The 106,393-nt window shown below is 41.5% G+C and overlaps 4 protein-coding genes across 5 annotated transcripts; 3 read left to right on the top strand and 1 right to left on the bottom strand.

The window, feature by feature from the left end:
* The first annotated feature begins 1,415 nt into the window (after positions 1-1,415).
* On the top strand, positions 1,416-3,906 carry LOC118565924. Its single transcript, XM_036147009.1, has 4 exons — positions 1,416-1,771; positions 1,845-1,969; positions 3,510-3,818; positions 3,901-3,906. The coding sequence occupies exons 1-4, from the start codon at positions 1,600-1,602 to the stop codon at positions 3,904-3,906; spliced, it is 612 nt and encodes a 203-aa protein (XP_036002902.1). The 5' UTR covers positions 1,416-1,599.
* On the top strand, positions 3,842-14,857 carry parp142.2 (poly(ADP-ribose) polymerase family member 14-related sequence 2.2). Its single transcript, XM_036146335.1, has 12 exons — positions 3,842-5,048; positions 5,135-5,371; positions 5,564-5,788; positions 5,863-5,917; positions 6,019-6,165; positions 8,306-8,368; positions 8,460-8,636; positions 8,735-8,914; positions 9,025-9,636; positions 13,350-13,486; positions 14,140-14,320; positions 14,501-14,857. The coding sequence occupies exons 1-12, from the start codon at positions 4,011-4,013 to the stop codon at positions 14,785-14,787; spliced, it is 3,339 nt and encodes a 1,112-aa protein (XP_036002228.1). The 5' UTR covers positions 3,842-4,010; the 3' UTR covers positions 14,788-14,857.
* A 5,985-nt stretch (positions 14,858-20,842) lies between these two features.
* Positions 20,843-39,809, bottom strand: f13a1b (coagulation factor XIII, A1 polypeptide b). The gene is made up of 15 exons (XM_012854443.3): positions 39,643-39,809; positions 32,152-32,372; positions 31,145-31,333; positions 29,821-30,069; positions 29,622-29,740; positions 29,441-29,548; positions 29,182-29,356; positions 27,096-27,234; positions 26,096-26,199; positions 24,586-24,674; positions 24,257-24,410; positions 23,428-23,703; positions 21,839-21,999; positions 21,607-21,743; positions 20,843-21,392 (listed from the first exon to the last, which is right to left on the bottom strand). The coding sequence occupies exons 2-15, from the start codon at positions 32,342-32,344 to the stop codon at positions 21,251-21,253; spliced, it is 2,235 nt and encodes a 744-aa protein (XP_012709897.2). The 5' UTR covers positions 32,345-32,372; positions 39,643-39,809; the 3' UTR covers positions 20,843-21,250.
* A 14,536-nt stretch (positions 39,810-54,345) lies between these two features.
* On the top strand, positions 54,346-67,297 carry si:dkey-185m8.2 (trichohyalin). Of its 2 annotated transcripts, none has more exons than XM_012854444.3 (3): positions 54,346-54,513; positions 54,719-55,543; positions 61,766-67,297. In XM_012854444.3, exons 1-3 carry the CDS (start codon positions 54,465-54,467, stop codon positions 67,141-67,143), a joined length of 6,252 nt encoding a protein of 2,083 aa, XP_012709898.2. In that variant the 5' UTR covers positions 54,346-54,464; the 3' UTR covers positions 67,144-67,297. The 2 variants fall into 2 exon arrangements, with proteins under 2 accessions (XP_012709898.2, XP_036002229.1); XM_036146336.1 differs by having other exon boundaries at positions 54,767-55,543.
* The last annotated feature ends 39,096 nt before the right edge of the window (positions 67,298-106,393 follow it).

Below are 106,393 nucleotides of genomic sequence, written 5' to 3' on the forward strand. Positions count from 1 at the left end.
AATGTTTTGCATTTGAATGTTTTGCTCAGGATCACCAAGGATCATACGACTAAAAGTAGCTCTTAGTGACGTCATTTTAGGAAAAATTGTAGAATTTCCCCAATTCTATGCTTTATCATTTCTGTAGAGAGAAATCTCAACAGGACGGGTTTAAGGTGCGGCTCCAGCCAAATAATTTTATTGAGGAGAAATAAAAGGAAAATATTGAATAACATAAAAAGTGGAGAAATGTAAAAAATAATACAGTACAGAGGAATTTCAATATTATTAACAGATTCTAAAATACTTTGAAGAATAAACATTTTAGAAAAATTGGACAGTTTCCTAAAATATATACATAAATACACACTCTAGACATGATAAAGAGATGTAAAAAAGGTCCAAAGTATATGCTTTATTGAGGATATCAGTAGCCATAGCCTAAATGGCCACCCTAAAATATGCTTGTGTGATGCCATGTCCTCTCTGGCGTTTAATTGCTGCACGGAGCACTCTCACTTTCCAGGCTTGTGCATAAAGACAGAGAAAGGGACGCATTAATATGCGGCAATGCAATTTAAAGTCCACCTTTTTGCACCATAATCCAGGAACCAGTTTACCTTTCAACACTCCTCTATTCTCCTCCCTGAGCTGAGGTGCTGCTCTTCAACCAAGTTAATTTTTTTTCTACCTGTGAATAGATTAGTAAATGCGAGGTGGCATTGCAGTCACTTCATCTGTACCTATCAATTGTTATGTGTGGAAACCCTTGACTTTAATGGTCCCATGAACAGAAACACGGACAATAATTTGATTCTGATCATGCCACAATGTGTTTTTTAATGAATAGTGTGCACAACTCTATATACATTACAATTTACTACAAAGTTCATGTCACATCCTACCCTCTTCTATGATTAAAATATCACAGGCTTTCCTTCTGGAGCAGTAAAACTGGATTGGGGAGGAGTTGCAGCTTTGCATGGGAAGAGCCTGACTGTAACACGAAGCCACTTCATCCCACCCACTTCCACTTCTCAACCCATCCCATTTGAAGTTCTTCCTGGCAGCAGCAGACTTTATGCAAGAGAAACAGTCTACACTGGAAGCAAAGTCCATTGCTTGCCTTGATACATTATCATTACATTTATATTATGTATAATTCAGCTTGAGTTTTGAATGTGTGATCGAGAGTCAAATGATGGGTCAAAACAAACCTGTGCAACAGCTAAAGATGTGTGTTGCAAAAACATTTAAACTGAGAGAAAGAAGCACTGTACTATATGTTTTCTTAACAAGGAGTTTGAAATATCGTAAGATTGTACAATCACAAGTGATTTCATTGCGTAAAATGTGAGACGCTGAGTTTTTGCATTTCTAAACAATACGTAGTTATGATCAACCGTTTTGTTGTTCTTTATTTATATTTACATTGCAATGTTCAGCAAAACAAACCAGGAAACTCCCTTCAAGCTGCGCAGTTACCGGAATGGGACTAGGTGTGTCAAGGTATCTCTATGTCATTGAGGGGAGGGGAGTAGAAAGTGAAAGTAATAGTGCCTTAGTGAATGAAGAAGATACAAACAAAGAAAGTCGTCTCTCAGTTGAGCGGTTGGTAAAATGTCTGAATATCCGTACCCGCTGTACTTTGAGGCCAGAGGTCTGACTGACAGAGAGAAGGAGAAGGTCAGGAGACACTTTCAGAAAAGAAGGGACTCTGGGGGAGGAGATTGTGGGGTGATTGAAAAGATCGGAGACAGCCTCTACAAAGTCTGCTTCAAGGAACAGACAGGTATGTGCTTTTGCAGCTTTTGCAGTTTTTAAACATACGTGCATTTTTTTATGATGGTGTTTTCACCTTGTAGACCAGGAAAGAGTTTTACAGAGGAAAACTCATACGATTAGTCTTCCTGACGGAGATCTACATCTGACTGTGAATCGAAGCAGTACGCCACAGACTCAGGAACAGCCATCAACAAGCTACTCACAAGTGAGTTCTAGTTAATCATCGTATCGTTTTTTTTCTTTGTTTCACTTTCAACTAATCAGACCAGTTTCCCTGATATTACTAACTTTGGTGGATGAGCCATGCAATGGGAAAGCACATGTTAGATAACTAAAGTGTTGTGTAATGTTTATTTTTGTGACAAACATATTTCACAAAGACCATGCACAGTACTTTGCAAAAAGTATTTACACATCTGATTTTGTCATGTTACAGCCATGCGTTTTAATATATTTTTGGTTGGATTTTATGCAATAGACCCATGAAAAATACATTATTGTTAAGTGGATAGAACATTACATTAGATTTTTCAGATTCTTAAAAAATAAACCTGACAAGTTTTACACACATTGGTATTCAGCCCCCCTTGATTCAGTCCTTTATAGAACCACCATTCATAGCAATTGAAAGTTTTTGGGTGAGATGAAACAACAACAAAGATCATTGAACTACGGCCTAGGGTGTCCTGGTGCCAAAAGCAGATATGGACACTTACCTTAAATAACCAAATAGAGATAATGTTTTAAACAATGTATGTCTACTTTCTACAATTCTTTCCTGGAATTTTGATGGGACCAGCACCCTGGTGTATCCTTGAGACAAGCTGCCACTGCCCACACCTCCACATTTCATTGTGGGGGTGCTGTATTGAGAGTAATCTGCAGTGTTAGGTTTTTACCACACAGCTTCCATGAAGGTCAAAAAGTTCAGTTTTGCTGTCATATGACCACAGCACCTTCTTCCACATGTTTACTCTTTCCTTTACATGATTTGTGGAGTACTTGAAATGGGCTACTTTTATATAAATATTTGTGGTGTGCACGTATAACAGTTGTCCTGTCAGCAGATTATTGTACCTGAGCTGTGAGTCTCTGCGGCTCCTCCAGAGATAACGTGGGCCTCTTGGGCCATTATGTTTAGGTGAACGGTGTAATTTTATGTTGGTTGGTAGTCGTGCTATACTTTTTCAGTTTTCAGATGATGAATTGATCAGAACTCTGTGTAACGTTCAAAGCTTGCGATATTGTTTTAGAACCTAACCCTGCTATGAAACCTCTCCACAACTTTACACCTGGTCTGTCTGCTGCGTTCTCTGGTCTTCACAATGTTTTCTAACATACCTCTGAGGCCTTCACAGAACAAATGGATTTACAACGAAAGAAAGTTAAGGAGAGGTGGGGTTTCTTTACTAACTAAGTGGCCCCTAAAGGCAACTGTGCCTCTGAAGTTTATGTAGAGGTAACAGAGGAAAGGGGGCTGAATACAAATGCACATCATGCTTTTCAAAATATTTTTTGAGAAGAAAAAATAAAGTTTGCATAACTTTCCTTCCACTTCACAATTATGTGCCGCTTTGTGTTGGTCTATCATAAAATAAAATAATTAGATGCTTTTAGAGACACAATGTTGAAACGTTTTTCAAGGCACTATTTTTTTTAATTTTTGTTTTTTACATGGGATCTTGTCTGGATATACTTTTTCTTTATATAACAGATTCAATAACTGTGCCCTTTTGTTTTTTCAGACAACTGCTAAACTCAGCACAAAAGGTCTGGAGAAGATTTTCGGGATAGACATTTATTACCTGTTCTACTTGAGAGACAACCCCAAAGCTTACAAAGTACTGCAAAAGCAGTTATCTGCCATCGGCTGCACATTACACCTAGATTTTGAGGAAGAAGGGGCAGTAGTGAGGGGGGACATAGAGAAGGGCCCTGGAGGAGCTTTTGATGGTGCAGCAGAAAACTGGGAACTACAAGTGGATCGGATCTTCATCGGCTTTATCGAGGCCTACAGCTGCCATCATGTGCTTGAGCCCAAACAAGTCAAAAAGGTTCTGCAGGACCCATTCTTTGTGGCTGATGATGTAAAAGTGTACACTGGGAGTGGTTACGCTGTGTTGGTGGGGGAGACAGATGTAGTAAAGGAGAAGATTGCAGTTTTGGAGAAAAGCACGCCAGTACGCAAGGAACAGCCAGTTGTGGAGAAGCAGTTCAAACTGATAGAAGAGGATTTTAAACGAGAGATGAGTGCACATCATCCAGAGGTTAAGATCGTCTGTGAGGCTAACTTGGTCATTTTCGAGGGGCCTGAAGAGAAGGTGCAGTCTGCTGCAGCAAAACTTAAGGAACTTATCATGAAGATCAAAGAAAAGAGGGTTAATCTTCCTACAGTTTTATTGACCTTCATGAACACCAGCAGTGTCCTCTCCAAGTACCAAACTCGGTTTCAGCATAGTCTCAGAAGTCCAGTTTCCTTGGTGGCGGAGTCTGAACTGATTCTCTCCAGTGTGTCCTTGGATGCTCTGAAGGAAGCTGAGACAGCAGTGGTGAGAGATCTGACTGAGTCCAGTGTGAATCTTCAGGGTCCTGCAGCTATTCCTCCAGATCTAGACAGACTGAAGGAGATCCTCAACAAAGCCCAGAATGAAGCAAACCGCGGTGAGCTCAGAGTGGAAGTTAGCTTCATCCCTAGCTTCAGTGGGACTCACTCCATCAAAGTACAGCTGGTGGGCTACGTTGAACACGTGAACAAGCTTAAAGAGCTTCTTCAAAACTACCAGGCCAGTCAGGTTTCAACTCAGGAGGTCGTCATCCTGCAGCCTCCTGAACTAGTTGACTGCTTTGATAAAATTTTAGGTGTAATTGGCATGAAGCTGACCGATGTGAAACTGACAGCCTCCCGTTTTCCAAATCCTCATGTGCTGTTGTCTGGCCCCCGATTGCGGGTTCAGGAGACCAAACAGAGCCTTCAGTCTATTCTGACCAGCATGACGTTAGACACATTAACTCTGGATGGTCCTGGGGTTGTGCAATACTTCAGAGGAGATGGTAAAGAGAGCAAGGAGTTGGTGGAAAGTTCCTGCCATGTGATTATCTGGGAGAAACAAGATGTTAGCTCACCAGTGGTGCCGTCCAGACAGCGAAGCATCAGCAGCATCAGCAGCATCAGCATCTCACCATTAACACCATTATTTACCAGGAGACATTCCACCTCTGTTGGACAGATTGCAATCAATAAAATCAATCTAGAAATCAAGATTTGCAGTTTAGAGGACGAGCAGGTTTGAACATTTTCATTTCATTCTCATGTTAAGCAGCAACACCTACGTCAGGTTGTTAATAACGCTATTTCTAAATGTTTCGACAGGTGAACGTTTTGGTCGTCCCCACACATAACAAGCAGTTGTCTTCAACAAATATTGGCAAATCTTTGCTAAAGAAAGGCGGAGACACGGTCCAATCAAGGTTTGACTCTTTGGTAGCAACTTCTGCCCTCTTCCCTGGTGGTGTTCTGCAGGTTGACGCCAGCGCATCTCTGGGTTGCTCCAAGATATTCTGTGTAGAGTGTCTGCCTTGGGACAGAGTTGGAGGAATGAGTGAGCAGGTGAAATATAAAAAGAATATCAACATCTGTTCATGGCGAGAAAACAACTGAAAGCCAGTAGTTACTTGTTAAGTTTAGAGTCCTTTTGGTTCATAGCATTTGTCCACATTGTAGAAATGTTGTAGTTTAATGCCAAGCAAATGGATGGATGGATTCTTTTTGAAACTGAGAAATTTTTGTTTTGCTTTTCAGGCTCTTGCTCAGGGGCTGAAGAGATGTTTGGACCTCTGTGCAGAAAAGAGCTTCAGTTCAGTAGCCATACCTGTTATCGGGCCTGGATTACTCCTAAAATACTCTGTGAGTCAAGCGGTTAAAGTTCTGGCAGAAAACATTTACCAGTTTGCCTCGTCTGCGCAATGCGGAAAACTCACCACCATCCACATTGTCATTAAACCTGGCTATGCTGACTCCGAGGAGGTACGTCTTAAAGGAAAGTTATAGAGTTAAAGCAAATGTTGCTTAACATTTAACTCTTGAGTTTTTATCTACAGAGCTATCATGAAGTGTACAAACATCTCAGCTTAAATATGAACAAGGGAGGCCAAGGTAAACCAGACTTTATTGGCAGTTCATACATTTTGTAGAATAAAAAGATTTTATTTTCAGTCTTGTTCTTTAAACTGCATATGATGGCTTCCTTCTCTTAGCAAACTTCGGGTCCCTCACCAGTGACCTCGATGACATCAACATCACTGTAAGAGGCGGGACTAAACTGCAGGTGGTGTTCGGCGACATCACCAATGAGACCACAGATGCTGTGGTGAATACCACCGACTTTGAGAATTTTTACAATGGTAGGTGATAAATGCAGGGGATGAGAATGTGCAGGTCAAAGTCCCGTGAAGGAAGCACACTGTAACTGCAAAACAGAAAAGAAGATGAAAACAAAGACACAAGCTTAAAATCATAGCAACAAAAACAGATTTAAAAAGGTGACAGACGATGTAGAATTAGTTGCTGCATAGCATTTTGCCCTTAAAGCTATTGTTGGTAATCCTGTTCAGAAACAGTTTTTGTCCTTCCATCCTTAAAGTAGTCAATACATCATGTATTCAGAAAGGTTAAAAATGTTATCTCCCTGGGAGCTGCAGACATGTAAAAGTGCTCTTCGCAACAAAGGGCAGGGATTGGTCAGAGTTTTGGTTCTGCCCTCGCCCCTCCTCTGTCCCTCAGGTTCCACAGTATCGCCTTATCTATTGGTTTTTCCACATGCGAATCATTTTGATGGGCTCACATAATGCCAGTGTGCACATTCATTCCTTGTTAGTTTCCGCTTGCTGGCTGCACATGCACACTTGTAGTGTTTATGTATCCGGTTAGCTTAGCAGTTAGCTTGGGTGTTAGCCGTTCATTGTAGCTCTGCTGTTCTCACCGTATACTGAACACGACTTCTAAGAGAAGAAGAGGAAGGCCAAAGTAGAAAGAAATAAGGTCTTGCACAGTTATTAAAAAAGGGACTAGTGGAAAAGTCTATGACTCTGTTTTTAAAACACATCTGTGAAGATTTTCTGGATTTCCTGGTTTCCAGGAAGCATAGGCCTTTGGTGATGTTAGTCAAACTGAGGCAAATAATATTTGTGGAGGCAAGAAGCTGTAAGCTGTATTACTGATTCTCACCCTCATGACATCTTGTAAACTAGCTTACAGCTTATCAAACAGACCATTATAAAGTTCAGTTTATGATAGGGTGACCATATTTTCATATGGGAAAACCAGGACACATTGGTGCTTAACAATTCCTGTAATGAATGAATAGCACAATAAAGGCCTTCCATTTGTCTCGACCCGGTCTGAAAGCGGGGAAACTCTTTTGTAAATCGTCGGTAAACATACATTTGAGCTTTGGTATGTTGTTGGCGTACTGACAGCCACGCTATCGTTCTTCTGGTTAAGAACAGGGCTGCCCGCACTGACTCGGCTCAGGGTTACGTCACACGCAGCGCCGTGCGCAGTGCCCTAGTGCCTTTCAATTTAATGGTCCAATGAAGGTAATTTAAAAAACAGGACATTTCCTCACTTTCTAAAAAAAAACCGGGACGCCCGGGACAGGACGTGAAATACGGACATGTCCCGGGAAATACGGACGTTTGGTCACCCTAGTTTATGATGTTTTATCAAACTGAAATAACTCTAAGTGATACAATTTATTTCAGTCATTTCCATACAGTAGATTAAAAGCAAAAGATAGAAAATTACTGTTAGTTGTCATAACAGATATGAAACAGCCCCCTGATGGACAAAATTTGAGTCATAGATGGAATAAAAGATCTCACAAAAAATGGGTACAAAATGCAAACGAATGAAATTAATGAAAAGGGAAATAACCATGAACCATACACATGTAAGAAAAAAACACGACCAACATTGTCATAAAACATCATCAAACATTTTTGGTTTTTCATCTAGGCCAGATAAATAGGAATGGTTAATCAAAAATTTCTTTATCTGTTTTGATTTGCTTTACTCATTGCTGAGAACTGGGACCCTAAAATGAGAGATGTTATCTGCATTCTCCATGTCAAAAAAACATTCTGTGAGCGCTGTGCCCAAAGTCAAATTACTTGATTGTGCTCACAGGTATGACCAAATGGTGATGATTCTGATTTCTATTATATTTTATTTCTTAAAATTTGTATTATTTAATAATTATATTGTTCTGAGGCAACAAAAGCCTTCATATTTTTTGTGTTGTTGTTTTTTTTTTACTTTTTTAAACAGGCAAAATCAGGAAGCCAGCAAAGACGCATTTCTGCAAGAATTTATTCTTGAGAATCTTAGTCTTTCACAATTTTAAACTGCAACACTTGCTCTTTGTCAAAACATTTTTTGAAGCTTCATTGTCACCCTTTGTAGAAATTAGGCTTTGCTTAATGTTCATCTGCTTACAAATCTGAAGAGACAAAAGCTTGAAGTGTATATAATTATTCTTTACAGAGGGGGTTTGCAAAGATATTTTAACCGTAGCTGGAACTGAGGTGGAAGCTCAGCTGAAAACAGGTGAGAGGAGAGAATCGTTCTCATAGTTTTTATTTCAACACGTGCTTCAGAGCCTGTTTTCATGGGAATTTCCTGTGTTTTGTGTATACAGCGAAAGTGGGCAGGGGAGCTGTTTTTGCGTCACGGCCTGGAGGGTTCCCCTGTAAAGAAATTTTACATGTATGTGGAGAGAAAAATGCAAGTATCGTTGAAGGACTTATGTGCAGCATCATTAACACCTGTGAAAGCCGTTGCTTTAGGTCTGTAGCAATTCCCGCCATCTGTGCCGGTAAGTACATTTTATGCCCCGGCTGACTGTTAGAGCACACATCCTTATAAATAGTGCATTGTGTTGTTTAACTCTGTGTGCACAAACTGTTTTTGCAGGAGCTGGTGGGTTGGACCCTGGTGTTGTTGCAGGTGCAATCCTACGAGGAATCAAAACTGCCACATCATCTGCTGCTCTTTGCACCCTCACCACCATCCGCCTTGTCCTGATTAAGATCAACGTCTTCTTGGCTTTTAAAGAAGAAGCAACACAGATGTTCCCCACCTTTGGAAGAAGAGGTGACAAAGCATTCTTCCAAATAGCTTTGTTCTTGTGTTTTTCTTAAACTTGTCTTGTGACTTAGAGAATTTGTGGGACTTTTTGCAAATATCTTTGACTTTTCTTCCAGCATCTGCATATCAGTTACCTCGAGTACAACAACAGGCACCTTTACCCCTGAGTGCAGACCAAAGAGTTCTTAATACCATTCCTGCCAGTCATCAGTCAACCTTCCTGGTTCTGGGTCTTACCAGAAAGGATGTTGATGATGCCAAGGAAAAACTGAAGAGTCAGTATAACCGTCAGTGCTCTAGTCATACCTTCTCAAAACAGGAGCTACAGAGTCTCAGCGAAGAAAATATATTAGAGCTGCAGCAATTGGTGATGACTGAGGGTCTGTTCATTGAAGACAACCCGTCTGGAAACCTGACGGTGAAGGGAATGAATGATGAGGTCAAAAAGGTAATCTTGAAGTTTAATTCATATGTGCATGGCTCCCTCATGAGAACAGTGAGGGAGAAGGAGGAGGATGAATTGTACTCGCGTGTGATGTGGTGCATCCTGGGACAAAATGGAAACTGGGACAGACTCCCCAAAACAGCCAATTACAACCTGGAAAAGAAGGATGTTGCTGGAGGAATTGTGGATGCAAAAGGAGTCCCATGGCAAGTGGATCTACGGACATTAGAAGTCACAACTCAGGGACAGCAGACCAAACTCAAACGACTTGAGAATCTGAGAGGTGAGAAGGGCAGATTGGTAAAGCATTTACAAAGTATGTTAGTGTCTAGCCTTAAACTTATGCAAAAAAAAAAAAAAAAAAAACTGTTATTAATGTGTCTGCAACTAGTAGCTAATTTGCTAGCATTAGCTTTCACATCTTGGTTTAAGACCTCCTCCTCTATCCTTTGTAGAAAAAAATTGGTTTCCACTTCTTATGCAAAATAGAGATCATCCACTATTACCATATTATGTAGAAAGGATTGCTGGATCAATGTGTGCTTCTGTGCTTTTCGTGTCTCTGCTCTGTCTTCTCTAACCCCTAGTCGGTCGAGGCAAATGACCGTTCACACAGAACCTGGTTCTGCTGGAGGTTTTTCCTTCCCGTTAAAGGGAAGTTTTCCTCTCCACCGTCACTTCATGCTTGCTCAGGATGAGGGATTGCTGCAAAGCCATGGACAATGCAGACGATTCTCCCTGTGGCTCTACGCTCTTTCAGGAGCGTTGAATGCTGCTTTTCAAGACTTGGTGCAATCTACTGGGTTTCCTAAGATAGGACACCTTTTGACCAATCTGTATGATTTGATTTAATTTGACTTTGCAAAGTGTCTTAAGATGGCATGTATCATGAATTGGCGCTATATAAATAAAACTGAATTGAATTGAATAGCGACTAGTATAAGTTTCACACTAAAATATCAGATTGCTGTATATTGGTACTATTAGAGAGAAAATTAAATTTTGCTTCCTCTTCCTCTCATTCATAAAATCAAATAAAAAATCAATACGGCTCACCTTGAAACAAAAAATAAAACAATTAAATGTGGTCTATTAAATATAAGGTCTCTCTTTCCAAAGACTTAGTTAGTTAATTAATTGATTTGCGATAATCAGATTGATTTATTTTGTCTCAGAAACCTGGCTACAAGAGGACTATGTTAGTATAAATCAGTCAACTCTCTCCAGTTATTCAAATTTCCACATTCCCAGATCTACGGGAAGAGAAGGAGGAGTAGCAACCATCTTTCAGTCTGATTTATTAATTAGTCCCAGGCCAATTTTGAACATTTAACCCTCAGTTTCCCTCATCCAAATTGCAAAGCAATAAAACTTCTTTTGTTTGTTGTTTTGTTTCGTCCACCAGGCCCTTACACCCAGTTTTTGGATCAGTTGTCAGACTTCTTATCTGATTTGGTGTTAAACACTGACAAGGTTATTATAGTGGGGGATGTTAACATTCATGTTGTCACAGAATGTGATAACCTTAGTGTGGCCTTTAAAACTATCCTAGATTCAATTGGTTTTGGTCAAAATGTGCATATACCGACACACTCTTGGCTTCATACTTTAGACCTTGTGCTGACATATGGCATTGATTGTGAAGAATTTACAGTACAGTATTTCCTCACAACCCTGACCTATCTGATAATTTTTTTAATAACACTTAAGTTTAATCTAACTGAGTTCTCCACCCCCAAAAGAGGGTTCCATTATAGTAGATATTTTTCAGATAATGCTGTATCAAACTTTAAAGAGTCTGTCCCTCTTTTAATATCTTCAGTATTGCAGAAATACCCTGTAGATATCAGCAATGTTGTTTCTTCCCATTCACAAATAGACGCCTTTGTTAACGGCGTGACTTCCTCATTGCGTTCTGCATTAGACAATGTGGCTCCCTTGAAATAGAGGGTGAGTATTCACAGGAAGCTGGCTCTTAGCAGTAATGACTTTATGGGATTCTTCATAAATAAAATTGATTCCATTAAAAATAAAATAATTGGCATCCTCCCAAACATGATTACCTCGTCCTCAGTAAGTGAGGCAGCGTTGGAGGAATGTTTAGAACCTGCGCAGTGTTTGAACTGTTTAGAAGCAGCAGAGCTTTCTGAGCTATCTCAAATTTTAGCTGCATCTAAACCTTCTACCTGCATGTTAGACCCAATCCCAACCAAGTTGTTTGAAAAGATTTTCCCTTTGATCAGTGACACTATTTTAGACATGATTAATCTATCCTTAGTAAATGGATATGTACCACAGGCTTTTAAAGTAGCTGTTATTAAACCTTTACTTAATAAACCATCTCTTGATCAAGATGAGTTAATATATTACAGACCGATATATAATCTTTTCTTATCTAACATTCTTAAGAAAGTAGTTGCTAATCAACTTTGTGAACATTTATAAAGTAATGACCTAACTGAGGAGTTTCAGTCAGGCTTCAGAGCTCATGATAGCACTCTGGTGAAGGTCACCAATGATATTCTCATGGCCTCAGATAATGGACTTGTGTCTATACTTGTCCTGTTAGATCTCAGTGCTGCATTTGATACAGTTGATCACAATATTCTCCTACAAAGACTGGAGCATACTGTAGGGATTAAGGGGAAAGCATTAGACTGGTTTAAATCTTATCTATTGGACAGATTCCAGTTTGTTTATGTTAATAATAAATATTCTTCAAACTCCAGGGTCACTTGTGGAATACCACAGGGTTCAGTCCTTGGACCAATTCTCTTTACTATATATATGCTTCCAATAGGCAAAATTATCCAACAACATGGGATTCATTTCCACTGTTATTCTTATGACACTCAGCTATATTTATCCATAAATCCTGATGAATTCAATCAATTACTTCGACTACAGTCATGTCTTGATGACATCAAAAGCTGGATGACTTTAAATTTCCTGTATTTAAATTCTGACAAGACAGACGTAATCTTTGGACCGGAGCCGGAGAATAAACTTCTTAATAAATCACTTAATCTGGATGGCATTAACTTGACCTCTCGTAATACAGTAAAAAAAAATGTTGCTGTTATTTTTGACCAAGACGTGTCATTTAAATCCTATATTAAACAGATTTCCAGAGTTTCCTTTTTTCACCTCCGGAATATCACCAAAATTAGAAACATTCTGTCCAGGGGTGATGCTGAAAAACTAGTCCATGCATTTGTTACTTCAAGGCTGGACTATTGTAATTCTTTACTATCAGGAAGTCCACAAAATGCAGTTCAAAGTCTTCAGCTGATCCAAAATGCTGCAGCAAGAGTTCTGATGAAAATCAATAAGAGGGATCATATTTCTCCAATTTTAGCTTCCCTTCATTGGCTTCCTGTTAAATCAAGAATAGAATTTAAAATTCTTCTTCTAACGTATACAGCCCTTAATAATAAAGCTCCATCACATATCAGAGATCTGATTACCCCGTATGTTCCTAACAGAGCACTTCGCTCTCAGACTGCAGGTGGTTCCTAGAGTCTCTAAAAGTAGAATGGGAGGCAGATCCTTTAGCTATCAGGTTCCTCTCCTAAGGAACCAACTCCCAGTTTTGGTCCGTGAGGCAGACACCCTGTCTACTTTTAAGACTAATCTTAAAACTTTCCTTTTAGACAAAGTTCGTAGTTAGAGTGGCTCATGTTACCCTGAGCTACCTCTATAGTTATGCTGCTACAGGCTTAGGCTACCGGAGGACACCAGGGCCTATATTTCTCACTCTACCGAGTTCTACTGTTCTCCAGTAGAAGGCATGAGATGACATGCTTAATGAATTACCGTTATATAAATAAAATTTAATTGAATTGAATTCAGTATCAAAACTTTGGATGAATCTTTGTTTTGGACTACGATATAAAGCTATGCAAAATAATCCTATTGGATATACTTATTTTAAAAGATGTGTTCACAAAATAAAACATAAAACATTCATATTTTCTGGTCTAATATATTTTCCAGACTTCACTTTCCCTTTATACTGGGACAGCATGGCTAACGGCGAGAACGTGAAGGTGGTAGAACTGCAGTCTTCTTCTGAAGAGTACAAGAACGTGAAAGAGGGATTCAAACGAACTGCTAAAAAAACTGTAACGAAGGTTGGTGGCTTCCATTAGGAATGAATTAAAATTATTTTAAATCTTTGGCTTTGCCCACTGCCTTAGAACTAATTTAGAGTTTTTCAAGTATGTGAATAAATATTTTTCCTCCTGATTTTCTAGTAATGACCTCATGTACCTGAAAAGTTCAACGTTTTAGGTGCTCAGTCGTTTTCTGTATCTGTTTAATCCTGTTCTGGCTCGTTGCTGAGACAGAGTAAACCTGGGACATGATTTCTTGCTTCTTGAATTTTAAAAGTATGCTTGTATGACTTGTTCGAAAAATGTTAGGAAAGATTATTGTTTTATTCAGTCTTCTACAGCTTTGGTGTTAAAAGGAACATTTGTATATTGCCTTTGTTTACATATAGCTAACAAATACCAGAGATTTGAATGTTTTTGATAAATCCTCAATGTCCCACACCCTATGACCTGTTTTGTTTGAGTTACGGTCATCCTTTTAAAAATATAGATCATAAAAATGTCAAATGCTGTTTTAATAACTTTGACTCACCGAATCAAGCTTGTTTGCAATTTAATAATAATATTATTATTATTAATAATAATAATAATATTAATAATAATGATAATAGATGCCAACAATGGTGGATGGCGCTTTAACAGTTTTTGTCTACTTTCCTTTTTTTTGTTAGATTAAGCGTGTACAGAACATTCATCTACGACGTGCTTATGAGGTACAGAACACAAAAATATCTGAGAAAAACAAACATGAGGGAGGTGCAAATGAAATGCATCTCTACCATGGGACGACAGAGGACAACTGTGACTCAATCATGAAAACTGGCTTCAACAGGCGCTTTTCTGGACAAAATGGTAAGAATTGTCCATATAGTCCAAACCATTCACTCTATCTTACAGCTTTTTAAAATCAAATTGGTGATGTCTACCTAAAGAGCAGTCAGAAAATGTGCAGATTAAACAGAAAACCAATTGAGTAGCAAAATTAGAGTTCTCTGTTAGGAGATTAAAAGTGTTTTTTTTTCCTTCTCACAGCCACATCATATGGTGAGGGAACCTACTTTGCTGTAAATGCCATATACTCCACACATCCCACCTACTCCAAGCCTGCTGCTGATGGTTCGCAGCTAATGTTTGTGGTTAGAGTCCTGACGGGCGTCTACACTCCGGGCCAAAGTGGCATGAGGGTGCCTCCGGCTCGCAACGACCAGGAGTCCCACATACGATATGACAGCGTGGTGGATAGAATGGACAGACCCAACATGTTTGTTGTGTTTCACGATGACCAAGCTTACCCAGACTACCTGATCACCTTCAAGTGATAACGCTCATGCTCCTGTAAAAGATGGAGTAAAATATTGGTTTCTTAGTTACATTGTGCTGGTTAAATACATTATTCACTCGTCTGGGTTAATGTTTCAAAGCACCTCGAATTTCTTGATACTTTTGCTTCAAGCAGCAAGACTTTATTGTGACCAGTGTTGTCAAGTCTGTACCGTATAAGCGGTCTTATTTTTTTCTGAAGTCGCTTGTACATTTCATGAGTTGCGGGTTGTGTTTTTTGGGCTTGTTTTTTACCATGAAGCCGCGTCTTTGGGCTACAAAATAAGTGACTATAAACAAGAGTTATAAAGAGACCCACTGCTGCGCTCAGACAGTGTTAACTGTCAACCCTCTGCTGACAACAATAAACAGCTGGTCGCTTGTTTGTCTCGCAATATCTGGCAACACTGATTGTGACCTTTGAAAGCTGTTTATATTATCATTTTGTCCGAGTTTCTAAGAGCCTTTTTATAATGTTCTTTGGACTTCTTTGGCAGTTTGACTCTCACGCTCTTAATCTCAGGGGATGAACCAGTTTTGCATTCACACAGTTGTTTAGCAAATACTAAAATTGTAAATAGGATTAGCGTCTGGCCATCAAAAAGACACAGTTTGTTTAAATTTTTTGAACTTATCTGTTTAAACATATTTGAAATTGTATTTTAGCACCAACAAGATGATTCCCAATAGAGCTGAAAACCTGACACACAATAGGCGATAAAGTTCTGTGCAATGTATTTCCTATGCAGTTTCCTCTTTCTTAAAGAAATGACTTTCAGATGGTGACAATTTGGACTTAATAGCTTTGAGAGACAACAAGTGAAAAAACTATCAAAAGAAAATCTTTAAAGTTCAAAATAGAACAGAACAAGTCAGACTTGGCCAAAACAAAGAAATAACGGCCGGTTTTACAGATACAAATCAGTATTTTCTTCTAATGCACTTTTAAGGGTGTTACAGTAAGATGTTTTCAAAGTTGTTTATGTATGGGATATCTTATATTTGACCTTAATTTCAATAAAAATGGATTAGAGCATGGATCAACCTTTGAATTTTAATCTTTCATCTCTGGAGACTCCTTTTTCTCCTGCATATTTCAGCTGATCAATTGGATTTCACAATTGTGCAAAAATAAAACATTTTTAACAAAAAACAAACAAACCCATATTTTCACTGAACATAACATGTGTTTGTGACTTTGGAACGACTTACATAATAAAAAAAACATAATGAAAGCATAAAATTTTATTTTTGCAAATTATTTTTTGAGTCATTGAATTTTCATTTCAAATTCTGAATGTGGAACTACTTTAATAAAGTAGAATAATGTGTCATACAGGTACGTCTCAAAATGTCAGAATATTGTGAAAAGGTTTAATATTTTTGTTACTAACGTAAGAGAGTGAAACTCATGTAATATTGATTCTATAGATTCATAGAGCGAATTTTTTTTTCAATTATTGTAATTTGGATTATTACGGTTTACAGATAATGAAAACCCAACATTCAGTATCAGAAGATTTAACATTACAATAAGACTAATGAAAAATATATCGTGTCTGGAAATGTCTGGCTTCTGAAAAGTAATAATAAAAATACATTTAATTTAAAAGCGCCTTTCAGAACACTCAAGAACACTGTACAGAAAAAGCAGAACGATAAAGATAAAATAACAAACAAAAGTTACAATGAACCGTCAATAACAGAGAGTATGCACTTTTGAACAGATGAGTGTTGAGTTTAGACTTAAATTGGTAGAGGGTGTTGGTATTGCAGATGTCTGGAGGGCGAAAATTTCAGAGTTTGGGTGCAGGGCGGGAGAAAGCTCTGCTCCCCATAGTGCTGAGGCGGGCAGGAGGAACAGGGAAGTAAATGGAAGAGGAGGATCTAAAACTGCGGGGTGGGGGGGGGGGGGGGGGGGGGGGGTGAGGTTGTGGATGTTGTTGAAAGTGTACAGCAGGATTTTTAATTCTATTCTGAATCTAACTGGGAGCCAGTGGGGCTGCTGTAGGACTGAGGTGATATGATAAAATGTGGGTGTTGGTAATAATGCAATCAGCTGAATTCTGAAGAACTTGTAGCTTATGGAGGTATTTTTGAGGAAGAGAGTTACAGTAATCAAGGCAAAGTTTGTTGCTTGTACATGGGTTCATCACTGGAAATAGCCAGGTTTTTTAGCAATGAAATTTTGTTGCTTACCATCCTTGTGAAGGGTGTCAGAGACCGTCAACGACTGGACATCTGCCCAGTCAGCAGTCAACAACATGATTATGGCCACAATATGGCCGTTACATTTATACATAAAGTTTAGCTTTTAGATATATTTCAGAGTCACTGCATTCTCATTATCTGCATGTCATAATCATCAACATTATAAAAAAATAAAGGCATGTTTCAAATGTTTCACTCTAAGAGTTTGTTGGAATCTATAATGATATATGGTCACTCTTTTATGAATGAATATGGTCACATCCTGCATAGAAAGAAACAGTGGTTTAAAAGGGGAGTAAAGGAGCCTTATTGGGAAGAGAAACTGTTCATCGTTAAACAGGGTGTAGGTCCAATTGTTCCCCTCTTAAAATGCTCTTATTGCGAGTATGAATCAACCCCCTGGGAACAATAAGAGGCCATCAGGGCACTAATGATCAGTTGGTAGCCTGATGGTCCTCTTTTGCATGTGAGCAACCAGTTTTGATTGTCACCGCTAAATTTGTTTAAACCTTGTTTAAACCTTTTCAACAAAAACAGAACCCGTCCAGAGGATCTACTCAGTTTCTTTTTTTTAACCTGGATTATTGAGATGTGACAGGACACTCTGAAACACAACCCAAAACACATTAACATCGGCTTTGTTTCAGTTAGCTTTGATTAACATTAGTGCTGTCAGTTAAACGCGTTATTAACGGCGTTAACGTAAACCCATTTTAACGCAGACAATTTTTTTGTCGCCGTTAATCGCGCGTCAAAACACACACACCGTTCCCTAATGTTTTTCCCCCCGCCGCGCTCTCCGGACTGAGGTTTCTTGTACCCTCGGCGCTTTCCGTAGTTTCAAGAGTGCTAGAAAACTGTAGCAAAACTAGTTTCTTTTACCCTCGGACACATGCGACTTTGGGCTTCTTTTTTCTAAAAGCGCTTCTAAATTTCATGAGTCACGGGTTGCGGTTTTGTTGGGCAGGTTTCTGAAAGTGAAATCGCTTATTTGGGCTCTAAAATAAGTGACGAAATAGGGGTTATTAAGAGACCTGTCTGCACTACATTTGAGTGTATCCAGCTGAAATATCCCTCCGCCATAGGAGCCGACGGTAGTAAAGGCAGAGAGAGCAACTCTGCACGTATTTTCTGCAGATTACGGAGCAATAACCGGTGATAACTGCTGAAAGTAGATTACTTGGTGCAGATCACCATTTTGAGCAGACATTGGTTCTGAAGATGAGCTTTTAACATGCTGATAACATTGCAGAAACCCAACCCATAAACCGTACTTTAATGCTTATTAATTTGTTTTCTCTGTATTTGACAAACTAAGGATGAATCACGTTGCCAAACGAAGGACCTGGAGTTACTAAACATTTGCTAAACAGTCTCTTTCAGGGTATTAAGCTCCTGCCCAGTTGCAAGCAACGTGTAAGACTGGAATGACCTGGAGATTTAAAACCTTTTTCCAGGCGTAAACTCTATGAATATGGATGTAAACAGCAAGCAAAAATATTCAAAGAAGTTATTGTTGTTGGTGTGAAAGCTCAGAATTAGATATGTAAGAGAGAGAGAGAGAGAGAGAGAGAGAGAGGAAATGAACAAAACTTATGACTTTATTAAAATGTACAATTTTTATTAATTTATATGTTTATGCATAATACCATGTCTATCTTTGTTTAAGAGGCAAAAAAAATATATCGGCATGAAAACAGGTATTTATTTACACATTTGTTTACACACTGTGTAAACATCAGGGCGTCATGATTAGTCATTTAGCCATTATAGTCCAGAGTTTAACATTTGGCACCAGGATGTTTTCATTCCAATTCTGAAAAGTGCTTGAAAAATAACAAAATAAAAATATTTTTTGTACAAGCATGTATTTTATTAGTGTAATTTATTGCAAAATTGCATATTAAAATGCCCAAACAGGCTATTACACTTTCAGAAATAAACGGATAAAATATGCGATTAATTTGCGATTAATCTCGAGTTAACTATCGACATTACGCGTTTAATCGCGATTAAAATTTTTAATCGTTTGACAGCACTAATTAACATATTAGCTTTAAAATGCAGGAAAACCCAATAAAATAAATTAGACCCTAATCGTTTAATTGCAAACTAATTTTCCGTGTTTACTCCAAACCTAATGTGTCCCGTTCTTGTGACACATTAAAGGATGTCAAAAAACGCCATCCATGTCTTTATCACAGATGTTGTTGACACATTTCTCTCTGTCAGGTTTGCACAAGTAACATAGGACAACTGATCTGTAGGTTTTTTTACTTGCTTGCACTAGAAATATTATTGATCCTCGAGATACAAGAACCTCCTTATCCTATATGTCATGCTCTCCAGGTGTTTGCCAGTGTTGTGCTTTCTTATTTATCCTTTAGTGTTTGAGTGTGTTTTAGTTCTCTTGTAGATTAGTTGGTAGATTTTGATCTTAGTTTGTTCCATGAACATTGTTATATTCCTGGGATTCCCTCCAGTTCATTGTTCTCCCTCAGCTCTCTCCTCATTGGTCTCAGCTGCTCCTAATTCTCCGATGACTTCCGCCTGTCTTCATTCTCCACCCTGCCCCAGTATAAATTGTCTCCCATTCTCGCTTCTCCTTGTTGGTTCCTCCGTTGGATTTTCTTCATCCATTGTTTGCTCCTAGTGTCTCCGTTGCTTTGCAGGGTTCTCTGCCTGTGTCTCAAACCCAGTTCATGTTCAAAGTTTTTCCTATTTTCTTATTTAAGAACTTCATATTTGCCGCCACCACACTCTACTTTTGGGTGCTCCTTTATACTAAACCATGACAAAAAATAAAACTTTTTGGAAAGGTGTAATTCATGCACTGAATAAAATTAAGGCTTTGATAGGTTATGAGACTGATTTGATTTCTTGTAACTATGAAGATTGACTTGTCAATGGACAATCATTTAAAACAACAAATATCCTCCGTGAGGTTAACTGAGCTGTCTGATTTCAGCTCATCCTGCCAAGTGATTGTTGTGCATCTTAAATTTAATTTATTCATTCTAGCTCTCCTCTCTCTCGCTCTCTCTCTCACACACACACACACACACACACACACACACACACACACACACACACACACACACACACACACACACAGAGAGTCTAATAGGGTAAGAAATGAAAAAAAAACACCAAATATTGATGTTGTTAATATTTTATTAGCTTGATTTGTCTATTATTTTCCAGTAAAAGAAAAAACAGGAACGTCTGTTAACGATGATCAATTTAAATGTAGTTTTGTCTGCACAGAAACACACAGAATGAGCATTCTTTAATGTATAATAAAAACATTACATTTATTGTATGTGTGTATATATGTGTGTGTGTGTATAATCAGTATTTCAAAGAATTTTAGCAACACATTAATAAATCCTCCATTTCTCTCTTCCTGCTCTTATCGCCAGCACATTGAAAAATAAAACTGGAAGCGCTTGCATTGCATAGAGATTACATATATATATATATATATATGTACGTAAGTAATATATATATATATATATATATATATATATATATGTACGTAAGTATTTCTGAATATATATATATATATATATATATATATATATATATATATATATATATATATATATATATATATATATATATATATATAGCAACATAATGGGCTTGCTGCAGGGTGTCAATTTTGGCTGAAATCCACCTCCTGTTAACGTGTCCAATGAGATGTCAGGGCAAAATAGGTATTTTTCTTTTTAAACTTATTTTGTTTCCCTCTAGCCAAGTTAAAACACTAAAAATATGGGGCTTCAAGTAAAAGTAAAAAACTTCAATTGTTTAATAATTTCCATTATGGTAAACGTAAAAATCAAAATCATTTTTTTTAATCTATTTCTTACTGTGCTTTCCTGTGTTTAAATAATCTGTTATCTTTTCTTATGATTAACCTTTGTGGTATGTTCAAACTTGCTCTGTTAATATCAATGCTGAAGCTATTCTTAATGAACTCTTACATTTCTATGCTGTAGGCCTATAATCAGGTTTAAGTACTATACTCTGCAAAAGTTTAATCGTCCTTCATTCCTTCATATTTCAAGAAACTGTAATCTAAAGATGCCCATAACAATGTTGCTCCATGCTTTCTAAAGTTTCTTTCCAGACTTTGGTTGCTTTTGTTTATTCATTTTCAGCTACGTAAAAATAAACAGGGCCGTTTTAAAGCTTTTGCACTGCACTGTTTGCTGTCAGCGGTTATCAGTAATCTTCTGGTTATCTTCAGGACTCGATGGTGACGGACGCCTGGCCGGAGACCTGTCTGAGGGCAGAACAGTCCAGAGTGGCGATCACTCTGGTTTTTCCAGTCCTCAGTGGAGTAAACAGCTCGGTCCAGGTCAGAGAGGAGCCTCCGGGGATCAGACTGTGAACAGCAAGGTTTGAATTACATAGACTGGACTGCCTTTAGAAGACATATATGTTTGAAACATTCAAGACTCAGAGGCATACACTATTAGCTCAACATAGTATTGGATATCATTTTCAGAAGGCAGATATTTAGAATACAAAGAAATACCATAAATACTGTTAAGACTTGCCAGTAAATGAAACTCTTCAGTTTCCTCTGTTAGTCTCACCTGTAATATCTGGTTTTGGGCTCCATGACTCCTGGTCCTTCCATACGGAGGTACACCTTCTCGAGGTTGATGGAGAACGGGTTTGTAAACTCCACAGTGGCCATCATCTCTTCGCTCAATTTGGCACTGCCAGACAGCTGGAGCGCACACAGAAAACATACAGAAACCTCATGAAAACCAACGTTTTTCTTTTCCAGAAGGAGGAACATACTCAGAAAGGATTACATCATACCTCGACAGTGAGTTTGGGATTGTGCAGGTTGACAAGTTTCATGGCCGTCACGATACGGCCAGTTTCTTTGATCTTCCCAGTGACGATGAAGTTGAGGTTAGCCTGCTCCACCAGATGATCCATGTAGCTCCTCGACTCAATCGTCATTGACTCCTTCGCACCTTGAACAATTACAGTCAGACGTTTACATACACCCGTCATCAGCTTTAATCTCTTATTAATCTCAAGCTTCTGTTTATTCAGAATGAAAAACATATACATATGTGCTAAAAGATAAACATTTGGCCAAATGCTGGTGAAGATTCTGTCATCCAGGTCATGGTCATTCCAAAAAAAAAGTAAAAAACAAAGCAACTGGACTTGTTTTCCGTAGTTGAAGATATTTCGCATCCTATCCAGGAAACTTTCTCAATTCAAAAAGGACAAAGGACACTCTATTGAGGACCAAAATGTTCACATTTTGGAGAAAGAAGACAGATGGTTTAAAAGGGGTGTGAAGGAAGCCATCTACATTAAAAGAGAAAAAACAACCTTAAACAGGGGAGGAGTCCTTAGGTTCCAACTCTCAAAAACTTACAATACAGCTATAGGATTAATTCTGGCCAATCATCACCTCAGTTCTCACCCTCATATGGGTGATCAAAACATTGTTCCTTTAAGCCAAGCCAATAACAACCCTAACGACTCCTCGTTACAGAGGAATGGACCAGTTTCGGTCCAATCTGCTGGCTTAATGTCTTTAACGACCGCCCATTACTAAGGGGGTAGACCTGTTTCTGTTGAATTTGCATGTTATCTAAGCCATTACAAGACCTTTGTTTGGGCAGTAGTATAAAGCTTGGTACTCCACATTACTCTAGATATTTTGAACTGAGAAAGCTTCCTGGAGAGGAAGCAAACGTCTTCAACTACGAAAAACAAGTCCAGTTGCTTTGTTTTTGTTTTTACTTTCTTTGGAATTTGGCCAAATGTTCCTCAGGAGGTTCTGGTGTAGTTCTGGCTGTATATTTGGCATCTCTATTTGGTGGAATTAGTAGTACTGATTTAAATGCATAGATTGTCTACCATAGACCTGGCTTTTAGGCATGTTTTCAATAGGGTTGAGGTCAGAGGTGTTCCTGAAGCTTAACCTCATCCATTTCAAAGCCAGCTTTAATGTGGATTTGGGGTTACTGTCTTTATGGAACGATTATGTTTGCAAGTTTCAACTGTCTTCATCAGAGTGACAGCCTTGGGGAACAATCTGTCTCTGTAGCAGCTGGTTTTTGCAAACAGCGCTCCGTAGTGCCTACCTAAATGTAAAAGTCTAAACTGTTTGTGTGCAGGATGTGTGGGATAAGGAGATAATCTAAACCCCCCCGTTTCCTGACCCAGACCAGTCCTTGAAGGTCACCCCTGAGGATCCTCTCTGCAGACTCAATTGTTTATTGTAGTTTGAGCCAAAACACACAGTGATGGCTGCGCTCCTCCCAATTTCCTGTTTGCTGTTTGGAACAACTCGCAATACTTGACAATTATGTGATATATATATATATATTTTTTGCAACTGTTGAGTCCCCCCTCCTCTCCTCCCGTCTCTCTCTACTCACCCTTTTGGGCCTGAAGGGTCACTGTGGGGGTCTTGAACAGGAACTCCTTGCTGGAGACACCGGTGTAATACACCACACTCCCGCTGATGTAGGCCTCCACTGTGCGCTTCTGGTTGCTGTGGTTTACGAACTCCACACTGAGCTCGAAGTCATCACCAACCCTGACCTCCAGGGTGGGCAGGACCACGTCCACGTCAGCCGGAGGGGGGATGGACTTCTCCCGCTTGCAGCCAAACTCCTCTGCCTTCTCCAGGACAGTCCGCTCCTCTGGGCTCCCTGCGTTGGATTGAGGTATTTTAGCAGGTGTACAAATGTTGGCATATCTGATGGATTGATTTTATGCTATATGGCCGTTGGATCATCATGAGACAGTTAATAACAATTTAGTGGACAAAAATTGGCTCAGTTGTTCTAATCCAAAGTACTTTGATAAGTCTTTTTGAACTACTAGTTCATGTAAGCCATGTAGCATTTTAAACCAAAGCTGCTAAAAGTGCCAGCACTGATCTTTTTCATGGATTTTAGCCAATGCCTCACTTTTTCGGAAAAACAGACAAAAAAAGACAAAAAAAAAAGACTTTGAAATGAGCTAAATAAAGTAAACCATCGTCAGAAATGAAGTTTTTACGGTCCTTGTTTTGTTTGAGTCATTATGCATCAGCGTAAATTTACACGCTTGCATTTTAGCTGTGATGGCTGGTTTAATTTAAAAACTCTCCTTAAACTTGCCTTGGGTGAGGTCTGTGTTAAATCCAGAAGCAGCAGCAGGGAAAACAGGGTTCTGCTGCTTGGTTTAACACTGGCACCCGTGTTCGACGTGGTCACTGACCTTCAGGAAACTTGTATTGATCGATGATGTCTCGACGACCCTCGCTTCCCGCAGCTTTGGTCAAAGCCATGCGACCCACGTGAGTCTGGTTCACTCTGACCGGCTCCATGGTCCCGTCTTTCGTCCGTGAGTAAAACACGACGTCGCTGTTGACCTGCGGGGAGGAAGGACAGGAAAACGGATAGGCGCTGAACTGGGTCTGACCTCTGCTGATCTGCCTGGCGGTCATCAAACATGACAAGTGATTGATGATGAAGATATTTCCTTTTATGGTATTTTCACATAGAGATCAAATACTTCTCAAATGCTGCAGTGCTGAATAAACTAACCTCGGCGAACACAAAGGCGGCATCAAACGGGAAGCAAATCTCTCCGTGTTTTATGGCCAGAACTGATGCAGGTCCACATCTGTACATCCCTTCACAAACAAAGCAGCAGGAGATACAACGATCAGTGCACTCACATGCTTTGACGTACTGCAAAGAACTGTGCTTTTAACACTTATCGGCACCCCTGGTGAAGATGTGTGAAAAGCTTTAAAAGAAATTAATCCTTCATTGCAGCGACATAGTCACACACACTAAAAATGAAGACAGATCTAACCCCTGAGCAGCATAGAGACATCCTCCTCGTCGTGCACAGTGAGGATAGCAGGAGAGGTTAAGAAAATCTGAAGGAGATTTCTAAACTTAACAAGGACTTTATCATCAACCATTTGGTAATTGAGATCAGGCGTCCTTTCACTCTGTCATCTACAAGTGCTCTTGTGCTCAACTAAAGGGTCATAACATAGAATATTAGGCTCTTGAGCCACTTCAGGAGGGAGTCACATACCCATACCCATTATGAGCCGTATTACGGTACTCTGAGACATTACTGTGGAACAGGTGAGACGCAGTGATATGATACAAAGGAAAGTAGCTGAAGAAGTATTTTCCGACTGATCTGGTCACATCATACTCATCTGATCTTAACATGTGGAGGATGGTGCACAACAACTGCGTGCATTTAAAGACCTGAATAGGTTACAAAAGCCTGCTTGCCATATATCTTACTAGTTATCAGGGGAATGCTGAGAGCTGTGAACCACGCCCTTTTGGGTCTGCAATCTCAGAGCCTGCTGTGTAAACACACACAGCCTGTGATCTAGATGGATCAACTTGTGTGATGTGAAAGGAAAACATTATACATAGGGTGGTGGGACTCTGAAATGAGCTGAATAATTAGTTCAGAAACAGCAATAATCATCGTCACTTGTCATTGCAGCTTTGTCTATCCAATTAACTCTGTCCTCCACGTTTAACTCATCCCACAGGGAGCAACTGTGCATCGCCTGGGGACCATTTTTGGGCCAAAGCTCTTGCTTAGGGACCTGGAGTGGCAGTCTGTGGGATCTGAACCGGGGAATTTACAACCTCCTTAGGACGCAAGCACCCTTGTTGAAACTACTAGACCACTTCTCCCCACAATTATATAATTATGTTTTTTTCAAACAACAGTACATGTGGCTCTGTTGTAAACCAAAGGATGTACAGAAAAGCGCCTCGTGCCCAAGATTAAATACGGTGGAGGCTCTATGATGATGGCCCTATTTCTCATTCAAAGATTTCAAGAACCTTGTTAGAGCGGGTGGAATGATAAAGACTTTAAAACACCAGCATAAAGGCTGCTGACAAGGAGTTGTCATTGGGTCTCATAACAAAATAATAATCAAGGGCACTGTTGCCAGAACCTAGTTCTCAAAAAGTTAATTTTGAGAACATACCCCTGCAGCAACTGATTATAAGGATTATATTTTTGGAGGGGGCTGTATATTAGTTTCATAACGAGACAATTTACCATCACTCGTTTCCTGCGGTGTTGCATCCACAACCTGCCAGCCTCCAAAACCTGGTGGGAGGTCTGGTCTGGACATGTAGCACTCATTCCAGCAGTGGTAGTTCCTGAGAAGCACCAAAGTTTTTTTTTTCTTTAAATCAAAGACAGAGTGAAAAGGTCAAACAGTCTAACTTTGAATCTTTTTTTTTTTTGTACAGGGCCCTGTCTGTCATCACTGGTTTTATCTACATGAGCAACCACAGAGTGAAAAGTTCAGCTCAAACATTTCCCATTATTATGAATAGACTGGTAGCTAAAGCCTGTGAAATGAATGTGCTCAGTGTGGCTTCTGAGGAAGCCTGAATGTCCCCAGAAGAAATAATTATTACTGTACACAAAAACACAATGAAATAAATGTGCTCTTGAATGCCTTATGACAACAATTAATACATTTAATCATAGAAAGCCATTCTAAAACTTTGGTAGCATTGCTATCTGGTAACTGAAGTGTTTAGTGGCCCTCTGGTATCGGTTATTGGCAATGATTTAACTGTGACAGTAAGTTGTTGCAGCACATGGGTCTTTTCTTCCAACAAACACTTCTCACTAAGGGAAGCAGAAGAGAAATTTTCTTGAAATCCAATATGGCAGTTAATCAAGAATAAAGTGTCATTGAAACATATTCATTGGGTCACAGGTTTCATTTGTTTTAGCTTTTTTTTTTTTTTTTTTTTTACACACCTAAAAGGTTGATATGAACAAAGAAGTTTTAATATCAAAGACAACGCAAGTATCTTTTAAAATATTCCATGTGTTGAACACTAAATCAAATACAAACAACCAAATTTATTTGGTTCAATTTCTCTAGTGAGTGACACGCATCCTCAGACACATTTAACCAGGACCTGGATGACAAAATGAAGCAGGCTAAAATATCTCAATAAACATTATGCCTCTATCTAATGAAATTCAAGAACACATGAGAAACAATTTTAAGATCTCTGAAGGGAGCATCTGATACCAGATAGAGTCCTTGGTGCGGTTTCGATCGATTCTGCCGTTGTCGTTCAGAATTATGTCCATCTTCAGGTTTCCATCGTTATCATGAGCAGAGTAGTAGTTGGTGACAACCCTGGATGGGATACCCAGACAGCGGAGGACTGGAATACACAAATGTGACCAAATATTAAAAGACGTCATCAATGTTTTTCTCAACTTTTGTTTTTGGTAAAGAAGGTGCCTAAACATGGTATAAATGTACATTGATTCCTCAAGTGGATTTTGTTTTAGATGAGTTTGATGGGGTTTTTTTGCACAGCGTTAAGCTTACCAGGTGGTTACATTTGCTTAAGTCTGTCTCAAGTTTAAAGATCTAAAAATAAGTTCACAACTTTCACTCAACTTATAATAAAATAAAATATAATGAAATATGTTAAGACAGATAAACAACAAATACTGCTTGTTCCTGAGTGTTCAGTTACAATTTCAGCATTTTTTGCCCCTTCAATAATTCACTTTTTACCATATACTTTGAGTCTTTGGTATGCAAAGTTCACAAAAGCTTTTCAAACGTTATCTATTGCTTATAACATCATTGCATAGAATAAATAATGAGAACTCCAGCTAAGCCAGATAGGCCCCCAAATGTATTTTAGGCAAGTAAAACAGTTTCCACCATGAACACTGCTAGTGTGCCCCATTAACACGCTAAATGCTTGTAGAGCCTGCTGCTGGCGATAAAAAAGGCAACCAAGCTTTATTCCCAATTGGTCAGGTGAATATTAAAGGGTAACTCACCCCCCCCCCAATTTTATTTATTTATTTATTTATTTTGCAACTCAACTGGATTTATGGATGTTTTATAGTGCTGTCTCAATTTATTGCACATTTCTTGAAACCCTCCTTTCATGTCTAGAACTGTCTGTGTGGCATCCTCTTCATGTTTGATGAGTATATTGCAATTGCATTTCAGATCGGTATTTGTATTCGCTCAAAAGATATTGTCACGTCACCCAGAAAAATTAGCATGAGTAGCTCTGCCGCTGTGGGTTTCAAAGGTAAAGCGAGTTTGATTTGGAATAGTGAGTTTTGCACTGTATTGTTTTTCGGGTTAGTTTATTCTGCATTTATTTAGCTTTTACTAATTCCAGACCACGTAGATTAGGTATGACTTTACAACAAGGCTCCGCCTATACATGACTTGTAAATAGTTCATACATATGTCATTAATTCATCTGCAGCCTAAACACCTTAAAACGCATTTATGAGTGCTTATTATGCATTAATTAGGGATAAGCGAGAGACAAAACTAAATAGTTTGTGCTTACAAGGTTGTAATTTACTTTGAAATGTTCACTATAACGTCAGCAACTCTAGATTAAATATGAAGTTGAACAGATTAGGCTCACTATATGGCAAGAAACCAGGCAGTTTTGTCTCCTGCTTGGCCTTAATTAAAGCATAATAACCCCTTGTGAATGAGTTATAACGTGTTTACAGATTAATTAATAACTATGTTTAAACTATTTATTAGCCATCTATAAGGGGAGCTTTATTGTAAATTGGTACCACAGTCTAATAAAAAACGGGATGCTGATATCATGACATAAATAAGTTACTCTGCACTGATGGAGTTGCACACTGCAAATTTCACTCTTCATCCCACTATACATGCAGTATTTGTAATGAATGTAACAAAATAGCAGAGATACTTCATGCACTTTACAGAATTGGATGATGGTGGTGAGGATTTCTCACGTTAATTTCTTCATCTTAGGATCCATGTAAAAAGCTTTTTGAGACATGCCAACACATGGCAAGATAAGTGGTGGCTTGAAAATAGGTTTAGAGTGTAATGAGAGGAGCCAAAGTATCCAAGCTTCAGCTCTGACCACGCCTAAAGCTTCAGCCATTTCTTTCCAATTTCCAAGAAGTGCCGTGTCAACAGCTGTGTGTTGTTTTTATGTATGATACAGTGATGACTAATGTTAAAATATGGATCCCATTTTTTGTAATACTGAGACTGTTTCTTGTGAAGATCTAATTGAAATAAAACTTTGGTTTTGGCCAGAGGATAACCCCTGAACACTTTTAAAACAACATCTCACAGGTGTTGAAGACAGCAGCGTAGACCCAGCACTGAGCGTAGCACACGGGCAACTTGCTGCTGGCGTAGCTGAGCAGGATGTCAGTGCTGCCGGTCCAGGAAGTAGGTGCCACTCCGTAGGTGTAGTCACCGCTCCAGTTCCCCACCAGCACGCCCTCATCATCACGCGAGTTCAGCTGGAGAGAAAAGCATGGTGATTACCTTTATTTTGAGAAATTTGGATTTAAGTTATTAACATAATTTTTACCCTAGTTCCTCACCATGGCAGAGGCCTTCCTGGTCACCTTTATGGGGTCTCCTCTGTTGGTGATCGGCATCTCAGCCCTGTCCATGATGTAGAGACATGCGTCCAGAACTCCATAGTTGAACTAAGAGGTAAAAGAAAAAAAACAATCAGAAACTTGAATAGATCAGAAATGATTTGCATATATTCTCTCCTACCTGTCCATAGTTCCAGTTTCTCTCAGAAACATCTTCATAAGCCCCATGATAGATGATCCCCATCTCATTCATCACACACTCTTGCCTCTCTACCTCATCATCCAGAAACACAGCATCATCTACGACAACAAAACAAATCCCATGTAGCACTTTACAAGGATAAAAAAAAACCTACCTCTACAAAGTGGTCTAAACAAACCTGATGCCCAAGGATTGTAAAGGATGTATAACTCCCGGCTGTTGTCACGCTTTGTCCTGCGAATGCCAAAAGGCGTCTGCACTGCAACGTACATTTGATATTTCCCCACAATACAGTTGGCCGCCGGAGTGATGCCCATGGTCACCACATTGTCATTGGTCTGTGTGACACGGCCTCCCCAGGAGCTCTGGCGGGTCTTGGTGGGGAACACGGGGATGTAGGTGCCCTTGCTGTACTGTGGGCTGGAGCCTGAGTGGACAGGAACCATTAGCAGGTTTTTATTTCATGGACAAGTTAACATTCAAAATGATTGGTATGCCTACTAAAGACATATAAATCAATTCATCTTCTATTGCTCTAATGAAATCTCAAACTTAAAAGCTCACATTTAAGAAAAAAGACAACCTTTTAGTTTGTGCACATGTCTTCAGTGGGTAGCATAAGGATGAACCATCCACAAAGAGGGATCCTTGACCGTTTTGTATTCCCTCCACTGGTTGCCCATTTCTTTTTAGAATTGCATGTAAGATTCTGCCTTTACCTCATTGAGCTTTTACAGCCACGCATATCCAGCAGATCGCTAAGATCTCAAGACAGAAAGCTCTTGGTTGTTCCCTGGACTCGGCTCGTGACTGGGAGAGACAAAGCCGCCGCGAGTGCAGAGAAGTGTAAAATGGCCTCTATTTGTATAGCGCCTTAATTGTAAAGGTGCAGAAAGCCTGAGTTCCTTTAAATCAAGATTAAAAACACATTTGTTTAGGATTGCCTTCAACTGTTCTAGTTAACTGAATCACTACTTTTTTGTTCTTTTTTCTATCTACACTTTATTCCTACTTGCTTTTATTCTGTTTTATTTTGCTATATTTTAGTCATATAAAGCACTTTGCATTGTCTTTGTACTGAATTGTGCTATATAAATAAATTTGCCTTGCCTTGTCTTGCCTTGCCTTATCAAGTCCGACGAACACAAAGTGCTTCAAACTACATTCAGTCATTCAGCCATTCATTCACACGCTGACGTTGTTGAGCTACATTGCAGCCACAGATGCCCTGGGGCAGACTGACAGAAGCAAGGTCACTGTACATCAGCACCACCGGGCCCTCTCCGGCAGCAGGTAAAGCAGGTGAAGTGTCTTGCCCAAGGGCACAATGACTGAGACTGTCGGAGCGGGGGTTCGAACAGCACAAACTCCCCTTATCTCCTACGCTACTGTCCAGTGTCTAGGGAACTGTTGATCATCTCACTGAATGAGACATTTTGCTGCCATGAATTATTAACCAGAATATGAGAAATCTGTCAGACCTCTATTTGGAAATATCTTACCGATGACAAACTCGACAGCAAACTTGTCCTCGTCAGGTTTGAACGCACGATCGAAGGTGATCTTGACCTGAAACTCTTGAGCTCGGCGGACGATGAGATTGTCAGAGTGGTACAGGTTGGTGTGGTGGTCAATCTTGTTGCTCTCATCTCGCCTCCTCATCATGTCCACATCCCAGATGTCCAGGAATCCTGAATTGACAGAAAGAGGGAAAGACAGAAAACAAGATGCCTAAAACTTTGACGAATGATCCTGAGAGACAATGAGCAAGACATTTTTCTTTTATAGGTAAGCAGTTTTTTTTTGTACAGCTTATTTTGATAGCCCTAACTATAGACTATTTGGAGCAGTTTCATTATTTTTCTTTATGTTCCTAGAGAACAAGACACTGGACAGCCAACAACAATGGAAGTTACATACAAAAAAGCAATGGTAAGGTATGAAAAACAAAAAGAGAGAGGAAAATGTCCCTTTAATAATCGACTTGAAATGTTACTCTTCTACAAACATTTCTCTGAAGGGCACTAAGTACATTCATCAGAAAACATAAATGTATGACCAATCAATGCTCAAAACCAAAAAGGTCAAGTAACCCAGCTGTTTTTCTGGTAAACGTTCTGCCCTCCATGTTGTGAGCTCCCGTCCAAATGGTCATATGAGGTTAATTGTAGGCAGTCAGATAAAACTCAACTGAGTGTATTTATAAACTTCTGACACATCTGGACAGCTCTACTCGCAGTGACCCACACCAGGAAGTCGGTGCGCTTTATCCAGCTTGCACGTCATTCATCCATCAATCACGTCCAAAAACTAATAGAAAGACTGTCACTCACAGGAAGAGGTCTTTATCTTCACAAAGAAACACACGCCGTCCTCCAAAGCAAATACATTCCCTCAATAAAATGTCCGAGAAGGTAGTCTTCTTCTTACACATTTCAAATCAAGTTTGCTTTCACGTATTTCTAACTTTTACTGCAGATGTAACGATGGCCACAGTTTCAGTCCTAACCTGTCAGAGGAGGGTATCCTCTTGGACCAGGCGCCACAAAGTACTCTATCTCTGGGATGTCCGTTGGATCAAGGTTGGAGCTGTCAGTGGGGCCTGAGGCGCGGCCACGGTTGCCCACCTTAGGAGGACGTCCGGGAGGAGGAGGGGGAGGAGCGGAAGCGGAAGCGGTTGGGGTAGCTCCTTGGTCAGACATTTTGATGATAGTGTGAAGTGCTGTGAGACTGGGAGAGGAGAGTGGTAAGAGACAAGGATTAGTCAATAGAGTCTCCCGTAGCAACAGCCTAAGATTTGTTTTTTAATAGGTCAGAATAAATTACTGCAATAAAAGTTTAAAGCATAGAGCTTTGTTTAATGTTTAGGAATATGAACATAAGTTTAGCTTTAAGGTAAAGTGATTAAACAATGGCTGTTTCCAATGCTTCTGTCTTACACGTGGTCACCATATGTGTTTGTGGTGTTGCTGGAGAGCAGTTTTCAGTCCTGTGAGCTGCAGGAAAACACTCTCAATGTGTGGTCATGAGCATTTTAGGTTTTTTTGTGGTGAGGGTAGAATGCATGTTTCATCTGTAAGTATTACTCAGTCAGGATCTATCACCTCTAATTAGAAACAACTGTAAGCTTTAACAAACAGCTTACAAAACACGGGCAAAGAAAGCTTTAACGTTAATATTCTTTGTGGAGCCAAAGAACGGATATCAGAATGCATTGCAGGGATTTTTTTGAATTTATATGTAATCACTTCCTATTAATGTACATGTAACAATTAAAAGCTGTCAGCCCCATTAATCAGTCTTGGAGCTACATTCATCATGTTGGCTATCTTACTTGAATATTAAAGCAAATTTATAAGTAACAAGCATTAGGAAAACTGAAAAACACAGTTGCTGCTTATTTATTTGCATCAACTGTTACAACAGACACAAATGAATACAAAGATCATAACTCATTCAACATAATGCATGGAAATTTCAAACGGCTACTTTTAAAACTTCCTGCAGCAGCAATTCGTGCTGCAGTGAAAGTATGTCCTGCAGCAGCTATTTTTTGGGTATCTTTTCCCATTACAACCACATACTTCAACATGTTTTTCTGGGAATTTGTTGAACACAAAGTAGTACATAATTGTGAAATGAAGCAATACATGGTTTTCAAAATGTTCATCCATCCACTGTCTACACCCACTTATCCATGCAGGGTCGCCAGTACCTACTCCTGCAGTCATTAGGCGAGAGGCGGGGTACACCATAGACAGGTTGTCAGTCCATCACAGGGTAGCACAGAAAAACACAGGACAAACACCCATGCACACACACATTCATACCTAAGGGCAATTTAGAGAAACAATCTAATCTAACAGTCTCACTTTTGGACAGTGGTAGAAATCCAGAGATAACAGGGAGAAAGACCCCAGGCCAGGATTCGAACCCAGGAATCCCTTCTTGCTGCCAGGCGACAGTGCTACATGTTCACTGAAAATATCTTAGCTGTGTGGTGTGCATTGGTACTTACCCCATTTACAAGTACAAGCTAGTGCAACCAGTTTCCTTGAAAGCCATCTAATTGGCAAACAGGGTCCCCCATATGTAACTTATTTCAGTAACAATCCAGCTCTGGTTTGAGGGCCTAAGAGGTTTGTTAGAGAACATTAGTGAACAAACAGCATCATGAAGACCAAGGAACACAGAAGACAGGAGAAAGTTGTGAAGACGTTCAAAGTAGGGTTGTGGTTATAACACAACATCCCAAGTTTTGAGCAGACCACTGTTCAGTCCATCGCTTAAAATGTCGCAAACCACCACTGCAAGCATACCAAGAGATGGCTATCCAGATAAATGGACTGGCCTGGCAAGCTGAATATTAAACATATTGCAGAATGTGTCAATAGTTGTCTCATTGGTGGAGATTCACCTTTGTACAGGAAAAAGACCCTAAACAATCAGCCACCCAGTGACAATGGGATGCTTTGGATCAAAATGTTTGTTACAATGACCATGAATTTGTGAACAGAATTGAAAGCTGATGTTCACGTGTAATCAGACTGTGCTCAAAGCAGCACCTTGTAAGTATTGAACCAAGTGTTTCTTTAATTTGAAATATATTAAATTATTTTTCGGGTCAATATACAGCACAGGGCTCTAGACTGCTGTAAGAAGAAAACAAAACAGATGACACTTAACTGATCAGACATATTTTTTGGTTCCCTGATGCAGGATTTAGTCTAGAGGGGTGAATTTGGCCTTGACTTTACAAATAACTCCATGACTTCTCAATCTGCTGGTACAAAGTGGTCTGCTATCAGATTCCAAAACCCAGAGACTGTTTAATTTTGAGACAGTGCAGTGTTGCCACTGACCTTCATTGGTGCTAAACCTGGAAGTTACAGGTCTAGTGCCCCTAGTGGCTAAAGGCTATATGGTGCTTTCCACGTTACATACAGCACTGTGACTGGCTCGGTAAAATCCATCTCCGCCACGCTGAGTTGAACTGACAAAAGGAACCAAGGCAGTGGAGAGACGCTCCTCCACTTTAATGCTGCGGTAGAAGTGGGCTTGGGGAAATTGGCTGCGCTGTCAGCCTGTCTTGTTTGTGAGTGAAATCAACCAACAGCAGGCGATTCAGGTGAACAATTCACCTGGATCACTTTCCGTTTGGACGTCCCTTTAAGTTATTTTGCAGTGAAAAATGGGCAAAAGTTTCAAGCTCTAGATATGCAAAGCAATTAGAGACATCCACCAAAAGACTATCACAATGGTGGCTGTAAAATAACTCCAGTGACTGAATAGCAAAGCACACCACAAGTTATGATTTATTTGTGAGAATATGAGAAAATTCTGTGTCCTTTCCATTTCCCTAATGCTTTGTTTTAGTCTATTACTTAGTCTTTCAAATAATTACTTAAAATTTATGGTTATAACGTGACCAAAGGTAAACAACTTATCAGGGTTATAAATAGTTTTGTGTGCTTCTGTATGTATTGTGTCTGAATGTTCTTTTAACTGTTCATGAAGTGTCTTGGCACCCTTGGTAAAATGTATGATTGTGTCTGTGTGTGATGGTTACTCTGAATGCAGCATTTGCCACTTTTGCAGCAGACGAGTCTTCATAGAAGCTGCCAGTCTCTTTATGCATCAATCTGTTGTCCTGTTTGTTTAAAGTCTAAAGAAATCCCAGTCAGACCCACAATACGGGGTTCTGCTTTTATTCCTAAAGGTTCATGAAGGTTGGACCAACTGAGAGCTCTTTCCCCCCTCTGTGCCGAGGCATCCCATAGAGCCCATATCTGTGGCTCTGGTGTTTTTATTTATTGCTTTTTTAAAACAGAGCTCTCACTGTGTTAAATGATGACTAATGCAGCCGAACGTCGTCCCAAACCTCTCTCCGTGTCACGCCCACATTATATAACAGCTGCCCCAACTCTCAGCCAGGTGTTTGCCCCACCAGCTGGAAGCTGAAAGCGCCCTGCATGAAATGAAAACAGCTTTTATTTGTTTGATGGGTTTCTCCAAACTCGGAACATATTCCTGTCACCATCAAAGCTGCAGCTTCATGCCGTTCTGGGCTCCTCTGCCAGCTGGAAACAAGTGAACCCCATGTGGGCTGAGGTAATTTTAGCCTTGCCTTCATGTTCTTTGGGTTTAATGAATCACACTGAGTACACTGTTGCTCTTTGTTTACCCTGCATGGCGCGTGAACAGACTGGGCGAAGCTCAAAGCTGCCAGGATTTTCAGCCACCGCACTGGTCATTTGGGTTTTGACCTGATAGTCATTAAAGCCTTTGTTTTTAATCAATTGAACTAGCCATTTATTTGAAATACCTTCATCGGAGTAGAACGTTTTGGGCAAATTTGCAAAGTTATTTGAGTACAATTAATATACACAAATGATTGTTTGTGTCTCTGTGTAAACTGCCCAAAAAGGAAAGATCTGCTTCTAAAACCATGCCACCGAGTTGGGTTTATGCTCCCTGAGCAGGGGGCGATGCATCGATATTGAATAACTTAAAATAATAAAATACAGAAGAATATCCCAAGCATGGCTAAAACAGTGCTTCTACAGCTTACTTTCTAACTTTAATTGAAACAAAGGAAAAGATGAGACAGATGCATTAAAAACATTAAAATGAGTTCAACACCGTTGTGGTTTTAAACAGAGAGAGTAAGATTGGGCGTGTGCCTTTCACTCTGTTTTTAGTTTTCTCCAGATAGCCACCACTGATGTGTATGCCTCAGTTTTTTTTAATCTCAGTAATGAAAATGATTTTAGAACGGTATGGGTTAGAGAAGAGAGGCCCTAAGTTATTATAGTCATTTTGGGTTTGCATTCTTGTGTTTGCGGTTGTTTTTTCCTGACCCGTTTGGATCCCTTGTGTTGTTCTGTCATTCACTCTCATTTGTTCCCTCAGCGGCAGACTCTTTGTAAACACTCACTCGTTTTGCATCTACCTATCAGCCTTCCTGGTATTTATGCTTCCCTTTTCAGTCACGTTGTCAGATCTACCCGTTAGATCAAGTCATTCTCCTGGATGCCGCGCGTATTGCTCCCCATTTTGTCTTCCTAGTTTCCCATGTTTGACTCTGAATGCTGCATTTGCCACTTTTGACAGCAGACGTTGTTCATTGCTCTGCCTGGCACCAAAACCAGACCGATGGGCGTGTTTGTGCCCACATGTATTCAGGGCTCATAAAAATGCAGATATAAAGAAAACTGCACATACAAAAGATGTGCAAAAGATTGATCATGTTGCTAGCTTTGTGAATGAATCTCTCTCTGACCTTTACATATTTTCCTTGAAAAATGTCCCTTTGACATTTGTTTCTATTATCATGATAAATGCATTTGTTGAGAACAAGTACATTTCCCAAGGATGTTTCTTTTTTTGTTCAGCTGTGAATGCTTTCTGGGCAGATTTATGTAAATAAAAAAAACAATAACAACATGAGATATTTTGTTTAGGAATGGCACCTAAATTTGACAGATTTACTTTTTGATATCAGTCTGTGTGATGTCGGCATTATTTAATTTTCTATCTTTGGCAGCCTTTTAGATTCCCATATGGTTTTGTTTAGATTATAATATCAAAACATAGTATTATTTTCATTTTAAGTTGAGATGGCGGTAGCTGCCTTTCCATTGACCATCAAATTGCGTAAATCGTAGTTATCAAAATTAATTTGTCTAACATAAACAAGCCAATTTAGTTTTTTTCGGTCTTATTGAAATTGCCGTATTTTGCAAGACTGCAATGGAAACAGTTTTTCCGCATCACACGAGTCAACCACCGGATGTCACTACTGTCAAAAAAGCCTATTAGACCCAGCTGCACTTGTGGACAATGCAAAAGACACACCCACTGAGTTCAGGGTTAGGGGACAAGGATAGGTATGTTTTGTAAGCCGCTGTGGCAGTAGCTACGAAGAAGAGGACCAGAAGTGTTGAATGCATAGCTCTTCTGTAAAACCAAAAATGTTGCATACCCAGTATGAGGGGCTTGTCCCTCCAATACCTCAAGACGTTTTTTAATGAGTTATCGCATGAGTTATGAACAAACTTATTCCATCTGATTTTAATTACATTTCTTATTTAATGTAAACAATGCAATTGCGAAATTGTGTTTGTTTGACATCAGAGGAATATCGAACAGATTTTTGGGCACATTTGTAATGGAATCGCAGCTACTGAGATGTTTAGAGAAACACAAGTCCAAAAATCATTGCTATTTCTGAAACCCAAGCCGAAATCCACCTCAACATCATAGTACCCTAGAGTAGTCTGAGAGTCTGTACCTCCAAAATTGATTTAATTTTGGCATTTGATGGGTTACAACAAATTGTATAGGCATTCTGTCTTTTTCTCTAATTACTAACCCAATTATGGCTGTGAAACAAGTAGAACTGAAGTGCGGGGCTACAATCGCCTCATTTAATGTTGGAAAGGAAACCCCAGGGGCACCCCTGCCGCGGGGGCGGGGCGCCCCTGGGGCCTCTGGCCCTCAGGGCCCATGGCTGGGACCACTTCAGCGGGGCTAGCTGCCGGCGGAGCCCACGGGCTCGTCCCCGCGGCTCTTGGGGGTGTCGGCATTGCGGTGGCTGGGGGATTTCCTCGGGGTCTTCTCTCCTCCTTCCTGGGGGGGGCTTTGGGAGTCCGGGGTTATGGGTCCCCTGACCCATAACCCCGGTTCTCCACAGCCACTATCAAGCTATTTCCTTCTGGATAATTTTCACCTAAACTAGTGCACTTTCACAAACTCCCACAGGTGCAGGGTTCCAGGTATTAAGCGTTCACCTATATACAGAAAGCCTGTAATTTATTTATCTATTTATGTTCTTTCACTTTCTTTTTTTAGGTTCCACTTTACACATGTCAGCTTAAATAATAATTTTTTTATTGTATTTAAATAATAGAAAAAAATTAGTTTCATTATTATTTACTTAAATAATAATACATATGATTTAGCAATGGCATCTAGGTGTTATTTGATTGTATCTGTTGCTTTATGTCTGTTGGTTGTGCTGTTCTTTTTGCATCTCTTTCCAGGTGATGGAGCAGACGGAGAACGTTTTATCACTCTTTCCCTTTTATCTCTTCTTTCTTTTACCTCTTCTCTTTTTTTTCTCTCTCTTCTTGTTCTTCCTTTACTCTCCCATTGTAGTGTCCATATAATTTGAAATTCTCCTTGCAGGAATCACAATAAAGCTATTTACATGCACAAATCAAGCGGAGCACTATGGCGAAAGCTGTTTGCTCCACTTGTAAAAGTAAAATCTGTCGAGCTCTATCTGGCATTGAGACATCAATTCCTATTGCCACATTTCTAGACAGGACACTGGGGGAAAAAAAAGAAAAAAAAAAGGAAGGGAAACTAACTGTGTTCCCATCAGTTACTACAAATGCCCTTTGCACGATCAATTCATACAAATAAAGTTGTCTAAGTTTAAGTCTATATATTAAAAGGTGTTTTGTTTTTAGACTGAGAGATTTTTAGCCATTGGTATTTGCTTAAGGGTTTTGATAAAACAACTTTAGTGAAAATAGATAATGCTTCAAACTTAAATAAATTGGTTTTGGGTAACTTTCCATTACAAAACTCATAACCTCCCCCTTCCTTTTGCTCAGAGAAAACAAATCAGTTCCTTTATAGTGGAGCATCTGCTCTAAATTAAACATTAAACACATCTTGCATTTCATAATTCAAGATGAGGAATGTCTGCTTTTATTGCTGTAATAAGATGCCATTCTTTGGATTTCACTGCTTGCGCTTGAAATTCATTTTGTAATTCATTCTGAGGCAGGATTTATTTAAAAAGTCATTATTTGGCATTAATGTGGAAAATACAGAACCACAGAAAGTTTTCAGCCAACTTCGAAAAGTTGCATAAAAGAGTTTTTAAAGTCATTTCCAACTGTATCATTAATTTCATTTGCATCTTCTTATTAGGCCGCAGTAAACTGAAAAGTGACTGCAAGTGGAGCAAAGTAGGGGGTTTACTTACCAGTCGGACTTTAGTGTCTATGATGGAAGTCTGCGGTGTGGTTGCACCTCGGCTGGAGATGTAGAGAGAAGCTGCTGATGGGTGGAGTTGATCCACTGCTGCTCCATCCAGGAGTTTTCTGTCTCTGCTTATATACCCAACAGAGCCTAGGAAGAGCTCCAAGTGTGTTTGTGTGTGTTTGCTTGTGCAACTTGTTGCAGTCGTCCAGCATTTGGGGCAGGATGTGGGTTGTACCATTTCTGGATAACCCCCAGCCTCAGACCAATAAGCTCACTCAGATAAAGTCTCTGTTACTTTAACTTATTTTGGGACTTTAAACTTTTTCCAAGCTGCGGTTTTCTTTACCAGCACTTGCCTGTTTCTGCTACACCACACATACTGATTACAGAAGATGGCACTGAGACAAAATGATAACCAAGCTGGGGAATGGGGACATGATCTGGACAAGTTTTCCTCATAAATTAGACAAATATAACCAAAAATGTACAAGCAAACTACAAAATAAGGTTAAGAAATAGATACAAATTCTGACTAATTCAAAAAGGATAAAAAAAAATAAAGAGTAAGACCATACTGGATGCTGAAGAATATAGTTGATTAAAGAAAAAAAAAACAATATGCACATGCAAATTCAGTTTTTATTCAACGAGATCCAGCTGGTTTTACACTTCTGTGTAACATTAAGGCAGGATGACTGAATATAAAGCTGATCAGTTTCAGACTGTGGCGAGCCACGGACTCTACCTGACATGATTCCAGGATATTTGTGTTAAATTAGCTAATTTGTCTCACCTGCATTGAGCATTTTTTTATATGATTCCCTGTTGTATATAAGTCCCGGTGTAAGTGCTGTTGAATTCATGTTAAAATGAATCATTCATAACTTATGTTGTTAAATAGTTTAAGTAAAAACTTTAAATTAGTAAATTCATGTGCGTGTTGTAAGATAAAACACGGATTAACTTCATAATGTATTTTATAAGTTTGTTCTTATCAGAGCTGTTATGTTTCAGCCAGGAACCAATGTTCGTACTTGTGTACCGCTACGGTAAAATTAATCGACACTAGATGAAAAAGCCTGAACCAAGCGTGTCAAGAACCTCTCTTCATGACAAGTGGCTAATAAAGTATTATTTGTTTTAGTGATGCATTTGTTTATACTTATGGAGCGCAGCATGTTGATCTTAATTGTACTTGTACACTCTTTGTTTGAGCTGATTTGTATATTTGTGTTTGTACAGTTCTCGTGGCATGAAAGTATGAATGTCATAAAGGGCGTAAATGGAGTCTCATGTTGAACGACATAGGAGAAAAGACAAAATAAATGCCAGTAAAAGAGAAACCGATCCATGTCTGTTGTGATGAGAGCTACACCTGGGTTTTTGTTCTTCCTGTTTTCGTACTCTGACCTCGTGTCCTGTTTTTGATCCCTGTTGCTGTATTGTTATTTCTTGAGTTGCATCCATTAAATATCATCTTCAGTATGCGCCTTCTGTCCTCTTGCTGCCGCTTTGGTCCTTCACCGCAAAACATGACACTACTTGGTTGGTATATTTCAAAAGCACTTCTTCAGGACTTGCAAAACCACCACAGTTAAAGTTTTAGAAAGGTTTTGTTATGTGTCTGTCATGGTGATGTGCACCCTGATTTGAGATGTTCTCTGTCACGTTCTCGTCAGGTTTACTCTTGATAATGAAGCTGCTTGGTTACACATAGAAATCAGACAAGCAATATAAATACAGCTCAATATCAAACACCATGTTAACATGGAGCAATTAATATTACATTGCTCACAGTATTTTGTTGGTATGTGATAGACCAAAAGAAGGATAAGCATATTTTGGAAGGAAAATGTCACATGAATTTTTTTATTTTTTTTTTTACTTTTAAACATATGAAAAGTGTGGAGTGCTTTTGTGTTTAGCCCAATTAAAAAAGCCAATTAATTTGAATATAAAGTCTGCCTGTGTTTAGCTTCATCTTAGTAGAAATCCAGCCGTTCTGTGAAGTTCTCAGAGGTTTCTCAGAGAACATTGATGAACCAACAGCATGATGAAGACCAAGGAACAAAGCAGACAGATCATAGAGGAAGTAGTAAAGGAGTTTAAAGCAGAGTTAGGTTAAAATAAATGATATCCCAGCTGAAACTGAAGCAGCACATAACCTTGAACACACCAGTACCACAGTGAAATACGGTAGTGGCAGCATCATGCTGTGGAGACAAAGTATATCCATAAATGGTCCGGTCGAAGATCAGACCGAAATTTAACCCAGAATTTGAAGCATGAACACTTGAAGCTTGACGTTTACGGAGGCTCTCCATTCAGTCTGACAGAGCTTGAACTATTTTGCAAACAACAATGTGGAAAGCTTTCAGTTTCTTCTTCCACAAAGCTGATGGAGACATACCTTCAGCTGTAACCGCAATGAAAGTGGCTCTACAAAACGTTGATTCACCGGTGGCTAAATACAACACTGCAAGACAAAGTTTCAGACTTTTATTTGTTAAAAAAAAACAGCTATAATATTCTTCCATTTAATGATTGTTAACTACTTTGTTTTGGTCTCTCACATAAAAGTTAAAGTAGTACAAATACTTTTTAAAGGACTGTATAAGCTATTTTCTTGACTTGTTGAGTTTGCTTCCTGAAACTTAAGTATAACTCAAGTGTGTGCATGAAATTAACCGTATAGTTTTTTGTTTTTTTTTAAGAGGAGGGCAGCTTCTTATGAGCTTAACATGAATACTTTTAGTGCTAAAGACATTTATAAATCTGAAGACACAGGTTATACAAACACCTTCTTAGCCGATGTCCCTCATTATTTTAAAGTCAGGGGATTTTTATAGTTTTATATTTGGACATCTCATCAAAGAAGCAAGCGGTGTGCAGACCCTGATGTTTTGGCATCTAACTTTAGTGTAAGGTCCTAAAAAAGGTTGTGTAATATGTGTGTCACATATTTATTCAGTACTTCTGACAGACTGACTAAGCATTCTGGCTTCTTTTAGAGTCATGATTCTCAATCACAGGTGTTGTTCACGTTTGATGGCGGTGCGGCTTATGATGGCATGCTTACTGTGTTGATTTTTCTATTTAAATGCTCTGTTTTTGTCTTTCTCATCATTTCTCCAAAAACCTCACTGAGCCACTTTAAGGTTTTTGCTTTCCTGGTTTGTCTGGTCTTTCTCCCTTTGGGAGTTTAGAGTCTTGTAGTTTTTTTTGTTTGTTTGTTTCTGTGTTGATAAAGATGAGATTATGCAACAGACTATATGGTGAGTGTAATGTCTTTTTCCTCAAATCCAAATCAGACCAGCTGTGAACTTTGCTGATGCAGCTACCGGGTACCGAGGCTAAAAGTTACTTCTACGTAGGTTTTTCTGTGGCACAGAGAGACATGAGGCAGGTGCAATAAATCAGTAGACAATCACCCTTGATATGGGGTAATTCAAAGTGCCTCGAAGGAACAGAGATTAAAAGAAAAAGAAAAACACTTAATATATCAAAAACATGAAGCACCACATAAGACATAAAAACATGACATAATCACAGAAAAGAAATGTTAAAATGAGAAAATTAAGCTAATAAAAAGCTAAGACATGATATAATTGAAATAATAAACCACCTCTGACAGATAAGCTGCAGTAAACTGTAATAGTTTCAGTCCTGATTTAAAGCAGCCAACATTTGTCTTGTTCACAGGAAGTTGTTTCCTGAGCTGGGCATTGAAGCTAAGTCCTGCCTGCCTTTGTTTAGTTCTCGTCCTGAGAAAACAGTGAAGAGGTCTCTATTTGGCTTTTATCTGATCAGTAACTTTGAAATGCGTTTAGGCCCGAGTCCATTCATTCCCTTATCAACAAAATGTGAATTCTATCCTTTTACCAACAGGAGGCCAATGCAATGATTTGGGGATGTATTTAAATATGATCCATTTTACTGGTATTGATCATGACTCTAGGAGCAGATAACTGTTCGATGAGCTGCAACTGTGAGACTGAATTTTTAGAGACCTGTTCAGACACCATTGCAATAGTCTAACTTACTATAAATAATATAATGCACCAGTTTTTCTGCATGCTGTTTTGACAGACAAGTCTTTATTTTGGCTGTTTTCAATTTTGTCATAATCAGGTTTATTAACCTGATTATGACAGGTTAATAAACTCTCCCTGTGGCTCTATGCTTCTCCAGGAGTGAATGCTGCTTGTCGGGACTTTGATGCAATCAACTAGGTTCCCTTATATAGGACATTTTTGACCAATCTGTATAATCTGACCCAGTCTGTATAATATGATTGAATTTGACTTTGTAAAGTGTCTTAAGATGACATGCTTTGTGGATTGGCGCTATATAAATAAAATTGAAATTGAATTAACACTTGACATTTGAGCTATTTGTTGTAATTTAGGTCTGAGTCGGTGATGACGGGTATGTATTTTGCTTGGTCTTTAATCTTTAGGTTTATAGATTCAATTTGAATCCTAACCTCACATGTTGAGACTCTGGACAATAACTAAGCAAATCCTAATCCATCCATTCATGAATATCGTTGATACACTCATTCAGTAGATGCAGTTGACTATGATCAACTGGTGACACATAAATGCCAAGGTTTATGTCATCAGAATAGATATTCAAGGAGATATAGTGGTGCACCATAATCTGAACTAGTGGGATCATACAGAGGATAATTTAAAGTGGCCCAAGAATGGAGCCTAGAGGTCCTTCACATCTGATTTTTGATTCTAAATCAGTTTAGCCCAGTGCCAGACCATCCTGCCCATCTTTCATGTCCATCAGTGAAATGCTATGATCAGCTGCATTGATTGTAGCGCTGACATTTAGGGTCATAGTAGCCAACAAAAGTAGATTACCACCAGCAAGTTGGACAATACGACTGGTCAGCACTTTGAATCATCTTCTTACTGATAAGTGCGTATAAATAAACTTGCCTTGCCTTGCCTGGTCCTCCTGGTCTGATACGACAACACAGGAAAAACCCGGGATAATGACAATGTTAGATCCCAGTGCTGTAGTTTACCTTACTACTTTAAAACAAACAGATTTCTAAAAGTCCCACATTTCTCAAAAGTTACTTAGCAGATATTTCAAAGAGGTATTTTGCCTATTAATTAAGATTTTATCCTGACAGATGCACTGAGGAAAAACAAACAAAACCACAAACTATGTATTAATCGTCCCTTTCACTGAGTTGCATGGTCATGTTCTTTCAAACTGTTTCAAAAAGTAGTATATTGGAGGTAAGTTTAAAATGTTACTTTAAATTCTGCAAACCTATCTTAACTTTAAAAAAGAAATATCTAATGAAATGTTAGGTATAAGGATCAGTTTATTTTAAAAAGGCTGCAAAATGACACTGTGGAACATCTGAAAAAGAAAACTACCAAGTCATTTGAGGGAGAGCAAATGATTTTGCTACTGGCTGCTTCCAATAGCGCCATGTTTTTGTCTGAAAAACCTTGTTCTTGTCATCCCTTAATTTATATTATCGCCACCACTGCTCTTCTTATAATTAAGTTGACTGTTTCCTCTTACTTATGAATGCTCCTAAATTAGTTTCTCTGATAGTGTAACGTTCTGTTGTGGTTTTGGTTTAGCATTATTTCTGTTTCTTGTGTTAGAGTTATGCTTAGCCTGTTTTTGTTATCTGGCCTTTGTTATTAGTTTATTTCAGCCCTTGCCTGTTTAGCCTTATTTCTTACCTTAAGTTTTTGTCTATCAGTCTGTTGCTCCCTTTATTATTTCCACCTGTTTTGGTTAATTAGTCCCGCCCTGCTCTTCTGTTCCGGTCGTCTATTTAAGCCCACCTTTGTTTCTGCTTAGTTGCTGGATTATCTCGTCTCGTCCCTGTCCGTTACCTCATGGTAAGAGCTTTGCAGCCTCTGTTTATGTTATATGTTGTTTACCCCGAATTATCTGTCCTGTTTTTTGAGTCTGTCCCAGCCTTTTTTCACCCTGGAGGATCCGTTATCTTTTTCAATAAAAACCCTTTTGTTTAGCATAAGCTCCGTGTTTGGCTTAACTTTGGATTCACCACATCAAATCATTACAGTATAATCCAGCCACTATGAATCCAAAGCCAACACATCCTCTCCGCACCGGAGGAGCTATGCTTGTCCCGGCCTGCGCTCCATTCACCTCTAGCAACCACTCACCGGATTTCTTCTGTCAGTCCCCTTCACCGCCGTTCAAGCCAGATCCGGACTTTTTTCTGGAGGTTGACGCGGAGGTGATCCAGGAGCTCCGTCCGGACCTTTTTTTGGAGTCGGTCCCATTTCCTTCTCCTGGCGATGAGGCGCATGAATCGCCGCTGGCGTCGGCGGTCCCCTTCCGTCAGGAGGAATCAGTATCTCCGCCAAGCCCATCATCCCGCCGCCGGAGGAAGAGACGACGGCTTGTTGACCACTCCGCCAGCCGTTCTAAGCAGCCGTCAGTTGAGCCTGGTCAGCCTCAAACGGTCGGTGCTGCCCAGCCCTTGCCGGTTGCCCCGTCATCTCCTTCCGCTGCTTCCTGTTCAGCAGACCGGGGTCCTCCACTTCCCTGTCCGACCCCGCCCACAGCTCCTCCTAGTGGTGATGCAGAAGCTGTTCACAAGGAGTTGGAGGACAAAATAAGGACGTTTGCACCCATAATTAAACGCCTCAGGGAGGCTCTTCTCAGTCATTATTCAGAGGAGCTGGAGGGAAAATTAAAGGAGGTTGAGGGACATTATAGATCAGCCCTTCAGGCCTTCTACAGCCGACCTAAACCTGTCCCCGAGGGTCTGGAAGACGCCTCGGCCCCTGAGTCTGTCCCCGAGGATCTGGAAGACGTCTCGGCCCCTGAGTCTGTCCCCGAGGGTCTGGAAGACGCCTCGGCCCCTGAGTCTGTCCCCGAGGATCTGGAAGACGCCTCGGCCCCTGAATCTGTCTCTGAGGATCCGGCCGACGCCTCGGCTCTCGTGAAGCCCAACGAGGGGGTCCAGGAGGATCTGCCTCTGCCCAAGTCCAGAGAGGTGGTCCAGGAGGACCTGCCTCTTCTGACCTGCGACGTGGGAACCCAGAGGGGTCCGCCACGGACGTGCGACGTAGGAACCCAGAGGGGTCCGTCACTGACGTGCGACGTAGGTACCCAGGGGGGTCCGTCGCAGACGTCCGACGTGGGAACCCAGAGGGGTCCGTCGCAGACGTCCGACGTGGGAACCCAGAGGGGTCCGTCGCAGACGTCCGACGTGGGAACCCAGGGGGGTCCGTCGCAGACGTCCGACGTGGGAACCCAGGGGGGTCCGTCGCAGACGTCCGACGTGGGAACCCAGGGGGGTCCGTCGCAGACGTCCGACGTGGGGACCCAGGGGGATCCTTCGTTCTTCGGGCACCCAGGGCCGCCGAAGAGGAAGCAGCAACTGTGGCCTCCTGAAGACTTAGAGCCTCATAGTATTGTGTTTAAGCCAAGACTCCTTATTACCCTCATGGACAGCCAACTCTGGGAGAGACTTTATTGGATGTCCCTTTCTGAGACCCTTCAGGAGCTGATCCTGAGACTCCTGGTGGCTAAGGGTCTGACTTTGGTGCCTGAAACCTGCAGCCCGGGGTCTCCTGAAACCTGCAGCCCGGGGTCTCCTGAAACCTGCAGCCCGGGGTCTCCTGAATCCTGTAGCCCGGGGTCTCCTGAAACCTGTAGCCTGGGGTCTCCTGAAGCCTGTAGCCCGGTGGCCTCTGTAGTCTGTAGTCCTGTGGCCACCTCAGCAGCCTGTAGCCAGGCTCCCACTTTAGCAGCCTGTAGCCAGGCTCCCACTTTAGCAGCCTGTAGCCAGGCTCCCACTTTAGCAGCCTGTAGCCAGGCTTCCCCTCCAGTCGCCTGTAGCCAGGCTTCCCCTCCGGTCGCCTGTCGCCAGGCTCTTTCCTCCGTCGCCTGTAGTCAGGCTCCTTCGTCTGTCGCCTGTAGTCAGGCTCCTTCGTCTGTCGCCTGTAGTCAGGCTCCTTCGTCTGTCGCCTGTAGTCAGGCTCCTTCGTCTGTCGCCTGTAGTCAGGCTCCTTCGTCTGTCGCCTGTAGTCAGGCTCCTTCGTCGGTCGCCTGTAGTCAGGCTCCCCCTTCGGTCGCCTGTAGTCAGGCTCCCCCTTCGGTCGCCTGTAGTCAGGCTCCTTCGTCTGTCGCCTGTAGTCAGGCTCCTTCGTCTGTCGCCTGTAGTCAGGCTCCTTCGTCGGTCGCCTGTAGTCAGGCTCCTTCGTCGGTCGCCTGTAGTCAGGCTCCCCCTTCGGTCGCCTGTAGTCAGGCTCCCCCTTCGGTCGCCTGTAGTCAGGCTCCCCCTTCGGTCGCCTGTAGTCAGGCTCCCTCGTCAGTCGCCTGTAACCAGGCTCCCTCGTCAGTCGCCTGTAACCAGGCTCCTTCGTCAGTCGCCTGTAACCAGGCTCCTTCGTCAGTCGCCTGTAACCAGGCTCCTTCGTCCGTCGCCTGTAGCCAGGCTCTTTCCTCCGTCGCCTGTAGTCAGGCTTCCCCTTCGGTCACCTATAGTCAGGCTTCCCCTTCGGTCGCCTGTAGCCAGACTCCTTTTTCAGTCGCCTGTAGCCAGGCTCCTTTTTCAGTCGCCTGTAGCCAGGCTCCTTTTCCAGTCGCCTGTAGCCAGGCTCCCGCACCAGGAACCAGTGACCAGGCGCCGCCACCTGTAGCCACTAACCAGGCGCCGCCGCCTGTAGCCACTAACCAGGCGCCGCCGCCTGTAGCCACTAACCAGGCGCCGCCGCCTGTAGCCACTAACCAGGCGCCGCCGCCTGTAGCCATTAACACGGCGCCGCCGCCTGTAGCCACTAACCAGGCGCCGCTTCCCGTAGTCTTTAGTCCGGCGCCTTCCGCACCCTGTAGTCCGGCGCCTTCCGCACCCTGTAGTCCAGCGCCTTCCGTACCCTGTAGTCCGCCGCCAGGTTCTATTCTCTTCCTCTTCAGGCCCCGCCAACGGTCTCTGAGAGTCCTGCTCCGCCGCCGGCCTCCTGTCACCCAGTTCCGCCGACGGCCTCCGGAGAAACCGGTCAAGCCTGGGCCGTCCGCCGGAGAACCGGTCAAGCCTGGGCCGTTCGCCAGAGATCCTGTCACGCCGGGGTCGTCCGCCAGAGATCCTGTCACGCCGGGGTCGTCCGCCAGAGATCCTGTCAGGCCGGGGTCGTCCGCCAGAGATCCTGTCACGCCGGGGTCGTCCGCTAGAGAACCTGTCACGCCGGGGCTATCTGCCGGAGAACCTGTCACGTCTGGGCCGTCCGCCGGGACGACCGCCGGAGAACCTGTCACGTCTGGGCCGTCCGCCGGGACGACCGTCGGAGAACCTGTCACGTCTGGGCCGTCCGCCGGGACGACCGCCGGAGAACCTGTCACGTCTGGGCCGTCCGCCGGGACGACCGCTGGAGAACCTGTCACGTCTGGGCCGTCCGCCGGGACGACCGCCGGAGAACCTGTCACGTCTGGGCCGTCCGCCGGGACGACCGCCGGAGAACCTGTCACGTCTGGGCCGTCCGCCGGGACGTCCACCGGAGAACCTGTCACGCCGGGGCCGTCCTCCGGGACGTCCACCGGAGAACCTGTCACGCCGGGGCCGTCCTCCGGGAGGTCCATCAGACTCTTGCTTTTTCTGGATGACTGTCTGTTATGACCTGCCCTTTGAGGGTTGTTTTCTGTTGAGGGACTTGTATTTTCGATATTGTTTTTCTTTTTCAGATTCTGACCCTCCAGCCTGTAACCCCCTCCACCCGCCCGGTTGGACTTTCCTTTTGTTTTGTTTGTACTTTTCGAGACGGTTGAGGGCGTCTAGGATCCGCCCTTGAGGGAGGGGCTCTGTAACGTTCTGTTGTGGTTTTGGTTTAGCATTATTTCTGTTTCTTGTGTTAGAGTTATGCTTAGCCTGTTTTTGTTATCTGGCCTTTGTTATTAGTTTATTTCAGCCCTTGCCTGTTTAGCCTTATTTCTTACCTTAAGTTTTTGTCTATCAGTCTGTTGCTCCCTTTATTATTTCCACCTGTTTTGGTTAATTAGTCCCGCCCTGCTCTTCTGTTCCGGTCGTCTATTTAAGCCCACCTTTGTTTCTGCTTAGTTGCTGGATTATCTCGTCTCGTCCCTGTCCGTTACCTCATGGTAAGAGCTTTGCAGCCTCTGTTTATGTTATATGTTGTTTACCCCGAATTATCTGTCCTGTTTTTTGAGTCTGTCCCAGCCTTTTTTCACCCTGGAGGATCCGTTATCTTTTTCAATAAAAACCCTTTTGTTTAGCATAAGCTCCGTGTTTGGCTTAACTTTGGATTCACCACATCAAATCATTACAGATAGCTCTAAATCACTATTGAGCTTTTGCTTTCTGTATTCAGTCTTGGTATTCAGCTGTTTTCCCCAACTTCGCCAGTGAATCAGTGTTCAAGGCTAGTAACGTAATGAATAAAAAAAAAAAAAATTCTCAACTACTCTTTCATTTGCTTCGAGCATGAGGAAGAATTTCCATCAGGAGCACACAAAACATCACGAAATGCAGTTTCATTTGCCTCTAAGTCAGGCAGTTTTTATAAAGAAAATAACTGTTTACTGAACTTCACCTATGAACCAACAAAAACACCGTTCTAACCTCCACTTAAATTAACCAGAACACACTGATGTTCGTTTTTCATTGCCACCATCACCACTTATTCTGCCAAACTGATATTAACTTCAGGGGTAAACTAATCACAAATCAAAGGGGGACAGATGTGAGCTGGTAGTTTTCCATTCTTTTTTTGTTTGTAATGTACATTTGCTTTTAATGAAAACTATCAGAGTAGCTTGAAAAACTTATTAACATCCTTTGAAAATTTCTTCCATTTTGCCACATTACAAACTCAAACCTTTGGATATTTTTTGAGGTATTCAGAGACAGAGCATTACAAAGTAGTGCGTATGTCTGAAGTGAAAATACAACGATACATAAACTTTCACTAATAAAAAGTGGGATGTATGTTTGTCTTCAGCCCCACTGAGTCAACACTTTGCACAACCACTTCTTCTTGTCCTTTAGGGTATGTCTCAATCAGCTTTGTACATCTAAAAATATTATTATTGCCCAATGTTCTTTGTAACATAGCTGAGTCACAATCAATGGGAAGCATCTATGACCATCATTTTTTTAAAGTCTTGCCCCAGATTTTAATATATATTTAGGTCTGCACCGACTGGACCTTTCCAACACATGAATGTACTTCGATCTAAACTATTCCATTGTGGCTCTGGTTTTATGTTTACGGTCTCTGTCCTGCTGGAAGGTGAACATCTGCAGTCTCAGATTCACTTGCAGCCTCTACCGGAGTTTCCTTAAATATTATTATGCATTTGGGGCCTTCCCATCAACTCTAACCAGCTTCCATCCATCCATTATCTACACCCGCTTGTCTGTGTAGGAGTGCAAGGGGGTCTGGTTCCTGTTTCCTGCAGTCTTTGGGCTAGAAAATCTGACCTTGAGAGATCACCAGTCCATCAAAGGAGAACACAGAGACACACATGACAAACAGAGATCAGTCATCCTAACAGTCATGTTTTGGACATTGGGAGGAAGCCAGATGTCCAAAATGCACACTCAACGCAGAAGGACCCCTTGCTATAAGGCAACTCTGCTACCAACCACGCCACCGTGCACCCTCCAGCTTCCATGTCCCTGCCAAAACAAGCTCCCTCACAGCATGACGCTTCCACCACCGGATGTTGTATTCAGGGTGTTTATCGTCTGCTGCGCACAACAATTTGCATATATGCCTAGGAGTGTAATTTTGCTCTCATCTAACGAAAGCCTCCGCATGTTTGTCGTACCCCCAACAAAGAGTCACCTGCAAACGACACTTTTTTTTTGGCTTTCTTTTTACAACTCTTTTCCAGAAAGCCCTGATTCGTGGAGTGCACGACTCTAAGTTGTTCTGTCGACAGAGTTTCCAACTAGAGCTGAGGATTTCTGGAGCTCCTCCAGAGTAACCATGGACCTCTTGGCTGCTTCTCTGGCTTGTGCGCTCCTTGCCAAGCATCTCGGTTAGGTCAGCGGTCTCTAACTCTTGTCCCTGAGGGCCTGTGTCGTGCAATTTTTTATATGTACCTCTGCATGAACGAGCCTGACTCCAACCTGAGGTCATTAGCAGAGCTCGTTTCATGCTGGTTAGGTAGTTCAGCCCTTTGATTCAGGTGTGTAGGGCAAGGGGCTCGGCTAAAAGTTGCAGGACACCTACAGAAGGTTTTGTCTCAGTAGGTTTGTCGTTGTCATAGTCTTTTATAACGTAACCCTACGTTAAACTTCCCTGACCTGTCTGCTGTCTTCCTCAGTCTTCATAAAGACATTAGCTCACTAATGTTCTCAAATAAACCTTTGAGGCCTCCACATAAAAACTGCACCTACACTTACTAATCAGGGGATTATCTGAAGGTAATTTTATTCAGGGGTATCAAGCTAAGGGTGTTGAATGCAAATGTTAACCGCCTTTTTCAAACCTTTAAACCATGTATCATTTTACTGCAATCACACAATTATGCAGTGTTTAAAGTTGGTTTATCAAATCCTAATAAAATATATTATACTTGGGGTAATAATGTAATGAAAATATCAGGTGTATAAAGGCTTTTGCAAAGCACTGTGTCTGTGATCATGCTGCTGCTGCTCCATGAAGGAAAAGACCCAACTTTAAAAAAAAAACCTAAACAAGCAAGCTCTAAGAAAATCATTTTAATATTCACACTGTATTTAACTTGCTCTGGCCAGATTAATGCCACCAAAACCACCCGTTCGGTACTTTCCATAAACAGAGTTTGTTTTTATCAACTCTGACTGCTGCTGCAGGAAAGGATGAATCACGAAGAACATGATCTCATGTGTGTTTTCATGGTTTGGGCTGGACGGGATCAGATTGTTGGAGAACATATTGTACCATGCCTGCACCCAAGGACGCCGCCACAGCCACGGTGCTGTGACAACAGGCAACTCTCTGGGAAGGAGTGATGAGGGATAACTGGCTCTTCACACAATAAGGCAACTATGAGAAAATAAATGTCTCTCTGTGAGAGAACTAATCCGTCATGAAGCTCTTTTACAACTCTGCTGGTGTACAGTGGCTCGGCAGAGCATAGCCCTAAGAAGGCCAAGTTTTGTGACGAACATAAAGTGGGACCACATGAAATCATTCAAAAACTCGTTTGACCTCAAACGTGACATTTATCCTGTACATTTGTCAACTGAAAAACAGAGCAAATCTTTGAGGACAATCTAAAAATGTTACATAATTCTACTACTCCTTAAACTAATACTTTCTTGAACCATCTTTTAGCCAAACATTAATTTGCAGAAAGGATTAAAAGGATCTTAATGTATATGAAATAACGTCATCAGTCAGGACAGGGGTTAAGAAATCCCAAACTATTAAATAGATACTGTGGCATAGTGAAGACAGTGAAGAATGATTGGATAAAATGTGGGACTAAAGAAAATAGACCTGGTTTCAAGACTGATAATAAAGAGATGAATGAAGCTGGTTGGGAGACCAGTAGCACTGATAGAACTGCAGTGATATCTGAATAAAAACAGCTGTCTTCTTCTTGTGACAATAAATAAAATCCTGTTTTCTCTAAAGGTCCTAGATCTTCAGGTGTCTCTTGCAAAGCTGAAGAAGAAGAGGAATTTCATGTTTCTGCTTCATAGAGGATCCAAACAAAGCTCCGAACCGACAAGGGAGTTGGAAGAGAACGCAAAGTTTTGATGTGTCATGTGTCGTGATTTGTTCTGATGAACCTGAACTCAACCACACACACACAGAAACGTTTTTAAGAGCTTTATTGTAAGTTGGTGAGTAGTGGAGGAGAAATCCTTGGGCAGGTCGACAGTCCATCACAGGATGAGATTTTTTCCATTTCTCCCTTTCTCCAAAACATTCTGATCTTGTGTCATGTTTTTACAGTAATTATTTTTAACACACTTTAATGCATTCAGGTGTTTAACGTTGATAATGCTAAAAGTTGAGGAATGATAACTGAAATATTGCTGTGAAACCTTCCAGGCTTTTAAAAATGGACCCTGAAACTCACGATTTCTGATGTAAATAAGAGGAAGTGTCTGTATATCAGACAACTTAAAATGAGAAACACCCAGTGTGTGTTCATAAAGCTGATAAAACCCACTTCTTTCATTTCACTTGGCATTTAATCTATGAATGTATATAAACATAGTATAAACGTCTAATTTATTGTCTTTGTGTTTTAAGTTTGCACGACTGTTTTCTGTGCGTAAGGGAATTCTTAAACCACAGCGAGTTTTGTACCAAGGCTCAGTTGCAGTTTCTCCATCTTACTTATTGGCACAGGAAACAGAAGTTCCACATATTTACCACAAGGCAGCGTCTGACTTTAAGGTGCTGAGCAGCTCTCAGAAACGTGCACAAATTTGTGTTTGCATGCTAAGACAAATGTTCTGTCCATGCACAGCGGCATCCCTGAATGCAACTTTTATCAGGCATGCGCCGCATGCATACATCCAACGGTGCACTTTTGCAAGCTTTGTACAACGGTTTCATCAAACCTAACGTTGCCACCTCCACTTCTTAACTTCCTGTCGTGTGAAAAGAGAGCTTGTCTGAAAACCACAAACAGAGGTCATGTGACTGAGTAAGTCTGCTGCCATACGCGCTCGGTTTGTGCAGCTCAAATCCTCTTTTCAGATCGGTTAATTGTCGCCTCGTGTCAGTTCTGTGTCATGATGACCCTCGAGACAGTCTTTCTGTAAAAGGACACACAGGAAGCAAAAAAAAAAAAAAAAAAAGAGGAAGAGGAACCAAACGAGGAAAGTGGACAGAGATGGAACCGACAGATGAGAAGGGCATTGCAGCCACAGAAGCAAATGGTGGTGAGTTTACAGCAGTCCTCGTCGCAGGATATTGATGCAAAGCTCGTTCATAACTCTAAGTTTAATGGTGTTTAAGGTGTTATTCTCAACAATGAAACTGGTTAGGGTATGTCAGCGTTAGATTTAATAATAAAAATTTGAACTGAAATTGCGGTTGCAGTGGTGATCTGACTATTGCCACATTTCTTTGTTCTGTGTCACTCAGCTTATCCGGTACGATGCACTGAGGAAGTACTTCTCCCTTTCTTGACAGATGACAGCCTGCAGGCTACCATGGACGTGCGACACCCTCCTGTCTCCCCCGGCTCCCCACCGGCCCTCCCAGAACTGCGAGTGGTCCTGCTGGGAAGAAAGGGGGCCGGCAAGAGCGCTGCAGGGAACACCCTGCTGGGAAGCCTGGGTGGGTTCGAGAGCGGGAAGCCCACAGAGGAGTGCGTGAAAAGGCGAGCGGATGTCGTCGGCAGGAAAGTCACCGTGGTTGACACACCTGGATGGGAGTGGTACTACCCACTCAACAGTACCCCCAACTGGGTGAGGAGGGAAACTCTAAGAAGTGTCACCCTGTGCCCTCCTGGACCTCACGCTGTGCTCCTGGTGGTCCGCTCCTGCTCTTCGGTCACGGACGTCTACATCCAGGAGATAGAGGAGCACCTGGAGCCCCTGGGGAAGGATGTGTGGGAACACACCTTGGTGCTTTTCACCAGGGGGGACGAACTGGGCCTGTCCAGCATGGAGCAGCGGATCCAGACGAGTGGCTCTGGACTCCAAAGGCTCCTCCAGAAGTGCGGCAACCGATACCACATTGTAAATAATTACAATAAGGGAGACGGGGCACAAGTAAAAGAGCTGATAAGGAAGCTGGAGGTGATGGTGGACAGAAAGAAGGGCGTAAAGAGTCATCTGGAGCTGGATCATGGCGTTCTGTTGGGTCTGGAAGCGGATGGGAAGAGGAGAGCCAGGGAGAGGAGGAAGAAGCAGAGGCAGATGGAGGCGCAGATGCAGAGAGGAACCATCAAAGCTGCCCTGATGAGTAAGTCCTTCTGAATGCTTAATGCTTCAACTTCAGAAGAGGTTTCAAGTGCATGAAAACATTAGATTCCATTAGAAACCCTAGAAAACACACAGATGGCCTCCAGATCAGAGTGCCTACAATGCATTTGCTGAGTTAAATAAATTGCACTTCAGTGAGGTGTTAAAACATCAGTCTTTAGGAGTGAAAGACTATCTTGAAAATATATTTTTCATGTAAGGCCCTTTGGCTGTTTTTATTTATCATTTGCGTTTCAAAACCTCTTATTACGTAAGTTACCAGCAACTTCAAGCTGAGAGATCATGCTGGATAACATTTGACTCTAAGAATAAGAAACACTAGAATAATCCCAAAATACAGGAATATTCTTCTTCCTTATTAAAAACATGTACCTTTACATTCCTATAAATAACATCTTACATGTAATGGGTGATGAGAATAAGAAAAACCAACATCCAATATCTAATGCAACAACCTCCAAATGTTTTTAAGAGTTCTGCTGTTAAATGTGTGTATATAACAGGACAGCACTTCATCTTTTGCACACTGTTTTAAGGTTGGAGTATGGGTTATGATCTTTGACCATTCCTTTTGCACAACCTTTCATGTGACCCAGAGCCCTGGATCTTCTCATATGCTCTCCTCTCTTCTTCTTAGGGGTCTCTAAAGGATTTAGGTCTGTAGATGAAGGCTGATTTTCTGTGTGGTGAACCATTTCTGCGTTTCGGCCATATGTTTTATATCATTATCCCCCCTAAATGCTGGATAATGACTCGTTTTAGACCTTTGGGGAAAGTCCACAAGATTTTCATTGAAGATTTCCTGATATTTGAAAGAGTTTTATGCATTTTAACAACGTTCCCTGGGCCTTTAGAAGAGAAACAGGCCCACAGCATCACAGATCTTTCACCATGGGTCTGAAATGCTTTTCTAGAAATTCAGGCTTTGTTGCACGCCAAATCCAACAACAACAAAAAAGGTTATCTCATTCGAACAAATCCCACCGTTGCAGTTAAAGTCCCAGGAGAGTTTAGCAAACTTCACATGTGTACCTTTGTGATATTATGATAAAACGCTTCCAAAAGAACCGATGACAATGTAGATTGAGTTGAATGTTGACCTGGTGACCCAAAAATGTCACTCTTTGGTGCAGTTTTCTGGCCGTGAGCCTCTATAGACCTTTAAAAAAAATACTAGCTCCTTGCCCAATCCTTTTTGTCAATGTTACAGATGCTTTAAATGTTTAAATTATTGCTCTGACTGTTGATATGGGACATTTTACTATCTTATTTACTTGAATAAGATAACTTTATTGTCCATCACATCTCCTGAGATGGAGATTTCTCTCTGATATGTAAGGGATAATGCCTGACGAGGTGTCCTTTATCTGAAATTAATGGATGACGCGGAGCCGTGAACCGTCCGACACGAAGCGGAGGACGATTGCTTCCGCAAAGTCCATTCATTTCTGAAAATGGACGCCTCAAAGGGCATTATCCCGCTTATACCATGGTCACTTATGAAAGAAATATTAAATCAATTATTAATACTTTTATATTTTTTTCACCGTTAAAATCGTTTTTCACAAGAAGCGGCTGAGAGAACAATTTAATGTCTCTCGTTGTGACGAGTTGCCAAGGTAACCAGCATCATCTCGCCGTTACCAGCTAACGATTGAACCAGCGCAATAATTTATTACAATCAGGCTATTTGACCAGAACTTCTTTATAGGTTACCATAACACTTCCTGATGGACACCTTGCAGCCAATCAGAATTGAGTATTCACCCAGACCATGGTATAAGTGGCAACGATTCATACATGAAGTGAACATAATTTAAAAAGCATAGCTAAGAGAACAGCACTTCTGAAAAACAGTATCTTAACACACTTAAAAGTCAATGCGCCTGGAAAAAAGTTTCATAAACGACAACATTAAAGCGAATAAATTAGTGAATAAATTAGGTGATACCCACAATGGTCTGAGCAGTACTCACTGAAAATGTTCCTTAGTCAGAATGGTCACAGCAGAGGGAGTGAAAGAGTTTTTGTTTGTCTTTGTTAATGGGGCTCTTAGTCTCCTGCTAGATGACAGAGGACAGGTTGGGTTTTTGGTAATTATTGGCTCGTTCGACTACCTGATTCAGCTTGTCCTCGTCTTTGACTAAGAGATCTCCAGACCAGGAAACCATGTTAAAAGACAATTTCACCCACTTCCTCTATACACCCATTTGTAAGGTGTGCCTGCTAACATTTAAACAATTTAACTTCCTTAAAAGAAAGAGAGACTGTCTAGCCTTCCTATAAACGCAGTCTAAACACTAATGTAAAACTGTTGATATCTAAAACCTGTAACCTGCTCCACTTCCTGCCCTCTTATGACAATCGGCCTGAAAGGAGGTCTGGCTTCTGCCGCTCCCAACCTTCCTTCCAGACATCACTCTCCATGTTCTCCTGTCTTTCCCACTTTGATGAGTGGCCAAGTGAAATGGACTCATATGTCAAGTAATATTCATATACTTTAAAAAGGAAAAGTATACATAAAAACTGCCTCAGTTGCATTTATTTTAACGCAATTGTCAACGGACCAACAATTGTGGCACAAGAGATAAAAAAAATCAACTTCCTAACTTGGGGTTATTTTTTTCCACTGAATAAATGTGCTCAATTAAAGGGTTTTAAACTGTTTTAGTATGAAATCAGAACCATTGATCACCAGTGGGGAGAGGCGATGTCTCCCTCCTTCTTGGTGACCGCAGGGTCCCTGGTTCAAACACTCTACGGACACCACACAGTAGCACCCTACTGCCAAAAGAGATGGGTTAAAAGCAGAGGATACCTTTCATTTGAGTGTATGTTGCAATGACAAAATCAAGGGGATCATTGTTGTGCTATAAATGTCATTCTGAACAAGCCACTCCTTCTTCACCACAGTACTCAAAAATAGCCAAATACTCCTCTGAAGAAACTGTTCTGGTAAAAAATGCAACCTTTGTATCTTATCACAAACATTAGCAACTAAAAAAATATATTTAATCTGTTGAGTACAGTTAAATAGAGTCACCTTATTTACCACCGAGGGGTAATTGAGTGAGCTTAGAGCAGACATAAATTGATGTAAAAATTGGAAACACACTATAACAAAGAAAAAAAAGATATCAATAAAATCTGAAAGAGGCCTACAGATCAGAAATGAATAACAATAAAAGCAGGGAGTCTTGTGTTTTTATTAAAAATAATCGATTAGATGGGAATCTTATACCTGTTTGTATTTTAGATTTTAAACTAGGGCTAATCCTATAAAAGACAGTGAAATAGGCTTTTAAGCTTCAGGGTCATTAGCCTGCCACAGTGCACAGCCATAGTTTCTTACTGTGTTTAAATGGTGTAAACTCCCCATTGACTGGACATGAAACTAAGTAAAAGAAAGCAAGTTTGGGTCATGATTATTTTTTTGCAGTGGTCATGGTAATCACCAGGTCACGCCAACCTGAGCTATAAGTGAAAACTGCCATTTTAAGTGGTCATACATATTTTTACAAGATTTGCTACTGCTGGAAAGGTTCCTGTACGTTAAACTTAGCCCTATCAATAGTAGGTAATATCTCTAATCAAAATGCTTAGAAATCTGCAGAATTTTTTTTAATTTCTTAAGAAATTTAACTCGGTAACCTTTAGAGCATAAAGGTGATTTCAGACTGAAGACAGCAAAGTATCATCTGCGAAGTAGTGACACATGAAGCCATGTTAACACCCTCGTGTTAACACTGCGCCACACCTCACACAATGAGCAGAGAAAAACAGCTAAGTGGGTGCTGGTCGAAGGAGTTTTCCGCTTAAAAGTACAAATATTTCCACTCAGAGTACTACTGTTGGTATTTTTTATTGTAGAAAGCTGTTTTTACAGGAGTAACACAGAACATAAAGGAGCTAGTCCCGGACAATGATGCTGTTTGAGCTGGTTCAAGTTCATCGCACATCCTCATCAGATTTAGTCTGTTCTGTATTAAACAGACTTTCAGGAAATAGTTAACTGCCTGTACTTGTACACTGCTTTATCAAGTTGAGAGGACTCCAAAGTGCTTCACGCTACATTCAGTAATTCACAAGCTACTTCTGTGGCCACAGGTGCCCTGGGGCAGACTGACAGAGGTGAGGCTGCTATACATCAGCACCACCAGGCCCTCTGACCACCAGCAACACAGGTGAAGCGTCTTGCCCCAGGCCTGTTCACAGGCAACCTGTGGGTTACCGGACAAGGTCCCTAGCTGCTGTGCCACTGTCACCCCAGTGGTGCAGGAGGTGGATCAGAGCTATGTGACTAAATTTGAGCTTAAAGTAATCCTTGAAAGAGACAGGTTAACCTCTGCTTAGTATCACTTGTGAAATGGAGCACAGGTGGTTATGCAGCATGGAGTATTTATATCTAAATGAAGATCCATTTACACTACAGAGGCCAGCCAGAAGAGCACTTGTGAGGCAAGGCAAGGCAAGGCAAATTTATGTATATAGCACAATTCAGTACAGAGACAATGCAAAGTAATTTACATGATTAAAATATAGGAAAATAAAACAGAATAAAAGCAAGTAGGAATAAAATGTAGAAACAAAATAGAACATTAAAAACAGTTGGACTAAAAAAGTTTAACTAATGATGTTTCAGTAGAACAGTTTAACTAGAACATTCAAAGGCAATCCTAAACAAATGTGTTTTTGTGGACAGCAGTAATCCTCTGAAACTCTGATAAAAAAGACATTTGATTAAAAAAACATTCTGGGTTTTCATGAAGAAAATTAGACTAAAAGGCTCTGCTGCTTGGGCTAATGAGGCTTGAGATAGGTCTTCTCAGTAGGACTTCATGGTGTCAGACTAACAAAAAACAAATTTAACCCATGCTTAGGCAAGCTTCTTTAATACCCAACTTTAACAAGTCCAGATTAGGCCTACTCCTGGCTTAATTTAATTTAATTTTATGTGAAATCAGCCTGTAGTGTCATTTATTTTCTGCCACACCTCTATTGGTTTAAGGTAACAGCTGTCAAAGTGTAAGTTTTAGATAAAGTGTATTTGATATGTTAGGATCAAATCACCGCTTTTTTATTTATTTATTGTTTAAGACTTTGAATGCTGGTGAGTGAATTCTGGTAAACTATTGCACAATACTGTAACATCAGAACCATCTACAATAAAAACCAGATTTCACCAGATTCAACTACATTACCATGACTTTAAATGATTTGAGGAAGCCTAGATGATAACTGGTGAAAATTCTCAATAATCCAGGTCATGGTCATTCCAAAACAAAGTAAAAAACAAAGCAACTGGACTTGTTTTCCGTAGTAGAAGACGTTTCGCTTCCTCTTTACTTTTTTTTGGAATGACCTAGATGATAACGTTACAGCTTTGGAAGCTTCTGATTCACAACATTTGAGCTAATCGAAGGCACAGCGTTAGATTTCTTTTTTTAGGCAACGCCTCAAAAACGCTGCGTCTTCATGTGACATCATGGAAAATCCAAAGAAATCAAGAAAGACTTCAGTAAAAGCAGCTGTGGATCCCCACTAGCCTGGTTCATCCTTGGATACAATTTCCAGACACCTGAAGCTGATATGTTCGTTAAACCAGTGGGAATGTCCAGCCTTCATACTATTTAAGAAGAATAGTATAAAGTGTATAGTATTAGTTTGTTTAGGAGAAAAATTGTGTAGCATCACCAGTACATCACCATTATCCACAGTGAAGCCAATCCTGCACTAACATGACCTTAAAGGCCACTCAGCAAGGAAGAAAGTGTCTCAATAAGCAACATAAAATGCCAGACCACAGGTTGCAAATGCAGACAGGGCTAAAGAATTCAATTTTGGAGACAGGTCCTGTGGTCCAATGAAACTAAATCTGAAGAGTTTGACTGATTGTTACCTTTGGAGGACCAAGGGGAGGCTTGCAAGCTTCCCAGCTGTGAAGTATGGGAGTGGCAGCATCATGCTTTGGGGTGTTAGGAGGGACTGGTAAAATTAACAAAACAAATGACATCATGAGAAAAGAGCTGAAATAATCCTTAGGCTGCGTTTAGTACCTGAAAATGCCTTTTCAAGCATTTGGTACCTGAAAATGAAATGCAAAAGTAGAAAATGGCGAAGTGACCAAATGTCCGGCACCCATTTTTGTTATGGCGCCGTGACAAAACAGAGTGACGTAAGTTTGTATTTATCCTCTTCCCAGGTGACGGACCCCAGGGCTCAGAGCTGGATGCACACCAGTCCTTCTCCAAGACTTCTCGACGGCTTCCCGAGGTCCGACTGGTTCTGCTGGGAGAGCGCGAAACTGGGAAGAGTTGTGCCGGCAACGCCATCCTGGGGAAGACGGGCTTCTTCCAAGCAGGAGTGGTGACCGAAGAGTGTGTGCGCCAGCAGGCGGAGGTGGCCAGGGCAATGGTGACCGTGGTGGATACGCCAGGCTGGGAGGCAGGAGTGGCCGGTGCAACGCCGGAGCGGGTCAAGCGGGAGATCATGTGCAGCGTGGCTCTGTGCCCCCCCGGGCCTCACGCCCTGCTGCTGACGCTGAGGGTGGACACCCTGGTGAGGGCGGGACACGTCAAGGAGCACCTGGAGCTTCTTGGCGAGGGCGTGTGGAGACACACCATCCTGCTGTTCACCCACGGCGACCAGCTCCGCGAGGGCGTGGACATCGAGCAGCACATTCAGAGCGGGGGCAGGGACCTGCAGGGGCTGCTGGAGAAGTGCAGGGGCAGGTACCACGTGATCGGCAGCGGGGAAGGAGGAGGACGAGGCAGCGGGGGCTCGGCCAAGGTGACAGAGCTCCTGGAGAAGGTGGAGAAGATGGCGACGATGAACAGGTGCGAGGCCTTCTCCTGCGTGGTGCAGGAGGTCAGGGATCTGAGCCTCCAGAGAAACGAGAAGTTCAACCAGCGGCTGAAGGAGATAGGAGACAAGATGGTCCGCCAGGAGGCCGAGCTGAAGAAGATGAGGGACAGGGAGGTGAAGAGCATCAGGTGGTTCTTCGATAGGAAGAAGAAGGTGAAGTCCCCAGGGAAGGCCGACGTTCAACGAGAGGAGGAGGAGGATGAGGACAGGAGGGTCGGGGAGATAAGAAACGACTTTGGCGACCTGGAGGAGAGGATGCGCTGGCTGACGGAGGACAGAGAGAGGGAGATTCAGGACCTTACCCTTGAAAACGAGCGAATCCGATTCAGTCTAAACCAACGTCAACAGGAGAAGCGCGAAGCAGAGCGGAACCTGGAGCTAAAAGAGAGGGAGATCGAGGAGCTGAAGGAGAGGACAGACGAGCAGCAGCTGAAACTTCTCGACCTCGAACGCGCCTGCGTTGAATCTGATCACGAGAGGAGGCGAAGAGAGGATGAGATCAGAGCAGAGAAACAAGAATGGGTGAAAAATCTGAAGGAGAAGGAGCAAACTGTGGAGGCGCTCAAGAAGGAGAGAGCAGAGTGGATTGAAAGGTTTGAAGCTTTGCAAGTAAAAATGGAGCAGACCGGAACACACTATGATGATTTGCTTAGAGAAGAAGGAGAGAAAATCAGCGAGATGGCACGGGGGGAGGAAAAACTGAAGCAAGAGATGGAAAATAAAGACAAACTGCTGGAAGAACTGAGCAGGAAAGCTACAGAGGAAAAGCGGACAATGCTGGAAAACTTTAAAATGTTGGAAAAAAGCACAGAGAGGCTGAAACTGCAACATAAGCAAGAATTAGAGGAGAAAGAAGCCGAGATAAAAGAGGCAAAGCTGCAACATCAAGAGGAGATGGTCAAAAAAATGACAGAGAGCGAAAAGAACATGGAGACAATGAAGCTTCAGCAGGAACAAGAGGTCTGTAAGATGATGAAGGAAAAAACGAATGACATAGAGAGACTCAAACACCTGCATGAGGAAAGAATTATGAACATGATGCAAGAGCAAGACAAAAAGATAACCGAGTTAAATAAGACATTTACACAAGAAAAGAGTGAACTTTTAGAGACACAAAAGAGAGAAATAGCAGAAATGAAACAACTTGTCGTTCATATGGAAGAAAATGTGAAGGAAAGTGAAAAGAACAACGAACTGATTCATCTACGGCACAAAAAAGAGATGGAAGTTCATGTTGAGGAGACAGAAAAGCAGCTGGAGGCCCTAAAACTGAAACACCAAGAAGAAATGGCAACAAAAATAAATGAAATGGTTAAACGAATGGAGGGAAGAGAAGCGGACCACAAGAAGGAAGTTGATAAACTAGTCAAAGAGAAGGAAGAGGAAGTCAAAAACGCTAAACGAGAACACGCGGAAATACTACACGATCTAGAGCGAGAGAGACAAAGAGAAACTGAGGAGCTGAAGCGACTAATCGATGAAGGAGAGCAGGAAAAACAGAGACAGATCAAAGGTTTAAAGGAAGAGTTGGCGGCCCAAACTGAAGAAACTCAGCGAGGACAGGCGAGGATGCGGGAGGATCTGCAGCAGAGCCAGAAGGAGATTGAAAAAGTCAAATGTGAATTAAAAAACGAAATCAAAAACAGGGCGGCGGATACAGAAAGACACGAGAAAGACGTGCTGCAAAAAGAGAAAGAGGTGGAGGAAATGAAAGAGAAGTTCAGAGAAATGAAGGAAACCCTGCTTCAGAAAGAGGAAAGAGAGAAAGAGCTTCTGAGTGAGATAAGAAACAGAGAAACAGAGAGAGACAGGTACAAGAGAGAGTTGGAGCAAAGGACAGAGGAGGTGAAGGAGAAGGTCAAAGAAATGAAGGAGAAGCTGCAGCAAACAGAGGAAAGAGAGAAGCATCTTTTAAATGAGATCGAAGCAGTGGAGCAACGGCTAAAAGAAAAAGACATGGAAACTGAGGAGATTAAATTAACTGTTAAAGAAATGAAGGAAGCGATCCGAGAAAAGGAAGAGAAGGAGCTTGATTATTTGGAGTGCAAGAAAGACACAGAGCAAATGCTGAAGAGGAAAGAACAAGAAACCGAAGAGATGAAGGGCCAAATAGCAGCTCTGGAGCAACTCTTGCAGCAGGAAAAGGAGCAAAAAGAAAGAGACAGCCTGAGCCACAAGAAGCAGATGCAGCAAACTTTGGAGGAAAGCGGCAGAGCGATCGAAAAGCTGCAACAGCACATAAAGGACATCGACGAGATTCTGCAGAGGAAGGAAGAGGAGCGAGGGGAGATCATCCTGAACCAGAAGAAAGAGGCCGAGCAGCGGCTGCAGGACACCGAGCGCAGGATGCAGGAGATGAGGCGAGAGCTTCTGGAGGACATGGAGAACAAGCTGAAGGAGAAGGAGCTGGAGATCGAAGGCATCAAACGGCAGGCGGCCTCCGGCGAGGCGAGATGGAGGGAGGAGCTGAAGAGGACGGAGGAGAGAGGAGCCAACGAGACAAACAAGCTCCTGGAGATCATCGAGAAGAAAACCGAAGAGACGACACGAGCCGAACGACTTCTCGCCGAGAAAGAGGGGGAGGTGGAGGAGCTGAAAAAACTCTGCGCGACCTGCTTTAAGGACATAGAAGAGTTGAGAGACAGCAATGAAAGCAACGCCAGGAGCATGGCCGAGATGCGGCAACGCCACGCGGAGCAGGAGGCAGAAACGTTGGAAAGGCTGCAGGGGAAAGACGAAGAGCTCAAAGATCTGCTGCAGAAAGACAAAGAGAACGAGAAGGAGGTGGTCCAGCTGAGGCTGACCATCGAGCAGACTAAATCAGAGCTGAAGGAGCTCACCGAGAGGATGGAGAGGGAGATGATGAGCATGATTCAGGAGTACGAAAAGGAGCTCCAAGGGAAAACGGAGAGCATAGAGGCGATGACGCGGGAGAAGGAGAGCCACGTGGGTCGGTTGGAGCGAAGCGTTCAGGCCCTCACCAAGAAATATGAGGAGAGCCAGGAGAGAGTGGAGCAGCTTCAAGAGCAAAACGAGAAGATGAGAAAAGAGGCCGAGAACGTCTGCATCAAGGGCGAGGAGGCGAGGAAGAAGAGCGAGGAAGAGGTCAGGGAGCATCGGGCGGCATGGGAGGAGAAAGTGAAGAGCGTAGAAGCTATCGTCATGGAGAGAGACTCGGAGGTGAGAGCGTTACGGCAAGCCAATGACGAACTTCGAGGAGAGGTGGAGGAGATTAAAGCGAGGGAAGAGAGGAGCAGGATCCAGATAAGTGAGCTGATGGAGAAGGAGAAAGAGCGGGCGGAGAAATACGACGAAGAGCGTCTAGAAAGGGAGAAATTAGCCGAGGCCAGAGAGCAAGCGGTGAGGAGGGAGGAAGAGGAGTTGAGCAACAGACGAAACGACCTCGACGCTAAACAGGAAGAGCTGCTTGAAACGGAGATCAAGCTGAAAAGTAAGGAGTCAGCGCTTCAGAAACTCCAAACTAGTCTGGAGATAAGGCAGAAAGAAGCAGAGGAAAGGGATAACGACAGGAAAGAGTTGGCCTTAAGGCAACAGGTCATCGAGATGAAAGAGAAGGAGCTGGACGCTTTGCTCGGAGCGCTGGAGGGCAAGCAGCGAGAGCTGAGCTCACACGGCCAGGACCTCCAGAAGAAGGTCAGGGGCCTGAAGGACCAAGGGAAGGAGCTGAAGGACCGAGAGTGCCACCTGAAGAACGAGGAGCAGGAGCTGCTCAACTGGAAGTCCGAGCTGCTGATGCAAAACGAGCTGGTCAACTGCACGACTCAGGAGCTGGAGGAGATACGCAGGGACATGGCTTTGCTGAAGGAGGAGCTCCGCGCCAGGGAGAAAAAGCTGAAGGAGTCGCTCAGAAATATGAGCAAGTGGGAGCAGGAGCTGAGGGAACGAGAGGAAGAGCTGGTCAGGAGGGAGCAAAGGTCTGACGATAGCGCTGATCAAAGGGATTCTTCGCATGTCCTGGCTGAAGATAGCTTGCCTTTGATGCACCAGGAGGTCAACGGGGAGCGGGCGAAGGCGAGAGGAGGAGAGTCAGGCGAAGAGACCGGTAGACCTGCAGAGACGAGCAAATGTTACATTGAAACACTTTCAGAAACGAAACAGCAGGGAAGCAACCATATCAACAGCTTCGGGTCTCCGCCAAACCACAGAGATTTGAAGGTGATGCTCCTGGGAGAGACGTGGTCGTCCCGCTCCCCGGCCGGAGTCACCATCTTGGGCGGAGACGCGCCTACGCTGGACGGCTCCGGCTTCAGGCCGTGGAGAGGCCAGATAGCCGGGAGACGGCTGGCGGTCGCGGAGCCGCTGGGCCTGAGGTGGCGAGACGGACCCGACCCGACCGACGCCGCGCAGCGCCAGGGCATCCTGGACGGCGCGTCCTGGTGCCGGCCGGGCGCCGACGTGGTCCTCCTCCTGGTGCCTGCCTTCCTGACCTGCACGCGCAAGTACCGGAGGGCGGCGGAGGAGCACGTGGGCCTGCTGGGGGAGGGCGTCTGGAGGCGCACGCTGGTGCTGTTCACCTGGGGGGAGATCCTGGGAGAGAGCGCCGAGCAGCACATCCTGAGGAACGGGGAGCTGACGGGGCTGGTGGAGAGGTGCGGGGGCAGGTACCACGTGCTGACGAGCAAACAGAGCAACTCGGCGATGGAGGGACTACTCGAAAAGATGGAAGATGTAGCAGATTTTACCGCAGCAATGTGAGGACTGAATGATTGACCCCCTATGATGAGCTTTTTCGTGTGTGTTTAAGTAAATATGTCTGAATAATACCAATTGAAACGGACCGGTCTGCCACACCAACCTGTATTTAAGTTTTAATTATACTTGTTCTATTAAATAGGTCACAAATGAAAAATTTGAGTGGAGTAAATTTATTGTCAGGTTAAAATTTTTAAAAAATGTGAAAGGCTGCAAACTGCGAGAGGAAGGAAGTATTCACGTCAGTAAAGCACACAAAAAAAATGCACTCGTCTCTGCTTCATCGACATCCTGTTTCCTGAATGTTTCATAACGTCTTATCATTCATTCATTTATTAAAAAAAAAAAAATGAATAAGTTGTAACGCGTGATTCACCAGGGAATCCTCGTCTGACCTCCAGCCCGCCGTCCTCCTCGTCTCCACTAGATGGAGACCTTGAGTCGGTGTAGGCTTTCCCTCCCGCAGGACTAAATGTATCACTGCTGAAAGTCACAAATGGTAAAAAACATGATGGTAAAAGTATAATGAAGCCCCGTCAAACACGTTTCAACTGTGTGTTGCGGTTTTCTGTGTAATGGTTACTTTTAAAAGGGAAAGAGCACACAAAGCCCGACTAAAGCAGGCCCCTGTGCTTCATCTTGACTTGAGGCATTTCAGGAGAAACCGTCTCGCAATTATAACCCCAGGGGAGCCAGCCTCACACTGAGAGGACCCCTGCTTTGACAAGTAAATTATGACTCTTGATGAGAGCATCGCGCCTCTTTCAAAATGCAATTTCTGACAGCCGGGAAAATGCAAGGGGGGGGGGGGGGGGATACATACAACAACTTCCATCATCATCTGCGGAGCCACATACAACATCCAAAAAACACTCGTGTGCAATCATCAGACTAATAATTATGGAGTGTGAGTGCTGGTCTGAATCCAACATGGCAACTGTGGTCTTTTTTTTTTTTTTTCTACCTATAATCTGTCCATTCAGTATGAGCTGCCTTTAGAGGCAAGATGAGAGGGTGTTGTGTCAAGATAGATCTGTTGTTCCTTTGATCATCTCTGCAGGACGGGCCCTCTTCTTTTGTCAAAGCATCTGGGCAAAATTAAGGGGGGAAAAAGTTGTCAAATTGCAGTTGATGTAGACATAATTTTCGTGCACTTAGCATAATGTTTTCATGCCCCAGGCACCAAATCAGTCTTAGTATCCCATAAGCGATTCCGCTTTTATTTTTTTATTTATTTTTTTATTTATTTTTTTACAGCCCTTGGATTCATCGTCACGTTTATGATTTACAATCTTACAGAATGGGATTCACTTGTTATAAAATTGTGACATTTGGATTCGAAATTTGGAATGGCTCCTGAAAAATACTTGTAAGACAGACAGACAGACCGGCAGCACAGGTTTTTAGCACATTACAGACATTAAATGTCATCGCTCCACTAAAACTAATCACATAAACACGACATGAATGCGAGACTTTTTAACACCTTGTTAACATTATGTCACACTGAGCAAAATATAATTTGTAATCTTTAAAAGGGTCAGTGGCCTGTCCAGGTGGTGCTCACCCAATGACTGCTGGACACAGACACTGGCTCCTCCCACCGCTCCGCATATAAAAGCAGGAATAGACTATAGACGGATGAAAAGGATGGAAATGTTGGTTTTAATGTGTACAAGTACAACGATCAAGTTCTGTTATCCTTTCTTAGCCACTTTGCCCACATAATTAAACCCCAGTTGAAGCATTCCCAGCCAACATTAATTTAATCAGAAACTTCAAGCTTAAAGCAGCCTGGTGACGTGTTTCGACCATAAAAAGAAAACACAGAAAAACATACATTCATTTTCAAATATTACTATATAACCCAGGCTTTCATCCTGATAGTGTTGAGTTAGTCATTTTTGAGCGTGAAAAGAATTTTTTGGACCGGGCGCCATTAGTAGACGTAAACATCGTTGTGCCGTCTGCTGGCAGTACCGCAGAACTATCAGAAAGCAAGATGGCGACTATTGACGCAGCTACTGTCAGAGCCAGTGGACCGCCCTGCAATGCCTGGCAGTAAAGTCACAGCTCGGTGAAGACCAACCTGATCTACAAGGTTAGGGTTACTTTTTTTCTTTTTGCACCTCCGCTGAATGTCGCCAACTCGCTCGGCTCCATTGCTTCTCCATGTTTACTCATTGCACGCATGCGCAATCTGGTACATCCAGTTACGAGGTCTCGTTATCGTAAATATACACGAAAGCGCTCAGTTTACCAACAAATAGAGCAAGTACAAAGCGTAAATACAGAAATAAAATATAATAAGCCAACAAGATGCTACAATTTAATCCGAAAACATTTCGTATGCAACCAGCATGAGCTACTGGTGTAAATGGGCTACAAGCAGATGGGAAAACAGGAAGGTTAGTGGAACAGCAGGAACGTCTTACGTTGTAAGGAAAAGTAATAATGGGAACATCTGTAAATTATCTTCAGCAGACATTCAGAGAATAGCGAGGTAGCCAGTTAGGCTGTCTAATTGGTCTATGGTAAATAAAGAGACAATCAACCTTATTGTTTAATAGGTACAAGAAATCTACCCGCCAGCACGTCTAAAGTTTCAACATCAAAATTTTGCATAATTTGATTTGTCTCGTGAACAAATGTCAGACGTTTGATTGCATCAGCTTTATTGTCCAAAGGAAATTAGCCTTGAACACAAACACAGGCTGCAGCATAAATGTAAAACTCACAAACATCGCATAACATTCACACTTAGATCATTCTCCCATAGCATATTGCGCAATGTCCAGAGTACTAACATTATAAGTTAAAACAATAAATAAAAAAAGAAAAAGAAAACGGTTGGGTCCACAGAACTGTCAAAAGAGGCGTGTGGCTAACATAGCAATAGCCAACATGTCTTTAACAAGAATGAACTTATTTTGGTTTTAGGAATAGGGAAATTTACCAGCGCGGCAGTTTAAACAAGACTAGAAACTATTCAATGATCAAAGCTAAAAAGTTAAATGCAGGTTTTACCTTTTCCCCAACGTGCATTTTTATAGTTTTTTTTAACGTGACATTGAATCAACATGTGTGAAGCTTTGGCTACCAACAGATCTTTGTAGATAGTTCTTCTTCTACTTAAACCATGGGAATATCTTACTTTGTCCCTATTTAGTTTCTCACCTGATTTCTTTAGGTGTAGGCGCTGAAACCACTCGGTTAAGGTAGAGAAAAGTTTTACTTTTACCTAAAAAGGTACTTTTTCAGTGTTAAGCATTTGCGTTTAGTGGAAGATGCTATAGACGGGTAGCATAGGTAGCAGGCGGAGTGTGTTTAATGTAGATGCTGTGAGGTCCTGACAAATTGGATGAGTGAATGAAGTATAAATTGAAGTTTAAGCTTCTACAGCTTATTTTTTTTTTAGAGCTCCCCAAGGCTATCAAAGGCTTTTGTCTTCCCATCTTTTCAACATTTAGAAGGAAAGCATCCCGCCTGGCTGTGTGGGTTCAGGGGTTCTGGATTCAGATTCCCTCTGTGAATGTCACCAGCACCGGCTGAAACCACTTTTGAACGCTCATTTTGGTTTTAGCTGGCATCAGTTCAGATTAAAGCAACACTGTAACCCTAATTTCTCTTAATTCGTCACCTTTTAAGGTCCTGATTGAGGCTTTTGGGGAAATATGGATGGAACCACATTTACATGCAACGCAGACAGCGATGCACAGTCAATCACATCTAGAAAACGCTGCAAACCAAATTACTGGGGCGGCTTTAAAACAGAAGTTAATGGTCGGGCTGATTTCTGTTAAGGTCTGTGCACTCTCATTTGAATAATGGTCTTCCCCGCAATGTTTTTTTTTTTTTTTTTTTTTTGTCTTTGCTGTTGTGCACTTGACCCAGGAAGGAAATAAATGTGTTTTAGTTTAAATACCTCAATTAATATTCAAGTGGTTTTAATACTCCAGGTTTAATATGGTTTCACCATAATTAGCATTGCTGCCTGGAGCCAATTAATGATAAATCGTGTTCTGTGGCTGCAGATTGATTTAGTGGCAGGAATAAAAATGTCACCACAAGCACAGCACAGAAAACATTTGTTTTGAACGGGTTGATAATGTGAACAGATAAAATTGTTTCAATAGAAAGTGTGAACTCTTCTATTTAACATTTTTATTTTGTTATGGCTTTTGACTGATCTCCCACCCATGAAGTAATAAATAATATACCAGAGCCATTAATCACGTTAGTTAAAACACATTTCCTTAGGAAGTTGAGGTTTGATATTTCCTTTGCAACAGATTTTGGTATATTGCCTTTTCTCTGAAGCTGGCAGAGCTAAGGTGAATCTTCCAGGTAGGTGAAAATATAGTTATTTTCATGATTGCAAAGGTCAGTCACGGCCCCTTGAGGGGCAGGATTTATATTGAAATTGATGGACCATGAGGAGGTCCAGACCTGCTCTTTGTCTGCTTAGTTCCCACCCCAGCCACCTAATAGGGGGCTCAGTAAGGTTAGGCATCCACAGAGAGTGAGATCCTTATGAAGCACGCCCATCGTTCCTGACTGATCTTCATGAGCAGAATCTGATAACAAAAAATGGTTCCTGAAATGTTCCTGCAGCTGTGGAAAGGGACCCACAATTTAAGTTTGCTTAAGCTTAAACTACAAGCGGAGAACCTTCCGTCAATTGCTCATATTTTATTCATCTGTGCATTCTGGTGGTCAAAATTAGGGGATGGTTATAAAAAATCCATAAATGTTTGTGGAAATCCTGAAAGCTACCGGACAGGCTTTTCAGTGAAATCAAACTCACTTTAGATAGCTTATTGTAGAAGGACACGTCATGGTTAGTTTTGTTTCGCTTTACTTGCTGTAATCATGATGAAATCTTCCACAAACAGATTTGCGCGTGCCCCTCATCACACCAGACAACGCAACTACTCAAGAGTTCTTCTGATGCATCTCCAAATGTGTTTTTGCTGCTTCTCCATCTTTATTTGCATGTTTTTTCCTTAATCAAAATCCTCCTTAAAAGGTGCTTTGGTTGTGCTTTACTCAGCAAAACATCGAGCCATAAGTGGGCACGCTGCAGAAACTTCAAAAGGTTTAATGACAAGGCGGTTCCAGTGTTTGTTTCAGTTTTATCATCCATGGAAGTCTCCATCTTGGCTCCGGTGTCATCAGAACCAAACATCCCTTGCAGCCGGGATGCAACTGGAAAGCTTCAGATTCTCAGCTAGCTGAGTTAAAATATTATAGTTACATGTCAATATTTAATTTAGTTTTCACAAATTTTTACTAAAAAATAAGAATCTACTCTAGATTTATTCACCAGGTCCTTCAGCTTTTCTTTCTCTGTGTGTTTTCCTCTGCACCCTATTTTCTCCTCCTCCTCCTCCTCCTCCTCCAAACAGGGAGGGAGAGATGAAGCAAGGAAGAGGAGCGAAGGCGCAGATGATGAATCCCCCTCTGGACTGCATCCTTTCCGGCTGAGCGCGTCCAGTGGGCCAGAGCCAGGTCCTGGAATCTAGCTAATGAGACACACCCCCCCGAGGGCCGCGGGCCCTCCTATTGGTTGAGGAGCTTGCAGGGGCAGAGATGATAGGCTGATTGAGTGCTGTCAGAACGTGTTGGACATCAGGCTCTGGGTATTCATATCGAGTGTGGCACACAGTAAAGAAGCTAAATGAGCAAAGAGAACTATATGTACTTTAACGTGTGACAGATTTTACACTCAAGGGTTTGGAAACGAAACCAAACAGATGAAAACGACTATTTTACCCATAATGTTTTTTTTGTGATTTGTTGATTCCTTTTACATGATAGGGAGAGAATTTCAATGTTTGATAAATAAGACGTTTTAGCACCTTTTTTTTTTGCCCCTGCTGCAGCTGTGGATGAGCTTTCACCTTTAGACTACTTCTTAGGAGCATGAGAGAAATGATTCTCAGGGCAGCAACTCTTTTGACCTTAAAGGCATCAGAATACCTCACTGAGAACGGTTGATATCCATCCCCTCTCTGTAAAAATGCACCAATATTATAAATTTTATCTATTCGGTGAGATATCAAATGCACATTTTTTACAGTGAATGCAACATTGTACGTATCTTACTGCAAAAAAAACTGTATTTGTAACTGTGAAAAATGCTAAGCCTTTCAAAGGGAATGTAAACAAAATATCTTCAGTTTCAGGCTAAAACTGTCCAGAAAATTGGGGGAAGAAAAAGAGGTAAGCTACGATGAAACTGGTGATAATTTGAAAAGTCGATGCACATTTTTTTGTGTGATTTTCAGAGGAAGAAGACCAAGGGCATAACACGAGTTCAAGACATTTGAAATGTACTTAAGCGGAGGATGTGAAAAAGTCCAGCCTTCTGCTTTTTCACCCCAGCTTTGACATTTAGCTTCTCCGTCTCAGCGGCCTCCTTGGAGCTGTGAGCTGGGTTCAGCTGAGGGTCAGGACGGGAGGAGAGGGAACGATGAACGTTTCAGGTCCTAAGTGGGCGTTCTCTGATCAGCCCATGGTGGCAGATGCCCAAAGGCTAAATGGCAGGAGGAGGAGGAGGAGGAGGAGGAAGAGGAGAAGGCAGAGGGCGTAGCTGTTGCCAAGATGGAAAGGGGAAAATCCAATCTGTGATTTACAGATGACAATTCAGAAAGCGGCGTAGAAAGCATGCAAATTATTATTTCGGAAAATGATGGATGTCAGTGGTAGCCTGCATGTCTGAACATGTCATCACAGGTGAACCAGAAAAAAACACAGGTTACCAACATGCTAAATGACTATTTTAAAGCAAGACGCGTCCTTGTCATTGCAGACATGCTCATAGCTTGAGATAAAAACTACTTTGAAGTAATCATTAACCGTTGTTACCTGCAGTAGAAAGCAGGCATGTTGCCTTGAGTTTGAGTAAGGCTAAAGAAATCCTCACAATGGAGCAAAATGAGTAGAGATGAACTATTTTAACGGATTTTAGCAATTTAAAACAAAAATTGACAAAAATATGATGCAACATTAGAAGATATTAAACTTACTTTTGCACTTTTACAAGGGACAGTTTTTAAGATTGCTGCAGGTTGAAGCTCCCAGCTGTATCAGTTCCAGGCATCAGATTGACTCCCTTGCAGGACCCAGACAAACTTTTGGATTTTCCAATTCTGCTTTCCATTCTGCAAAAAACTACATTTCTAAGCTGCATGAGGTTACATAGCTGACTATTGATAATCCCAGTGGACTCGCAGTCACTTAATGAGGTGGGTAAATATGGCAAGTAGCCTGAACCAACAGTGTGGGGTTGTAACATTTACACTGATCAGCTGAGAAAAACAGCAACAAACTTTTCACAACAGTCTTCAGTGAAGGTGCAGATGTTCAATACCCATTAATGTTGCGCCAAATTGCACAGGTAAAAGAAATGTCACGTACAGGATGGAACCAAGTGTTCATTTTAAAATCATGGAAGAAAATGTCATGCAGTCAACAAGGAAGCAGAAACTTGGCTTGTGACACATTTTCAAACAGGACAATGATGCCCTAGCATAGCTTAAAGTCAGCCAAGGCTTGGTTTCAGAAGACATCATGGGAGACAGTGCAGCAGACAACGTACAAAGTCTTCAGATTTGCTTTCTACTGAAAGTAGGACTTGAAAAGGCAGTAAAATCAATAACATTGATGAACCTGAGATCCCTCAGGTTTGCTCCCAGAAACTGGTCTCTGGCCAGGAGTCACGGGTCATAACAACAACACGTGCTCCAATACTTACTGAATGTGCTTGTCATGAAGGCGTTGAATATTTTTGGGACCGCAGCAGTCATTACCCATTGTGTTTTGTGGAGAAAACCCACTTTGTTTACCGTGAGGTTTGAACGATTGTAATGTGCCTCTACATGCGTGATGTACTGTACGTTGGGTCTCGACACTCATGCCACAAAACATCTTTACAAAACAAATCCATGTCTGCTGTAGGCCTAGCTGAAGATCCAACTTTATGTGCAAGACGATCAGATGTAGATAAAGGATCGGATGCAAAGGAAGGTGAAGCTGGAGGAGGGTTATTCACTCAAAGCTCCCTCGTATGCCATTAAAATGCAGGGCAGCAGTAAACTGATGGAGCTTTGAGTATTGAGTATCAACTCCTGATTTAACTATGAGACAAGTTAGTTTAAGCGAGTTGGGCTCCTCTTTTGCTATAGTGACAAGTCCACTTTGCAATAAATGAAAAACAAAAATAATGGGAGTATTTTTCCGCCCAGATGTCACTTAATAGCTGATAAAGATAACCACTCTATACTTTCATTGAAGTTAAAAGAATAAACGTAACCCTGTTTCGTTCTTATAGGCGTAGATGTAGCGCTGCGATGTGTGTGGAGGATGCATCCTCCACACACATCCATAGCTACCCATCTATAAGTTAAATCTGCTGCCGTTCCTCTGTCAGCGCCTCTTTTCTCCCTCCCCTTCTGTTTGCTGGTTTGTCAATTTGCATCACTTCCCCCTGGCCTGTTTACATCAACCCTTTAATCGACCTACAGAGCCTGTGTCCTCGTGCGCAGGGTCATGGAGTCAGTGTGAGCTGCTGCATTCATCTAATTAATCAGAGCAGGATTAGATTATAACAGATGTGATACTGTGTGAATGCCCGGCAGCAGGGGTCAAAAGTTCACAGAGGACGAGCGCCCTCTAGCGGTCAGCTTGCAGTCCCCGTGTGTGCATTGTGCAGCGCGTGTGGATGTATGGGCTAAGTGGAGGAGCGCATGCGTGAGCGTACGTCCAGAGGCAACGAAAGGTTTTGTCTTATTTATATCCATTCGCAATGCTTAACAAGATGTATTTCTTTTCTGCTTATCCTGTCTTATCCTTTATACCGAACACACACACATACTCTGAGGGGAGCGCTTTACCTCAGCTAAGTTACATTATATAAGACTTGCATGACAGATGAGCTGGGAATTATCTGACTAAAACACACACAGCACTCGCTCCCCCTATTTGACATGTCCTGCTGCAGCAACGGAGCTAGAGTTGAATCTTTTTACCTTATTTGAACTCTTGATAGAAGAAAAGACCCACACTTTAGAATAAAAAAACACTCCACATTCATATAGGCTACACAGTTGTGAAGAATCAAGAATCCTTATTGTCACCATGTGGTCTCTCTCCCTCTCTCTCTCTCTCTCTCTCTCTCTCTCTATATATATATATATATATATATATATATATATATATATATATATATATATATATATATATTTGCCACAAGATGAGTTATAAGAGCAAATGTGAACTAAACAGCCCTGTAAGCGCAGAATTTAAAAACATTTATTATAGATAGATAGATAGATAGATAGATAGATAGATAGATAGATAGATAGATAGATAGATAGATAGATAGATAGATAGATAGATAGATAGATAGATAGATAGATAGATAGATAGATAGATAGATAGATAGATAGATAGATAGATAGATAGATTGTTTAGGGTGTGATAAAATTTGTATCAGAGTCCAAAAGTCCAATATCAGTCCCTTTACGAACAATATGCAGGAATTACTCACTAAATGCTCCCTCAAGCATACATTCATGCTCGCAATGGATTCTGTGCAATAATTTTTGGCCTTCATTTACAAAACTGTGCATTTAGACATTCTCTGAGAGATTATTGGCAAACAGTAAACACCTTCACACATCCCACAGTTCCCACAGACCCCTATAAATATTCATTTCCCTTCACTTGATGGGACTCAGTGACCCTCCAGGGTGCGTATCTGCGTAGAAAACCCCTATTCAGAGAGCTGTCTAGCACCATGTAACACCTTAAAAACCTCTTCCTTTCACCTTCCTTCTGGGACTGAATGGAGGGAGCATTTATTCCATTCTGGCTTTATCTCCATTACCCTTATAAAAGTTTCATAAGTCAGCAGTCACAGCTCTGGGTGGAGGTGAGAAGCAGATAAAAAATTAATTGCCTCAGTATAATGAAGTCTTGGCCTTTGTGTGTGTGTGTATGTGTTTGAGAGAGGGAGAGAGAGTGTGTTTTCATTTGAACCACAGTGTAGGTGACCCGCACACCGTCAGGGAATAAATACAAGCCAAAACAGCCTAAATAACAGAGGTGGCAGGCGAGAAAATGTTTCCAATGGAATTCATATCAATGGGTTTTCCTGGTTAGGCTTATTTCCTGTTTGTGTTGCTCTGTGATAGACTGGCAACCTGTCCACGGTGAACCCTGCCTCTCGGCCATTGACGTGTGGCACAGTTCAGTTTTGTAAGCATTTTTTTTTTATATTTAAGCCTAGAGGTACACTGATTCTGACTTTTATTTCTACTTGGAGGTAGCCTTGTCATTCAAGACAACATGCAAATTCGGCCAATTCTCCAATTAGTTGATCGCCTCCTGTTAGTCGCTTGACATTTCGCCTCTCTCTCACTAATAATATTTCACGAGGACAACGCAGCAAAACTTTGCCCAGCTCGCTTCACCATGTCACTAAACAGCAGAAGCTTCTATCTGCTTGGTTTCCTCCTCACCGTGACGGACCTCGATTTCATCGAGCGAATCACGGTGCTGTATGTAACGTGGAAAGACAAACAACAGCGTTGGCGCTGGCATCCCTAAGTCCACCAGATCTTCCAGAGATGCACCCGGTTCGGCGGCCTGCGTATGGACGGTCACTTCCAGTCATACTTCCGTCTGTCCAGCACTGAGCATGAGGAGCTGCTGCCCCGCGGGGGGGAAGGATCTCCCTCCAGGGCACGGACGACAGACGCTCTATCCCTGCTGCAGAGCACCTGTCCACCTGTCTTCGGTCAGTAAAGCAATCAGTGCTCAATAGAGATATAGCCTAGTTTTACTGTCTAAATATGTAACATAAAAAAGATTTTTGTGCCTAAATAAATGGATGAGGAGCACCCTTAACGTAATACGAATTGAGAGAAAAGTTCAGATGTTTTTTTTAAACTCGAGTGAAACTTTACATTGCTCTACTCAAACACGACCATTAACTCACTCCTGATTGCGCCTTTACATAGGGAAACCACATAAATCACTTACTCTGTTCGCGTTTGGTGTAAACGCACCTGTCCATGTTGTAGCCCGCTCAAGTCTTAGTCTGAGCTTTTGATTCTTTAACAGGTTCCTGAAGTAAAGACTAACAGTAAACGATTACAAAAAAAACGTGAACAGATTTCCGAGGACAGTAGGCTCTTGCAACCACGACCCCTGGAGAGGTGAGAACCCAAGTTAGCGGGACTCAGAGTAGAAACGGCCATGGTTGACGCAGCGCAAACATAGCAAAGACAAGTTTATATTTTTATTGAGCGACATCTGTTAAATGGTGGAATCGGTCAGATTATCACTGATTCTACTCCAAGAGATTGTTTGGAGAACACCAAGAGAGGAAACCAAAATAGGACAGGAACAAACATAAAGAGAGTATGAACAATAAAAACATGCCAGAAGATATTACAGTCCAGGTTGGTTGCAACCCAGAATAATAAAAACCTGTTAGGAGCTTCATTGCAACAGTTTGAGTCCACCAGCTCCACTGGATCCTCCTTTTCTGCGCAAAAACTAGAAGCCCCACACCGCTCTCAAATAAAACAGGATGTCGACACACGTGCAGTGAGCCACTGGTGCAATATGAGGGCATTTGACAGGAAATAATGCTTTTTTCCCCCTTGTGTCTTCAGTGCAGTCTGTTGCTAACACATGCTGTCATACATGTATACTGCATATTTACATATATCTTGACTTGACAACTTCTTGGGCCAAACAGGTAGAAAACATTGTTTTCTACCTGTTAAAAGCTTAGCGTCTGTGGCAGTAAAAAGTCTTGGTTTCATTTCTACTTGTTTCTGATAAATTCCAACTTGCTTTGCTTCTTACTCCTTCTTCTCATCGGCGCCCAATAGAAAGACCTGAATAGATCATAACAATTATGCCTGAGAAATCTAGTAACAATTCCTGCCCTTCAATCAGATCATAGCATCAACGCTTGATGCAAAAGAAGGAAGAACAACATGCATTTTTATGTGCTTGCAGAAGATGTTTCCACTGTCACCACATTTAAAAACAAGAACATCTCAATCGGTATAAACGTAAAAGTGGAAGTCCTGCTTCGATGTTTAAGCTTCTCTGCACTGAGTCGTCTGACAGAAACAAGGTTCGGGTGAATTGACTCAGGACAGATATAATCGGTGTTTTGTTGTTTTTCTTGTAGAACTGACGGACACAGCCGAAAAGCCACAGGGCACTTTCTGAATACAGAAACAAACTTAGGCAGATTATTATACAGGAGTGCAGACCCTGGGGCCAAATGAGTCAGGATGCTCTTCTTCTAAAAGAGAGAGACCAAACCATGAAAACGAGACAAAAAAAGCTATGTCAAGCATTGTAACAGGATCGCATAGAGTCACAGAGACAACTGCAGACACAACTACACACACCAACCCTGACAACTGCAGCGAAATGCAAAACAGCCTAAATCAGTTATTTTGAAGCACAAAAATCTGTACCACTTTAGAACAAAGCTCACCTTAGAGAAGGCTAATTAATAGATTATAGATATATGTTATTAATTAATCTGTAAACAGTTTATTACTCATTCATAAGTGCTAATTAGGCATTAATTAAGGACAGGCAAAAGACAAACCTACCACAAATTACCACAAAAAAAAAACACAATACAACAAAAAAGTCAACGTTAGATGTGGACAAACTGATCTATGGTTAATATAGATCAGGAGAATCAAACAACAAATAGATTCACACAAAAATCTATTCACACTAAAAATGTAAATATTCAGTAGAACTCACTTCATATATGCAGCACCACTTCACAACAGATGTAACCTTTAGATGCTTTACAAACTGGTTCAATTTACTTACTCTAACTGTATAGACCTCGTTTCAGTCCAGATTTAATCAGATCAATTCATGCCAACGTGGGGTATATATGTGTATTTTAACAAATTAACATAATGAAAAGTGTGGCATGTTTTTTTGGTCGGACCCCTGAACTGTGACAGCCCTAAAAAAATGAAGTGCAAACCCGTTGCCTTCAGAACTCTCTTAATTGGTAAACAGAGTTGAGTGTAATTTAATCTCATTATGTGTTCAGGTTTATTAGAGATTATGAGTGGAAAAAAAGCATTATGAGGACCAAGGAACTCAGCAGACAGATCAGGGAGAAAGTGTCACACTTTTTAGGTATTTATTTGGGTTTTCTTGTATTTTCGATCCTTTTCATTCATATTAAGCAGCTCTTTCCCTCTGTTTCTAACACTCTGCCGCCCCGTAATCCAGCTCATTCAGTTCACCTGTGTCACTTTATCATTTCATTTGCCACTCACCTGTGTTCCCCTTACTTGAGCTCCTGTCTGTCATTGCTCCGTCGCTGCATTCTCTGTTGTTCCTTGCACACCTCCGTCGTTCTTTTTATTTGCGTAGCTCCGTTCCTGGATCCTGCGTTTCCCGTTTGTTGTAAGGCTCGGTTTTCATCGCTAAATTGCGCTCCATTATCGTGGCACTGTCTCGTCGCTGGGTCCGCTACGTCGGCACATCGTGACAGAAAGGTGTGGAGAAGTTTGAAACAGGTTAGGTTTTAAGAGAACATCCCAAGCTTTCAACAAATCACAGAGCACTACACTCCACAAATCTGAGTGTGGAGAGGCCAGAAGTAAACCTTTGTTGAAAGAAAGCTCATTTACAATTTGCCACAAGACATGTGGGGGAAACCATAACCATGTGGAAGACAGTGTTCTGGTCAGATGAGACCAAAATAAAGATTTTATAAAAATGCTCAACTTAACATTCCCACAGTTAAACATGGCGGCGGCAGCTTCATGATGTCAGGATGCTTTTCTTCAGCAGACACAGGGAAGACTGGTGAGCTACATGCAGGACAATCCTGGATAAATACCCCGTTAGAAGCTGCAACAGACTGACACTGATCTAAATATAATTCAGAATTTGGTGCCAGACTTGAAAATGGATTTTTAACAGATGCTCTCCATCCAGTCTGACAGAGCTTGAACTCTTGTTCAGCCGGAGAAATATGACAAAGCATTGGTACCCTAACCCTGTTAAAGTATGAAGTTATATCATTATTGATATGTCTGTCGCCTGCCATAAGTAATTGTTTCATATGAGTGCCACATTTTTATTTTTAGCAGAAAAATGAAAGCCATGGTTCTAGTCACAACAAATCATCAATGAAAACCCCCCTACTATTTAAGTTTAGCAGTTTATTCCAACAGCCTGAGCCTGAGGATTGTTTTTCAGCACCACCGCAGGGCTTTGGTGGACATTCGAGCAACGCAACAGTGAAATATCTGCTCGGCAAAAGCTGAGTGCCTTTCAAGTGCAGCTAGTCAGTGACTGACATCAGAGCTGGCATCGCGCATGTTGGACCCTCTGGGTAATCATGAAGAAGTAGGCCCTCGGAGTTAGCGTTACTATGATTCACATTGTGCCCAAAGTCATTAATGCGTACGTGTGGCCAAGTCTGTCGAACTGGGTCGACGTTTCTTTCAGCTGCATGTGTTTGTGAGTCACGAGCAGCAGTTTAGGCAATTTTGCCCTTGTTATTTTTATCACACAGTTGTTTATTGTGTAAATTCAAGTCAACAGGAGAGATCAAGATTTAAAGGCATCGCAGTTTTATGCAAAGGAGGATATTATGTAGATTGGGAGTATGCACAACTAGCTGCAAAGCCCCAAAGCTTGTGAGCAAAAGTACATCTCCCAACTCCAGCCAGTATGCAGCCCCCCCCCCCCCGTCATAAAAAATACATTCAGCGGCATATGGTGTGCCAAGCTGTGTTAGAGCCAATCCAGCTGCAGCCCGTACACTCGCACTGTAAATCCATACCCATTACTGCCATTACTCTTTTTTTATCTGCAGAGTTCAACAGTTCAAACTCCGTCACACAGGAGAAGCCCCTCGACATCTGCTCCTGTTGCCATCGCAACTGCCGCCTCTGCTGCCGCTGTGTGACAGATCAGAAGAGAAGGAGGAAAAAAAGGGGGGGGAAAGAGGAGTAAGGGGGCCTTTTTATTGCTGCAGGTGCAATCTAATGCACTGTGATGCTAACTAAAGTGCAGAGAAGCCTGCTTTTTAAGAGCGCTGGCGGTCATGCTCGTCAATCCTCTCACACACCTGGACTATTACAGGTGTTTTTCCAACACATCGGAACGCATCTTATCCTCCCCGTTCCCGAGGGAAAGAAGTGTCTCCGGCGTCCTCTGCATCACAGGACCACAGCGAGTATGCTCAGAGTGCTCACAGTACCAAAAACTGTAGAAGTAGCTTACAAAGAATTCAGTATGGTTTAAATCTAAGTTTATTCTAGTTGGAACGAAATGCTTGATGTCTCAGGTCAAGGTGGCTCAAAGTGCTCAGTAGAATGATCTTCCATTTCCTGGTTTTGTTCAAGAGAAAAATAAGATATTAAGATATTTTGGAAGCTACGAGTTCTGGTTGGGAAAAAATGTCTTGGTTGTACATTTTATATAAAGAGGATCAATGGAGACAACAGTGTTTTTTTGTTTATGGCTGCACCCAGTGGTTGTTGCTTTGACTCTACACAGCATAGATAACAATTGTACAAAGCTACAGACCAGCTACTGTAATAATAATACATTTTTATTTAACAGCGCCTTTCTGGACACTCAAGGTCACTTTAGAGAAAATAAAGATGAAAATGAAAATACAAAATTACAAATACAGGAACATAAAAACAGTTATAGGGAGGGACAAGAGCAGTGTATTTACAGATAAGCGAGCTGGAACAGGTGGGTTTTGAGTCTGGTCTGAGTGGCTGAAGGCTCTGCTCCCCATGGTGACGAGTCGAGCTGGGGGTACACTGAGGTGGATGGAGGAGGAGGATCTAAGGGAACGGGAGGAGGTGGCGATGTGAAGGAGGTCTGACAGATATGGAGGAGCAAGGTTATGGATGGCTTTGAAAGTATATAGAAGGATTTAAAATTGTATTCTGAATTGAACTGGGAGCCAATGGAGTTGCTGAAGGACAGGGGAAATATGGTGAAAAGTGGGGGTTCTGGTGATAACACGAACTGCTGAGATCTGAGGAAGTTGGAGTTTATGGATGGATTTATGAGGGAGGCCGAAAAGAAGAGAATTACAATTATCAGGATGGGAGGTGATGAGGCTGTGGATGAAGATAGAGGCAATGCGCGTGGTAAGGGAGGAACGGAGGGGGTTAATGTTGCGAAGGTGGAAGTATGAGTTTGTTTTTATCACTATTTAGTTTAAAGGGGAAGTCCGGTCAACAAGGAAAAATCAGGGTATCATTAGTTATAACTTAAACTAATACGTTTTTGGTTATTTAATGAACTTATCTTTAATCAATAAGAAAATAAAAACATAAATTGTCGTCTGAATCACTGTGTATGGGGGCTGACATTACTGCCCATATTTGGGCAGTAAGGGGCGTTTGACATCACATCCTGGGGCGTGGAAAAGCGGAAGCGGCGACAGCATTTCTCTCCGCTTTCCATGCAAAGTCAATAGGAGCCATTCTACACAGCTGCGATCATCAATAATTATTTCGGATTTCCAGAAGACTTCACCGCTGACATTCCCAAGAGCTTTTGTTACAGCAACAATGTCCACGTACATGGCCATCGGATGTTCCAACACAACTGGTAAAAGTAGAAAAAAACATTGCTTATTTCAACTTCCCGATTCATGAGCCACCGGGCTCGTTGCTGGATTGCCAACTTGAACAGAGCGGATTTGCCATCTAACTTCTGGCCAGAGAGAAAACACGTCATATGCAGCAACCATTTTGAAGAAAATTGTTTTTAACATGACATGAGAGCGAGGATTTTCGGTAAGTTATTTTTTATTTTAGAATTTTATATTTAGAATTTGCGGGGATGGTCACCGAGCAGAGGGGCGGAGGGATACCGCATGTGATGTGGTATCCCTCCGCCCCAGCATGTGCTGGAACGCTCTTATATTTTAATATTTATACAATAATGACCACCTGCCCTATTTACTAGAGGGCAAATATATAACTTAAGTCACTTCAGCGATCTCTCCTCCGCTGTGTGTGTGTGTGTGTGTGCGCTCCGCTGCAGCGCCGGCAAGCCGTGTTGCGGCGGAGCGCGCGCGCGCGCACGCACACACACACACACACACACACACACACACACACACACACACACACACACACACACACGCGCGTGTATACATATATACTGTAGGACCCGACTGAGTTTGCACTGGAAATAAGTACGCTGGATTCCGTCAAAAGTCCGGTTTCTGTCAAGAAACTCTTCTAAAAAATCCATATCGCTATCAGATGATGATAGCTCCACGGAACTCTCATCACTGTCACTAAGTACTTCATCACTCTCTGCTTCGTACAGAGCACCAGTCGTCGCCATCTTGGAAAATAGTGCGCCGTTAGAAACAGAGCGTTGAAACTTGCTCAACTGCCGGTCCGCCGAGTGACGTCAAAAAATGGGAGGTGACAGTACTATTCTTGACCAAGATGGATTCTTCCACATAAACATGATTAAATGAAAATTATACATAATTAAAAAAAACTTATAATTTTTTGCTCAGTATGTAGTAGTTTTATATTTAAAGTACTTTCAGCAGTTTGAATTCTGATTTTGACCGGACTTCTCCTTTAAGGAAGTTTGAGGTGAACCAGTCTTTAATTTCAAGTAAGCAGTTAGTAATCGACAAGGGGCAGGGTGAGGAGGTGGGTTTGCTAGATAAATAGAGCTGGGTGTCATCCATGTAAAAATGAAAATCAATGTTGAATTTGCGGAAAATCTTGCCAAGGGGTAGGAGGTAGGTGATGAAAAGGAGGGGGCCAAGAACTGAGCCTTGAGGGACACCAGCAGTGACAGGGGAAGGGTGGGATGTGAATGATTTGAGTTGAATAAACCGAGTGCGGTCGGAGAGATACTGTGTCTTCTTTTATGGTATAAATAACAATTAGCAAAGGGAAAAACATCCTGAACACTCATTACTGCCACCAGATGGCAATCAGGACTCTATTTGACTGGGAAGAAGAAAATATTTATGATATTTGCAATTTCCCTGGCATTCCCAAACACAGGCGCAGTGCAGGTGGAATCATGTTGAAAGTAATTTGTTGCAAAAATAAGCTTTCGCATCTAAGGAGGTTGATTACCTAAAAGCAGCTGTCGGGAAGCAGGGAACTGGAGATGACAGATAATCTGGCAGATGAAAAAAACAAAGCAAGTTAAGCAAACATTACCAAACACTACAGTAACACTGACATACAAAATAACATAAGATCACAAAATAGTGGTTGCTAAGGTGACTAGAGCTAAGCCAAAAGTAAGAAACCAACATAACAACTGCAGATACCAGCCAAACCAACCAAAGCAACCTGACAGGTTGCTGGATAATCATATCAGTGTGCAGCAGTAATAGAACATATTCTCATAAATTAGTCAGATTATGTTTTTGTCTTCCCTGTCCCCCCATACAATTAAAGACGTTGCCATTTAAAGGAGCAATAACTAAGAAAATTCCTGCAAAATTAACAAAAATCCTTCTCATTTGTCACCCAGGACAGAAGAAACATTCCCTATAAATAATCATCTCTCTCTATCAACAATGTCTTAAGGTGTGTTCACACCGAACAACAGATTTAAATCATATCCTTATATACACGTTCAACACTGCAGCGACGCAAGGAGTGGCCTCAGAGGCGATTCTAGTGATGCAAAAGATGCAATTTTGCCTATTAAAGCGAAGCCAAAGCGACAGGACACCTGGGATAGATGCGAAGCGACTGTTGTTGGAGTTGGAAAAAGCTGAACTTTTGTGGCTTGTTGCGTTGCAACAACCGTTCAGCAACTGGATGTGGTTGTGACGTGGCGTGAAGGACTGCAGCAGTGATGAAGCAGTTTTCATTCAACATGGAATAAAATCTGTTAGTGGCGGTCTGCGGTTGGCCTGAGTTGCATGTCTCAACCTATTATTACTACAGAGACAAGTTCAGAACGGGATAAGCCTGGAGAAGTGAAAGTGTCATGAGATAATGGCATTGTACTGATGTATTTCTGGCTGCTGTGCGAATGCTATCGCCCACAATGCAAACTGCCGGTGATATCTCAGCAAGCAAAAGTAGGAACATTGTGGCTAAATTCACGGTCCGGAACGACTTTGGTGCAGTGTGTAGCCCGTGTTTACTTCCTGGTTCCTCAGCCAATCATATGAGAGTTTGCAGGGTTCCTAAAACAGAAAGCAGCATTTAGTATTTTATCGTGGCAATAGAGCAGCAGCCTGCAAACATGGAAGCCAGTAAGAGAAGCGGACCAGGAAAAGAACAGAACATATCATATACCTATCCTGTGGAAGTAAAAGTTCAGTGGGGTTTCATAACAGCAACACACCATTTAGAAGTGGCATATTAGATTGTCAGGGGCAGGCTGTTGGACCGATTTGAGCCACTTGATGTCATTATTACTTATTTTTCCTTTTAAATACTTTATGTTCATCCGTCAAGTGATTTGGACATTGTTGTTGTGTTTTTTGTAAAACTCATGTTGAGAATTTAAAGCATTTGTTATTTTCACATCAGTTAATTTTGTAATGACTACCATGGTTGGCAATAGGCTACGAATGTTGTTATTTCTATCTGAACTGGATTCAAAAATAAAGAATCTCTGATAAATAACTTGATTCTAATTGGAAAATAGTTTATTCGGATGTCAGTTCTTTGACTTAATCCCCAATGTCACCTGATGGTTTGTATTACTCCTCTGTTGTTCTGCCCTTATGTTTATAATTTTTTATAGTTACACATAAAATGAAACGAAAATCAACTAGATGTTGTGTCCCAGCCTTTATTTTTCATTAGCTGTCAGCAACATGTGTTTGCAGTTGGGATGTTAGTGAGTTCACACCATAAGACAATGTGCAGTTTTTGCAGAAAAATTCAAACATGTTTGTTTAACTCATTGGGTTGGTTCGCTTGACACAAACTCTATTCTTTTCCTCTCTTCCATCAAGAGATGTCCCCCTGCTGACTCACCCCAGCTACTGCAGACAGATGCAGTAGCTGGGGTCAGTGAGGTAAATGCTTTACCTCATAGCCATCAGGCCGTGCTAACAAGAATAGCTCTGCGACATCAAAAGCTATTCTCTATAGGCCTCTTAAATTCTTCTCCCATGTAACAGTTTTTAATAATTGCTCACAATCTCAATGTGGAGAAGTTTTGGCAAGTAGTTAATATCTTGTACCCACTTTCTGACCCATGGAGATCAATACACTTCTGCTTCACTTGCGTGTCTTTTGGGGCCTTTTTTCCATTTTGATAAATGGAAAGGGCATTTCATCATGTTTATACCCCAGGGAATCAGCAAGTCCTAGATTACCAATTAAAATCTCCTAAACACTCGGAGTTAGAAAAAGGAAGTACACATTTAACATATTATTTTTTGAAGGATTTGATAGGGGTGGGAGTAACAGGAGTATCCATGAATTTATTTAAGACATGCATTTCTTAATATGGGATTTTTACCTCAATGTAGGTATATTTAAACATAGGAGCGAATTTTGCTCAAAAACAATCTGTGGGAGATGCTACAAGACCAAATTATGTTCTCACTTTTAATTCATTTTCAACAGGGTTGCCAAAAAATGTTGCAGCAGAAATTAAACTGTTGCACCCGTACAGTGGTAAACTAAGTTATTCACCACATTTGTAGAATTAAACCACAGAGAACTGCAGCCTGAGCCAACTGGACATGCCAATACTGTATTAGTATTAGCTACTATTAGTATACATTTTAGCATTAGCATCCAGGCTATTGACTTTTTTTTTTGGCAGGCAGGGGTGTGACTTTGACAGGTATCATGAATTAATCAGATTGGACAAAGGTAAGAAAAGCTATGCTACAAGGAGAGTCTTTAAGTTACCAATTAGAGACCAATATGAAGTCACATGGTAGCCAAAAGGTTAGGAAGACACATACACAATCATTATTCCGTGTTAGGCTCAGAACAGAAGGACCCAGTGTTCAAATCGGTTTGTAACAGTTCATATAAAACTGAAACGTAGCAAGCAGCGTCCGCATCTACAGCAGGAACCTCTGGAGACAGAGACAGCAGGTTCTCAATGTTCAGTCTGGGACCGGTGATGAGTGTCGGTTCCAGCTGTCTGGCTGACAGCACGGTGCAGCGGACAATGCTCAGAAAGTCCCAGGGAAGGACCCCTGATGTACGGTGGTCGGAGGCCAGGCGGAGGGTCAGGACCATGAGGACAATATTGAGCAGGAAGATCAGAAGGATGAACCAGAAGCCGATGTTGGGGACGAGATCTAAGGTCAAAGCCAGGTGGTCAGATGTCCGATGAGGCGCCAGCGGAACATCCAGGACGAGGTCAGGGCACAGTTCCAGGTTCGGTACACAGTCAGGCAGACGGGCTAGACGGGGTCTGGTCAGGCGGAGATCAGAAGGACGGAACAGGTGAACCAGGTCATGGAGGGGTCAGGCAGGCTCAGAGGTCGGAAGGCAGAACTGGTCAGGATCAGGTGATCAGAATCAGAAGAACGCTAGAATAAGTCTAACCTATGGCTCGAAATAATCTGGCACTGATGACTGGTCTGAAGGCTGGTTATATACTAACAGACGCAGGTGGATCAGGTGAGTGGTAATGAGAACTGGGAGGAGCTAAGCAGGTGTGTGAAATGAGTGATAAGACCACCACCAGTGCCGAGATCATGACAATTCTGGTGTCCCTTGGGTTTGAAACATTAAAATTAAGAGGCCTACACAAAAAATAAACCTAAAATGGAATGGCAATGCTGGAATTTCAATAGTCAGACATGTCTTATGAGAGAACAGCTGTCATAATTACTGTTTATTTCATGATTTATGTTTACTGTGTCGACACTATCTCCTGCACATTCGATGGGTGGGGTTACCTATTGACAAGCCGTCACCAGTAAAAACAAATCATAAAGAACTGTAGCCTGAGTTGGCAGAGCGTGCTAGTGTTAGCGAGCTAATATTGACGTCTACAGCTAATTATTGTAATTTACAGGCTTGCTGAGAATAACCAAGCACAGTAAGTCCCCAGACAACTTAACAGTTAAATGGCTTTCTGCTGGTGATGAATTATCATTATCAAGTCTAAACAAGACACTTTGGAAATCACAACATAAAAGCAACCGAGGGCTTGCTACTGAATTATTTACAGAATTTACAGCTCTTAACAAGGTTATCTATAATATATTTAAAAGCTTTTCTTAGTCATGATTTTAAAAGTTGTGATGTATTTAGAACTCGAGTCAATAAGTTGGCACAACACAGTAAAAAAAGTGTAATAATGATTAAAACACTATAGTGTTAAACAGTTTTATATCAGGGTTATAAAGAAAGATTTTATTAATCATAGGATTTCAACCAAAAACAACTAAATGCTGCTGTCCACTATCCACACTGTTAATGTTGGAAATGCAAAAACAGATGATAGTCTGAGTGAACACGATGAAAACTCTGACAAACTTCAGCAGTTCATTTTTAACTTGCCAGATATCTTGGTATCTAGACGATAACAGGAAAAAATGTACATGTTGGATTTAGAAATGTTGCTAAAGCCCAGGCCCATTTATTTATTAATCATTTAAAAAGAGAAAAAAAAGATGAATAAGAAATAAGGCCCAGTTGTAGCGTATAAAGTGTTTCATGCAGCCCTTTTGTAGCATATCTGTGCACACAAAAGGAAGAAATAGTCCAACAGCGGGCCTTTAGCACCAGCTGGTAAGTGTTGTTTTTCCATCAATTTTACATTTTAACCGGGGGTCTGTACTTTCTTTCAACAACCAATACAGGGAAACCACATGAACGTCTTGAAGAATCTTGAAAAAACTTGATATATTTAGAAAGCGTGTATCTATTGAGGAACTTAATGTGACATAATTGCTATTATCCCCATTAGGTTTGATATATACACTGATATTATTATCATTATTATATAAAAGTTTCAAAGCAATTTAAGGTGGTGTTTTTAACCTCTGTTAGTTTTTTTCCTAATAAGAAATAACAGTGATCATCTTTATTTGTTTATTTCCGTCCGAGCAGCATGACAACCCTATTAAATGTTCACAAATATTTGCATGTCACCATGGGGGAAATAAATGGAACTATTTCACAAATTGACATCTAAATTGGCCATTTAGAGTTTTGCATCGTCACAAACTGTGTTCAAATTTGAAATTAATTTCCCAAAAATGTGTTTCCAAATTACCAAGAGGGTTAAAGTGGGACTGTTAGAAAAATATTTCTCCCATCATTAACTTAATTTGATTTCATGTTAAATCACACTCTCCAGAGTTGGGAATAATAACAATAATAACTGTTATGATTTTTTTTTTAAAGGCACCAATTAGCACGCTCATTTGTGCATCTGACTGTGTGATGAATAATTCATGAAATTAGAGAATGGAGGGATCAGCTTTCCCACTGAGGGGGGGATTGGTATAAAGACAGGAGACACTGCTGCCTTTTCTTAGAAAACATGCTCAGACTGCTGCTGCTGCTGCCTGGATACCGCTGTACAAACCAGGTAACTCTTTTTCATATCCTAATATTTTATATTCTCGCAAAATAATACGTAGAAAACTAATTTGTATACAGTACATTTAAAGGCTTGTTTTTAGGGCCATCTGTTTCACCTTTATAATGATATTTATCTTTTACAAGTTTTTTTTAAAACATTTTTATGCATTTTTGTATGTACAAAGATTACATTTGTACATTTAATTTTAGATGTAGCTTTTAAATGACGGTATAGAAGGTAAATATTTATTTGAATTCAATAATATTTGTCTAAATTTGTCTGCATTAAAGCAGTTCATGTTAAAAACAATGCTTTAAAATTATGTTCATGTTCGCACACTACACAAAAATGTATATATTTTTTTAATGTATATTTGTAATAATCCACCTCTTTATTCAGCTCTGCTATCTTGCAGGAAAACTTGTCATCCCTGAAACCAGCGGAGCCCAGGACCCGGAGGCCGAAGCGCGGCCCAGTCCCTCCGCGCGGTGCTTTCACAGTTCAGAGGCATCTCGACCTAAATGCAATGTGACAGGAGAACCTTTACTGAAACAAACGGGAATATAGTATCAGGGAAGGCTGACCGAGCTGTGAACCGGAGCCCTAACACAGAGCAAATTAACATCAGTAGAAATAGCTCTGCGTTGTTGTTTTTTTTTAGCTCGCTTGCATGAGGCGAGCGGCAAATGCATCAAAGCTCGGCCCGTCATCTGAAGCTGCAGATGTCTAATTAAACAGGCTGATGTGAGAGACCTTATTTGGCCCTAGCTCCATCTGTGGTTTTTAACTGCTAAGCTGGACCGTGACCTGAGGTGCTGCTGTTAGATGTCCTGCAGGCAAGTGTTTCTGGGTCTTAGCTTTCAGTCCTGGTATCATCCATCAGATATCGCCTCCATAACGTTGGCTCAGCATCGCTACGGTGAATGCAGTTTGATTGTAAAGCTACCGAGGGGCTTTTCCCTGCATCCGAGCCCCAGCATGCAGATTCGGGTTATGCAAGGTCAACATCTGAACTGCATGACTGGGATGAAAAAAACTGTCAAACCAGGACTTCTGTTTCTGACTGACTGACAGTCGAGCTGACCGAGCTGGTTTAGGTCAGATGACAGCGGTAGGTTTAGAAGGAGCTGAAGCTGCAACGTGGCAGCATGAGACCACTTTAATGGCTTGTGAGTCACATTCTGGGGAGATTTAGTCAGCACTGGAACCAGCAGGGGTGAAAACAAGACAGAGGGGAGAGCAAATCAAGTCTTGCATACCAGTGCAGAATAAATACAAAGTGCACAAGACATATTTTATCCCTCCTTTTAACTTCTAGGTCCGGATGTGTTGTGAGACATATTCCTGTTCTCTCGGTTTCTAATTGTTTGAGAGCTGGCTCTCCAGCAGAGTTCGGAGTTTAATCTTGTTTTCATCGATTCTCCTCATTAGATCTTCCAAACACAAGCGGAGAGCTGCGGGTGAAGAGAAGAGACCAAAATGGCAGCAATAGGCGGAAAAAAAAAAAAAAAAAGATGGAATATGAACAGGACAAGATCATTAAATTATCTATTTGGCATCAGTTTAAAATGAACAAAGTACAGATTATTCTTGGTAAAATAGAAATTGTAATTTTTTCCTGCACATTTCTTCCAAATAATATGGTTCTCTTGAAATAAAGGCATTAGCAGTGGTATTGGGAGGCTGCTGCAGCTTTGCTTTCACCCTCTTTCTTTCTGTTGTGGCCTTCATCCTCCACTCAGGTATCTTCTTAGCAGTAATAAGTAGCAGTAAAGAACCATCAATCAATTAATGATTTATTCAGCACTTTCCGCACTGTGCAAAGTGCTTTACAGATATATATAAAAAACTTTTCCCTTGCACAAATGAATCTCTTTAATAGAAGAAAAACACACATCCAACAGAAATGTAAAGAAGCACAAAACTCATAAAGGTAGTATGGAAACAAGCACACATTTCATCATCCATGCCAACATGGATGAAAAGGAAACACTTAAGAACATAACATTACATGCAAACATCAATGTGCTAAATAATTAGATGCATAAAAACACATCTAAAGAAATATATAGTAAATAATAAACAACTACAAATATAGAGAACACATAACAAGTCAGAAAAACATAAATAAAGGTAAATACTGAGGTACGTAAATGAATGCATGAATGAAATTGGAAAGATGATACAATTATATTGCTAATAAAAATGAGCAAAACATCAAGCATAATAAAAGTAAGAACTCAGTAAAATACCAAACATGCATTTCTAAAAGCAGAAAGGCTGATAAAGAACATTTTCAGCTGCAATACTGTTACAGAGAAGAACAAGGATTGGTCAGCTACAACCTCCATGATGAAGATTCGTTTGACAGTGACTCATATACCCCTGGTGTTCACACAGTGAGCTAATCTATGTGAAAATAATATAATGTGATTGTTATCTAACTTTCTGATCTATTCACATGTGCACATTCGCATGAAGCGGATAATGTGTTACATAGACAATTTAATGCTATTTTTTATCACTTCCCTGATAATGATATCTAGAGGTAAGCTTAATAAGAATAGATTTTTTTGATTTAATAGATTACTAAATGTATTTTATGGACCAGTATTTTTACTCTGAGATCTGCAGCTCAATTTGGAGAATCTGTCAAAAGGGTACCTATTAGTAGTGCCCTTCACAGATCTGCATTTTGATGAATAAGTGGCAATAAATCAATTTCTGAAATAAAACCATGTGGGGTTCACAGCAAACATGTGGAAGAAGGGGTTCTCCTTTTCCTCATCAGTCCCACGGCAGATGGTCAGGGTCAATGGGAAAACAGAAGGAGCAACAAAAAAAAGCCAGGATTTGAGACGGGGTGGAGGGTCACCTTCCAGCAGGACAATAAAACTAAACATACAGCCTGAGCTACAATAGAATAGTTTAGATTAAAGTATATCCGGCTGTTAAAATGCAACGGTAAAAGTCCAGAACTTAATCTAAACGAGAATCTGCGGCAATACTTGAAAATTGGTGTTTGCAGACTCTCCATTCAATCTGAATGATCTTGAGCTGTTTAATAATAAAAAAAAAATACACATAAATAAAAACAGATAGGCAAAAATGTAAGTTTCTGGATGAACGAGAAAAGACTTGCAGGATTATTTGCAGCTAAAGATGGTTCTGGAGTGTTGAAGCTAAAAAAAATGTTCATTACACTGCAAAAACGGAACTTAAAATAAGTAAAATGTTCTTAAAATTAGTGTATTTGTCCCTGATTTGAGCAGGTAAATAAGACGATTTGCCAATGGAATGAGAGTTTTGCACTTACAATAGCAACAACTTATCTCCATCATCTTGTTTCAAGTGCAGGATGTCGAATTATCTTATTTTAGGCGTCAAAATACTCATTCCATTGGCAAATAATCTTATTTACCTGCTCAAATCAAGGACAAATGCAATCACTCTAAGAACATTTTACTTATTTTGGATCCGTTTTTGCGGTGTACTATGCATAATTTTCCTTCCACGTGACAATTATTCACTACTTTGTGCTGGTGTGGCACATACGATACCTTGAATCATCTTGTTTAAGAAAACCACTCCAGAAACCTACTGTCTTTGTTTTACCTGAGTCATAAACCTCCATCAAATGTACACAAAACACAGTGATTTACTATCTGCTAATTATAACTGAACAACGTAATGGTTGTCACACTCAGTTTGATGTGAAATGCATGTAAAGTATTAAGCGCACTTAACTTTTGTGTCTCTGATATCACATTATATCATTGGTTAGAGAATTGTATTTGTACCTGCTGTATAGGAAAGCCGTTGTACACTTCATGCAGGCTGCAAATCCAAAAGAAGTCAGTCACTCTTTTGAAACATCTCTAGACATGAGACTAGAAAGGTAAAGCTTGGGCACAAATGGGTTTTCCGAGTGGATAATGACTTAGATCATATCATACCATTCCAGCTTTTTTTACAGTGCACTTTAAACACCAACAAGACCAAAGTGCTGAACACAAAGTAAATGAACAGCAGTCAAGTGATACCATTAAACCAATGACAAAATCAGAATCAGAATCAGACATACTTTAATAATCCCAGAGGGAAATTACTTAAATAAGACTAATAAATAAAACAGCATTATACTAAAATCCCAGATTAATCATAGAAACACTAAAACAAAGTAAAATGGAAATAATTAATCAATAAAATTAGTATTAAAACAAATTCAACAAGTTTAAAAGTCAGCGTCTCAGATGGTGTCAAAGGCCAAGGAGAAGCGATGGGTATTAAGGAACGGGAATGTGTGTAGGGGCGTAGTAGCTCGGAGAGATAGGACGGGGCTAGTTAAGGCCTCTTAGAACTTTAAAAGCAAATAAAATTGTTTTAAAATTAGTCCTAAAATGTACAAGCAACCATTACATAAAGGCTAAAATAGGGGAAGCTGAGAGATACAGGAATCACTGACTCCTCCATAGAGTGCATTACTGTAATGAATTACTGCTGCAAAGTGCTGCTGAGAAAGAATAGGCTTTACCTTCACTAGCTGCCTCAAATGGAAAAAAAATAGATTCGACGACAACTCAAATAAGATTTTCTAACTTAAGTCCAGCATCCACTTTGACCCTTAAATTAGTGACATTTGGCCTGATGTACAGGACCAAGGAACCAACATCTATCTGGGGGTTCTCAGTGGAGCTTCCAAAGATGATCAGCCCTGTCTTTTCCTCGTAAGCTTCAAAAAGTTCATAGCCATTCAGGCTTTCATGTCTTCCGTGCATAAAAATAGAGACCTAAGACGTGTGGATTCCATTTCATTAAGTGGAACATAAATCTGGGTATCATCCACATAACAATGAAAGGAGATACCACATTTTCTACAAATAGAGCCAAGATGGAGCCAGTACAGTGTGAATATGGACATCAAGATAGACACTAAAAGTAAGGTTGACTAAATAAGATTTAAAACAATCCATAGCTGTATCAGTTGCTAAAAATTTAACATTAAAACTTCTAAAAAAAAAACTGACTGTGTACTATCAAAACATTTAAAATCAGACTGAAAAGCCTCTGGAATATTCTGTTCTTTCAAATGTAACATTAGTTGGTGGTAAACCACCTTCTTGAGGAGTCTTGAAAGAAATGGTAGTTTAGAGATAGGCTTATAATTCACAACAGAAGGGCCAAGAGTAGGTTTGTGAAGTAGAGGCTGGACAACTGCATGTTTGCGATTTCCAGAAAATAAAGGTATTGATGAGATTTAGGTCTACATCGTGCTTCAAGGGACTGTTTTGCCACATTCTGCCAACTTTTAAAAGGTAGTTACTTTGTCCTATGTCTCAGGAAATGCTCTCCCAGTCGTCACGCTTGAACTATGTAAAAGAAAGACAACACAATAAATGTTGCTCTGCTCAAAGAGAACCCTGCCCTGCTCATTTCAGCATCCTCCTCCACAACCCACACACTGTGACCTTGTCGTGTATTATGTCAAACTTGATTTGCTGTGCATGTATTGATCTTTACCTCCCACGAGGTGTTCCCCCGCAGTGGCAGCACAGGACATGTAGGACTGTACCCCCGAATGTCCGGAGGGGGCGTTAGCTTTCAAATCTCTGACCCCTCCCCGGTGTTTGAAACGAGAGAAAGAAAGTTTGACTTCAGGAAACTCCTCGCAGTTCTGTTCTCCCATCCGCACATCGGTATTATCTGATGTGAGAAGGAACCTGAGAATCTGAGGAGCTAGACTTTGGCCAGGGTGTGATTTATGCCCCCTGTTTCCTCATGCCCGGACCTCTTTTAACACTTGGATCACGATCACTAAATCGACCCCAGGTCAAGCATGTGGAGAAAACCCACCTTCCTCCAACAGGAGACAATGAGCACGCTTCTGGCCTGGCTTTTCGGGTTATAAGTCCCACCTAAAGGGCATCTGAGGACACGTGGCCCCACGCCTCACTGCTCAGCGAGGGCAGACGTGCATGCGCCGCGTTTTCTTTCTCTCCACACATTTTCAGATTACATTAAATTAGATCATATGGCACCTATAAGAGGATACCAGCCACAGTCGCACAAGCTGCCGGTGACGCACAACACATCTGACAGAGTATCTGAACCATAAGCGCTGATGCCACATGAAACAGCTGATGGCGATACGGAGCATATACCGGGGCGTCGACAGGGAAACACATGGAGCTGCGTGCGCGGGTTAAAAAAACACATTTGGCCCTGTCACAGATACATAGACTCATGCACACGAGCTGTGAGCGCATTGCACGGCGAGCACAGTGGGATCCAGCACGCAGATGTGGCTGAAAAATGCAGGAAGAGCTCAGATGTGCCAGACGACATCACAATCTGCTGCCCGGCACCACGCCGACTCCGGGACCTCCGGTAAGGAGAGGATGGGCAGGAGCTGTGGCACACCTCGGTGTGGGCACTGCAGGGGGATGCCAGGAAAAATGAAGATCACACACACGAATGAACATACACACACTCATGTACACCAATTTATTTTACCCCTTCTGGATATACAGGGCACTCCAGTTTTGCACTGAAAGCCTCTTTAATCAGTGTACGTAAAGTACCCTGCCAAAGCTTTCAAAGCCATTGAACCTTTTTTACGTTTTGTCACACTACATTCACAAACCTTGGTGTGTTTTATTGGGATTTATTAGACAAACCAGCACAAAGTAGTGCATAAGGAAAAGGAAACATGTGTTTATCCAAATCTTTAAAAACAAATCTTTGAATTTGTGGCGTGCATTTGCATTCATCCTTCCTTTTTGGGCATTTCTTTTCCATTTTACACATTCAGACACTGAAATATCCCATTCCCTTTTGCAAAATAGCTCAAACTGAGTAAGACTGGATGAAGAGAATCTACTATCATCCATTTCTAAATCCTGCTACAGATTCTGAATTGCATTTCGGCCTGGTTTTGACCCGGTCATACTTGGCACATTATTACACTTTGATCATTCTTCTGTAGCACTGGTTGTATGGTGAGGGTGGTTGTGCTGCTAGAAGGTGGACCTCTGCCTCGGTCTCCAGTCCATTGCAGTCTCTAACACTTTTTTCTTTAGAAACTGCCTTCAGGTTAATGTGTAGTGCTTTTTCCACCACCCATAGTATTTTGCATGTAGGCCAAAAGGTTCAGTTTTCTTTTTCATCTGACCTGACCACCTTCTTCCACATGTTTTCTGTGTCCACTATGGCTTCTAGAAAACTGCAAACAGGACTTCTTATGACTTTCCATTGAGTGTAAAGCTAACGCCTCGCCTGTAAACAGTCTCCTACTGGAGCGTAGCCTCTCTGCAGCTCCTCCAGAGCTACCATCGGTTTCTGGGTTACTGCTCTGAACTATTGCTCTCCTTGTTTGCTGAGTTGTTTTTCAGATGATGGGTTGAACAGATCTCTGTAGGATGCTAAAAACTTAGGATACTGTTTTATAACTCAACTCTGCTTTAAACCTCTCAACTTGTCTGCGTGTTCTTTTGTCTTCTTATAGCTGTTGCTTCACTAGTGTTCTCCGGGAAACCTCTGAGGTCTTCAAAATAAATGCTGGCTCTATTGTGAGATTAAATACACAAAGATTGACTGCGCATTGATTGACTTCTGAATGCAATGATTGGCCTTGGACTTATCTAAGGATATCAAAGTAAAGGACGGTAAACAAAAATGACCTCTGAAAACTTTGGATCAATTACCTTTATCTGCACAATATACACTAACTTGTGTTGGTCTATCCTTCAAAATCCCCCCCTAAAGAAAATAAGACTAAGAAGATGTTTGTGGCTGTTATGTGACAAAATGGGAAAAAATGTCAGTGTTTCAAATGACAGACAGCTTAATCAGTATATGTACGTTTCAGCTGAGGTTGTGTACAATTAATTGCAAACAGAATAGAAAAATTAATCCACTTTAGCGAGAAAAATAAATAGATCTTTAAACAGTTGCAATGAAACCAAGTTGTTGATTAACGTTGTGTTTTGTGAATATTCAGAAAACAGACACGGACTTCCCACCGACTGTAATTGCAGGCACAATCTTTAATTACTCAAATAAATCTTTCTATTGTTGCCACATCCAGTTAAAGGTTTATAATGACACAGGCAGCCTGGAATAAACCTTTCAGCTGCATCAAACAGGCTCAAAATGAGCTCCCTTCATTGATGCCAAGCAAAAGCAGACTGCATCGATAATTTGCATGTGCCTTTTTTTTTTTCAGTCTAAATGGAAGAACTCTGTTTGAACTTTGTGCCCTTGTTGTTTTGCAGCCTTAAACTGAACTCTACCACTGCTGATTTTTACAGTGCTTTCGCTCAAAGGGGAATTCCTCCCTAACCTCTAGAACTTATGAACCCTTTACATAATCAACCTGATAATGTCAAAAATGCTCGCTGTCAAGCTAAAAGCAAAGCTACTTTTCCCTTTCCTCGGTGAAGAAACGACACAACTTTTTATCCCAGAATATATTTTTTACCTAACAGACACTCACAAAGAGTTGTTTTCCCAAGCACGCGTGCATTACTGCGTTTAAGCCACAGAACGGACGAACGCTCCCAGAGGTCGAGGGTTATTTTAGGTCAGCATAAGGCTGCATTGCATCGGCATCGGTAATATGCCCTCACTCACTGTCCCGCTGTATCTAACGTTTATGTGTCTTTTGGTCAGTGCTATGTTTGCAGTCTTCTGGCAGCTTTGTAAACCTGCCACAAAATATGAGCTACTGATTCATGACATTGGGCATCAAATTGTCCGTTTCTCTTGGGAATATACGAAGACAAAACCATTTAAAAATGTGTTCAAACGCATTCATTTCACTCTTTCGCCAGTTTGTGCTTATGCCATTTTTATTGCGCTATACCTGAATTTAAAGGGTACGAACAGGAGCACACAGGATGATTCATGTTAACCCAGAATCTAATAGGGATGACATCTACATCCCTTATTTACTTTTCTAATTTAGTTTTTATTTCAGTCAAGGCATAAAAAGCTTCCCTCCCAAGATAACTTTAATTGAAAAGACAGAAATGATACCTTACATCCAAACAATGTGAAATTGTTGCTGAAAAGTGAATGCTAAAAAGAGATCTACATAAAGACACTTCTTGATATCTAAATGTGATTGAAGAGTGGTTAGTGTTCATAAACTGGGCTAAGCCTGACTTCAAACGCCTTTGTTTTAGCTAAATTTGGAAGAGACATGTGGGCTACAACAGTGCAGTTGTTGACATATTTCCTAAGTTAAGTAAAGATGCGGACTGCCCAACCTTAAAAAGCCTTTAAAGAAGATGCCCATGGACTTGGATTTGCAGTGTTTCGAGGTTTGGCTTTGCCTATATGCTGCACTGCAGCGAGCAGACAACCAAAATCCACTGAGGTTAAGTCCTTGACATATTTTTCCTGAAGGAAACGGTGCTGGTATTGACAATCTCCCAGCTCTGCATTGGCTCTGTCTTATGAACCACTCGCATCATGATGCTTTGCATAGCAGTTCTGGCTGGATATTACAATCCGTGTGCACACAACATATTATTCTTAGAGCAACAAACTTGAACTTTGTTTCCGATAATGTCGAGGAAGTATTCTGCACTCATTGCACATTCTGTGCAGCTGGGTTTTGTCTACATCTGTCAGTACAGAGGAGTAAATATGTCAATATCTTTACCCATTATTTAAAATATTTACACACAAATGAAAAGAAATTAGTATTGTCTATGCATTTTATTTACAGTAACATTACAATTAAGAAGAAGAATTAGATTAGTTTATAACACCAAACCAAATTAAGATGTCTAAGCTTGGACTAATTTTAGACACGGGCTGCATCCAAATACATCTCATTATAGCTCCTAGCTCCTGCTTGCAACCTTTCATTTCTTAAACAGTAAGAACTCTATCGTGGGTAGGAAAGGAGCTTAGGACAGCTGTGCCGATTTCGGACAGCCTTTAACTCCTATTTCCTTACGTGTCGGAAAAGCACATGGATGATGTGAGTCAAATCCAGGCCTTCAGCCTTCTGAAAAATAACTGCAAAAATGAAAGTTAGACAAATGCACATGCAAAATAAACGATGTGTACAATATAAACAAATAATCAGAGTTTAATTTTCATGGTGAAGATATGTACATATATATATATATATACACACAATATATTTCATCACATCACAGATGGCAATTTCATTGCTTCCTTTGATTTAAAACTTTGCCATTACACTGTTACACTTTCTATCGGCTCTTATTTGCTGTAGAGAACAAAGGGGGAGATGGCCAAAGGCCTATCATCCACATGGAGGACCAACAAGTCATGTAATATGTGAAAGGCTAAAACGGCGCTACAAGCTAGTGCACGCTCTATTCCCTCTGGACATTTTGGTTCATTTCCGTGAAGTGGGCTGTTCTTAAACGTCAGGTCACGCAAAAGATTGTGGGATTCCTTATAACTCCCTAGCGCCGGTAAGGGACATTGCGAGATTCCTATGCTAAAGAACTACGATAGGAAGCATAGAGGTTCCTTCTCCTACCTCCTTCCTTACTCACTGCACTATTCGGACAGCACCTATCATGGCGACCGCTGACGCACTTCCGTTTGGCTATAGAGTCTTTACCCATTAGACCTTTTCAGATGCAGCGGTGTCATGCTCACTGGGTTGTGTGAGCGTGACTCACAACGTTTGTTTCCTTGTGAACCTGAAGTTCTTACCTTCTCATATTCCTTCAGGATGGCTCTGGTGTTCATGTTAAGCTTCTTGCTAGGTGATTTATTCTTGAACAAAATAAATCCTGGCTATAGATAGAGAAGGACACTGACTGTCAAGATTTAGGTGTGTTTGTGCCTGTTTGGTCGTTTCTCTCCTTCCTCTCTGGGAGCTGCAGGTGGCTGATGGGTGGGGCTGAGAAGGTTGCTTCTGCATCCCTGAGTCTAAACACCATCATCGTCTGCTGGAGCTTAGAAGGAGCTGGTTGCCATCATTCAATGCCCAAATGTCCACATGGGTCCACATGGATGATCCTCCTTGTGTCATTTCTCCTGTGTTTTAGTCTCACACTTAGTTTCTGCTCTCTGTGGTCCTTATCAAGGCTCCAGCTGAGAAGTCCCCAGGAAGCCACCTTCTCGTGCAAACCAGAAGCCACTATCCACCCACCTTTGAGCCATGACCCTCTGGATCTCCCATTCCATGATCGGCCTAGCCAGGAACATCTCCTTCCCTCCTCCAGCTGACCTGTTCGCCCTCCAACGCCACCTCCTACCACAGTGGACCGCAACTTGCCACACAAGTCGTACACCCTTGGATTCGGCTCACCTTCTGTCCACAAGTAATGCCTTACCGTTACATCAAATATCCACATCCTCCTCCTCCGTCTAACTTGATATCTTCTCCGCAGTGAGAACCCCTCCATGAGAACCATTGATCTCCTCCCCAGTTTTGTAATACCTGTTCTGTCTCCTAGGAGTTGTATGTTGGTTAAAAAACTTCAGTCCGCTATGATAAACTCATGTTTAAATGAGTCCTACTTATTCTTTAAAGTTGAAATCAAATGAATCCCTATTATTGGACTTTTTAACAGACAACATCAAGCCTCTCTGTTCCCTCACAGGCCACTGCTCTGCTTTAGCCTATTGTTGCATGAATCTTGGACCTCCTAATCCCTCGCAGCACCCTCTTCTCCAGATCTACACCCTGACTATAGCTTGTTACAGCTCGTTCTCTGTTTTTTTTTTTTTTTGTTCCTACGCTAAAGTTAAGCCAGCCATCTCTCGGCCCCACACTCCATTTTCTCCATAAACACTGCCCTCCTTTCCACAAAGTTCTTCAATAAAATATCCTTTAACCTGCTGCTGGTTCACCATTTCCAAAACCCTCACTTAACAGCTTAGTGAAACATGCAGTGTATCCAACATCAATAATGCACCAGTCAACATGTTGTACTATACACAGAGCATGTGGCTACATCCCTTCAGCGTTGTCAGTCCAAATGGATTTTGGTGTCTCTGCATGTGGCTGCCACAATGGATAACCAAGCACAGATTGTTTTGTTTTTTTTCTACGGTTTTAATTGGGCAGCTGTAGCTGCTGTTTTTAAACATTGGCAAAATGTAACTTCAAGATCTTAAACTATAAGTTTGCATTTATATATACAGATGTGTGTATATATATATATATATATATATATATATATATATATATATATATATATATATATATATAGATAGATAGATAGATAGATAGATAGATAGATAGATAGATAGATAGATAGATAGATAGATAGATAGATAGATAGAAAGATAGATAGATTAATTGGCCCCTGAACACTTCATGCAGTTGAGCTTCGGTATCGATGTCCCAGCGGCATTTGCTTTTATGCTTTAACTTTAATTATCATCATTTTGTGAAGACGACGGAGATGAGAGTCAGAGGAACAACATGGTTTTGGTGAGCGCTGCCCTGCTGAGGAACTGGGACGAGGTGATGCTCTGTGACCTGGATATTATTTAAGAAAGGGTCACAGTGTCAGCACCAACACACGCGCTGTGTGTGGACAGTGAATGAGGTCTCACTTTCATATGGAACAAACAGTGCCTTGCAAAAGTGTTCGTACGTTATGAACCTTTTTACATTATTCTCGCCACTGTCAGAAACTTCCATGGATTTTCCGGGTATTTTATTTATGGTGGTCGTTTTTTTTATACAGACAAATGGTGTGTGCCTTTGTATTCAGCCACCCTGAGCCAGTATTCTGTAGAATCCTCTTTGGTTGCAACTATACGTAGCTGCAGGTATCCCTTGAGAAGCTTTGCGATATCTAAAGACTGATGCTGCTTGTTCTTCTTTGCATAACAGATCAACCTCAGCCAGACTGGATGGAGACCACTTGTAGACGTCAGATTGGTGATTGGATTTAGGTCTGAACTTTAACTGGACCGTTCCAACTCATGAACACGTTTTGCTCTAAAGCACTACGCTCTGCATGTTTGGTGGTGTTGTCCGACTGGAAGGAACCCTGCCAGGTCTTTAGCAGCATCTAACAAGTTTTCCTCCAGGATTGTCTTCCTGGCTACATCCATCTTGTGTTTTGCATGTTGACCAAAAGTTCAAAAGGAATTTGGTGTCATCTGACGCGAGCACTTTCTTCCACATGTTCGCTGGTTCCAGTACATCACTTGAAATGATCTGTAACTGGACTGCTTATGGGCTTTTCGTCAACAACAGCTTTCCTCTTGGCAATCCTCCATAAAGGTCAGGTTTGTACAAGAATAAACGATTACTGGTCCTGTAGGAAGGCTCCCCCACCCGAGCCGCTGATCTCCACAGATCCTCCAGAGTTACCACGGTGCTACTGGCTGCTTCTCTCCTGAAACCAAACATATCAATAGTTTTGCCTTACTCTAGTTCTGTAACAGGTCTGAAGCTTAAGACGTTGTTCAATAACCCAACACTGCATTGAACGTCCCCACATCTTTCTCTCTGTTCCCTGTGTCCTGGGCCGTCTCTACAGAATGGGCTGAACGGGCTGCAGCCCCGGGCATCGCCGCTAGGGGGGCCTCCGGTCGCGGAATGTCAAATGACAAAAATTAATATAAGAAAAGAAAACGAAAACGAGCGAAAATGTCGAGCCATAGAAAACAGGACAGCGGAGCAAAAAAACGAAAATTAGTAGAAATAAAAAAGGAAAGAGCCAAAGAATTATTACAGAAAACACCCAAATTAACCAACATGTGGAGTAGTCAGCCTGCTGTAGCGGCTACCTCCAGCCAAGATGCAACTGATGGACAGCAGCCAGCCACCGCTAGTTCTAGCCAACTAACCAGCCCAACTAGCCCTGCTAGCAATAGTGCTACTGCTACAACCTCTGAGGAAACAACAAGGGATGGAGAAAAACCAGTGGGTAACGTAGCAGATGAGCCTGTTGATTCTGAGGCAGTGGAGAAAATAGATATATCAACAGATATTGCATGCTGGGGAGAAGTTAATGAGGAGATGCGAAGCTATTGGGTCGGAAGGGGAATTGAAGCCCCCACACAATGTCAACATAAAGATGCCGATTTTTCGGCTTCTGAAAGGAGCTATAAAAATCAAAAGCGATGTCTGAGCAAAACATTGTTCCGTCGCTCGCTCAGAAATGGAGAGAAGGTGGCAAGAGAATGGCTGTCTTACTCCCCATCTACTGGAAATGTGTTTTGTTTTTTTTGCAAACTATTCAGTAATGATTCGTCCGCTTTCACGCACGGATTTTCTGATTGGAAACATTCAGTTGACCGAGTGGAGATGCACGAAGCGGGCCAGCCCCACAGACAGGCTGTGCTTACTTGGCTCGCACGCACCCAGGTTCGTGGGATCGACGCAGGGCTGCAGGATCAACTTAAAGATGAGGCGAATTACTGGAAAGAAGTATTGAGGAGAATTGTGGCTGTAATAAAATTTCTGTCAGAGCGTGGGCTCGCATTCAGGGGAGAAAATGAAACCCTGGGCTCAGTGCACAACGGGAATTATCTGGGCATCTTGGAGTTGCTGGCCACGTTTGACCCTTTTTTGGACGAACACTTAAAACGTTTTGGAAACAAGGGGCGCACGACATGCTGGCCCAAATGGACTTTGAGGAGCTCATTAATGATTTCGCACGGAAGAAGAGCAGAAGACGGGCCTTTTGAAGTCACGTGGTGAGTTCAGTTTTTTCTCTGACAGGCCGCTGCTGTGTTTGTGTTTGTGTGCACATTTTAAACAGTTCACCCCAAATATGTTGCATTTACATTCCTGCCTGTCTTCTTGCTTGGGGTTTGTTGTGCGTAACCAGAGATGTACCAGGGCCTTACTCCTTGAGTAAATTAACCATGCAATGCCCAAACCGGGGCCTTCACTAAGCTTTGAGTGAGCCCTACTTTGTTTTATAGTTTTTGATGAGTTCACAAAACAGGATGCATTTCTATAAATCAAGTAACTTTCAAAAAAACAGTTCATTTAATGTTGTTTGGGCCTAACTTTCTGTACTTGATAGCAAATGCAGTGTATTACATTTTCTGTAATGATTTGCCAAAGTCACCAAATCACCAATTTCATACTTTCTTTTTTCCAAGATTTTCAAATAGGTCAATTCAGATACATTTTGTTTTCCCATCCTCATTTTGTCAGCTTTGTCAACACTGCAATTATAATAAAGCTACCATTGAATTGAAATTAATTTAATTGAATTGAAATAATATCACCAGTTAACGGTAGTGTGTCATAGATTGGTAGGCCTACTGTGTACGCTGATGTGTCTGTGGGTTAGGGTGACATCATGCGTCAGAACATGATATGAGGGGCCTCATCCAGGTAATTAGCCCCGGGCCTCAGAAAGTGTTAATCCGGCCCTGCCTGTGTCCCTTGGTCTTCATGATGCTGTTTGATCACAGAACAGCTGCATGTATCCTCAGATCACACACAAGTAGACCGTGTTTACTGATGGGAAAACATTGATATTTATTTAGAGGCATCAGAGTATAGAGGTTGAATACAAAAGCACATTGCAGTAGCTGGATGCTTTCTTTTCTAAAACCAATGAATAATTTTCCTCCCCCCTCACTGTTTTTGCACTACTTTGTGTTGGCCTATCAAGTAAAATCACAATTATTTCATTAAAGTTTGTGATTGTAACATGAGAAAAATGTGGAAAGGTTTAGTAAATGTGAATAT

The sequence above is a fragment of the Fundulus heteroclitus genome, chromosome 14, assembly GCF_011125445.2.
Source record: "Fundulus heteroclitus isolate FHET01 chromosome 14, MU-UCD_Fhet_4.1, whole genome shotgun sequence".
Taxonomy (NCBI): domain Eukaryota; kingdom Metazoa; phylum Chordata; class Actinopteri; order Cyprinodontiformes; family Fundulidae; genus Fundulus; species Fundulus heteroclitus.

Coding starts and splice junctions, on each gene's coding strand:
- LOC118565924 (XM_036147009.1), top strand. CDS start 1,600: ATGTCTGAATATCCGTACCCGCTGTACTTTGAGGCCAGAGGTCTGACT. Junction 1,772..1,844: donor CTGCTTCAAGGAACAGACAG/GTATGTGCTTTT, acceptor TTCACCTTGTAG/ACCAGGAAAGAGTTTTACAG. Junction 1,970..3,509: donor CATCAACAAGCTACTCACAA/GTGAGTTCTAGT, acceptor TTGTTTTTTCAG/ACAACTGCTAAACTCAGCAC.
- parp142.2 (XM_036146335.1), top strand. CDS start 4,011: ATGAGTGCACATCATCCAGAGGTTAAGATCGTCTGTGAGGCTAACTTG. Junction 8,637..8,734: donor AATTCCCGCCATCTGTGCCG/GTAAGTACATTT, acceptor CTGTTTTTGCAG/GAGCTGGTGGGTTGGACCCT. Junction 13,487..14,139: donor CTAAAAAAACTGTAACGAAG/GTTGGTGGCTTC, acceptor TTTTTTTGTTAG/ATTAAGCGTGTACAGAACAT.
- f13a1b (XM_012854443.3), bottom strand. CDS start 32,344: ATGTCTGACCAAGGAGCTACCCCAACCGCTTCCGCTTCCGCTCCTCCC. Junction 31,334..32,151: donor AGGATACCCTCCTCTGACAG/GTTAGGACTGAA, acceptor CTGTCAATTCAG/GATTCCTGGACATCTGGGAT. Junction 26,200..27,095: donor CGCACCAAGGACTCTATCTG/GTATCAGATGCT, acceptor GGTGCTTCTCAG/GAACTACCACTGCTGGAATG.
- si:dkey-185m8.2 (XM_012854444.3), top strand. CDS start 54,465: ATGGAACCGACAGATGAGAAGGGCATTGCAGCCACAGAAGCAAATGGT. Junction 54,514..54,718: donor AGCCACAGAAGCAAATGGTG/GTGAGTTTACAG, acceptor TGTGTCACTCAG/CTTATCCGGTACGATGCACT. Junction 55,544..61,765: donor CATCAAAGCTGCCCTGATGA/GTAAGTCCTTCT, acceptor TCCTCTTCCCAG/GTGACGGACCCCAGGGCTCA.